General features: G+C 38.2%; 6 protein-coding genes and 1 long non-coding RNA gene across 11 annotated transcripts; 4 read left to right on the forward strand and 3 right to left on the reverse strand.

Annotated features, from left to right (window-relative positions):
- Positions 1–3,417: 3,417 nt before the first annotated feature.
- On the forward strand, positions 3,418–8,763 carry LOC146718471 (uncharacterized). 3 transcript variants are annotated; one of them, XM_085451988.1, is made up of 9 exons: positions 3,419–3,577; positions 6,016–6,083; positions 6,437–6,484; positions 6,623–6,687; positions 6,777–6,814; positions 7,372–7,451; positions 7,599–7,661; positions 7,955–8,005; positions 8,539–8,763. In XM_085451988.1, exons 1-9 carry the CDS (start codon positions 3,445–3,447, stop codon positions 8,590–8,592), a joined length of 600 nt encoding a protein of 199 aa, XP_085308114.1. In that variant the 5' UTR covers positions 3,419–3,444; the 3' UTR covers positions 8,593–8,763. The 3 variants fall into 3 exon arrangements, with proteins under 3 accessions (XP_085308125.1, XP_085308118.1, XP_085308114.1); XM_085451999.1 differs by lacking the exon at positions 7,599–7,661 and having other exon boundaries at positions 3,418–3,577; XM_085451992.1 differs by lacking the exon at positions 6,437–6,484 and having other exon boundaries at positions 3,418–3,577.
- Positions 8,764–9,589: 826 nt separating this feature from the next.
- ddias (DNA damage-induced apoptosis suppressor) lies at positions 9,590–14,479 on the forward strand. The gene is made up of 5 exons (XM_085452011.1): positions 9,590–10,127; positions 10,346–10,507; positions 11,037–11,145; positions 11,581–11,894; positions 12,150–14,479. Exons 1-5 carry the CDS (start codon positions 10,006–10,008, stop codon positions 13,801–13,803), a joined length of 2,361 nt encoding a protein of 786 aa, XP_085308137.1. The 5' UTR covers positions 9,590–10,005; the 3' UTR covers positions 13,804–14,479.
- A 2,190-nt stretch (positions 14,480–16,669) lies between these two features.
- On the forward strand, positions 16,670–23,022 carry LOC146718473 (uncharacterized). The gene is made up of 3 exons (XM_085452022.1): positions 16,670–16,810; positions 17,685–17,824; positions 17,975–23,022. The coding sequence occupies exons 1-3, from the start codon at positions 16,805–16,807 to the stop codon at positions 20,703–20,705; spliced, it is 2,877 nt and encodes a 958-aa protein (XP_085308148.1). The 5' UTR covers positions 16,670–16,804; the 3' UTR covers positions 20,706–23,022.
- Positions 23,023–23,393: 371 nt separating this feature from the next.
- Positions 23,394–28,523, reverse strand: LOC146718474 (uncharacterized). The gene is made up of 7 exons (XM_085452035.1): positions 28,440–28,523; positions 27,716–27,838; positions 27,440–27,556; positions 27,160–27,216; positions 24,532–24,687; positions 24,203–24,316; positions 23,394–24,079 (listed from the first exon to the last, which is right to left on the reverse strand). The coding sequence occupies exons 2-7, from the start codon at positions 27,836–27,838 to the stop codon at positions 24,032–24,034; spliced, it is 615 nt and encodes a 204-aa protein (XP_085308161.1). The 5' UTR covers positions 28,440–28,523; the 3' UTR covers positions 23,394–24,031.
- Positions 28,524–29,462: 939 nt separating this feature from the next.
- Positions 29,463–54,313, reverse strand: lpin1a (lipin 1a). Of its 3 annotated transcripts, none has more exons than XM_085452047.1 (24): positions 53,987–54,313; positions 45,891–46,091; positions 45,422–45,517; positions 41,943–42,039; positions 41,627–41,852; positions 38,473–38,547; positions 38,170–38,262; positions 37,878–37,992; positions 37,104–37,278; positions 36,853–36,999; positions 36,659–36,752; positions 35,984–36,180; positions 35,580–35,673; positions 35,358–35,427; positions 34,567–34,653; positions 34,108–34,200; positions 33,895–33,959; positions 33,652–33,790; positions 33,255–33,403; positions 33,032–33,118; positions 32,781–32,933; positions 32,412–32,526; positions 32,212–32,315; positions 29,463–32,090 (listed from the first exon to the last, which is right to left on the reverse strand). In XM_085452047.1, the coding sequence occupies exons 1-24, from the start codon at positions 54,047–54,049 to the stop codon at positions 31,919–31,921; spliced, it is 2,907 nt and encodes a 968-aa protein (XP_085308173.1). In that variant the 5' UTR covers positions 54,050–54,313; the 3' UTR covers positions 29,463–31,918. The 3 variants fall into 3 exon arrangements, with proteins under 3 accessions (XP_085308173.1, XP_085308182.1, XP_085308187.1); XM_085452056.1 differs by lacking the exon at positions 53,987–54,313 and adding an exon at positions 48,754–49,266; XM_085452061.1 differs by lacking the exon at positions 34,567–34,653 and having other exon boundaries at positions 53,987–54,311.
- LOC146718476 (uncharacterized) lies at positions 47,930–55,477 on the forward strand. The gene is made up of 3 exons (XR_014919041.1): positions 47,930–48,230; positions 48,527–48,612; positions 55,413–55,477. It is a non-coding gene; the product is annotated as an uncharacterized LOC146718476 (long non-coding RNA).
- Positions 55,283–78,809, reverse strand: greb1 (growth regulating estrogen receptor binding 1). The gene is made up of 34 exons (XM_085452086.1): positions 78,724–78,809; positions 73,217–73,377; positions 72,970–73,050; positions 72,346–72,522; positions 71,987–72,169; positions 70,328–70,420; positions 69,886–70,008; positions 68,751–68,912; positions 68,494–68,616; positions 66,534–66,719; positions 66,266–66,402; positions 65,742–66,018; positions 65,515–65,643; positions 65,238–65,435; positions 64,952–65,149; positions 64,653–64,836; positions 64,315–64,498; positions 64,066–64,202; positions 63,596–63,947; positions 63,361–63,476; positions 62,956–63,161; positions 62,267–62,819; positions 61,936–62,092; positions 61,741–61,843; positions 61,417–61,572; positions 61,122–61,258; positions 60,865–61,026; positions 58,268–58,472; positions 57,599–57,761; positions 57,360–57,478; positions 56,592–56,824; positions 56,229–56,429; positions 55,939–56,077; positions 55,283–55,559 (listed from the first exon to the last, which is right to left on the reverse strand). The coding sequence occupies exons 2-34, from the start codon at positions 73,368–73,370 to the stop codon at positions 55,396–55,398; spliced, it is 5,892 nt and encodes a 1,963-aa protein (XP_085308212.1). The 5' UTR covers positions 73,371–73,377; positions 78,724–78,809; the 3' UTR covers positions 55,283–55,395.
- Positions 78,810–144,179: the final 65,370 nt, after the last annotated feature.

Raw genomic sequence — 144,179 nt, forward strand, 5'->3', positions numbered from 1 at the left:
ATTTCCTTGTTGGAAGTCAAACTGCCATTGTTCGGGTGCAGGAGTCAAACCTGAGTTGTGTTGGATGTATTTTGGTTATATAAATGTATTGAGGGTTACACTTTACTTTATTTTAAGTTTTTCCTCTGTATGTGTTTCAGGGTAATTTTCGGATCTCTGCCAACTTAGAACACCTGGGCAGTGTGCTCCCTGACTTCAAATATATTACTGGCACTCCACACTCATGTATCCACGCCCAAGACTGAGCCTACTGGTTTCTATACTGTGTTTTATTTAACTGCCAAAACAGTGATCCTCACTTTTTGTCATGGCCTTATGAGCCAGGATGTTTCCTTGAACTGTCTGAAGTTCACTGAAAACAGGAAGTCAGCATGGAAAACAATGGGAAAAACATGTGTGCTTTTGTATGTATGTGCAAAGATAATTTCATCACGTATTTGAAGTATATGGAAATTAATTTGTGATATTATCAAATAAATAAAAAGATACATAATTTAAATACAAGTGTAAGTATTTCATATGAGACATAGAGACATAAAATGTACATGTTTAAAACTTGTTGTGTGAGAAGTAAACTGTTTGCTTTTGTGTGCAGTAAACTGAATCCAACCTTTTGAAGGCAAACCATTTCTCACTCACCATCGATAATTCCACAGTTTTCCCTTCTCCTCAGGTTAAGAGCCTTGGTGTCATCCTAGACAGTTCACTTTCCTATAAATCTCACATCAATAATCTCACCTGTTCTGCCTACTTCCATCTACGCAACATTAACAGATTACTTCCTTCTCTTTCCACCCAGTCTCCATTCTTGTCCACAGTCTTGTTACCTCCCGTATTGACTACTGCAATTCTCTTTTGCATGGTCTCCCCCAAAAATCCCTCCATAAGCTTCAACTGGTTCAGAACTCTGCTGCTCTCATTATCACCAGAACCCCCTCCTACCAGCACATCACCCCCGTTCTTCAGGAACTTCACTGGCTCCCTGTGAAATTCCGGATAATATTCAAACTTCTTCTGCTCACCTTCAAGGCCATTCATAACCTCGCTCCTCCTTACCTTTCTGACCTGTTAACCACTACCTGTTCACTTCGATCTTCTTCTTCTATCCAGCTTACTGTACTTTCCTTCCGCCTCACCACCATGGGAAGCAGAGCTGTCAGCTGCTCTGCTCCCAGGCTGTGGAACTCTCTGCCCCCAGAAATAAGAAACATTGGTTCTCTCCCCCAGTTTAAATCCCAACTCAAAACTCATCTTTTCAAATCTGCATATTCACTGTGAATCCACTGTTTGTTAATTTTATCTTGTGCTTTTGTTTTATTGTTCTTATTTTGCCATTGTTTTACTAAGTGTTTTATCCTATTGCAAAGTGTCCTTGGGTGACTTGAAAGGCGCTCATATATAAAATCTATTATTATTATTATTATTATTATTATTATTAATTGCATTTGTCCCTAACCACCAGAAACCCTCACGTTAACTTTTATCATGTGGAAAAAGGTTAGCGTTCATCCGTCAGCTTCACTGTGCTAATGTTATGCTAACGTAGCTGTTTTGCTAGTGATCACGTAGGACATCATTATATACCAGCTAGTCCGACTTCAGTAACCCTACAAAAGTCACTGCTGTACGTTTTAATTTTTTCAGAAATCTCTTAGTCAGAACATGGCATATCATGTTTAGGTGGAAACTAGCGAGCTAATTTCCTGCTAACTTCTAACTCCGTTGAATTTATTAAATCTGTTTTCATGGATGCCTGAATGTTAAACTTAATTGTTACACCTGGTAAAGCAGCAACGCTAATCATTTTATTAAAGATGAAAGAATTTAGACGGTTTTTAACTCTCAGTAATGCCGCAGTGTTCGTTTGACTTTGGGACCTGAAGCAAACGGAGTTTTGAACCCAGATTACTCCGCAAGGCTCCTGACTACGGCAGCCGTACCGCTCCGCCAAGCCATCAGGCGGTGCCTTCATAGCTTACCAAAGTCGTACTAAAACATTTTTGACAGATTTCTGCACGCCATGTACTACATCAAATCGGTTCGAGGTCAGTAAGCACAACCAGAATTCATACATAAGGCACACTGTTGATTTTTGAGAGAATTAAAGGATTTTAAGTGTGCCTTACAGTGTGCAAAATACGTTATACAGAAGAAAAGAATATATCACGATATATATCGTTACCCCACATGCTTCAAATTATACCATGATATGGATTTTAGGCCATATCGCCCAGCCCTACTCAAGAACATCTCTTTAAACAGTCTTTTCTCTTACCATTGAGTTTCTTTTCAGATCCAGAATATATTAATTTACATGAAGTCTTTGTATGATATTGAAGCCTTTTTTGTGGTGAATTATGTACACAAGAATGTCCTAAAAGGGCTTTCTTAAATAATGTCTGATTTTTTTCTCTCTCTCAGTTGTCCTGTTAGGTTTCCTGTAGGTTTTGTTTCACAGCTTTCAATTTTCTCCTCAAACATAAAGTGGCTTGGTGCCAAAAGAAAGAAAAAATAGTCTGACGTACTAACCGATCAACTATTGCAGACACGGTCTGTTAAACACGGAACAATCAGGCTTACAACACATTGCAGGGAATCTGTCTGGTCTTGCAAGTGCATTGTCAAAGAAGACAGTTTCGTTTTTCCCTTTAGGTTTTTCAAAACACTAACCAATCCTGCACCAGCTATGGATATAAAATCTCAAGACTCGGTTGTGTTCCTAACATTGGACAAGCTGATTCTTTTTCACACGAAATTGTCTTAGACTCTGGATTGTACAACTAACATGTCGGCTTGGCGCAACAAACAAAACTACAGTTTTTTTTAGAAAGTTTAATGAAGAAACTAGACAAGCTGGTGCTCTTCAAGACAGCTAATAATTTCACACTGACAAATATGAGACAATCCTGAGTTTCAAGTTCTTCAAGTTCTCTTCTGGTTCAGTCCATCTGTTTGTGTCTAAAACAGACTTGAAAGATGATTCCTGATGTCTATCAGTAGGTTGTCAGTTAGTATTATTACTGGTACTTCTCATATATACACATTTTAAGCAGTGTTCTTTCAGAAATCTTCGGTATCTTAAATATTATGACACGTCACATTTATATTTTTTCATCGTCTCAGACCTTATAAAGCATATGGTGTTTGAAAGTAACCAAAAAGAGGTTGTGGGGTTTTTTTATTTTAAATTAAACCACCTGTATATGTAAAATGAAATGCCATGTTTATATTTCCTTAAGAGGATATACTATTATTGAAGAGCTGTGTGCATTTTCCGCACCCATACATTACATTCTCTGAATAACTTAGGGTGGTGACCACTTAAAGAACAGCAGTTTTTCTTTTATTTGCAAAGCTATCCTTAATAAAGTACCATTCTATTTATTTAGAATGGTACTTTATTAAGGCTGAAGTTCAAGCCTTATTTTGAAGGTCTCTTGCCGGATGTATAATCTATTTTTTATACTCGCTGGCTGCGGCTGCTTCTGCTCTCTGACTAAAATGTCTATCGTCAGTTTTGATAAATTACCTCAGGTATCAAAGATTTGGATCGCTCTGAGGCGGCTTGACAAAAAAGGTTCGTGAGTTTGTGTGAGTTTCTCGTCTTCTCGTCAGCCGTGATTTTTTTTTAATTACTCACTGATGTCAGTCTGTGCGTCTGTGTCCATGGCAACCAGCCCCTTTAACCCGTTAAAGTCAAAATGAGGATTGTGTGCTCATATTTTCTTTTTCTTTTTTTCCCCCAGATAATATAAGTTAAATCCATTTAAAAAAAAGTTTATATATTATTTTTTGCTTTATCAGGCAATAACGTACTCATAAATAACCCCCCAAAAGGGTAGGAGCATTTCGCTGGTGACTGTTATATTAGACCGCGAGCTCACATCTAAAATTATTTTATTTTATTTTTTTCTTCAAAAGAACCAAAGAGGGAACAAAAATCTGATTATAGGATTACTAGAATCATGCAATTGGGTATTTAGCAAATATATTAAACGGTTAATTTTAATAAGAGATGAATGAAATACTGTAACAATCAAGTGTTCAGATGTGAGTGTTTAAAATCCATGTCAAACATGGACAAACAACACACCAAAACATTTGTGCCTAATAGCCTATATATATATATATATATATATATATATATATATATATATATATATATATATATATATATATATATATATATATATATATAAAACACCCAGCACGCCCCTGCGGGCGGTTTATCCTTCAAGCTCGGGTCCTCTACCAGAGGCCTGGGAGCTTGAGGGTCCTGCGCAGTATCTTAGCTGTTCCCAGGACTGCGCTCTTCTGGACAGAGATCTCCGATGTTGTTCCTGGGATCTGCTGGAGCCACTCGCCTAGCTTGGGAGTCACCGCACCTAGTGCTCCGATTACCACGGGGACCACCGTTACCTTCACCCTCCACATCCTCTCGAGCTCTTCTCTGAGCCCTTGGTATTTCTCCAGCTTCTCGTGTTCCTTCTTCCTGATATTGCTGTCATTCGGAACCGCTACATCGATCACTACGGCCGTCTTCTTCTGTTTGTCTACCACCACTATGTCCGGTTGGTTAGCCACCACCATTTTGTCCGTCTGTATCTGGAAGTCCCACAGGATCTTAGCTCGGTCATTCTCCACCACCCTTGGGGGCATCTCCCATTTTGACCTCGGGACTTCTAGGTTATACTCGGCACAGATGTTCCTGTACACTATGCCGGCCACTTGGTTATGGCGTTCCATGTATGCCTTGCCTGCTAGCATCTTGCACCCTGCTGTTATGTGCTGGATTGTCTCTGGGGCATCTTTACACAGCCTGCACCTGGGGTCTTGCCTGGTGTGATAGACCCCAGCCTCTATGGATCTTGTACTCAGAGCTTGTTCTTGTGCTGCCATGATTAGTGCCTCTGTGCTGTCTTTCAGTCCAGCTTTGTCCAGCCACTGGTAGGATTTCTGGATATCAGCCACCTCCTCTATCTGCCAGTGGTACATACCGTGCAGGGGCCTGTCCTTCCATGATGGTTCCTCGTCTCCCTCCTCTTTCTTGGGTTTCTGCTGCCTGAGGTATTCAGGACTGGTGAGTGTCAGCACCACAGTCCAGGATGAGACAAGGAACATCCAAGAAATATATATATATATATATATATATATATATATATATATATATATATATATATATATATATATATATATATATATTACATAACACTTACACATAATGTATATCTAAACAATCTGCAGTTAACTGAAAATACTAAACACAACAAATGTCTCTAGTTAACTATAAAGTCCATTCACTTGGATTGTAAATTTGATTTTTCATGATACTCATGTGAAGTGTGCTACCATGCATTCAAACACAGTATATGTAAATCCAGCTTTCTCATGACGGCCATAAGACATAAATAAGCACTTCTGTGTTGAGAGAGATTATACTAAATATACTGCTTTTTAGATCTGATGCACTGATAACATTCAATTAAGTTCAATCCAATTCAATTTAATTTTATTTATCAATCAATCAATCAATCAAAATTTATTTATATAGCACATTTTTAAGACCGAAGTACACCAAAGTGCTTTCCATTAAAATCGCAGTACAAATAAAATCACAATGAAATATAAATTACAAATATATAAAATAAGATAATTACATAATCTAAATACAGAGCCAGATGTAAATTACCCTAATTCGCCTTAAATGCCAGATCAAACAAATACGTTTTTAAACGTGATTTAAAAGACTGAATGGAATCTGACGCGCGAATATGAAGAGGGAGAGTATTCCATTATGTAACGTCAAATCACAAAAACAGTTGCCTCAAAGTGCCTATAACTATACTAACCAAATGTCCAGCTACTGGCATGTTTTCCACAGCATTGGTGGCTGTTTTGGCTTATATCTTTATAAATTATAAGTGAATGATTGATTAACCATTAATAAATGCACTGTTTGCAATTATGTAATGGTAACATTGTAAAAAGTAGACTCTTACATTTACTTTGCTGCAGATGAAAAAGTGGCTACTCTTCGAGAAGTGTCTATTCCCCCAGCTGCTGATGTTACCATCATTGTACAGGTATGCATTCATCCATCCATTGAGTCAGCCAATCAACTTTAAAATCTCCAAAGTTATACATTTAATTCTCACAAATATGCATTTAAAGCAGACATTAAATTTAAAGATTTAAAATGATCACAGTCCTCACAGCATTTGTTGAGATTTGATTAATCTTTTATGTGTAATTATGTAATTGTTCTTTCTTATCATGTGTATTTTTGGATTGATTTGTTTTGTTTTTGTTGTTTTGACTTTGACTTTAAATCATTGATTGTTAATATTATTAAGTATAAAACATGAATGTGCTCTTTTGTTGTTTACTTATTAAAATATTGCCCATTATATTATATTATATTACATCACCTTTTCAGATTGTCAGCAGTGCTTTTGGGCTGAACTGCTCCAATGTTGTGTTCAAGGTACATGTGTAAAATACAGGCATTTCTCTAAACGTTTAGTGGAAGTGGGTCCATGTGTCAAAAATGATTAATGAAAAAAAAAAAATTGGTGGGAGCTCTTGAAAACACAACAAGCTGATAAGTTTCCTCTGTGTGTAGATAAGGAACCATCATGGCCATCTTATCCCTCTGAACAGCTCCATCCCTGCTAACAGCAAGCACATGTATGTGGTCTGGTGATGTAAAAGTCTTTACATTTAATCACTGCATACTGAAAATATATAATCAAGCAGTTATATATTTTTCTTCACAGACCTTACGTGCTTGAGGTTGCAAAGATCTTTCAGCATGGTAATCAGTGTGTTTATCTTTAACAGTCTGTAAATGTTTCTACATTTCATAATCCTGTTAATGGAATAACTACAGCCAATCAGCTTAGCTTATGGGATATACAAAGGCAATGGAATTATGAACAAACCTTGTATCAAATGTGGTGCTGGGAGGGGTCCCAGCACCTCTATTCTGGAAAAAGTATTTGCAATGATTCATTTGCTGTAAAAGAAAAATAGAACATAATATAAAGTATTAGATTTTCTTGTCATGGGACAGTTTTTTAAACAACAGACAGAAATTTTAGAAGGTATCACAAATGGAATATCCTAAAGACTACTCTTGGTCAGCATCCACATCCTGTGAATGGAACCGCAGCTTTAATAGTAGCAGTGAATGGACTCGTTTTCCTTTATTTTGGATGGGAAACACATGAAACACTTAAACATGAATCAGTTTATCATGGCTAAATTATTCTACAAATAGTAAAGAAGATACAGAAAGAAAGATCACTACAATGTATAGTCCTGAACAAAAAGGCACCTTTTTGATTTCTGTTTGGTTTCATATTACTTCAGTGTGTCCCAAGCCGAGAACCATCCCCATGACTGTGATCAATAAAACTATGAACACAAGACTACAGACTATTGAAAGAAGGGTAAGTGCAAGTATTCTTTAATGAGAGTACAGTACAGTTAGTGGTTTGGCAGTAGTCCACAGACTGATCTCCGAATGAATATATTAACGACTTAATAACAGATGCTACTTGTCTGTAAATGATTTTAGATTGTATTTTTAATTATAGATACAGAGACTGGAAGACCTTCTTCCTCAAGTCAAACTCAGGCGTAATGAAAAACTAACCCAGGTATTTAAACTTTCTTAAAGCGGTGAATGCACTGAGAAACGCAGAACCATATTGAAGAGTTTTAGCCTCTTCATCAAATCTCTTAACCCATTAAATCCCCAAAATTTCCCTGCAAAATAAGTGCATGCATTTTACTCCTTAGACATCCCCTACACACAATATGTTTAATTATTTTTTAATGTCGTAGGGGCTTAGAGCAGCAAAAGTTGTTCCCAGTGGGTTTAAATGGGTTAATATTACAGTGAGTTTTTAAAAAATCAAACACCTGGTCATTATCTTTTTGTTTGTATCAGGAAATTGAATGTCTCAACCAGAAGTTGAGGTTTCTTCATCAGAGAATGCAGGTAAATCAAAAGTAATTATCATCCAACTTCTGCACACAGGGTAGTTTAGTAACTAACTTAAAAAGTGAAAATCTATTATGGCACATTCACATAGGATAAGGCAGGGTAAGATATCCTTTATCGATCCCCTTCAATTCATTCCCTTCCTTTCACTCATCAGCATAAGGAGCAGTTGGTATTCACTGTCAAAATATCTGGTGGACCAACTCCAGTTAGAAGCCAGTGCCTTGAACAAACACAAGCTGACATGAGAATTAACCTAGCGTATTTTTTTTTTTTAATTATAAATTAAAATAAAGCAAAATCTGTGTCTTTTTTTATATAATTCCTTTTTCTATTATGACATTGGGGATTTGTCTATTTATGATGTGCTTTATCACTCATCTGCACCTTAAATAACAGATTGAGATATGCAGCACCTTTATTTACTTTTATTTCAAATACAGTTGAGTATAATGAATAATGTGTGTTAGACATATTTACATTGTTTAGGTGTTTTTCTTTTATGTTGGTTCTGCTCTGAATTGTTGCAGGTAGCAAATTCTCACACATGGAAAGGGGTGTTGATCAGAGCCCCTCTGTGGTAAACTGAGAGCCGCATTTCAACTGCAGAGCAATGGTTATAATTGCCATCATGGTGCATCATGTTACTATGTACAGCTGGTTCATGATTTGTGTTTCCTATGTTATAGTGTTTCCAACTACTTATATTATTTATATTAGGATTTCAAACACCTGTAGCCATCCATCTAGTCACAGTCTGGACAAAAAGGCCTTAAACATTTAGATCACAGACTCGTGTTTGTATTCTCCAGGTTAATGCTGATAGTTCTTTCGTGTACTGCTTTTCTGTCTTCAAATGTAGTGAATATATTCCTGTCACCCACCCAAGTATAAGAGCAATATATCTGTAAGACCTTCACTTACTTGAGTAGCAAACAAGTAGCAAACTCATTTTGACTGGTGAACGATGAGTTTGACTGTATACTGTGTGTACCTTGAAATAAATAAAATAATTGAAGGAAAAAAAAATAGTCTGACTGCATTATTTGTTATTAATATTTATTCATTTTGGAACTCTTATGCTCAGAATCTTTGTTGTTGTTTTCTCTTACTGGTTGTGAAAAAGACAATGGTTGCAAATGTTGGGCAATTTCCTGCCTTTGTAACAAATGATGCAAGCACTGAAACCGGTCAGGTCTGTCACACAGTGTTCAGTAATTTTTCTTGTGAAGGGGATTATGCATATCCAATTGCGACATAATATGCAAAGGCTAGGTGGCATCATGGGATTTTATGAAAAACTGTCATTTATTTGTCAAAACAAATGCTCAGAAATTTCTCCCTTATTGGTCCCTTTAGGCACTGTGCATTGAACTTTTTGATGTTAAAAGTGAGCAGTAGAGTTTGTTTTCAGACACTGCTGAATCATCATATTGGACATAACTTCAGTTTACACGTTATCCAAACAAGTCTTAAATGACTGGATTTGAAGAAAAAAATGAATACAGACACTTCACTCTGACAAATTTTCCAATTTTAGACGAAAATGATAGGCAAAAGGACAAAAAATGTATCTAACAGAAATTAATTTGATTTGTTTTACTAATATATCTATAATTAAATAAAATACATATCATGCAGTAGTTGAAAACATTATTTTATTAAAATTATCGTAGATTCATCAAGAAATGTCGTTTCATGTGATCGTCTTATACAGTAGGTGGCGGTGCATCCTCCAGCTGACTCACGTACAACATGGAAATGAAGACACGAAGAAGTAGCATTTTGTGTACAGTTAGCAAAAGGGCATGTTTGCTATGACGGCATTAAAGTTAGATATTGGCGGGCTTTGCTATGTTTTTCGTAACGTTTGTAATAGTTTTTCGTGCTCAAATCCTTCGGTTACAAAAACAGATCAAATAAACAGTCATGTATTAAGTGGGTAATTAACTAGCGGTTAGCCTGCTATCTGCAGCTGCGTGTCTCAGTTGACTGAAATGTCTTATAGACGGGCACTGGTGGATTGTGCGGTGTTGTCTCTGCAAGATCCCTGTGTGTTTTATCCGTGTTGCAGATGCTGTTTCTCCAGGATTGATGTTGACCAGCAGGACACTACGAGGTAAACACAAAGGTTCAGTTGTAGCCGAGAAACGGTAGCATTGTGAAAATCCCTTTAGAAACTGTGCTGAGAGGACTGTATCTAAGTGAGATACAGTCCAGTTAAAAGTGAATGGATTTCTTTTAGAAAATTAGAATATTTTTTTATACAATGTATGTTACCTCCGTTACCTGACAGTATATGGATACTGGTCAATCGTCTCTGTGTACCCACCACAGATGCAGATGCTTCAAGTGTGGTTACAAGTGCCTGAGAGAACAGGTGGATTACAGGTACCGTCTCTCACTGAGGGTGGCCCGGGACGGACGTATATTCGGGATAACAGTATTTGGAAACAGCTTGAAACCATTCTTTGGCATTCATGCAAATGAATTACAAAGGTGAGTACAGAAAACACAATGCAAGTTCCTATTATCAAGACTGAATAACTGTTAAAATGTTTTCCCAGGTTTAGAAGGAGTATATATTGGGATAAAGCAGAGGCCATGGATACATATAAGTTGAGGTCATAGTATGTGATGGAGTTGGTGTACTGGTTGTTGTCACTTAGGGTTTACTACACCTCCCTCCGAATATAAGAGGGTGGAGAAAACATTAGAACACTAGTGAGTGCTTTGCAGTTCAGTACAACACCAGGACCACCATCCACAAAAATGCCAGAATTTAAAATTTTTGGCAAGTTTCTATTAACCCCCCCAAAAAGAAGGAAAGAAATGGCAGTCCTATTGTATTAAATTTAACAGGTGTACCTAATAATATGGATACATGCTATTTGTATTGTACCTCTTCTTTTTAAAGTGCAGATTTTAGTGGTTTTTTGTCAGTTTCAAATGACTACAACGTGTGAAGAACATAACATCTTCTCTGATGGTTAAGTGAAGAGCTGTGTGGGCTTTGTGTCTTTTATAGATTGGTGGAAAACTTGGACAGACCCGTGGAACAATCTAGAAGACTCACATTGCTGGTGAAGGCAGTCGAGGACTGTTTCATTGGCAGACATTTCATTTTTGGTATAAAGGTACATTCGTAAATCACGTGTGTAAAAGTATTATGTGAAATGCAAGATCAAAAGTTATTCAAATACATATGAAGACTTAAAAATAGGCATTCAACATTTTAGTCACTATTGCTGTTTGGAGGTTTTTTTGTTTTCTTTTTATATAACTTGAAATCAGTGACTTCCTGGTCACACAAAACAGCAGAAATTAACTCAAACTCAATTGTCCATATTTTTTTATTCCTGCTGTTACTTTGAACATGAAAAGCAAGACAAACTATGCAACAATTAAATAATAAACGTCTCTCCACATTTCACAATTTTAGTTTCTCAGTTCACCATTAAAGAAAATAAAATAATAGGATCAATATATGTCCAAAATGTGTTCTAATTATGCTTACTTTATTTTTGCATTGTTTGAGCTTAGCTGTCTGTGGTATCATCTGTGTTGTTTAGGTGATGGAAGCAGAAAGTGCGCTTTGGTTTGGAGGACCTGTTCTAAGTGGCTCCAGCAGTAAAAATGCAGCACAGTTTGTTGCTACTCAGATGATTCTTCCCAAAGCAACGGGAATGGGAGGATGCACCGTGGTCAGTTATTATCGGGTTCTTCTTCAGAAAGCTTCTGAATCTGAACTTGTATCTGCTGATACCAGCAGAATCTCCAGTCTTCCAGCAACAACCCCGCTCCTCATTCATGATCATTCTCCAACTAGCAGCTTTAGTGATGCCACACTATCTGCCTCTCATCTTTTGCCCCGATCACTTCAAAGGTAATGAAATTAAGAAATGATACAATCTTCTGTATTTTCTGTCCAAAAAACCCCTACTAACTAGAGAGTCATGTACTCCTATGTACTATTTCTTTGTAGGGACTACAAAATAACAATAAATGGCTCTGAAAGCCAAAGTAAAAACCACACATATTCTCATAAGCTACTGATATTGACTTCTAAGCATGTGGGTGGAGGTGCTGTTACATTACATGCAAAAATGATAATTGATAATAGCTTTTGTTTCCTTCCTAGATCACGTTACATAGACTGCACCCTTACTCCCACAGCTCCATGGCAGCAATCACTTGGACTGGTTACATCATCAGCAGAGCAGGAAGAAGGCTGCAGTACCCAGGAATGTGGAGATGAAAACAGAAGTCAGGCTGACAAAAGTGTAACACCATATCTTGCACAGAGGGGTTGCCAGGAAAACCAAAAAGTGGAAAAGGACTTGGCTCCTTTTTTCTCATTGCAGCACAGTTTTTATGAGAGTCCATCATCTGAGAAGGGAGCTGGAAACAGCCTTAGCCTAAAGACTTGGTTAAGGCCGTCCCAGTATTGTCAGAATAGCCCCAAAGAAAAGGAGTTTTCTACTGGACAGCTCACCAGAACATTTTCATTGGCTTGGAACGATTTGCCTTTCTCTGAAAGTCTGACAGAGTTTTTATGTGAAGCCAATAAAGATTTTGACACTGATAGAGATACGAAACAAGTTCAGAATGTTCACTGGAAGGAAGTAAAGGCAAGAAATAACCTGGGAAACAGCAGCTTAATAAGTGAAACATCTTCCCAAAGAAATGCACAAATAACAGACAGGCATTTGCAAGCATTGTTGGATGCCACTAATACCCCTGCAACAAATGGATGTGGCTCACATGATTCAGCCAGCAAAGAATGTAAGAACCCTCTTCTGTTTGTTAAAAGGAGTCAAGATAGAAACATTTATTCCCATGGGTGTTATCAGGTGGATGGCACAGCTAGTTCACTGTCTTTTCAAAAGGAGGAAGAAGAGCAGCTTGAGGGGGATGCCTACAACTGTTCAGCAGATCTGTTTGGTAGCTCAGACACGATCAATCTTGAAACGGAGAGGCTCACCATGCATGCAGAAGCCGTCGGTGATGGCATGGAAGCTTGCTCACAGTTTTCCAAGGCAGATGAGCATCATCTGATTTATAAAAATGCGAATGTGACACAATCAACACCAGATAAAGGGAAATTTAAAAAAAGTAAATGCAGGGAGAGTTTGATTCCACAAGACACAAAAGGATTTGACTTTGTCCCTCCCTCTCAGTCCACACCCATTGTAAAACTAGGCGTCGTATCATACTCATGTGTTGACTTGTACAAAAGCGTGACAGGTGAATTCAGTTCACAGCCTGTCAATCAAAAAAGTTTTAATGCAAATTTACATGAAATGGAGAGTAAAAACAATTCTGTTCATAAACTGAACTGTGGTAATGCTGACCAGGCTTTGCAGAGTGAGATGGAATCTGTCAAAGAAAACTTTGTGTGGAGAACTACATCCAGCAGACACAGCCACAAACTTACCCCCAAAAGAAAATTCTTGAAACCAGTCGAGCATAAAAACAGTCTACATCCACTGCAGCACCTTAGGGTGCAGGAGGAGGCTCTAAACCGCATGTCAATCAACTGTAAAGCAAGATTTATTGACGTGTCAGAGTGTGGCTATGACAATGAAGCAATTGTTCCTCCTACACCTGCGAGTAAAATCCAACAAAGTGTGCCAATCCGCAAAAGAAAGCTGACAGACAACCACAACAATTTTGGTTCCATCGAGTGTGTGCTGAGAAAGACAGAAAATTGTGACAGTGAAGAGGTTAGCGAAGGGATTCATGGGAGCCAGACATGTGACTGCTCTAGAGATCTGTTCTCTGACTCTTTCTGAGACATTGTGTTGCAGAGTGACTTGTAAGAAATCGTGCTCCATTGGAGTAATACTGCTGTTATTTTACTCTGTGTGAAACAGAAAAAGAGGGCTCATATATTAAACACTATAGATAGAAGAGAGATGCTGTCTTGACCTTCAAGTTTGCACTTTGACTGAAAGTGTAATGAATTCTCTTCCTCCGCCTTTTTCATCAAATGCTTAGTCTAACTCAATGTTTTTAATTTTTATGCACTGTTTAGAAAGCGCTTTTAATTAAATGAAATATATAAACATGTTACATTTACCACAATCATTGCCTGGTCTTATTACAACCTGAGCTTAGCAGCAGTTAAGGTGGGGCAAAATCTCATCAACGACTATGGTTTTTGAAACATGTATAGAATGTGTTTGTATGTCCACATACTTATAGATCCATATTTTTGAAAGTATTACTGTCTTCTTTGAACACATTAAGGCTTTTTTCTAAAGGCTCAAGTGACTAAAAGCTTGAGCTCACAAGCGTATGAAAAATTATAGCTATTTACTTTAAGATGTTTGTAAGGTTAATATGTAATTAAGTGGATATTTAATTGCTATCTATTCAAGGACAATAACATTTTTATTTTATGTTTTCATTTGTTTATATTAATACATGTCAATATAAATAAAGATTAAATACTATTACAAAAGATTATTTATGGAACAAAGGTCCCCTGATAGTTTAAGGCATGCTTTAGACCACAAAAGCCAACAACACTGTCACATCCTGAAAGCTCTCCAGTATAATTTGAATCACACCAGAGTCCTAAGCAGACCTACTGTTCTCCTGGGTTCACACTGCAGTTGTGCCTTTCGAGGGGTGTTTATGTTGGGATGAGTGTGTAAGGTGTCATGCCAGAGAGCCAAGAATAGCAGCAATGACTACAATGTTCTGGGGGTGTGATCAAAATAGAGAAATGAAGACGATGTTACATTGGTAAAACTGGAAGTGGAACAAGTGAACAGCTGGAGCCTTGTACTGCATGTGTTACAGAAACAAGATTGGCATGTAGTCAGCTGGGTACGGCATTATTGTGTCTGTGTGTGAATGCACGTGCCTCTTTGGTTGGTACTTGTATCTTAAAAATGCTTATGTGCACAGTTTAACTGATTTTGGAAAACTCATGTGAATACATGTGACATGTGAATTTGCTGTTCATTTGGTTTCGCAAATGATTATGCATGGGTGTATCACAAAGTCTTGGTTTGCCAGACAGGTGGTTGAGACCGAAATATCTCTAAATCCCATGTACCATGATGTTGGTAATGGCCATGTGACGATACCTATGATCCCACTATATGTTAATCTACTTGATGCAATGGCAGAAGATTGCTTTTGAGGATCCCCTGCTTTTATTATATATTTTAAAGTACGTGTGGTACTCTGAGAGAGAAAGGGGTGGGAGGGGCTGAGGGGCACGGTTACGTAATTCAAATAATTACTATATAGGGCAGATCGATTAACTATTAAAATTCTGTTTTTGTTCATACTATGTATATGCTTTCTTTGACATTCTTTTAAAATTCGGCTGCAGTGAGAGGCAGAAATCATGAGACACAGAGTCATGCATTAAGAGTCACCTGGCTGGAGTTGTACTATTAATCATACAGTGATGTCATGCACCTCAACCATTGGCCAGCTAAGAGATACAATTTTGTGATACTTTGCCTGTTTATTTTACCTACATTGCACTGTGGCACTCGATGACTTCACATTGCGTATACTAAAAGTACTAATGTTAAAGCAGACATTTTTAACACCTGGCAAAATATTCATTTTCCATTTTCTTGTACCTTTATAAACATGTTATAATGAAGCTGACTAAAAAAATACAGTATATATATATATCTATATATATATATATATATATATATATATATATATATATATATATATATATATATATATAAATATATATATATATATATATTGGTTTATATGCATGGTATACTTTGAAAAACGAATATAGTTTGTAGCATATGCAATAACTATGCACTTAATTCTTCATACTTTAAATATTTCATAGCAGCTAAGAATTTTTCAGTCCTTGACCTTCCTCGACATTTCCTGCGACATTAAGGGTTGTGACCCTCTTTTTAGTGCCACTGGACTTATTTTTATTATTTACTTTGTGATGCAGTAGTAGTGCTACTGCACACTTTTTAGGTTAAATGTCCTGCTGCGTTGTGGACGGAGGTGTGGCTGTGACATTAGAGAGCTAAAGAGATTAGAAAGGCGTGACAGGCACATGGTGTGGAAGGGTGGAGAAATGGCTTAGTATGGCGTTGTCAACAAAACGTCAGCTGAGGGGGACTGGCTCGTAGTCCTGACACTGGAGAAGCTCCCCTCTGTAGAATCAAAGCAAATAGAAATACTTAAATACATCCCACTTTTCTTTTTTAGTGCTAATCATAATGCTTTTCTCTAACTTTACCATTTCAGCAGAAGACTGGTGGAGACTCAGAGCTAACAGAGTAATTAATGTTTTGATAAGATTAAAATCAGCTGTGCACGCTGAATGTCTATATTCACATTAATTGCAGACTATTTTATAACTGTCCACGACCTCTGACCTCTCAATAAAAATAAAAGCTCCTTAAAATAGTTCCTGCTTCTGTTTTATTATGGGTATGAGGGACTTAATAGGAGCTTGCACTGTCTTTTGTCTGATGTGAGTACAAATACTGGTTCTGATTGCTTTAGTTCTGTGGTATCTTGTTGGCTGGTCCGTGGGCTGGTCTCAGTCCTCTCCCCAAAAGAGGCTATGGAGATTCTGACGTTAGACGCTAGCACTCCTTATAAGCACCTGTCCATTCATGTCACGCCATGCTCCCAATAGGAAAAGCGTGTGATTGTTTTCCGAATGAGACAGTGTGCGTAGATAGTAAAGTGGTACTATATATCCTGCATATACAGTTCTTTTCTTCATTTCACTGCAAGCAAGACAGCCGAGGTTTGTTGTTTTTCTTCCAACATAATATGGAGGTAAGGGATCATTTTTCCTAATGTACATTTGAAATAGTATGTTTGATCAGTTTAATAGTCAGGTATAAGTTTGGAGTTCAGAGTAGATTTTTTAGCATTTTTGTTGTATATTAACAAGAAACAAAGACATTTATTGACAGCTGTGTGTATTTAAAATCTGATTTTTTCCCATGTGCTCAAAGTAGTTCTAGAAATTTAGAAAACCTCATAAAGAAATGTCTTATGATTTTAACAGCTTATATATTTAAGAGAAAGGCAGTCTGCTTTTATATTCTTCGTGTGTGCACATTTTCTTTAATTTGGCAGAAATGGGGACATAAAGCTCTAGAATACATGTCCTTACTAAGTTTTAACATCTGTTGGATAGTGCATTTTAGGACAAAATCTTTAAGCCTTAAAATATGCTTTAGATAGTGAAATGTTTAGGAAGCACGCAGAGCTTTTTCAGATTTGTTTTGATCACTTTAATTATTCCTTCTGTTCAAAGTAACCTAACCTTGCCACTGTTCAGTGATGGGTGATACAATCCAAATCCAATCGATACAAAAATGTAACCCCGCTTATCTGAAGGCAATAAGGCGCTTTGGCAGTGTGAGCAAAATTATCAGGTGTATTTACTCTTTGCAGTGACAAACTGCAAGTGATAAACTGACAAAATTTGGTAATTAAGGAAGTGTATTATTGAGATTCGCCGCCCTAGTTCATCAAACATGGACAGTGGAATCATCTCATTAGCTTCAATGCACTGATTTTGATTAATTTGATTTTGTCACCTGATTAATGCTGTGTCAAGTGTCTTTATGAACGTGTTCGTACTAGCACTTGATTATAATAAGCAAGAATCTATTTTTACTTACTGCTCTGTACTCTCCAGGTGGCACCTTGTGCCCAGGAAGTTGGTAGACATGCGGCATTACTGTTGGCTTATCTGAACTTGCAGAGAAAACAAGGCCACTTTTGTGACCTTGTGCTCAGACCGGGACAGAATGCAGGTCAACTTTACCCCGCACACAGGTGAGAAAAATAAGCTAATAACAAACAAACACACCAACATATACATATCATCAAACTGCCCAATGATATCATGATTATACTAACAGTGTATGTCTTACACGATGTTCAGGATTTCAGACCTCACCACAAAACTGCTCTTTGTTCCCCCAGATGTGTGCTGGCAGCCTCTAGTCCAGTGTTGGCATCTGTCTTGTCCTCTGCTGGCGCTCTGGTGGAGCTGCAGGCCAAATGTCTCTCTGACTCTGTATTAACACCTCTTTTGGACTATATTTACACAGGGGATTTGCCCTACAGTTACGGCCAGCAACAGTATTATAGTCTGCTCACAGCTGCCTGCTACCTGCAGATGGATGAACTGCAAAAGGCTCTGAGGGCTCAACAGCAGACTGAGGTTTGCACTGCAAATGGCGCAGAGGCTTCTGCTGAAGCTGAAAAGAATTCTTATAGGACAACTGTGAATACCTCCCCTCATATGCCATCAACATCCAGCATTTTTACCTTTAGAAAACCTGACAAAACAAACATCTCCAGTGAACAAAGTATGACAACTTCACCAGACAGCGATATTCAGTATCAGGATTCAGACAATGTGGATCCGTTTAGTGAAAGTCAGATGCTCTCAGCTGCTATGGATTGCAGCACTGATGAAGTAGAAATAGATACCGGTAGAAATAGCAGAGACCACTGCAGTGGAAGGGATACAAGGACTTTAAGCTATCCAAGTGCACCCTGTGGTATACTTGAAAGAACTGAAAGGAGCACAAATGCACGACATGCCAGACAAGCAACTTATCTAACGCCACAGCATTTGACTCTGAATGTCCCTAGCATTGCTGAAGTGTATCACACGTCTAAAGTGGACAAAGAGGCGGAAAAGGATCGGCTTAATCCAGCTGGCATCTGGCAAAGGTACACAGGTGACACTCTGGTGAGGACAGCTGAAAATAGGAGGAGCTCATCTTCATCCCCACATTCATATTGTGCGGCAGTACCTGTCATCTGTCACAGCAGCAGAGCAGCTATCCCCCAGCTAGCAGATGTGTCTCCTGTGTCTCCCTGCCATTCAGCCCTCCAGACTTCAAGCAACTCCAGCAGGTCTCCAGTCTCACGTTCAGCGAGCATAGAAAATGACAGCATTATTGAAGGTATTACATCTAAATGCAAACGTCAATATCAAGCACAGAGCCAGGAATACGGCCACAATAAAAAACACACTATTACACAAAATCTGAATAACAAGGATAATTTAGATCAATGTGCTTTACAAGATTTATATTACAAATCCAGTGGAGGTAGATCTCATTTTGACAGCAGCGATTCAGATCATTTTACAATGCAGGGCAATGAATGTGTTGACAGAGGATCATCTCACTTTACCAACAATAATGATCAGCATGCTTATTGTGATTCCTTTCAGAAAAATACACACAATCTTAGAGAAGATTCAGTGCTGCAGAGTAAGGACTGGAGTCAAGAATTGAAGCATAAAATTGATCTCAGGTTTGATGATTTCTCAACCAAAAAAAAGCAGCTGGATTTCTTTGAATCCTACAATGTCAGCAAATTGGCAACAGCAACAGCAGAACCAGGAGGTCTGAGAGCTGAAGTTCCACTTATTGCTCATCCTGTGGAGGACTTAAACACAGAACATCTAGGTCCAGAGGAAGAGGTGAAAGAGGAACACAGTTACTCCAATAGAGTTCCAGCTGAAAGTGATATACAGGACAGCCACTGCAACTATGAACCAAAGAAAGGGTACTCAAACATATACAGAGCTGACACAAGTGCAAACAATGCTCCTTCTAACCATGATTCAAACTACAGTCCTACAGCGGTGGACACCAAAGAATACCATGCTGATAGCTTCCCGAAAGCTCTGCAAACTGAAAAGACCTCAGGCACTGACATCACAGAATCACATTCGAGTTTTACAATGCCTGCGGACAGAAACATGTCTGACACCAGTGTTGACAGTGCTGTGAGACACTCTTATCATGGACATCTTCGTTATCATTGCCTACAGCATGATGATATGCAAGAGGATGTGCACTTATTGCAGGGTGGTTCTGATCACAAACGCTCCCACTCAAACCACTTTGATGATTCTGATGGTTCAAGTGAGGAGGAAGACTTTGGTGCCTTTGAGAGTCCCCTAAAGCAGCACTACAGCTCAACAGAGACTACAGACCAGTTTCTTCTTCTGGATATTAGCACAAGACCTGCAGAACTATTAGTATCCTGCAAACACCGATCTGGCATAGAAGAGAAAGGGGATATGTTTGAAACTGGAATCTGGGCATATGATGGAGCAGAGAGGTACGAAAAAACATCTGTAGCATCTGTTGAAATGAAAACAGTTACGGCTAGGGCTAAATTTGGAACTGGGAGACTTGATATGGGTGGCACACACTGGGCTGCAAAGACAAATGCTGAGGAAAGAAAGCCTGTTGTTCAAAGTAGTCCAGCTGTTGAGACTATTCAAAATTCTTGCATTGTGTCTGAAGTTTCCAACCTTAAAGAAGGTGAGAACCAAACCATTACCTCGACACACTGTTCACCTCCTGGAGTGTCAGACTCCATGCAACCCTCTGTGTCTTTTTGCATGGCATCTGGCCTTTCAACCAGCATGCCAACCAATAGATCAGCTCATCTGTCATCTCCTGTTCACCACCCATTCCAATGCTCTCTATGCGACCGTTCCTTTAGCCAGCGAGGTTCTCTAAATAGACATGTGCGGAGCCACCTTGGTGTAAGGCCCTTCCCCTGCCCCCGCTGCCCTATGACTTTTTCACGCCAATACCGTGTCACCGAGCACATGCGTGTTCATCAGCGATGTACCCCTGGGAATGATTTTCAAAAGCCTCCTGCTTCATCAACTTGAGACTTTGAGGAAAAGCTAGGAAACTGAAATGCATTTTTCATTATAATATAATGTGTGTTAGGATGACAGTTTCCTTTAGTGTCTTGCAAATATATGTAAGACAGGGAATTTTTTTACATGTTCGATTTTTAAAATCAGAACTTGCAGATGAAAGTTAGTGACTTTAATGCAATTAATATAGGCTATTCTAAATAAGCAAAAACAGTAGGAGGGCAAGAAAGTAAAGAAAAATAAATGTTGTGGATCTTAATCATTTTAATATGCAGCAGTAGGTAATCCTGTTGATTCACAGCTAGAGCATCCTGGATTCAAACCAGGGCAGGGCCCTCCTGTTTGGAGTCTGTGCATTTCATCCGACCTCTGGGATATCTGGTTTCTGTCACCAGCAAAAACAAGTGTTCTTGCGCCCTTGACAAAGGTAATAAAACTGGTGGGAGTTGTTTCCCATAATGTGTTCAGTATAGAGAATTTGTTTTCCTACAGCCATTAAATAAAATAATCTATTAACTGAACATAGTGCAAAGGCAACATATCAAATGCATAAACAGAGAATGAATCAAATGAAATGCTTTTTTGAATTTGATGCCAGCAACACATTAAGAACAGAGTGCGAGACAAGGCCATGTTGGCAGTGATGCATCATCTCTGATATCAGAAACCCTGTATAAGTATTTGGCAACTGAGGTAACTAAATGCTGAAGTTTTAAAGGCAATATGTTTCCCATTCTTACCTTAGTGGAAGATTTTAGCCTTTAAAGACTAATTAATTGTTGCAATGTTATTTTGACATTCACTTGTTGAAATGAGCCTTTCCTTAAAAAGGTTTTCCTTTGGATGAAAGGACTTATTCCAAAACCTGTATACTAATCCACTAATATACCTCTATACCATGCAGTACTTTGAAATGTGCATTGATAACAAACCACATGGCCCCACTTCTCTTTACTGCAGATTTTGTTTTTCATATATACATGTGTGCATGTGAGGATGTTCATTTTTAATCTTTGCATTTTTTTTTTCCGCTAACATTTGTGAATGCAACAACAAATCTTGTGATTAAATATTCCTGAGCCTATGCAGTTATTTCCAGTACAGAACAAATTTGGTTTTAAATACAGTTCTGCTTAGCTGCCATGTCACCATTGGCCTTTGTGAATATCTCTGCATACACAGATTTCTCCAGATTTTCTGTATCTTTCAGTGATATTATGTAGCTGTGTCTTAAATTGGAAATATTGTTCTTAAATTGTCTCTTACAGAGTTGTGAATTCCTCCATTCCTCTGAAAGATGTGTCCTCTTTTTTCTGTTCCTTTTATAACCAGTCATGTTGTTTAGTCATTGTCTTCCTCCATGTCACCCTATCCTAGCATTCTCCTGTTAGCCCTAAATTTACATATCCTTCATTCTTCACCATTTTTTTTAATTGCCCCATTATAACATTTGCTTACATCAAATTCAAAAGTATACAATTTTTAACAGTTGATATATTCCCTTTTTACTATTTTAAGCTAAACATATGGTATGACTGATTTGCAAATCAGTACGAAACCCAGAAGCAACCTGGAAAACAAGGTGGCATTTCCCTGCAAACTAAGTGTAGAACAAATGAATATTTTATGTTTATATATTTGGTATTTCACAATAACAATGTGAAAATAATGGCCAAATCTACAGAAAATACCATTCTGCAGCTTCCCTCTACTTTATCTGTTCGGCTTGCAGTTTACCGTACTGGCAGCTATTGCGTTCGCATATCAGTGTAAAACACTCTAAAAGATTGCGGTATACTACTGGCACCAAACAACAGACAGATACCAGCTCATGCACAAAGTAGATCATTTAGTATCTAAACAGATAGAGTTTATTAGAGACCAAACCGAGTAAAACTCAATAATGACTTCACATTCACCAGGTAGCCAGAACCATGACATTTCCTCTCTGTGTGTGATTTAATTTAAAGATATTACCATGTCAACTAACTGGCTGGTACATTATATTCCAAAGTTGCTTTCACGGCCTTTCACTTCCACAGGTACCAGAGCTGTCTAGTCTAATGCAGAGAGGGAGACACACACATATTCTATGCTCTTATTAACTTTACATGTTTAGCCATTAAGTAGTGTAGTAGATCTTTGCCATAATATTGACTTCATTCCATTTAGTGTTGTGATTCTGAATGTCTCTATATGTAATAGTTATATGTCTCACATAGTGTTCCCTGTAAGAGAGGACAGCTTGTTGGGTGTCACAGTGTTTGTGCCAATGGTGTGAAACACGAGTCAAGGGCAGCTATGAGGTTCTGTGCATGTTCTGTCTACACCTGGTATGAACTATTGGTACCTTTGATAGGTAAATACATATATAAATAAAAGGGCAATGCAATTTATGAGAGGTGCTTTAAGTTCCTAAGATTGTGTTTTCATGTTCTGAAGTTCCCGCCTATTTTAATTTTTTTTTTAAAGTTGGGTTGTTAACTTGTGATGCTAAAAAAAACCCTTGTAGGACATTTACTTGTGTACTTATGATTAATAAGGACTGTTAATATTGTTTTGTTATACTAATGTAATAGTTTGGGCTCTATGGCTTTTGAAACATTAGCTGTGAGATGAGCAGTCTCCAGATAAAATCAACCAGCTGATCTAAGAACACTGGAACAGTCAAACTGCAAAGTGAGACAAAGACAAACATTTCTGATAAAAAAGATGTAATTAATTTTGAGATCATTTAACTTTAATATTATAAGAATGTAACATTGTACTTTAACTGCATTAAAAGGTTTCATGAAAAATGTTACGATACCTTAAAAATATTTGTGTGTGTGTCTTTCTTGCATCTCCTTTCTGTTTCTTTACTAACATACAAACACACATATATCAGCACACATTACAAACAAATACAATTAGTAGGGAAATATGAAAAAAGGTGCAACACATGCAATAATGCAATTAATTAATTGTATTAATTTTATAAGGAACCATCAGAATAGTTGCTAAAACTCAGTTGAGGAGGTGCCCCAACAGAATTAAATGGCAATATCTAATTAATTAAGGTAAATTGGACCAGTAAATACATTTGTACATAAATTTGGTTTATTAAGGATAATATTAGCATGTGACATGGAATATGAACCATACTTGTATGAAACAGATTATTAATTTGTTCCTTATTGATTTATCAAGTTTATGTTAGGTTATACACCATGCAATTTCAAAACGATGCATTGAATCTGCCGCTTCAGCAAACTAAAACTAAAGGGTTTGTTTATACAGTATATATATATTTCTTCTCTTAATTTTTCACACTTCAGACAGTCCTCTTGTGTTTGCTATTCAACTGACGAATCAGGCGATGCAGCAGTCATCACTACAATGGCCTAAAGGAGGAGAAAAAATTAGCGTAACTTGACCTTTTGCAACTTTTTAAAACAAATATTGGGTAATAAGTTCCTTGTAGGACATTCCCAACACTAAGCAATGACTGCAGTGTGCCCTCTTACCTGTCTTTTTGTGGATCGCAGGGCAATGCCAGCCAGAGCTGACATTACAATGAAAATAACTGCTACAACAAAAGTGTAGAACACAAAAACTGCTTCCAAAGCCAATCCCATGAGCTAAAAAAAAAAAAAGGTTGACATTAAAGAAATGAAATACACTGTTACATAGCATTTAACGCTATATTATATTTAATTTAATACATTTAAGAATTTAATTAGTTAAATTTAAAGCTCCAGTCAAAATACATCATGCTGTCCAAAAGATAGGTAAATAACAATAACAATAACAGAGACATAAAACCTGAGGCTGAGAAATATGATAAAACAATTACCTGGTGATTTTCCATTGGTTCAGTAAATGAAAAGGTTCCATTATCATAGATGTAATCTAGGTGGTAGGAATATGCTTCTATGTCAGGCAGGATGTGTATTAAAGTCCAGCATGCGACCAGTATGGAGACAATGCTCAGAGATAACGAAATGGTTACCTGCAGACACCAACAGACAAAGATGGGGGTGATACACAGTCATTTAAAACAAATAAATTCCACTGGAGTCTATGCAGTTCTGTGAAAAACTGAGTACACATGAGAACCACTTTTAGCAGCAATAACTTCAACTAAAATGTGATAAAGAAATCACAACCTCAAGGGTTAGGGTTCTGAGCAACTTCTTAAGAAAAAATCCCATTATATTGAGGTTGGTAAGCATTTGTTTATGCACAGCTCTCTTAAGGTCCAGCCACAGAATTTCAGCTGGACTCAGCTGGACCATTTCAGCACCTCAAGTATTTTTATTCCCAGTTTCTTTCTTGTAGATTTGCTGGTGTCCAAGGTTTTGCTGTGAAAAGGCTTTCTAATGGAAACCCTTCCAAACAAACTATTCTCCTTCAGTCTTTTTCCAGTTGTACTGTCATAAAAGTTAACATTAAACATGCTAACAAAGACCTGTAGTATAGTTTGTTTGTCGCATGATCTGACTTTGGGGTGAATTATGTCCACATAGTGAAGATTGTTGTTAACATACAGTGGGGCAAAAAAGTATTTAGTCAGCCACCGATTGTGCAAGTTCCCCCACTTAAAATGATGACAGAGGTCAGTAATTTGCACCAGAGGTACACTTCAACTGTGAGAGACAGAATGTGAAAAAAAAAATCCATGAATTCACATGGTAGGATTTGTAAAGAATTTATTCGTAAATTAGGGTGGAAAATAAGTATTTGGTCACCTCAAACAAGGAAAATCTCTGGCTCTCACAGACCTGTAATGTCTTCTGTAAGAAGCTTTTCTGTCCCCCACTCGTTACCTGTATGAATGGCACCTGTTTGAACTCATCATCTGTATAAAAGACACCTGTCCACAGCCTCAAACAGTCAGACTCCAAACTCCGCCATGGCCAAGACCAAAGAGCTTTCGAAGGACACCAGGAAAAGTATTGTAGACCTGCACCAGACTGGGAAGAGTGAATCTACAATAGGCAAGCAGCTTGGTGTGAAAAAAATCAACTGTGGGAGCAATCATCAGAGAATGGAAGACATACAAGACCACTGATAATCTCCCTCGATCTGGGGCTCCACGCAAGATCTCATCCCGTGGGGTCAAAATGATCATGAGAACGGTGAGCAAAGATCCCAGAACCACACGGGGGGACCTGGTGAATGACCTGCAGAGAGCTGGGACCAAAGTAACAAAGGTCACCATCAGTAACACACTACAACGGCAGGGAATCAAATCCCACAGTGCCAGACGTGTTCCGCTGCTGAAGCCAGTGCATGTCCAGGCCCGTCTGAAGTTTGCCAGAGAGCACATGGATGATACAGCAGAGGATTGGGAGAATGTCATGTGGTCAGATGAAACCAAAGTAGAACTTTTTGGTATAAACTCAACTCGTCGTGATTGGAGGAAGAAGAATATTGAGTTGCATCCCAAGAACACCATACCTACTGTGAAGCATGGGGGTGGAAACATCATGCTATGGGGCTGTTTTTCTGCCAAGGGGACAGGACGACTGATCCGTGTTAAGGACAGAATGAATGGGGCCATGTATCGTGAGATTTTGAGCCAAAACCTCCTTCCATCAGTGAGAACTTTGAAGATGAAACGAGGCTGGGTCTTCCAACATGACAATGATCCAAAACACACCGCCCGGGCAACAAAGGAGTGGCTCCGTAAGAAGCATTTGAAAGTCCTGGAGTGGCCTAGCCAGTCTCCAGACCTCAACCCCATAGAAAATCTGTGGCGGGAGTTGAAAGTCCGTGTTGCTCGGCGACAGCCCCAAAACATCACTGCTCTCGAGAAGATCTGCATGGAGGAATGGGCCAAAATACCAGCTACTGTGTGTGCAAACCTGGTAAAGACCTATAGTAAACGTTTGACCTCTGTTATTGCCAACAAAGGTTATGTTACAAAGTATTGAGTTGTATTTTTGTTATTGACCAAATACTTATTTTCCACCCTGATTTACAAATAAATTCTTTACAAATCCTACCATGTGAATTCATGGATTTTTTTTTCACATTCTGTCTCTCACAGTTGAAGTGTACCTCTGGTGCAAATTACTGACCTCTGTCATCATTTTAAGTGGGGGAACTTGCACAATCGGTGGCTGACTAAATACTTTTTTGCCCCACTGTACATCTGAATGCTCCAGACCAGCAAACTGCCAAAAACATCTACTTTTACAGAGATGCTCTATTAATCAAGTGCATTTGCAGCACTACATACCCTGTTTATTTCTATGGAAGCAGTAAAGGTGTGATTTATCTTCACAGGTGTTAAGATATTAACAATGTTCAAATATAAGTCAAACTATAAATTAAACTATAAATCACTGACGATAATGCAATATTAAATTCTAAGGCATCCATAAACACTTTTATTTGAAGAAACCTCTTGTTCAATTTCTAGTTCTAGTATAATTTTGCTATAATATAACATTCATCATATTTCAGTAGAACTTACTGTTTTCTTGGTGGTGTTATGTTGTGCCAAAATGTATGTAATTCCACATATGATTAACTATGAGAAGACAGAGAGAAAGACAGATTTATTACATATCCCATGTGTTGGATGTTTGTAAGGTGACAGGAAAGCAAACACTGACACTAAAATAAAGTGCAATATAAATTCTGATTATTTAATACTTCTTAAGTTAATGTTAAGTTAATGTTAAGTTAAAAAATATTGAGTCACGTCAAACTTCCCAAGGCACTCTTTATTATTCCCTTGTTGAACTACCAACCAGTGTCCCCAGCAGGAAGCCTGGTGGGATGACTGTCCATACATACATCATCTGGGAGTCTGCCGTGATCGCAACGGATATGATAAAGAAGGATGCACCCAAGATCAGCACAATTGTCTAGGAGAAAACATAAACAACGTTTAGCATGATTTTGTTAGCTATGTTTTATTTTCTGTGGCAATATAAGCCTCAAGTTCTTCTCAAATGTGGAAAGATACTGAAATGAAACAAAACAATAAACATTCATGTGCATTTGTGTATGTGTCAGTGTCTTACACCAATAATTTTGGGTTGTCCCTTTAAGAAGCGGTGTAAAGGTTTTGTGCCCCCCACTGAGGTGTCTTGAGGATTTCCATTATTCCCACCTGGATCACTCACAGAGAGGAGCTCAGCAGACATCTAACCCATTAACACACAATGGTTCACAATCATTATTCTCAATCAATTCTTAACAAATGCATGTATCAAATGTCAGATTTATCATCTGAAAAACTCTGGCAGCATGTGTGTAGCTAATGGGATTTCTTCTTATGACAGCAAAATATTTTTTCACTTTTAATCATAATTATACACTACAGCATTAATTTTTAGTTGTATCTTAGGAGATAAAAGCTCCCGGAGTCCATTTAAGCTTGTTGAGAAGCCCAAAAGCCTGATGCTACAGATGCTGCTGAAATAGCATGGAGTCTGCAACAGATTAGCTACTAGCAACTGACCAACAATAGTCCAATAGACTGGCTGCCTGGTGCTTCAGCTTGTTGTCTGTAAGTAAACTGAGCAACTGTAGACAGTAAGCACATTCACAACATAAGCAGAAGTACTGTACTATAAAATATCTATTAAAAAAAGGAAAATCTGCTGTTCCACCAATCCACCGACACTCAAAAGCGTGTCTGCTTTAAGCTACAACTGTACTTCATTTTGAAGTGACTGACTACAAAATAAAGTTGTTTTTTTTACCAAGCAAAAAGAAAGCTAGTAAACAAGGGAAAAAACAGACCGTAGGCAGCTGTGCAGTCAGAGCTGTAGTTCAGTGTGGAAGCTCCTCATATCAGGTTCATATCTGGAGCAGCTTATGGGTAATCTCTGGACGATCACATCATTTTGAACTCTGAGATTTTTGGGAGTGTTTTTCTCTTTTTCTCCCCATTCCTCCAAAGTGTTTACTCATTTCTGTGTAGCTGAAGGGTTTTACTTTTTACTGTGAATTACTGTGAACTATTCATTACAGTGTTTACTTACTAGTCAGTTTTATGTACTGAACAATCAGGTGGACATTATGATCATTGTTATTTTTTTCCATTTTAAGTACATTAATATTCAAATGTGTAAATAGGTGCACATGCATGAGAACAGACATACATCTTCCAACAAAAATCTTTTTCAACTAATTATAAACACTTTCACTCTGTGGAATGTGCTGAATCGAAATGATCGACTCCTTAAAATCGAGTGAAACTTTTCATCACTCCAGCCAAAGCAGCAGAGGGGAGGGATGAACTGTTTTTGTGTGGGGGCTAAAATGGGGCAGGGCTAAAATGAAGAAGTGGACTGTGGCAAAATATCCTGAGAGCAGAAAACACAGAAAGAGCTGATTTCCTGTTTAGCTATATGCTGTTTGGTGTCGTGCTAGATGGAAAAAAAAAAATCAAATTGAACAGCAGAAGTTTGGGAAAGACAAAGTTTTAAAGTGATAAACTGGTAAGGAAGAAACGATTGGCTGGATTGAATTTTAAAATATAAAACAGATGCGGTTTAATAACAAAACTACAAAGATTAAACACTTCCCGTCTGTGGTAGAATAACTTTTATTTTACTGCAGCACACTCATGAGCTCTGCCTCTCAAAATTAGTATATTATAATATAGAACCAAAAACAGTTCAATAAAAGAAAAAGTACAAATTTAAAGAAAGCATTATGAGGAGCCTATAGGCAAATTTCTGAGGTTAAAGGAAGAATTAGGAACTTACGCAAGAAAACAATCAAGCACTGCATGCAGAGTCAAAAAAGTGTAACACAAAATCAATATTAACTTTAAGTTTATTAAAGATGTGTCCATTGTACAGATTGAATTACAATGTTAACAATGGTTTGCACTGGATACTGGTGGCCTGTTGCTTAGAGCCAAAAACATAACATTTACATGGGAAGCAGCAAAGTAATCATCTAAATCAACACAGAGTCAGAGTGAAAACTAGTCAACAGTTTGAATGAATCTTTCACAGAAAGAAATTAGCAATCACCAAATGGGATTTTCTTTAAAAATGCTGAAAGCAAAATTTGAATTTTGACACAATGATCTCATCTCCTTTTTTTCTTCTTTTTCAGAGCAACATGCCTCCTCAAAAGATCAGGCGACAACACAACAGTCATTACTTAAGAGCATGCGTTCTGAGCATCTTTTTCCTCTGGCACAAATTACACTGGACTTCCCAAAGACAGTTTTTCATTAAATGAAAAATAAATTCCTGACTTTCTTTTAAGTTAATCACAATACACAGAGTATCTGTTATATGTACAAACAGTGACAGTATAACCAGGTGAATCACAATCAGTCAGATTTGTTTCTGGCATTCTGGTATTTCAGTACAAGACACATGAACAAATACTTGTGACCTAAAAATATACTTGTTAATTTCAAACTAAAAATCTAATGAAGTACTCTGGGAATAAATCTTTATGCGATTTAAAACCAGTTAGGCAGTGGAAACATATCTCTTTTTGTAAACAGTTGAGGTTTTATCTTGGTTGCCATTAACGCCTCAAACCACAGGCAGCACTAAAACAACTGGGTGTTGATTTATTGCTTCAGTGGTTGCGTGATGAAAATGGCACCTCTTAGTTGACTTAAAAAGAGATTTTCCTTGAGGCCTTAAAATGGGTGTGAATATTTGAATGAGCACCAGCATCAAGGTATTTTAGACAATATACTGATTCACAAGAACTTGTATCATAGTACGGTCACAAAAATTATGTTAACACCATACGCAGTGGTTTTCCCATTTTAAGTAATATAAATTAAAAGAGAGGTTTACATTAGGCATAAAAGTTGTTTAGTGGATGTTATTAGATAAGTGATGAAAATACAAACGTCTGATAACAGACGAAAAAACCCCGTATGTACAAACTACAAAAAATAGGCATGTTTCATACAAAAACTTTACAGAATCTGAATACTCTTCCTTTACTTTCCCTCTGCAGGACAGATAAGTGCTTTACATGAAGTACACTAACCTGTGCAATATATCATATTGCATTACAAAACTGAAAATATACTTAGTGTTAAATTAGCTTATGAAGCAATTGCATTGATGGGCATTAGTTATTCGAATGAGTAGAGAGATTTGTATATTACATTGTACGATATCACAGAATGTCCTTTTTTGTACATTTAAAAACAATAGATAGAAACAGACAGAATTTCATTGCATTGTCTTGCACTTGTCTTGAATATAGTCACTGAAGACTATAATATGTGCCATGGCCACATGTTTCACAGTAGCACGGTCAAAAGACCACACGCTTAGCTTTACTTTGCAAAGGAGTTTGGCACAGGAGATTTTTGCATACCCTATTTGTGCTATTTTTGCATGCTCTGGATGGTTTTACCATATATAGTCTGCATTTTCTGGTGCAAAATGTCCACTGTACTTGAGGTCAGAAGACAACCTTTAGCCACATAGCTAGGTAGAATCTTATTTAAAGTTGTAGTTTAAGTACAACTAATACTGCATGCTACGAGCAGAACAGAAACCGCAGCAAAGGGCCCATCTAGCATTTCAAAAGCTGAACTAAATTGGCAATTTATGTTTTATTGTCTGCTATTTAGGCAATAGTTGAAATAGTTGATTTACTAATTGTTATCCTTTGGAATATACATGATGGGTGTAGGTTAAAGGCAAGAATGGTAACCAGTCGAAGGAATCAGTTAGTTCTGTCTTGGTGCCTTTAGAGAACCAACAAACATGTTTTGAGAAACATTTTGTAGCATAACAAAAAATCTAAAGAAATATTATACTCATGCTGTTTGCAAGGTTTACTATGTGTATGCATTAGAGTCAGAACACTTGCAAATGTGAGTTAGTTTAATTCCCAACCAGCTGCTGAATTTCATCACAGAATTATTTTGGTTTTGCTTTTTTTGTTTGTTTGTTTTTTAAATCTCTTTTCTTGCTTTGTTTTTCACTCAGCAGTCTCATTAGCAATTGATCCTAAGGTTGCCATTTTTAGTCCTCTGCTTTTATCTCCGTCTCCCTGACTACTTTCGTTATCACTCCTAAATGTTAGCACAGCTTGTTTCTTTGTGTTTACTGTAGAAAAAAACATTCATTTCCTTTGAATTGGTACTCAGTTATTTTTTTAAGTATCACCTGTGAGTTAAGGAGCCATCTTGATTTACCATATTAGGAAAAGCTTGATGGCTTCATTCATCTTCACATTTATGCTAAAGCTGCTTCATGCTCGATTCAGCAGTTTCTTCAGCTCATCTTGGCTGGCTGTGGGTCTTCCTCTCCCTCAATAGTGCCTTCAGGAAGTACTTTGTTCCAGTAATTGCATTGGTCAAAATCATCAGAGTGAGGGAAGTCTGCTTCCTCACCTTGCATAAAGACCGGAAAGACATGATCCACCATATCACACAAACGGCCATAGCTGAGAAAGAAACACAAGACTTTTGTCATTTTTCCTGTTAGAAGGCAGAATGCAGACATCAAAACATGGCCATGCACACGAGACTGATGAAAATCAAAAAGCAACTAGGCATATAGCTTACGAGGAAATATTTGTTTTGGCATGCTCCTGCACCAGCTCCCCCTTAGGATTGACAGTGAAAATCCTGTTAAGTGGAACGCCCACCTCCTTATAGGAATAGACATCCTGAAATAACACAAACAACCAGCATGCTTTAAAAATCACTGAGGCCAAAATACGAGCGAGTAATCCACACTGCGGATGTCAGCGCAGTATTCTCACCGTAGCTCTGTTGCCAAAAGCAGCGTAGAATGGTTCAGTGTTTGGGTAGAAAAGGTGCTTGATGTCTGTGAGACACTCGATCTTAAACTTCTCGGGCTTCTTCTCAATCACCTCCCTAAACACAACATAATGTTGAACATTCTTTTTTTTTTTGTCCTCATTGTAAATCTGCCTCAGCTAACTTTTTTCAAAGGGTACATCTAAGTAATAACCACTAACTTGCCAGAGTAAATACTTTTGCCGTAGTTTAAATATGCAAAAACAATAAAGGTTACCTATTATTACCTGCAACTAAATATTTTAGGTTTTGTGTTAATGGCCAAAAATAATCTAGAGTAGAATTTTTCTACCCCTTGCTCTATATCTGACCTGTGCAAGGCAGAAAAAAGACTGCTTGGGCTGAGCAGCACTGGGCCCATTGGCAGCATGGTTCCCCTTTCATTGACCCAGTGGAGGTAACCTCTTGTCATGTCAGCCATGCCAATGGCCCTTGCAGAACAGTACATGAATTTATATCCATTTCTGTAACAAACAAAAGAAAATATGAGAGACAGAAACATAGCATTGTGCTTCACCCCAACATACTGTATTTTAGCTGGAGGACAATAAGCAGCACTCACAGGCTGACTCTGTGGTAGAGCCGTGCGATACCCTGGTGTGTCCAGTCTTTACCCAGCGTAGGGAGGATGTGGCCCAGAGTGTCTGATCTACAGCGTAATGTAAGACAGACAACGTCACAGAATAAAGCTGTCCCTTTGAACCCAAAAACTGTGTAAAGTCTGACTCCTGCTGGTAATATGATAGAACTGAACAGGATGTAGGCCACTAAGTGTTATTTCACACCTTGTAATGGTTCCATCTATATCGGAGATGACTATCTTGTCATCCCAGCTCCAAAGATAGATTGTGCCATGACATCGGCACGTGCCTTGATACTGAGTGGTCACACTGAACACCACTTCATTAGGACCCTCCCTTAGCTGCAGGCTAGCCTGTAAACACACAGATGAGGAAGGTTGAGAAGTTTTCTTGAGGTTTTGGACGTATTTCTATTTTCACTTTGCCTCGACTGCTAAGTAATTTAAACTTTCAGATGGTCTTATTAAAGACAGTGTATTATTGTTTGTTACTGTACAGATTCTTCTATATGTAGTGAACCACATGAGCAAAATATCTTAAATAAGGTAATTTGTATTCCTGTTGATGTCAATAAAAGCAAGTGTAGAAACAAACACTGTACCAGTTGCTCTGACGTGAGCCGAAGAGTCTTCTTGTAACAAATGCCACCAGAACTCTCAAGGGGCTCTGACTGAAAGACTCCTGATATCTGACTGGATGATTTGTGGTCTTCATCACTTGAGGATGATTCATCCTTCAGCCTGAATTATACAAGACAAAAATGCTCATATAAGATTAAACAAGTAGGAAAAAATATGTCAATAGGTGCGGAGAGAAAAATACACAGTTTTAAATCTAACGTTACCTGTTTACTGGGGCCATTGTTATGGAAGTCTCGTCTTGGTCTCCAGCTGCTTCTGTCACTGATTCCTGAGGAACAAAAAGGTCAAAGGTCACATGTATGACCCAAGGAAGAAATTTGACTAATCCTTTCCCCGTTCTTCCTAATGTCCAGTAAATGATACGGTGAATCGTAGATAAACAAGTTCATCATCTGCATATCTATCTGTGCACTTACTGACTTATAGTCATTGTTCCTGCTTCTCCATGAGAACCACCAGCGTCCTCCTTTCTTTGGCATCTTGTCCTTCATAATGTTCTCCACCGATGCCTGGAGACAATCATGCATATACAACTCAAAACTGACCGAAAATGTAACTTAAAGCTGACAAAAAAGAGAGAGCACAAGAAAGCACAAAAAGAAAATCTAAAAGGCAAAGTAAAATATGACAAACCACACTAAACTCCTGCTAACTTGCTTGTGAAACAATTAGAATTGAAAACAATAAGACATGCAAATAGAAAAATAGCAGATGCTAGATTAAATGAAAAGGAAGATGATGTTCATGGTTGGACTCAAGTGAAAATATGGGGAAAAAGAGAGGCTGACGGAAAGGGTAACAATGATAAAGCAACAAAGCAGGCAGATAAAGTCATGCCCCGACCAACACATAAGCAAAGCCAGAAAACATCATACAGGCTGGGTAGGACTGGAGCCAAACAGACCAGGGAGGCAGTATGAGAAGAAGCCAAAAGCAGAAAACACATAACTCAAACACCAACACTTGGTAAATATAAACATCGGGTGGATGGTGAAAGAAAGAATGGATTTAAATAAAAGGGAAAAATAAGAAGGGGGACAAAGACATGACATTAATCAAGTGTTAGGTCAATGAATTTACCACAACAGTTCACTGTGATATAGGACTGGCAAATATGCTATAAGCTCTCCCATGTGTCGAGTAATTTTGATCGGTAGCATGTAAGTTTTGTTCACTTGGGATAAAGTGAAAACATTTAAATCTTCACTTAGTTTTGAAATATTGATTATTGAAACAAGGAATGAGTGTGAACACATTTCAGTTGGTGTTATTTTGTTGTATTAATGAGAGGTGGCTGGCAAACAACAATAGTGAACCAGAGTGGGAAAAAAAACAGATTAAGGATAAATTGTAAAATGCCAGAAATGCTCTGGAGTAAAGGTGGTCCATAACATTGCAACACAACAAACACACCATATAACAAATAACAATATTGAATACAACAGTAGATAGTAGCCAAAGTAATGTATATTCATCAAAGCAAAATGTGGCTTTACACATTGTTTCAGACAAAAAACAAAACTCTTCATTTACACATTTTATTGATTAAATACAACAAAACGTAAAGGTCCGTCTTCACAGTTTTTGAGAGGGCAGAATTTGTGGCATTCATGTCGAATGGAAAGAATCAGGAGTAAATACTTGTGTATCACTGTGGTGGTCTTACCTGTGGCAGTGGTTTCTGGTAGACCTGCATGGCCAGCATGACAGGAGCAGCTGTGTTCCAGTTGTAGTACCTACAACAGGTGACAGAGGAAGCTATTATGCACCCCTTCATTCTTAAAGACATCTACTGGCAAAGGATAGCTTACATATTTGCAAAAAAAAAAAAAAAAAGCTTGTATATGTCAGACGCTCAGTTCAAATAAAGAGCAGTAGAAGTACATACTTGCTTCCTATCTTGACCACAAGGTTAGGGTCATCAATAATAGAAGGGTTTTCAGAGAACTGTTGGTAGGAAACAGCCTTCTCCATGAATTGCTCTGTAGCAGGAACAGACAGAGGCAAGAACAAATGAGAAAAAAAGATCTGATTGATAAGATAGATAAAAATAAGTTATTATATGAAAAAACTAACTGTGTGAAATCTTAAAAATCAATTCATTTCTGTTTAAAATATGTAAAACGCGAACAGACCTGCAACATTATTTATGAATATTGTTAAAGTTTTCAAATTAAAAAATATAATATGTTGTTTTTAATTTCTTTCATATAAGCTTTATCTCGACAACTGCAGATATTTCATGCACATTATTTCACTATTATTATCCAACATCATCATTCCCTGTCCCACCTTTTGTAATCTCCCTGTTATCAGTGAGTCCTCCACACAAAGAGATAGCAACATGAGGTAGATCACACACTTGATCCACCAAACTGTCCACGCCACTGTCCACCCCGCTGCTGCCGACTGACTGTGGGGATTGGTTAGCGCTCCGCACACCCACCATCATCTCAGTGTCCCCCTTCATCGAGCTGCTGCCTCCGTCACTGTGGAGGGAAAAATACACACACATGGATCACACAGTAATTCTTCATACTATCATGCCATATACTATGTAAACAATGGTCTAAAATGTATTTAGTACACTTCAAGTTCTTCAAGGCTAAATTCAGTTTTGGAAATTGGAGTTTTCGAAGACCTTGAGAGGAGGAATATCTGTCTTCTCTTAGTTATAAAGAAGTTCAATGGCTGTTACCATGTGGTGACAAAAATACAACTGAAAGAAGGTCTCCTTCTTTCTCGTAACCTAGCTACCTCATTAATCTTCTTCATGCTATCAAGTTCAAATAATCTGCTATTATAAGCACTTACAGTGAAGCAAGTGCTTAGTTATTGAAAAAAAAAAAACCTAATGTTATACAAAAATCATCCATAAAGTATTCTGTGCTCTGTGTGTCAGTGGAAAGAAATACTGTGATCCCTAATATGGCCACCAGAGGGTGCTACAACACATGCTGTACGTACGTTTTAGGAAAGTAAAGAGCAGCTACTTCAGGCTCCAGTTCTGTAATGTCATCCAGGTAAATACCATCAGCACCCAGGTGTTGACTTCTCTTTTCTAGAAGAGACATTTATCAGTGCATAAAAGAGGAAACAGAAATTTAGACACACTGAGATCAAGATATCCATTGTTTACGAGCAGAAAACTCAAACAGTACCTTTCCTCTTGGACGGTGAATCGGTCCTTTTGATGGGACTATTCCTGCTATCTTCCAAATGATCAGGAAGAATTCTTTGAGACACTGAGCATGTTGTCAAACTCTCCATCTGTACACATGACGGCCCAACACTTTTCACTTCTCTCTCTAAAGGAAAAAACACAGCATTTCTCAAAGCATTTTAATGTGACGCTGTGCAAATTTATCCTGCTTTTAGATATTTGTACATTCAGTGCAAAGTTTTATTCTACCTTGTTCTCTGACAATGTGTCCATTTCTGTTTTCCTCTGTGTCTTTGTCCAGTGGTGGCACTGGACTGCACAGAGTTCCCATGTCACTGATGGCTCGGAAGTGAGTGCTAGAAGACACCGGTATGGAGACAACAGCGGCAGAATCCTGCTTCTGGTGGGCGGTCAGGAAAGATGGCTGTAAAAGAAAAACAGACAGTCAGTTCAGACAATATTTGCTTTCTTACATACATTTTATTAACCCCACCCCTTAGTCATGTTTCATTTTCTCCACTCATACAGGCTGAAGTCTTAACATTACTTATAAAATAGATATGGCTTTGTTGGTTCTGATCAGCAGGTGGAATCAGTTCAGAATCAGCACATTTGTGTCCATTTGTTTGACTTTGGGTGTGCAACCTATGCAGACATACTTTAGTGTAGTCCTCCAAGAAACTAACAGTGTGCAGCCTAATGTTGATGAAGCTGTGTGTCGACTGATACACAAAGTGGATCAGCGTGAGTAGTAAAGGGAGCAACTGTGGAGCACAACCCAAAGGCGAGAAGCATGAAAAAACAAAAAAAGCAGCACGAGAAGTGCTAATAATGGGTGCGGTGGACAGTTTTCATTGTTTGCACACTTTATTTTACCTTCACACCTTAACACAGTAAACAGCTACAACATGCAGTTATATGTATATATTGTATTTTATGACCATGCAGTTGATTTAATGCTGCCATCCCCAAAAGGCAAAGCCAACAGACTCAATTCATGTGATGCCATGTGTGGTTATGTACCTGGGCAGCCTGTGGTAACTCCCCCCAGGTCCATAGCATCTCAGGGTTGTCCTTAGATGGATTTGTTAGCTCTGAGTCACTCTTTGGTGTTGATGACTGCGAATCGTCTGGGCTACTGGAAAAGTTAAAGTCAAACATTTGTTTTGGATTGTCTGGTACTTCACAGTTTCAAAGTTACAAAGTTACAAAATGTATCATTCTTTGTGCAAATTTTTATTGCATAAATAATGCACTAAAATTAGTGCATTATTTCATATTTAGTGTTCAGAGAGGGTGGAATCTAAGGTGATACCTAGTAGGAGAAGAGAAGTGAGAGGACTGCTGAGGACAGGAGATGGATAGACCACAGGGCTGAGGAATGGACAGAGTCTTCTTAATCAATTTACTACAGAAAGAATAAAAGACAAAAAGAACACAAAAAAAGAGAAGGGAAGAAAAGAGAGAATGAAAGACAGTGAATTGTGATTCCATCTAATTATCATGAGGACAAAAAAACATATTAAAATGTGCAATATGCTATTTCATGAGAAGAGTTTATTAAAGAGTTCAAGTGTGTGTCTGTCAGTGTGACAGACACACACTTACATCCAAATACCTCTGTGAATGAGTCCAGTCAGTGCTGGGGAGAATGTGGGCATTGGCAGTCAATCCCTGATCACCATACACAGGTCTGATCACAAATACACACATCCAGTGAGATGTCAGTCATGTGCACAACCATTTTATTTCATCATTAGTGCAGACACTGGTATTTACTATGTAAACAGTGCGTCGATGCAAGTCGTATCACATCCAAGAAACTATGGTATGGTCTTTTTATTTGTTGAAAATTGAAATGTCGTGGGCTGTTTGACTGTGACCGCATATCATAAACCAGCCAAGGAAATACACTCATTAAGTACAATTTAGAGAATGACTTGAAGCACACAAACTTTTTTTGCTTGTCTTTAAGGGTTTCAGGATCATGTGGCAAACTTCCTAAAAAAGGCTTGGAATGCCTCCAGTAAGGATGACCCCGTGAGCCATTCTTTCAAAGAGACAGTGCGCGCTGTGGGAAACGGACAAATCCTTGGAGCAAGTCCAACAAGCAGAGCTGGTTTCCAAGAGGGCTTCACACATGAACACAAACATGCACAAACCTGCACACACACATAAAACTGCTTCTCTTTAAACACTTAAGAAAATTATTTATTTATTAAACAGAAACTAACCTTAATTCCATTTAACACCGGTTAGAGAGAAAATTGATCCTGGTTTTCAACATAAACACACCACATTGATTTTTCTGATGCCTTCTCACTGTTTTGAGCTGTGCAGGACTTGCTTAGACAAATTAAAATCTAGCAATGTTTGAATATGAATCTGTTGAAAGCAGGTGGGCTGTTTGTTATTGCCATTCAAATCTGATCAAACTACACCGACACAGCAGTCCTCATGAAGCACGTGTTCTAAAGTTTTCAGTGTTATATTCTTCTCTCATTAAGTACTTTTTCAACACATATTTTAATTGGAGATAAAGTATTGGAATTTCAGGAGCGGGACCACACCTCCAAACATGCTCCTTCCGATTCTTATCTACAGTGGGGCAAAAAAGTATTTAGTCAGCCACCGATTGTGCAAGTTCCCCCACTTAAAATGATGACAGAGGTCAGTAATTTGCACCAGAGGTACACTTCAACTGTGAGAGACAGAATGTGAAAAATAAATCCATGAATTCACATGGTAGGATTTGTAAAGAATTTATTCGTAAATCAGGGTGGAAAATAAGTATTTGGTCACCTCAAACAAGGAAAATCTCTGGCTCTCACAGACCTGTAACGTCTTCTGTAAGAAGCTTTTCTGTCCCCCACTCGTTACCTGTATGAATGGCACCTGTTTGAACTCATCATCTGTATAAAAGACACCTGTCCACAGCCTCAAACAGTCAGACTCCAAACTCCGCCATGGCCAAGACCAAAGAGCTTTCGAAGGACACCAGGAAAAGTATTGTAGACCTGCACCAGACTGGGAAGAGTGAATCTACAATAGGCAAGCAGCTTGGTGTGAAAAAATCAACTGTGGGAGCAATCATCAGAAAATGGAAGACATACAAGACCACTGATAATCTCCCTCGATCTGGGGCTCCACGCAAGATCTCATCCCGTGGGGTCAAAATGATCATGAGAACGGTGAGCAAAGATCCCAGAACCACACGGGGGGACCTGGTGAATGACCTGCAGAGAGCTGGGACCAAAGTAACAAAGGTCACCATCAGTAACACACTACAACGGCAGGGAATCAAATCCCGCAGTGCCAGACGTGTTCCGCTGCTGAAGCCAGTGCATGTCCAGGCCCGTCTGAAGTTTGCCAGAGAGCACATGGATGATACAGCAGAGGATTGGGAGAATGTCATGTGGTCAGATGAAACCAAAGTAGAACTTTTTGGTATAAACTCAACTCGTCGTGTTTGGAGGAAGAAGAATACTGAGTTGCATCCCAAGAACACCATACCTACTGTGAAGCATGGGGGTGGAAACATCATGCTATGGGGCTGTTTTTCTGCCAAGGGGACAGGACGACTGATCCGTGTTAAGGACAGAATGAATGGGGCCATGTATCGTGAGATTTTGAGCCAAAACCTCCTTCCATCAGTGAGAACTTTGAAGATGAAACGAGGCTGGGTCTTCCAACATGACAATGATCCAAAACACACCGCCCGGGCAACAAAGGAGTGGCTCCGTAAGAAGCATTTGAAAGTCCTGGAGTGGCCTAGCCAGTCTCCAGACCTCAACCCCATAGAAAATCTGTGGCGGGAGTTGAAAGTCCGTGTTGCTCGGCGACAGCCCCAAAACATCACTGCTCTCGAGAAGATCTGCATGGAGGAATGGGCCAAAATACCAGCTACTGTGTGTGCAAACCTGGTAAAGACCTATAGTAAACGTTTGACCTCTGTTATTGCCAACAAAGGTTATGTTACAAAGTATTGAGTTGTATTTTTGTTATTGACCAAATACTTATTTTCCACCCTGATTTACGAATAAATTCTTTACAAATCCTACCATGTGGATTCATGGATTTTTTTTTCACATTCTGTCTCTCACAGTTGAAGTGTACCTCTGGTGCAAATTACTGACCTCTGTCATCATTTTAAGTGGGGGAACTTGCACAATCGGTGGCTGACTAAATACTTTTTTGCCCCACTGTATATATGTTCCCCCAGTTCTACAAGCAGTTCCTTCTTGTTTACGTGCCCCACCCTCCATCCCCTCTTCAATTCTTTAACTTCTTCACTTCTATTTAGTACATGGGGATCTGCTTGGCCCGGGAGCCGCCACCAGGCCCCTTCGAGGTCTTCCCCAAATCGCAGTTCAATTCACATCCAAGCCATTCACCTTTATCTACTAAAACGCTGTGAAAGCTAAAATGAGGACATAGGCCCAGATATGAATATATATATATATATGTAATCTGTGATTTAAATGATATAAATACACACCCAGCTTTTAGACAGTTCAAACAGCCACTTAAACACATACCCATGCATGAAAAATGTAAGCACACACACACAAACACACACAGGTTTTCCACTTAACACAGTTAAGGAATTATTGGCAGTGGTTCATCGGCTTCGCAAACAACACTGTGACAACCAACAAATGTTTTTTTCCCCTGTTAAATACCAGGCTGGCAGGTATAATAACCTCTCTTTCTTTCTCCCTCTCTGTTTCATACACGCAAACATATTCAGACTTTCTCTTGCACACACACACCTGCTGCTGTCCCCCTCCATTTCCTCATCTGAGCTCAGGTCAATAGTGAACATGTCCTCATCATCTGAGAACTCTTCTCCACTTTCCTCTCTCCTCAGTCCTGCGCCTCCTCCACCTCCCTCTGGCCGTGCCTTCTTCTTTCTCTTTCTCCTCTTCTTGGTTAACCCTCCTTCACTTTGCTGCAGTCCCAGATTCTGAACAGGAAGCGGGCCGCATGGGATGGAGTCTATATGATGGGAAAGAGTATCATAAAAAACTGTTTAAGAAAATGCAAATTGTCACAAATTCTAACATCGCTGTTTCCAACGGCACCTACCATGGTGACGAGAGTTGCCCCTGGCCAGATGTGACTTCATTAACTCCTGCCCTGTTGACATGATTGGTGATGTTGCCAGGTAGGATGGAACCACTTCCTGTTTCCAGGGAAAGTGAGATAAGGTCTGAAATTAGCAATACTTGACGCAAGTCTTTTCTGCTGTACCATCTCTTGTGTAGACCGCAGCATCTATAATAGCTGCTGATACTGACATGAAAAGTGCTTCTACTTTTGTTTTTTTTAATTATTATTATTGCCTTATTGAGAACTCTTTGTTCATACATTTAATGATGCAATTGTCTTCTTTGGTTTAAGCCATTAGCTTTGACATTTATATCTGGAGTTTTTAAGAATTATTACACAACAGCAAGTAAAAATTGCCCTCAGAACAGTTGTAATATAAAATAGATTGAGAATCCAATCATGTAGGACAAGATGCAAGAATAAAGTGGAGCATTTTAAGGTCCCATCACCCTCTCTACAGCTGGGGGTGATGAAAAAGCCTTGAGTATAGCAGGTAATGACCAGGCCAAATATGTTTGTTCTCTGTCAAAATGTCATAGCAGTCCATATTGCAGATTGCTGATTTTTCTATTCTAAAAGAAAATGAAATATTGCAACAACAGATATGGTCATTCCTACTGCCAAACAGCCAGCTAAATAATCTGGTGAAAATTTGAGCTCAGATTAGCAAAATCACAGAGATTTGCTCATCAGCGTTGCACTGCCAAGAGGCTGCTAGAAGAATAAAGAGAGACAGAGAGAGAGAGAGAGAGAGAGAGTGGGGGAGGCGGAGGCATGATAAAGGGATGATCCAAACAGAGCAGACTCACACATGCCTTGCAGTTCACGTGTCATTGCACAGTCCAACACAGCACAATTCATTTAGACTGGAGAGGAAAAGGGATAGTACTGAGTACAGATCTACTCTGAGCTCTATACTCAGAGGGAAATATCAGCTCTAAAGCCAGTTTCAGTTCCAGTATTTAAATTGTTTTTGTTTTTTTACTCCAGTCTGTTGATATTTCAGTTTCTCACTGAACTATAAGTGTTATTCCCACAATTTCCTTAGAAAAAGAGCATTTGTGCACAAATATAGAGTTCTTAAACCACACAAGATCAACTATAAAGCGATTTGTTTATATGCTGCAAAATGCAATGTAATAAATAAGATTACTTCAATTACTGAGTAAAAATCTTTCTAACACTTTGGTTTTACATCTGTGATATTTGCATTAAAGGGTTGTTAAATGCACATGCCATAAAGATAAAGAGAGTAATAATTCTCTTTATGTGTCACCCTTTAGGGCACAAAGTCATTAAGTTACATCATCGGAGATGTTTCTTTTATTAAAGCACTGGTATTGAAAGATTTCTAATGTTGTAGCATGAAGATGAGAATTTTGGGCTCAATTTTTGTGCATTTATTTGATCATGCACAAACCCCTGCAAACTTTGCACCTTGAGAAACACAGATGAAGAGTGTACAGAGTGTACATTAGGACTTGAGATGTGACAACTTAGACTGACACAGTCTGCAAGCTCCCATGATGCTTGTTCTTTTACCTCTTCATGTGAGTGGCAAACACACCGTGCTGTCCTACCAATGTGCTATTACCAGCTAGAGGTTTTATGTCCTTGTACTGCTCCTCTTTCATGACATGTACAGTATGTCTCAGTAATTTCCGAGGGCAGTCTGTGTGTAACAGACTATACAGTGTGTGAAATGGCAGACCTATAAATAGGTCTCCGGTGGTTTTCCACTCTCTGGAGAGAGAGTTATGTTAAGGGAAAGGATTCAAGTCGAGACCAAAACTATAAGACAAACATGGTCAAACCGAATTCGCAAATAACTCTATGTGGGACTGAAACTAAAAGCCATTATTTTCTTGTCTGTTGTGGAAAGAGGTATTATAGTATTGATTTATTAATAGCTTCTCTATAAGATGGACAGTAAGTAATGGATGCAGCATTAGATGGACGTAATCCTTCGGAAAAGGAATTAGAACCTCTCAGATTGCAACATATTCCTTTTCATTCTTGGCCAGGGGAAAGCGCGAGCTCCTGGTTACTCACCACTTCACGAGTAACATTGTGACTGCTGATAGATGTTGTTTACTACAATAGATCTTCCTTGAAGTACCTCTCAACCTCAAATACTCCCATACTCCCTCCTACCTCCCATGAGACGTTACCTATCGCGTTACAGAATCAGGTTTCAAAACAGAAGGGAATGTTCCCAGATTATGCCGTTTCCTGTGACGTGTATGTGCATGTGCGCTGCAAATACTTCTGTGTAATACGGCGTATTACAGATACATGAAAAGCTCAAATCTGACAGATAAATTCAGCTTCAGGGGATTGAGGCAAACCAGTGGGTAAAGTCTATGGTTGAATAATGTGAGCCGTTTCTATTACAGATGCCCCAATTTATCAGTTGAACATTGTATCTGTTGCCATTTGCCTGGAAGCAAATAAACTGGTGTCTGGCACTGGCAATAGTCAATGTCTGTCTGTCCTCGCATGACACTTTTGTACTGCGTAAATGTTCATAAGAGCTTTTAGACTTGAAAAACAAATGTCTTTGTTTCCCTGGCTGAAATGGGAAGAAAATGACAAAGTGTTGCCTGCTCCTGGCTAATTGTTGGAAGTAAGAAAACACCCTGTATAACATAGTTACAGGTCCAAAACAACACAAAACACCTTTAGGCAAATGTTGCTATGAATTGACACTATATGAATCAGTCATTCATTTCTATCAAATTTCTTTTTCTCCACCCACATATCAAAGTTAGACAATGACAGACTGTCGACTGTGTGTTTAGTGTCTGACTGACCAGTGTTTGTCTCTGCTTTCTGCTTGTCATGATGGTTTATTTCTGGGAAGCTAAACTCGTGTTTGCCAAGAAGATGCCACAGGAGGACAGAAGCACTTGTTGTGCCTTGTTATTGAGCCTAGTGTTTTGCTAAAATGTTTAGCTACTTATCTACAAACAAGTTGATAAGGTCTATGCTTGGATTTTTTCCCCCAAGTATGACAACACTAGGATATTTTATATGCACGTGTAAATAAAAAAGGTACTCAATTCATAGAAAACCTCATAATATTAAGAAATTTTGAAGTATATTTTACACTCCTTAAAGCTGTGTGGTAAAACTGACGCCGCGAGTGAGTCAAGGTACATCTTTTTTCTTACTCTGGGCTTGTCAGGGCAGGACGAGAAGACATTTAAGTTTGGCAATTAAAGTTACAACAACGTGTAGTTGCAGATTAATCAGCGAGTGGTAAAACCAGTGAGAATCGCTACTACCTAAGAGGGCAAATAATAATTTAGCTCTGTTGGAGCACAGTGATAAATCAAGCACTTCTTGTATATTAGTTCAGGCTTTATGACCTTCATATCTGCGAGTAATGTTCTGTGCTATTCTCGTGTGTGTTTACTGATTCAGGAGTAATGACTCTGTCAATCACTACTCACCATTTTGTTCTCAGTCTCTTTAACAAAGAAAGCCTCTCCATTTTCTCCCAGCTTCATGTGTAAGCTCACTGGCTCTCCATTAATTTCTATGTCCACCTGCAGAACAGAACAGAAAAAGAATTGATTAAGACTAATGCCTTAGACTTCATTAGCATTCCCTGACAACCTCCAGACTGGAAGGTTGAGAAGACCAATGCAGTACCTTTAGGCTATAAAAAATAAATAATAATCTGTTATAACCTAATGTTATCATTAAGATACTGACTCATGAGTTTTACTGATTGTAGTCCTGTTTTAAATATACTGTTATAATGCACTGTTTTAGTTTCTTTTTTTCAAAAAATATACTATAGCGCTGCACAAATGAATGCAGATTAAATTTACATATATTAAAATTTACATTTAGCTGTCGTGAAATATAAAATAGATTTTAAACATGTGCAGGTTAGAGAGCGCTCTATGATCTCACCACTTTCTCACGTGACCGCAGCACACCCATCTTGCCAAAGCGGACGTGAAACGGAGAGCACTGTAAGGAACCATCTGGCTGCCGGACCACAATGACATCTATACACCCAGACAGTGTTGCAGGGTTGAGCCCTCTGTACAGCTCCTTGACCTGCACAAACACCTGCCCCGCCAGCTGACCCACATAATTCATGGTTTGCAACTGGGAGATAGAGAGTGAGAGAAGAAATATAGGAGATTATTCATCTGTTTTAGTCATGTTTCATGTCTTTAACGTCAAAACACAATGCAAGGCCATCTTGTTACATAATTACACATTAAGACACATTATTGATATACTGAGTCCAGTTTGTGCCCACTCATGCCAGCTAACTGCATAATCTCAAGTGGTTTCTGGCAGGTTGCTGATACCTCAAGCAAAGACAGCTTCATCATTCTTTTCTCTATTCTTGTGGTGCTTCTGAGTGCGGGGTATGTTTGTGGGTTTGACCAAAGTTGGTATATGAGAGCATTGTGCTTTTCAAAAAAGACAGAATGAGGGGGTGGGTTTACCCCCCACCAAAAAAGACAGCATTATAAACTCAGCGCATTTTCCTTTCTGTAGTGCAAATATACAGTCCATCAGGGATGTCTGGCATTACTCTAGTACGGCAAACATGCTCTTGTGAGCGCATCACAGACAGGGAAATGCCTCCAGTGTCCTCCAAGATTTATGGTTGTGAGTAATGGAGAAGTGAACAGCAACCCATCTGTTATGAACTGAACAGCCTTATTAATTTTTTATGAATAAACAAGTTGATATTTCATAAGCCTTCTTCTGTTGTACTGTCTTTGCAATGTACAACCTAATGGCCCTACAGGTATGATGGCTTATTAATAGTAGCCACTATGTAATAGTCAATGTTAATTGTAACCAGATATTTTTAGAGAGAATGTTTAAAAATATATAAATCCCCTTTTGGTGAGAGGCATACAGAAACAAGAGGGAGAGCGGGAAAAGGTTACGAAAGGGCGGTGAGGCCACGTGTAACATGGGTTTAAACACATTCAAGAAAATTGTAACCACCTGTCACCTGCTTGTGCTGACTAAGATAGTGTCACATACACAAACATTACAGCACGCCCAGTCGGCAGATGGCTTCGTGCTTCAGCAAACTGTGCAAGAACGCTGATGATGAGGATGATTCATTAACACACATCAATTATTGAACATCACAGATTGGGGATCTTTTGTTCTAATGGCCTAGCTTTATTCCACTGCTCATCAAAGCCACATAAGTCAATCATCACACCCTTGGTCTAACCAGGCCACAACAATAATAACACAACACACCACAACACTGTTATTAGAATAACGACTACACGCTGTGCACCTTTCCTTCTTTTTTCTGCTTCTGCAGAGGAGTGTGGTAAATTCAGTGATATCTGTATATCGTACAAAGTAACCCATAATGCTGTTCATGGAAATTTCATACAATGTGGTAAAGTATGAAATCCTATTTTTTAACGACCTTGAGCCTGTACTTGTATATTGTTGAGCCAAATGGTGTTGATGCACTACAAATTCAAAATGATTAATATGTGTTCTAAATGTTTATTCAACATTCTTTCTTTTAACATGGAAAGAAAATAATAGGATGGAATAGAAACTGTAGTGATAGCTATCGAACATACTTTGCAAATGAACAAATTTGCATATAACCTCATGGGAGAAAATATGTTCTTTTTCCTTTGGTAGTTTGTTTCAACATGTCAGTTTCTATGGTGCAATTTCGAGCATTACAAATGGGATAGGCAATAATTATTTGATCCCTTGACCCAACTCTGACTCCCTGGACCTCTTGTCCATTTATTTCAACACCATGAATATGAGTCCATCAATTTTCATGCCACAGACCTGACATTACGGTAAACAGAAATCTCCCGCAAACACATCTCTCTCTCTCCTTTAATCTCTCTCTCTCTCTCTTTCTCTCCCTCACACACACACACACACACACACACACACACACACACGGCCAAGGCCATGCCCAGTCCTCCAGGACGTTTCTGTTAAAGAGCCAATCACACTGCGCCTCAATTACGTAATAACCTATCACGAGTCCACCCAAAGGGTCATTATGTGTCATTAAATGGACATGCAGCACAAGAAACAAAACAGTTAGGCTACAAGAACCTGATCTCAGTCACTGCTGTTCTTTTTCGGATAAGTGAGCAACAACGCTGAGTTGCATTCACAGTGTGTGACATAGTGTGCTGAGGCTTATTTATAAACATAAAACATCAGTGGCCTCTCACCACAGGAAAGACAGTGTGCAAACACGGACAGGATAGCTGAGAGGTAAGAGAGAGATTGAGGGATTTACAGACAGATGATAATGTGAAGGATTATCCAATTAAATCAATTTAATGTGACTGGAGCAGCCAGACACACCGGGATGATTGTCTGTGACAAATGATAGCTAAATAAAACAAAAAAGGGAGGGGGGTTCTATATATTAGACAGCACTTTACTAAATCACTATACCGTCTGAAAACGCACACCACGAAATAAAACCATAGATGCATATATTATACATATATACAAATATATAAACAAATACTGTCACAAATATTGTGGATATTTCTCTTATGCAGGATGTGAAGAGAAGCTGCATCAGTACGGGATTGATAATTACGTCGTAGTGTGGCTCTGTGGCGACATGTAAACATCTGCACACGGGGTGAGGCTCTGCAGTCTGCATCAGGGCTCTGTCTTCATTCAAACAGCCCAAGCAATATATAACACCTGTACTTCAAAAATACCTAAACCCCATGACATGTTTCTCACAGCATGCTACAGAAGCAATGTAGTCTTTGCTTACATTATTTATGGACGTCGCTCTTCCCTCCAGAATATTTCTTCCTTCCGATTTTTCCACTAAGGGTCCTATACTGGTTTACGGCGTTAAGTGTCAGTGCTCAGCACAAACATCATCGGTAATATTCACACTCTTACAGCTTTGTTGACATCTGATCGTGGCTTCTGCGCTCGAGGATGATATGCGTTTTAAATCGTATGCCGCGTTCAGGTTACCTTGGAAATCGGACGCATGAATCGGGAGTGACGTCACTCCAGTATTAACGTCTGGAAAACAGGAAAAAACAGGATTTGTTTTTACTTCTTAGCAAACTACAGTCTTTTGTGCACCACTAATACTACTGGGAAATACTTTTACTGTTTTTAACACACACTTGTGCACAGAAGCTGCTCAGTTCTCCGCCTATGGCTTATTTAGCGAGCACGACAGTGCAGATTACAAGTTTTACAGTTTAATTTATGACATCTCGGATTGTTAACTCGATATTAATGGGGTTGCTCCGACTTCTCCGGTTGGAAGTCAGAGCTGACGGGTCGTTCCAGACGAAAAATAAGACCGCAAACTCGGAACTTTACACTTCCAAATTACTCTGGAACGCACCACGTGGATTAAATATTCCTCCCTCCACCACAGAGCTGCAACCTCGGACTGATCGATTGGCTGAGCACCGATGACGCCACACAATGTTTGCTGAACAGTTCCCTTAAAAAATCAGTTATGACTATATTATTGTTTTGTCTCTGCTTGTGTTTACTGTTCACACTTTCTAATTCCTGCATTATACTTTAATACTTCTTTAAAAAAAAGAAATTACATGCAACAACTTTATTAATAAAGTAATTTAAAATCTTATCATAAGCCCCTATAAAGGTAATTAATTATGTTGAAAAGGGACAATTTGACCTCAAAGCTCGTTGAAAATATTTCACAAATGCACAACCGAATTATACATTTCAATATTATATACTAATGTAATTAAATAATACCTCTAATAATTATATATAGATAGCGTACTATATCAATTACTATATCTATATATAGATAAATGAATATATAAAATATGTAAATGCTATATGTTAGTGTAAATTCACTTCTTGGTTCAGTGAGAAAAGGACTGTCTAAAAGCAATGCATACATAGCTTACAGTTTTTAACAACTTTATTTTAATAACTGACTAAATATCCTTAGAGTAAAATATAGGTTAAAAAGTTTGAAAATCATTACGTTTTATTAAAATTACATTAATTAAATATTACATGTGATACAGCATCCTTCTTTGGAAACAGGGAGGATTATCTGAGACATTTTCTGAGGACACATTGGGGTTAAATAAGAATTAAGTTCTTCAGCAGTGATGACATATTAATGTCTTTCATGTTTTAGTTGATTGAAACGTCACATTCTACATATAATACAGTACATAGCAGAGTATTGACTGTAACATCATTGGAAAACTCAAATTACTTAGATATGGCATCATTAAATCACACTGTATTCATTTCTACTGAAATCTACCCAAGAGAAAAGGAAAAGAACCTTGTTCTAATTCTGAAGACATGCAAGCCTGGTATGAGCAGCCAAGGAGACAAGAATAGCACTGACATTCAGAGAGCTTGAAGGCATCAGCATTGTGCAATGTACTGACTGTGTCTCAGTGGTCAAAAGTCTACCCATCTGTCCGGAGAAACTAAACCTGTAACTGCAGTTGGTAGTTTATCTATCTAATACATTGCTATAAAAATAAAAATGAAGGAACACTTTGAAAACACATCGACTGAATTTAAAAATCAAAGTGAAAAATTGATGCAGCAGTAGGCTAATCGATTTTGCCCAAATTTCTTAGCATCTATTTAAAATAGTCCTCAGGTTGTATGGGCTCCGCATGCCTGACAGCGTTGGGGCTTCTAACGAGACAATGGCTGGACCAGGGTATCACTGAGCTCCTAGTAAGTCTGAGGTGCAACCTAGCAGTGTAAGATGGACTGAAACAGGTCCCAGAGGTGTTTTATTGGATTTAGGCTGGGCGAGCATGGCGGCCAACCAATGGCATCAGTTCCTTCATCCTCCAGGAACTGCCTACATACTCACCGCACATGAGGTGGGACATTGTCGTGCACCAGGAGGAAAAGAGGAGCCACTTTACCACTGTACAGTCTGACAATGGGTCCAAGGATTTCATCCTAATACCTAACGCTTGTCAGGGTGCTGTTGCCTAGCCTGTAGAGATCTGTGTGTCTCTCCATGGGTATGCCATCCTGGTCATGCTGAGGGATTTTGCATGCAGCATGATATTCTCTACATCTTCTCCAGACCCTCCAGACGTTTGTCATATGTGTTCAGGACGAACCTGCTCTTATCTGTGAAAAGCACAAGGTGCCAGTGGTGGACCTGCCATTTCTAGTATTCTATGGCAAACGCCAGTCAGGCCTCATGGTCCTGGCAGTGAGCACAGGGCCCACTGGAGAAAGTTGGGCCCTCAGGCCACTCACATTAAGTCTGTTTCTGATTGTTTGGTCAGAGACATTCACACCAGTGGTCATTTTGTAGCTCTGGTGGTGTTCATCTTGTTCCTCCTTGCACAAAGGTGCAAATACTGGTCCTGTTGATGGGTATCTTCTACAGCCCTACACAACTGACCTTACTGCCTGCCTCCTGGATTTTCCTCCATTCTCTTGACTATGTTTGGAGGCACAGCAAACCTTCTGGCAATGGCACATATTGGTGCACCATCCTAGAGGAGTGGGACTACCTATGCAAACTCTGTAGGGTCCAGGTATCACCTCATGCTAGCAATAGTTACACTGGCCCTAGCCAAATGCAAAACTATTCAAAAAACATTCAGAAAAGATATACAAGGCACCATACATCACAAACTGTGTTGCACTGTGTAATCTGACACATTTCTATCAGAACCAGTATTAATGATGATGATGAGATAATCAGTGTTATTTGCTTTACCTGTCAGTGGTCATAATGTTATGCTCGACTGGTGTATATACTTTATAGATGTATACAGTTCAACAACTGCAACCTTAAGCAAAATCATATCCTACGAGGAGGGTAATATAATCCTTTATTCCAACAATATAAAGCAGCAGATTTTAAATTGTAAATGAATGCTTGTAATGTTGTATTTTTTCTATTTCATCATTTTGGCGAAATGCTCTTATTCACTTTCTTGACTTGACTTGATGAGAAAACTGATAACTCCCATATCTATAGTCCTCTGTCAGATGTTCCTAACTATAATCCATAATCTGATAAAGTTACATTTATATATGGCGCCCTGAGTTGAGTCTGTACTCAGAGTTCTCATTTTAGAAAAACAAACAAAAAAGTTTCGACATAAAGTCTCCCCGAACTGGGTCTCATGGCTTTTTCTTGTTACTCAGTGTTTCTAAGAACCAGCCCAACTCCCATCCAACTGCCCCCACGCCTGCTTGTTCTAGACCTCTGTGTGTGTTTATGTGTATATGCGGTCCGCATGAAACTGCAATCCCATGTGATACAGTTCATGACTGTGGATCAAATTCTGCTGTCATTACAAATATACTTTGCACCGCCTTGCTGTGGAGCACTTTATCATGGTGTCACACACACATACATTGCGCCAGGCAGGGGGGGAGAAAGGAAACACGTGTTGGGTTTTCTAAGAACTGGAGCATTCAACATGCAGGAAAACATAGCCAACTAGAGTGGGAGAAGGAGAGGAGAGAAAGAGACTGGAAGAATACGGAGCAGACAACAGCGAATATGGAGAATGCTAATACTTGTTACTGCTGTGTGTGAATATATGACAGAAAGAAATAAGTGTAGAGATGTGATGGTTTATTTACTGCAGTGTGTGAGGTCATCAGTGGGTCAGGTGCTCAACAAGGTTAAATGTATAATAATAATGATTTGCAATAAAAATAAGTACCATAATATCTTGTGTGAAAGAGACACATTTGCATTTTTATGTGTGAAGGGAATAAAAGTGAAAGCTGAGGCAGGTTTTAGTGTAATCTCAGGAATTTCATTAATTAGACTGTGGCCATGTGGTTTTCGTGCATATGTGTGCAGGTTAATATTTGCCTTGTTCAGCCTCAAACTATATGTGACTGTGCATGTATGTACATGCTAAGTGTTTCATCTCAGTGTGTTTACAGTGCATGTGTGTGCGTGTGGGGGTGGGTGGTTGCTGGCCTTTAAGCTTTCAATTGCTCCAGTGATTGCCTTGCAGTGTTACTACATATCAGACACGTGAGAGTGCTTGCAAACGACTGGAGGGAGGTGGGTCGTTTCCTGAGGCAGGGGTTGCCTGATCTCTCACAGGCACTCCCCCTTTGGGCCACAATGCAATCTTTTCATCACCACGGAGATGGGGGTGGTGTTTGGGGGGGTTGGCCTGGTTGAGCCAATGGTAAAGCTGCCTGGGCCACACACTACAGACCTGCTGAGTCTGTCCCCACTGCAGTACTGCAGTGCGTGCTACAGGGCTTTAGAGAAATCTGATTAGAGTGGATTCCAAGGCCAGACGTGAATGGTTAAAGCCACTGCTGCCAATCCTGTATAAACAACACTAACGTACAGCATGTTGGAGCAGCATGTGCATGAAACACTGATTGCTTTTGAAATTCTATATTCCAAACTGCGTCTATATTTGAATGAATCTTGCCCTTCCCTTGCAAACCACCGTAGAGAGTTTCTGGGCAATCAATAACAATCAATACCAGTAACAACTAACTATAGATCAAGTTCAGGAAGATGTTAAAGGTGCAAAAGAAAAATGTGGGGTCAAAGCACTGCTGTGGAACAGCATCACTGACTGATGTGTTATATACCTTTATAACACATGTGGGCTTGAGGTAATGTGTGGAGATATCAGCTGTTAATCCAACACGTGATTTGACTGCACACAGATAAGAGTTCATCAACTCTAACTACAAAACCAGCAGACATGCAGAAAATGCTGTGTAAAGTATACACATCCTACACTTCCTCCATCTGCACACAGTGCTCCTCTTTTAGCAATTTTCTATAGTCCCTCTGAAATCTTTCTGTCTTTACATTTGATTATACTAGCAATTTCTGTCCCATATGTGGACACTCCAGACCTATTTCCTCACTGGTTGTAGTGTTTTGGGTTCCTTTTTATTTTATTGATTTAATGTCAATTAAGTTTATAGTACAAGCCTGAACTTATGTTATTCTGCCTGCCTCATGCATCCGTGCAGTATATATTTAGTTCTGTTACCCAGGACCAGCTGCCATTGGGGCTTTCATCCTCACTGTGGCTGGTGAAGTCTTCCTCTTCCATGTCATAAATGGCTGCTTCTTAATGAAATGTTCTTCAAGGAGTCTCCAGAAATCTGGCAGGAAATCAGGAAATATTCCTTACATGTAACAGACAAAAAAAAAAATCAACAAAGAAGCAGTTCAGTCCTTTTAGATGGTCGATATGTCAAAAAGCTGTGTAGTAGTTACTGATTTATTTAAAGCTATATTTTATGAAAACTTTGTCTTCTGGTATGAAAAAACTATCTTCATGACAGTGAAAAAGCAGTTCTTAGTGTATCTGGATGAGTCCTTAGACTGTAATGTGTACTGTTGTTTTGACTGAGCTGCTAATGCTTGGGCAGCAAGTGTTTTGGACTAAATTTATCAACAAGCGTTTTCTGGGAATGGAGTACTTGGGAGGAAATCTGAGAGCATCCACTGCTGCTGTACTATCCTGCTGCTTCAGGTGCTGATCTGACACCACATGACAGCAAAATTATATAGGACTGAAATGTTACCTAGATAGGCTATAAAATCTTTGTACTTAAAGTATGCACTGGACCAGTAATAGACATAATGTAGCTATTAAAGTTTGCTTTTTGTATAGAGTGAGCCTTTATGATGTCTCAGGTTTTACATTTAAACAAACACAAGTTATTTAAAATGTCTGTACATTTATACAGTTAAAAGCATACAAAATTGTACATACAAAATACAGTCAATTAATGTTTCTTATACACGTACAAACAAAATAATCACACAGCCTTCTGGAGCACAAAAAATGCCCTGCATCTGATATAAACAGCTCAGAATTCTTATTCTTGCACACACTGAAACAAATTTATTTTTTACATGATAACAATCTGATGAAATATAATTGAAAATATTTGACATGTAAGAACATACATGCAAAACAAGCATCTACAAAAATAACCCTACAAAAATATCGACAGAAGCCAGCTACCATGTCACACAAATGATTGCCTCCACGTTCCTTAAAGCTCTCCGTGTTGCCTGCACCTGCAAAGAAATCTAAACACTGAGTAATTCTAAACAACTGAATCTGCAAACAGATATCACAAAAATCAAAAGTAGCACTGTGAGTTACGGAGCCTAGCAACTTTGTTTCAAGGATAAAAATGCCTCTTTCCTGTGCACGTACAGTCCCCAGACATCTCAGACAATCAGTATATCTCGCTGAGAACATAAATGTATTTCCAAAACACGAACATTAACCTATTTCATGGAGCAGCACATAAAGCTTAAAAAAAAAAAAAAAAAAAAAAACAGAACAAAAAAAAAAATCCCTTTCCTGTTTTTGTTCTGTTTGACAATTAGTAATTTCAGTCCTGTCTACGACAAGCCAAAAGTGCACATCTGCTTCAGTTATATGTGTTTTCCAGTCAGGAAGAAGAGCGGCCGGTCCTCTTTGGCATTGGCAGTCTGGAACTCATCACTGAGCCTAAACCTCCACTCTTCTTCCAGCTCCAACCTGCCCACCGTCTCCCTCAGCGAGCTACGATCTGCGCTGATGACACACAGAGTTGCACCTAAAGCAAGCAGACAGGAGGGAGAGCGACACTCTTTAACAACAGTGACACAGAGCAAGAAATAATTACAACAACGAGAGCATGGCTTCACCTTTTTGAAGTACTTTCCTGATCTTTATTCCCTTTTTTTCTTTGATCAATATAAAGTGATAACTACTGACTAATTTGCTCTTATTTTGTGGGACTTAATGTAAATTATAACTGTTCTAGCTTTACTGGTATTTGTTTACTTAAGTAGAAGTGAAGAAGATTGCTGGTCTGATATTCAGAATGATATCAATCCGCTCCAAATTCTACACTGCACACTGCTTTGACTTCTTCTTAAATGAGTCACCTGTAACAGACATGCTTATTGTCTACATTTGGTCTGCTGCTGCACCTTTAAGGAAGGTGAACTTCTTGAGGAACCCGGGAGTCACAAAGGAGTCTGCAAAACAAAGGAGGAGGCCGCTGAACAGCAACCCTGCTGTACTGATGTTCACAGAATGAGGTCTGGAACTCACAAAACACACAGTCACCTACAGGAAGCAAGAAGATTAGAGTCTTTATGAAGTGTATGTTGAAATATAATATTAGATATTATGATATTAGAATTTCTTATTTGTGTAATTTCTTTTTAAAACCATGTCTACATGTATGTGTAGATGTGGAGTGTGTGTGTCTGTATACCTCAGGTCCCAGGTTAAGGTAGCAGTCCACAGACAGTACAGGGTGCGTGTAGTTCTTGGTGCTGAGTGGAAACAGTTTATGGCTGTTGTGCTGGAGATATTTTTCCAGAAGGAGCTGAGCTGGTGTAGCCAAGAAAAGGTGCTTACTGTCTGGGGCACAGATGTACTGTGAGGGGCTCACAGAGGTGGGAACATCTGTCATCTGGAGACAAAATTCTTTGCTTATTAACAATAGCTTGTGAAAGTAATAGGTTTTTTTTTTTATGTAATTGCAGAATGACAAGGAAAAAAATATCAATGACTATCTGTTGCCCAGTTTATGATTGCTAGTTTATGTTTTGATTTTGCTGACTGTGGACGATACCTTTGTCTTGATAATAAATGTTCTGTATCCTCCAATGGCGATCTGCTTCTTCATGACACTGAAGTTGTTGAACCTGCAGACAAGCAGCCCGGCACTGTGCAGCCTCAGAGTGAAATCGACGTCATGACAGGTGAAGCGGTTCTGGTCATACTGGACATTCTGACTCCGGTCAACATTGAGGAGGAAGAAGTCATGAAGATGACCTCGAGAGAAGGGTTCCCACAGTACATTACCTGGTTTAATACAAAGGGAAAAAAAGTTACCATAAATATTATTTGAAGGCACAAACAACTTATTTTAAATAGTTGCTTTTTTATGTGAAAAAAATAATCTCTGATCAGTAAGTTTGTTTGCCGGATTAAGTTAGAAAAATGCGGGGAAATAATGGAAGCAACTGTGATTTGTTTTCTTATAAACAATCTGCTACACCTGCTTTTGGTGAGGTAAAATACATCAAGTAAAGTTGGGTGCACCCATTGACCTTTACCCCTTCTTCTCTTTTTACTTTATTTTCAGTTGTTTAAGAGAGACCAAGAACCTGTAATGTACTGCAAATTGGCAGATATTATAAAGTTTAATTATTTATTATGAAAAGAATATTTTTCAATGAAGAAAAATTGATTTTTGCATGTATATAATATCAGTTATAGCGCTTAGAAAAAAAAAAAAGAAATTGCCAAAAATCAGTATCAGCTGGTCATAGGAAAAAAATCAGAAAAAAGAAAATATTGCAGTCAGTGCATCTCTACTGCTATGGTCACCACTGACCTGTCAGCGCACGGCTGCTCCACTTCCTGATGCCACATAGACCATAGTAAGATAGGTCTGGACAGGCCTCCATGTGCTGTAGCACCTGTTTCAGTGACACAGCGTGCTCTAGTGGGCCACTAAGTAAAACAGAAATCAAACACTGGTTGTGTTAAATCAAACCAGAAAATAAAACAACAAACAACAAGTCCTTTAACTCATACAATGAATTATGTTGTAAATAATCTGTCACTATGTACTTGCGTGCTTCTAGGTCTACTGTGTTCCACATAACACAGGAGTCATCAGCCAGGATGATGAAAGGCCAGACATCACCTGCTGGACCCCCTCCCTCCAAACGTCGGCTGCGTTCCAGCTCCAAGTTGTGATAGGAAAGCTCTTTAATCAGGAAGTGAGCAGCACCTGCGAGTTGGTTAAAAAAACTTTAAAACTTGGGTTGACTGTCGCTGAGAATACTTGGAGGCTTGGTGGTTCAATCCCTGGCTGCTCCAGTCTGCATGCTAAGGTATTCTTGGGTAAGATAGCAACCCCAAGTTGCTCGCCATGCATCCGTATGAATGCTATAGATTAAGAGCACTTAGGCCTAGAAAAAAGGGCTTGTGTGAAGCTGTGTCAATGGGTGAATGAGGCAAGTCGCATAAAGTGCTTTAAGTGCTCAAGCTGAGTAGAAAGCAGCTATATAAGAATAAGTCCACCAAAATGGTGATGAAGAAGATACTTTTGACTACAGCCTTATTCCATAAGAAGTCCCCACAGTTGATTGATCTGCATCATAGATTTTACACAGCATGGGCTTCATCATCCAGGATAAAATCCTCCCATTTATTGGGGGTAAACTAACTGTCGACCCTCCAGATTATGGAAGACTATGGATAACAGTTTACTTATTACTAACATGAGTAAAATACCTATTCCAGCACCATTGAAGACAGTGGGCAGCACCAGCATGATGTGGTTGGGCCAGTACTTTTTGTAGACGGCCATCTCATATTCTTTGACCACCAGGATATGCAGATGAGAGGCTCCATCCATGGCGTGGTACAGGTTAAACAGACCGTGCTCGTGACGGCCGGTGGTTGGGGTGAAGATTGGACTCTTGATGCAGTCTGGGCTCTGGGAAAGAAGGGGGAAAATAAATAAAATAAAAATAATGCTAATAAAAAGAAAATTGTTATTTTTAACGTGAATTTCATTAATAAAATTCTGTATTACTATGTGGAAAAATAAATTAAAATTAAAGCTGCAAGCAGCGTTATGAGGGCCCTCGCACACCTGGCACGTCGAGCCACTGCCAACACCTCAAACCGGCACGTCCGATATGATGTCACATTGATGGATTTCATGCTTTTAATCACCAGCTAACATTTCATCTTATTCAACCAGGATTATAGTCATGCCACTAGGTGGCGCTCTAACCATTATTGACAAATAGCATAACAAACATTTCCAAGCTCGAGTCTCATCACACCTGCGACCTTTGGGAGAGATTGGACATTGTGTTTGTTAGTGACTGCAGATTACTGCTTTTTGCGAGTGATTGAAACTCTACGTGCCGCCATAACCACCCCGTTTCCCTGAACGGAAAAAGCTTCGCAATTTAACATCACAAAGGTCTTTAGATTCTACACACTGAAGAATGCTTCAATATGATGAAATCCCTTGGAGGAGTTCGTCAAAGTATGAGGCCTGAAAAGGGGGGAAAATGTCATCAAAATTACACATTAATTTTAAAATGGCTGACTTCCTGTTGGATTTGGGATATTGCTCCAAGAGACTTTTTTGTACATCTTGATATCTTACACAAGCTTACCAAGTGTCAGACTCATAGATGAAACACAGAGCAGGGGCTGATGTTTTGAAATATTGTAGGGGGCGCTGTGGAGCCATTTTGCGCTATTCAAGGAAAATGGTTACATAACAACAATGCCTTCATCCATTTGGAGGTGTGTGCCAAATTTCAAGCCTCTATAAACTTTCCAAGCCCCTCAAAAGCCACTTCATCTTTCATGATGAACCGCGTTGCCACCAGGGTGCGCCGTTCAGTTTAAAGTCACAATTTTTGCACTGAAGCATCACGAGGGACTGATGGTGATATTCACCGCTTTTGAGGTGGCCACGATGAACCTGTGAAAATCAGTACAACAAAGTTAAAGCCATGACATTTCCTGTTGCCACTAGGTGGCGCTGTCCGTATTTCCGACAATGGGCATATCAATCTGTTCAGGGCGGGTCTGACATCATGCCTGTAAAGTCTGGTACTGATCAGACTGGATTTCATTGAGTTATACTAATTTGTTTCTTCATGGCGTGACATCAAAGTTCGCCATGCTGCTGGGGTCACACCCTTTCGTGAAAAGTCACAGTTTTCACTGTAACCCAAGACCAACTCCTTAAGGCTTTCCTGGAGAAATTTGAGGCTGCAGATGTCACCCATCACAATACTGTACCCCAAAGTGTAAAACATGACATTTCCTGTTCCCACTAGGTGGCGCTGTCCCTGGTGTCAAATATGGCAGTTGAAATATGTTCAGGGGTGGAGCCTTATCATATGTGTTCACTTTGGTCAAGGTCAGAAAATGTATGACAAAATGAGAGGCAATAAGATTTTCATGGCGAGTCATCGAAATTCGCCATGGCGCCACGGCCTCATAGTATTGTGAAAACTCAAAAGCTCCGCAATTTAACATGGCACAAGGGTGTAGTTGACACTGTCCAAATTTGAAGTTTATAGGACCAAATCCCAAGGAGGAGTTCGTTAAAGTACAAGGCATGGAAACGGTAAAATCAGAGCCAAAATGTCACCTTCAATCCAAAATGGCGGACTTCCTGTTGGGTTTAGGACATTGCCATAATAGACTTTTTTGTTCGACTCTGAACGTTATAATGGTGTACCGACTTTCAAACTTGTAGGCCATACCCATACCGGGGGCTCGCGTTTTTCAATTTTCTAGGTGGCGCTACTGAGCTAATTTTCCCTGGCCATGTTGCATGCAGGCTATACTAACAGCGTCCTCAGGATACCCCAGGATTTTATTAAAAAAATATATAGATTATGTTGAATTTAAACTCTATTTAAAGTCCAGGAAATAGTCACAGATCAGAGCATTTCTGACTGATGCAAGAAACAAATCTTGTAATTTCAAACAATACTTTCTCAAACCCGAATCTTTTGTTTGCATAATTTTGTGAAAACAAATAAGAACTGCTGGGCTGGTGGGACAATTTTAGCAATTGCTAAGCTAATTGCACCACCTAGTGGAACCACCTGGGTGTTGCACTGTGGCAAACCCCACAAATCTGTTCACAGAAATAGTCAACAAAAACAGCGGATGAAAATGTTCATGGAAGCAGATAAGGCAAAGAATTCCTTTTAAATCTTGACACACAAAACTTCTTCTTCTAAATTCTACTTCTCTATTATAATTACCACCTTTTTCTTGATGTGAGGTGAACAGAAAGGGGAACATTTATTTTCAATGATCAAGTTAAATGATCAAGAACACACCCAGTCAGAAGTGAGCGGCAGCCGCATGCTCTCCAGTTGGCCTCCGGGTTGGCTGAAGCTGAAGTATTGCTCTTTAGACTTTGGGATGATGAAGTAGAGCTGGATCTCTTCCCCAAGCAGTAGATGAGTGAATGTGAAAGCATGCAGTGTTGACTCGCACATCTAAATTATGAGTAGAGACAACGGTCATGTTCACATGTCAAAGACAGTTTGAGTGCGATTTTTTAACTCTGTCTGCTTGCATGTACTGTCCTGACCTGGTATCTAGAGTTGAAGCCCAGGTATTGATGACACTGTTCGCAGTGATGATATGTGTTGTAGGCTGCATACTTAGACAACTTTATCCTAGCTGTCCGCCGACGTAGGTACACATCTTCCTGTCGCACAGGATTTCCTGGAGAACAAACAACCAAAGGCAGATAAGGACCAAAAAACAAAATACAAAAGTAACAGGTAGCACAGCTACAGGTAATATTCATACTATGCACATATAGTTTTGGCTTTGTGTTAATATATTGATAAATAGATCAAGTTTTTTCCAGCTTTACTTACCTTCAGAGTTCGGTTTATATCCAGGGCAGTATATGGTGCTGATGTCATCATATTTGGAGTCGTGGATGGTGTAGTCGAAAGGCATCGTCCTCGCAATCTCTGGGTTGGGCCAGGGAGCACTGGCTGGATGGTACTGCACTTCCTCTGTCTGGGAATCTGAAGATACAAAACATTTACAAATGAATACATTGAAAACAGGTTTATGTACAATCTGTACTGATTACTTAATAAATACTGACAGATATGATTTTATGATCCAAGCAGCGGCAAAAACAGTAACATAAGAATCTAAAAACTGGTGAAAGCTACAGGAAATGCACTGACTGCAGTTGATGTCTTCTTCATCGTAGATATCCACCTCCATCAGTCTGATCAGCATGCGCGACAGAATGCCCAGGAAGTGCAGGTATGCTCCTGTCTTACCCACCTGATGTCGGAAAACAACAAAGATAAAATAATGTGAATATAAAGTACAACATATGCTCGAGTTTGAATAAAACGAATAAAAACAGAAATCACCTGTGGGGGGCCACTGAGCAGCAACCTGCGAGGGTGGAAGTTGTCACTTCGGCCTTCTGTGCGATTGCTGCTGTCCATGTGGTACGAGCGAGGGACCGTCCACTGACGATAATAAAGTGACTGCTCTGTACATGTCATCATTTTACTCAGTAAAGGCCTGCACACAAAATACAAGATTGGTTGTATATATTTTGACTCACAAAATATTACTGTGGAATATTTTTTAGACTCTTTCACTTTCAGTATCGCTGTTCTATATGCTCAATGTTCATATGAAAAACATGGAAATATACGCACATATGTGTTATAAATTGTTGTATATGTCCCCTACCTGAAACTGCTTGCCCATGCAACAGACATGTGTGGCAGGAATGAAGTACATCGTGGAAGCCCGCTGCTGTCACTTGCAGTGATGACGTTGTAGAGGGCACGAGGCAGGAGCACAGAAGGTGGCCGACTCGCTCCCCGTGCCCAGGAGCAGCTCGGATCAGGCGAGGAGGCTCGCGGAGAGGACGAGCCCGATGATGTTGATTTAGAGCGTATTTGCATCTGGGAAAGTAACGGTTGTTGTGGGGGCATTTGAAGGTAAGGTTGAGAATTTGTTTGAGATAACAGCTGAATTTGAGTCTGGGACTGCAGCTGGGAGATCTGCTGAGACTGCGAATAACATGGAGCATAAGGTTGCGTTTGGGATTCTGGTGCAGTTTGGGGACATGGAAAAGACTGAGAGGAGCACTGTGGCTGAAGATGAGTCTGTGACTGTGAGGAAGACTGTGGGGCATCCAAGGCCACCTTCTCAACATTTGGAGAGGTGGCGCTTTGAGCAGGGTTAAGATCCAGAGCTCCACTATCTGGGCATGCCTGGAGTGGCTGGCTGGGCTCCCCTGAAAATACCAGGAAGAAGAAAATATATAGCATGTTTTCTTTAAAAAAAAAAAAAAGAAGCATTTATCATTTTCCCAAACAAAATGAGTTTATCTATCTCTTTAGATATGAAATATAGTTTTTGTGAAATCTTACCATTATCTTGTCCTTCCTCCTCTTCATTGTCAGTACTACTGAGTTTTTCAGCATCGCTTTCGAGCAGGTCACTTCCTGATCCAAGGTTTTGTGGTGGTCGTGACTCTTTCTTCAGTAGATAAGCAGCCAGTCCCAACTCTTGTTCAAGCGTGGTACGCTGTAGGTATGAGCAGCTTATCACTCGAAGGTCACAGTACTTTAGGGACCTGTTGAAAGAACGACCCCTTTGTTTAAACTCAAAATTACAACTATGACAGCTTTTTTGACTGTGATGCAAGAAAATGTGGGGTTATACCTTTTTAATCTGTTAAGGCCAAAACAGAAAGTAACACTAACACTAGAACAAAGGTAAATACTGTCATGTGAAAAATCAGGGAGGGATGAATAAAATTCAAGTAAGCATACCTGGGAAGTGACTCTCCTAATGGCTCAGCCCCTGAAAGGATCAGGATGCAAGGGAGGGCTTCCAGCTCCAAGTAGGTACAAGGAACCCAGTCAGCATCCTGGATCTTCAACCATTTCTACATGAAACAGAAGGACAAATCAGACTACATGCAGCTTTCAAAGTATCTGAGAATCTTTTGTAGTTCTCTGCAGGTGAAATCATATATAACATATTTCTGAAGAATTACTACCCCACCTTGATCTGATCTGTAAAGGACTGTCCAATACTCAGAGCTTGCTTGGGATTCCCCAGTATGATTTCGAAATTCTCCTCCAAACCCAGCTGCTTCCTCACTCTGGACAGCCGTTGGTGGGCCCACGCTGCCAGAGCCAAAGAGGGGATTCGCACTAGTACCATGTGACCATGATGGACCGGACACTGCTGTGCAGCATTGACCAGTGACTGTACAATTTCCATGGTCTCCACTGAAGTGTGTTTTTGGAGATTGTGGGAACGGTTGAACCTTCCAGACACAGCCATCAGAGCAACACAGTAGTGCTGGATCAAAACTGTGGTCCGGATCACAGCACTGTGCAGCTTTGGAAACCTGGAAATCAGAGACAGAAAGATCATAAAGCCTTCTTGCTGTGTTCTTGATATCATTTTAAAACTCCTTTTTTAATCATACAGTGTTTATGTTGATTTAACACATGTGAGTGCACAACCTTTCTTCCAAGGTAGCTGCCATGCTTTCAAATGAGGAATCATAACGCATCAGAGGCAGGCTGTTCCCTGAATGAGTCGACTCCAAAAGCTCTGACACACCAAAGTACCGTGTCCTCTCATGATACAGGTCCACATCCTGTATACACACAGCCAACAGATTTAGCCACTTGTGTGAACATATAGGCATTGCTAGTCTAAAAATGTTACACTAAAAGAGAGTACCAATCACATAGAAAATTAAATCTTACATTACTAAATGCAGACGGCCAGTGGATCTCGTTGTAGGGACTGATGCGGGTGCATTGTGTCTGAAGAGCAAAGGGAAACGAAGTGACGTGCAGAATCAGGATGTTTGTAGCATCTCTGACTTGTCGGGAGTTTAACAGTTGGTCCACAAGACCCAAACCACTATCTGAGCTGCTGTAGGTTGCACTGAGAGTGTTAAAGAGGGACAAAAGGGAAGAGATCCAAAGAGACTGAGTAAACACACTCGATTTGCTCTTGTTGTACCAGTTCTGATACTGTTAAAACAATGACAACTGAAAACAATAATCATTACATTTTTCTTTTTACTTTGCACACAAACCTGCTAATATCCCAGTGGGCATGGTCGTGGACCAGGATGTAAAGTGTGTACGAGTTACTGTGTGCTTCCCGGATCAGGCTGTCAATACGTGCCTGAGCGCTGTGGTCCATCTTGACCACATAACGTTCAGCCTCTCTGTGAGAAACACATGCCTGGTCTAAACTGCCAAGCTCCTGCAGAACACCTGACAAATACAGAGGAAAACACAATATATATAGGAATAAAGACATTAATTCAGATTCTTTTGATTAATGAAGAACCATGAACACGATTGCTGGCAAAAGACTTATGTGACTAACCAGAACTCCAGAGGTGGAGAATAGTCTGCTGAAATGTAACCTCAGAGGGCGGTACAAGGATGAGGAAGCTGACCCTGTCAAAGGAGCCAAGGTCCAGGTTCTGTGTGCTGGAGTCGGCTATAGCACAAACATGGGACAACAGCTTTCTAGCCACTGCCAGCTGGATGGGACGCACCTCTCGCCAATCAACAGAGTATTCTACACAAATACAAAAACAAATTTTAGGCCATGTCACTTGACTCTGATGTATCCACTTACTGTATCCACTAAGTCATGTGTGCTTTACCTGAACAGGTGTCTTTGGGACCTGAAGCTGTGTCTTTTGGGCTGTCTTTTGAAAGGTGTGCATGTGAGTCCTTTGGACTGTGTGTGACTATGGGACTTTTATTACTCCTCTCCTCAGCTGATTCTTGGCAGCTAGATAAAGGAGATGGCTCACTGCTGTCCAGAATGGCATTGTCCAGAAGGGAATCTATATCACCATCTGCAAAACATAAAGCCGCACAACAAGTTAGGAAACAATCACTAAAACAGAGCAACAGGTCACAGATAGAGAGACACACCTTGTCCGAGGGAATTGCAGTAGTGGATGAGTTCTTGTGCAACACCAGTGGAGAGCTGATGGGCAATTTCTTTCAGACCCTGACTGGGAGAGAACATACTCTCTGCCAAGGCACGACACTGGTGCTTACCTACAATACAATACAATACAATAAAATACACAAAGACGATAAAGACCACATTTTTCACATACAGTATAAAAGGCATACATTAAAAATACAGATCCCACCTGTAACTACCACACAGGACTGTGTTTCCTGTCCTGGAGCAGTGACAATGATGACCACATAGTTGGTGTTTTCAAGCCGTCCTTCCATTAACCTGCTGAAAGTTAGGTGGAGGCCTTGAGTCAAAGATCCTACATCCTTCCCCAACACTACCACGCCCTCACCATAAGATGATGCAGCCAGCTGGGCAAGCCAGGGAAGCTGGCTGGGGGTCAAGGGTTGTGGGCTTTGTGAGGGCAAAGACAGATACTGGGGGAGCCCAGGCAATACAGGGGGGATCTGGAGACAGAGTAAGACGAAAACTTTGTTAATTTATTGTCATTATGTTTTCTCTCTTTTTTCTCAAATATTTTGCATGAAAAAGTTATTAATATTTGCTTCACTGTACTAAACAGCTGAAAAGAAAGCTGTGGTGTTATGAAGTGTTTAAAAAGCCCTGTAGATATGTACCTTAAAGTCTCCTAAATTCAAATATAGATGTATAATTTATTTTTTATTTTTTATTTTATTTCTTGCAGCATCTGACCTCTATGCCATAGTGCCTCCCTGGGGTTCCAGTTGTTTGAGGTTGCTGGTACTGTCTGATCTCACTGAGGTGGGACTCCCTCCAGGATCTCATGAATATTTGTTCCAAGTCCTCAACCAGAGGCACCTGGTCAGACCCTTGGAAATAGAGGTGAGAAACAAAACTTAACATTTATTCATTTAAAACAGTTTAGCAAGTAAAAAAGCCACAGTTTTGATGAACTGTTTACTACAACAGCGTGTTTCTGAAATAAAGATTGCATACTTACCAAGCTGAACAAGGTAATAGACAGTGAGCAGAATCTGCATCTCAGTGGACAGTGGTTGAATGGGTGATGGCCCATAGTGCTGGTAGACTCTGGGTAGTGTTTGTGAGCTCAGATAACAGCTCTGAAGTAGAGAACTGACAAGTACATCACTTACATTGCCAGTCAGCTGAGGAAGAGGGCCATGACCTGCACACATTAAAAGCAGTGCACAGATAAAATAAAGAAAAATATAGACATAACGGGGAATGAGGGAGAATGAAACTCAGCTGGAAATAGGATGGAAAAAAATGTAATTCAGTTTTATTTAGATACAATTCACAACAGTTGTCTCAGGTTGCTTGATATTGTAGTGAAAAACCCAACAATATTAGAAAGAAACTTCAAAAACAAATCCCCCTATGAGCAATCACAGGAAGGAAAAACTCCTTTTTAACAGGAAGCAAACTCCAGCAGAAAAAGTCTCAGGGAGGGGCAGCTGTCCAGAGAAGAGCTCAGACAGAGACAGGACAAAAGACAGAGCCAGAGTATAATCTCTGAATGGTTTAATACAGTAGTGGTGTATAAACACAAAGAGGGTTTATGATGAGTGAAGTGCTGGGAAGTCCCCCAGTACCCAAAGCTTATTGCAGCATAACTAAGGGATGGTTCAGGGTCACAACTATAAGTTTTATCAAAAAGACTCATCTTAAAAGTAGAGAGGGTATCTGGATCAACTGAAGATGTTTCAGGGTGTTTTTAGAGCAACCTGATAATCATGAATTACAATAGCCCTACACAGAAGTAATGAATGCATGAAGAAAGATTTTTAGGGTCGAGTACAATAACCTCAGTTTTGTAATAATTTATAATTAGTAAAATAAAGGTCTTATGAGTCTTTATGTCTTAAAGGCTTGTATGTATGTAAAAAAGTAAGCATTTTCTGAAGTAATACATTAACAGACAAATGCAAATGAATAAAGTTGTTGGTGCAGAAAAGGCAAAAACTGAATGCAAGAAAAAAGGAAAAAAGAGACATAGGTGACCTATGTATTTGTATTTTTCTTCAGTTAACACAGTGAAGTCTGTAAGCTGGTTTAGGCAGGCACCTCGTACTCTTTGGCCTCACACAGACTAAACTGGACCAATTTATCTACCGTATTTACATAGCAGACTCTCTCACCTCTACCTCGGGCATGTCAATACTGGTGTTGTCCTGCATCACCGCCTGTTATTTCAACTAATTTACTGCTCCAGCACCCACAAGAAGGCTCCAGCTGTTGATTCATCATACTTAACTCACAACCTCAGTCTTACTTTTTGGCAGACTGGAAGACTTGGATGGAAATACTGTGACGGAAGGAACCAAATATTTAAAAAACACAACATGTGGTAAGATGTTGGCTGGCATGGTGAAGGGCAGATAGGTTAGGAAAATTTAGTGAAAACACAAAGTTAAGTTTACAGAAAACAGAAAGGGGCTAAAAGGGTGGAGGGGAGGCTGACCAACACCATCAGGTGTTGGCTGGGCTCTGATCCACGAGGAGGGGCAAGCTAAACTAGCCTTTGACTAAAAAAAACTCACCCGTAAGAAAAGCTGAGTTCAGCTGAATGGAAAATTATGATGAAATACAAGCTGGATGTGGACTGTCACAAATCCAAATAATCTTGTGAAACCTAACAGCATGTTCTCTTACTCAAGTGCAACACATTCCTAATCCATGAGTCCGCGAGGACCTGCTTGGGTCTGAGTGACATTGATTGCATCATCAGAGGTAAGCTCCTTGCAGACATCTGCATGTCCTCCAGTTTATTGTGACACTGCAGTACCTACACTACAAGGACACCAGCATATCATTTTATCCAGGCAGACTAAAATAAATAATATAGGAACTACCACACATTCATGGCATCCACAGTTGACCAAGTGTGAGCACAATTCCAGCCTTAGTAAGGTAGAGTAGCTCTCACTCAAATTTCTAACCTTTGAAAATGACAGGTTGCAGTCTGCAGTTTTGCAGCAGCTGATCTGGAACTATTACTGGCACCTCTGGAGGAGAAAGCGGTGTTGAGATCCACTGTGATGAACCCTGTTGGGCTGTAGTCTCTGCATACAGAAGGAAAATACAAATATTTAGACAGAAAAACACACAAGAAGATCATACAACACACAACTGTCTTGTTGATACGTTTATAGAGTCATAGTAGAAGTAAAATATAGTCTTTTTTTCCTGATTGTACCTGCTCTGGAGCCGTTGGTGGCGACAGAGGACACTGATAAAGTTGATGAGGCCAATGAAGATGGTGGCGTTTTCGCTGTGCTCTCAGGCAGACTGCTGGTAGACGATTCAGGTGACCAGCCCTTGTGCCTCTTTTTGGGAGGCCCAGTATTTACATGTACCCCTGAAAGATGAATAAAAAGAAAAAGAAAAAGCTTATTGAGCTTGACACACTCAACTGGAATATAATTAGATTTAAATCTTTAAATTGCACCATTTCTCATTTTTTCCAGATGCGCAAACTCTACTTCTCCTGCATGTTTTGACAGTTAATTTGTTAAATTAGATTTTTTTCTACAACTCAGGTTGTTTTAGGATTGATTTTCTGTAAAACATCGAGTAATCTTGGTCAACAAACCAACAGAACATCTGTGATTTTGGTTAATCCAACAAAAAAAAAGAAAAGAAAAAAGAATTGCATCTTAGTCATGCATCAACCTGTCTTTTCCTCTTCAGTTTCTGTTGTAATACTGTAATATGGGGGACACATAAAAGGCCCACTTGTTAAAAGGACCATGAAAAAACAACACTGACAGGAAGGAAGCTTTTCAATAAGAGAGAAAGCAGGAAAAAGAAGATGAGACGGGGTATTTTACAACCTTGGTTTATAGAGGTGACAGACTGAAGCAGAGGGCGGGAGAAAGACAGACAGAAAAAGGGGATGTAGAAATTTAGTGCCTGAAGTGCTGGCAAATGAAAGCAGGGAAAACAAAAGACATCCCTCTGCAGACAATGCAGCTGGCTGGCGTCTGTATAGCAGGGGTGTTATAACACACACACACACACACACACTCACACACGGTGTTTTGACTAATGGAGGCAGGAGCTCTGCTTTGAGAGGTGAGAGGACCCTTGGGAGGGGGTCAGTGACAATAGACACAAAACTCACTGTGTTTACATGCACACAGAAGCCAAGAGATCAGGTTAAAACAGCAAATTAAAAAAATTCTGCAACACATTACATAAGCTGTGTATGCAACTACTTTATGAGATATTAGATTTGTAGCATAACCAAAACCCCTTTAAACAAAATATCATCTGTAAGCCTTTAAACCAACTGGAATAAACTGCAGAAGTCACCGGAGTGCACAGTGTACCTGTAGCTGAGGGTCTTCCAGGCCCTGACTGATTTAAAGGTGGCTGAGTGTTGGAGGGAACAGCCTGGTTGTCATTTATCAGAGTGTGGGAGACGTCAGCTGTTTGTGCCTCCGTATGTGAAGCTGCCATTAGCAGAGACAAACAACAAAGTTGAGTCAAAATAATCAACAGTAATGAATGAAACTTTTCATTGAAACTATTTCTGTAATAATTGCATTCACTCTTCACTTTTGCTCATTTAAGCAAAATACAGATTGTCTGTTTACAAATTTTTGACGTGCCAATAACCCTGAGCAGCCTTGTGTTTAAATAAGACTTGCACCCTGAAAATGATTCAATTAAATCTTTTTTAATACAAACAAAAAATGATGACAAAAAACCAAAAAGGAACCCAAGAATCAACTTGTCTTTCCTGGAGCTTATCTCTGTATTGTTTGTTACCTGATGGCTGGCTCAATGCTTGATTTGGCGGCTGTTCATCTGGTGTCGATTGGCCTTCTGAGAGGGTGGGTCCCAACTGTCTCATCCTGCCATCTGATATGGAAAAAAATATCACCACTGAGACAGAAACGCAGCAACAAGCTGCTGTAATGGCTAGCTTTAAATGTGTGTATGCATCAATGTGCAGGTGTGCGAGGTTCATGGGAAGACAAAGTGTTCCAGTCATGGTCTGAAAGTTCAGCAAAGTTATCCAGACGGCATAATAATAATGGCATCCTTCTTAAAACTGGGCTCAGGGAGGAAGGCATACTAATAAGCAGTCAGTGAGAGTTACAAGCGCATCAGAAAACCATGTAGCAGAAAAGATTAAAAACAGTATCGAGTAAAAACGCGACGGTCCTGGAGACGTTTGTGGGGAACGATGACGATAACTTACTTAACCAGCCAAACACATGAACTTCCGTCACTGGGTTTAACCTAGTTTGGTTTATTATTAAACAATAAGCAAATAGGAAAAGAGCTTCATCCATGAGCACAACATATATATTCCACACTTCTTAATATCAACACTCCTTCGTGCTTTGAAAACGAGCATTAAGAGATTTCTTGACTGGTAATATTGCAGCAATACATACCCCGAGCTCCGATTTTTGTTTTTAAAATAAGTCTCACATTTTACTCCTAAACTTCAGGATTAACAAATCATGAAAAAACACAAGCGCTTTCACTTCATAAAAGTTCATCAGTAAACTATTATGCCTCTGTCTACAGTCTACGCTCTCCAGTATGACCTCTCACTTGCACTTATGGCTTTACTACTTATTCACTTGGTTGGGAATACATGAGCCAAAGATTCTACACAATGGATAATTATTTTGAATATGATTTGCTTTTGGATGTTAAATGAATAAAAAATAAAAAAAACACAATGCTGTATATGTACATGACTAAGCTACAGCATTAGCTGTGAGAGTTTGGTCATTGTTTACACTAAAACAAGCATTGGGTGTTTTGTTTTTTTTGTCCTAACAATGCTAACTGAAATATACAGAGAAGGATTTTCAAAATAAAATCAGACCTTGAGACCTTCTCATAAAGTTAATTAATCTGTCAATGAAACCATCATTTAGTGGCAATGTTTTTCATTCCCTGTCTTTAATTTGAGCGGAGTAGTAAAAAAAAAAAAAAAAAAACATATCAAGAGCAATTTATTTTATTCAATGGACTACTACCTGTTTAAAAATAAATACAAAAGACCACAAATTAAAACAGCAGAGAGCACCTTTTATCTTTACTGCATCATGATGCTTTTAACAGTCCACTTTTTATTCTGAGCACTTATGTTTAAGTTATGTTTAAGAGGGGATAGGGCTCATCTATAAACTGCTGGAAAATGGTAAACTATATTTCAAGGCAGATCTAGGTTCTGCCCCGTGCTTTATGTTTTTCTTTATGTGAATCCTATTTAATGCAGAAGATGGACACCAGTAATTGCTGAATCTAAATCTGATCAAAGACAAATGTTTCTTGAAAAAAGACGTTTATGCACATCTGTGACCTACAGTGTTTAGTCACTACAATTGAATAAATCGGTGTTTGTGCTACAATCAGGAAGTCAACTTAACTGTCTGACTACATTAACATGTGTGCACCTCTTACCATTTCCCCTCCAACAGATGGGAGCTCCTCTGACGAGCAAGCCCTGGCTGTTTCGGTACAGATAGTACTTCAAGTGCTTCTGTTTCTTGGGCTGGGTGTTGAGCTTCAGGTTAATGTGATTGGAGAACTCTGTGAAATAGCGGAAACCTTTCTCTCCACAGCCCATACAGTTCCCTGAGAAACCTGTTGGGGGTACCAAAATGAAAAAAAATTATTACAATAAAAAGTATAGAAAATAAAAAGTATTTTTTGCGTATCCCTACATTCACACAACTGAATGGCACAAATGCACTCTTTATTTTCCTCTTTCAGCTGATTTTTTGTTAACAACAATTTCCTGTTTCAGTCTTCTCCCTCACCCAACAGTGCGTAACGACCCCGTTCGTCTGGCAGGAAGCGGCGGTCCACAGCGCAGACCAGCAGGTTCTCAGGAAGAGAAGGAGACTTTACTCCAACCAACATGAACCCAGGGGGTACATCCAAGGGATCAGAAGCAAGGGAGGACAAGCGAAGGTCCTTGCCTGCTTGACAAAAGCCTGTGGAGTGGAAAATCAGGACAGAAAAGTGCTTTTCAGTAAATGAAAGGGCAGTGTGCCTTGTGATTGACAGTCCAGGGTGTAACCTGCGCTTCATCCGATGACAGCTGGAACAGATTCTGCACACACACATCCCTTAATTGGATAAGTGGTCAAGAAAATTAATTAATGAGTAGTACATTTTTATTGTATTTATTTTTATTAAAGAGTGAATACAAAATGAGACAGAAGACAGCTCAACTCAAGAGTAGGTACAAATCCTGATTTTTTCTCCATTACTTCACCCATCATGTACAACGCATTCACAGAGGACGTAACGCCTAAAAGGTACATCTCCTTGTCACTGTTCCAGCTCCGAATCCTATTTATAGTCACTATCTTGCACATGTATTCCTGAGAGTGTATGTTTATTGGTTTTATATGGTGTTTATGTGTATGTATACAAACCGTCAGTGGTGCAGCATCCCTCAGGTGGGGGCTTCATCTGGTAGGGTATCGGAGGACTATTAGACTCTGAGCCATCTTCATCTGTTTAGCATGTTTGAAGCACAACCAAAATCTTTACATTTTCAGCATAAAAAACGTGACAGGAAAATAAAAACTAAAGAAACTGAGATTCAGCTGAACATCAGAAAGTCATCAAACCCTTGTGTTGTTCAAAATATCATTTCTCATGACCATCCATAAAACCCACCGTCACGTGCCAGTGGCTGCTCTGTCTCAAGGTATAACTGTGAGAAGACAGGTCGGGGTATTATCGTGTCCGACCTCAGTGAAGCCTCAATGGAGTTATGGAGGACCTCCTCAAAACGTGTGGTCCGCAGCTGGCCTGCATAAGAGTTCCCCATTGATGTCCTGTAAAAACAAAGTGACCTTATCTTGTGATGGACAGTACAGGACAATTTGTCCATGCTAATGGTATTTTTTTTAGTTACTTTAGAAAAAGAAACTGCAAGATGGGAAAAAGACCACATAGAAGTTCTGTGATGTTTGTGGTTTCTATGGAAGATGATTTCAGAGGAAGAGGATTTCAGGACTTCTTAAAAAAAATAGCTACCGGTATGTTATATTTTTTTTATCTTTGGTCCAGGTGCATGTTTCAAGCACACACAAAGCCTACAAAGGTGACATTCAAGTCTTATTTATCATAAATAGTTAAAAGGCCTCCTTTTAAGGTAGAATTGATTTTGAAGTAGCACACACGCACACGCACACGCACACACACACACACACACACATACACACACAAATAATCAGAAACACATCTAGTCACAAAGAAGCACAGGGAGAAACACACACACACACACACACACACACATGCGCACACGCGTCTAAACAGTGGTTACTGGTGGATGGAATCTGTCCAGACAGCATGATATAAAATCAGCTGCTCTGACAGTGTCAGGGCACCCTGACCTAGACGCTACTCCCTCCCTCTGTTTTTCTCCTTTCTGCTCTAGTGCATCTCTCTCTCGCTCTCTCTCCGCTCTCTCCCTGCTTCGTTTCGCTTCTCTACTCTAAAACAGATGAGTCTGTTTTTCTTTTTTTTTTTTTTTAAAAAGTCAATTACATAATAATACAAAATGTAATAAAACACTGAGTATTTTCATAAAAGACTTCTGTCAGAACCAAATGTGCTGCAGAGAGAACAAACTGATTCAACACAGGGGGAGAAAAAAAAAAAACAAGAAAAAAACAAGGCTGAACAGTAAACACCAACTTAATCCCCCTCCTCCAAACCTCTGAGTGCTCATATACTAGCTGCTACAAGCACAGACCCACACAAGCTGCACATTACTGACTGGCAAACCTGGGTACACGAACCAAATAGTCAGAAACCTGAAGGGTAGATTAATTTCTTTTTAAAGGCTTGCATGTCAGATTACAGCCTTAAAGCTGAGTAAGTACCTTACACTATGGTTCTCTAAACCATGAGGCTCATGTACAAAATCTTTAAAAGCCAAAATATGACATCCAGTTTTAAATATCGTGGTATATGGATTAATGAGTAACAGATGTTAGTTTTCGGTCTCAGTTTTCTGTAATTTCAGCTTAAACAAATCGTCTTTAACTTAAACTGACATGAACTGCCATTTATAATAAAAACTGCTGTATTCATTTACTTAACTGACCTTTAAAGAGTTTAATATCTTTACAAAAGTTAAACCTGGTTAAACTTTTCCCTAAACATCTATCTATCTATCTATCTATTACTGGGACAAGTCTTCTCTTGATTTCAGTTTTATTTTCTCATCTTGAAACACTTGTTGGAAAGAGACACACGTCCTCTCTCTCACATTTCCCATACACATACCTTACCAGTCAACCTTCTGCTTCCACACTTTCATATGTAAAGAAGCAGAGCTGGCTTTTAATGCCTTGCACCGTCTTGTAGAGAGCAGAAGACAAAAAGCCCTGTCATAACACAGTCGGGACTGAGAGGAAGTAATCACACCTTCTACCAAAGCGCAGTCTGATCTTTTTACAACCACAGAAAGAGACTGTGGGGAGGGAAATGGAAGGGAAAGCAGATTAAAGCAGAGAGGTGTACTCCACCTTTTACTGAATCTTAACCAAAATCCTAAACTTCAAATAGGCAAATGCTGTCAATCTAAGGAAACAGAATTGGCTTTCCCTTGAGCTGTGTGGTGTGGTTTTGTAGCTACTTGTTAATAAAAAGTGGTTCCTTGTGCTATCACTTCAAAGAGAGATTTTCTTCACATATTGTTATGGGACACTCTCAAAGCATACAAAGCACTGACAGTAATCTTCTTCTGGGACTTGTATTGTTCAATAAAAATGCCCTCATCTTTAATCTCTAGCTGCACAACTAAGGAGGAAGACATGATGCAGATTCTTTACTTAAGTAAAAGTGCCAACACAATGCAAAATCTTGCTAAGAATTAGCAGGAACATTACTGCAGCATTAATGCATTTTACTGTTGTAGATGCTTTTGTTTCAGCCACTTTTGATCAAGCTGCATACTTTTCAGTATAGCAATGCATCACATGCTAGAAGATCATTGAATGTTTGTAAAAAGAGTACCAAATATCTCTAAACAGTCCCCTTTTTATTAGCTCAGAAACATTTTGTTGTCACGATTTTGTGACAATGCAGTTTACAGTTGCAAAAGGGAGTTTATAGTAGTTTCTATATAAAAAGGAATAAATACATTTCTTAATGGGATGAGGAAACCTCATCTTTGAAGCTGTTTCTGAAATGTACTCGAGTATGAGTGTAAAATACCTAGGTAAAGGACAAATAGTCTAGTGCTATTTATTCAGTTACATTCTATTATATTACTTCTGTACTCTTACTGTTATAGGTCCTAAATTAATTCTTTTTACTACATGTTCCAAGCAAAACAGAGATCACTTACACATGAAGGAAGACATGCAGCCGAGATGACAGAAATTATCTCTGAACTAAAACTTTTAAGGAAGCTTTGTTGATCTTTTCTCCTCCCATCTCCCCCACCTTCCTCTCTCCTTGGCATGGAAGTGGGAGATCCTTTCAAGTCACCACCACCCCCCACCACCCTTCCCTTCTTCTCTTTCTGCCTCTGTTTCACCCTGGGGAGAGAGGCACTATTGTGGTGGTTTATGACCTCTTGGACCCTGTTCCCACTGCTGGCTTCAAACACAGCACCTCACACATACAAACCTGCAGTTAGGATCCTCCCAAAGCTCTGAGCACCACGCAATCCACACACTGCACTTTGCCACCAGTACATTTATATTGAGAACTTCAACACTTTTAAATAAATGGATGTAGCTGCCTTTAAATAACAAATGAAGAAGATGAGCTCGATTTGTTTATTTTCTTTTTTTAATGAAAAAAAACAACAACAACAACAACACACAGCACACATCTCGTGAGTCCCTACTTGCTAATATATGCAAACTTTCATGCACATGCTGACTTTTGAGGGCATGGATGAATTTGATTGAGAGACGTCTCATGACCGTGAGGTCAAAGGGGGGTTTAGATAACAATGTTTAGCTAAGGCTTTGATGTGGCTTATACTTCTTATACACATATGCACAAACATGCACAGTCACACACACACACACACACACACACACACACACACACACACACGCACATGTAGGCACTCGCGCATGCTCTCTCATAGGCTCTAGCTCAGCTGACACAAAAGGCTTGTCTTGAGGGGTGAAAGGTCATCCCGGGGAGGTCAGATAAGAACCCCAGGCTCTTTCTCCGTTGGCCAGGCACACATACCAGCCACACACAAACACATGCAGTAGCTTTTCTTTCTTTATGTTCAGTCAGACATGAAGGGTTGCAGTCTCCACACACCGCAAATATACAGCCATAAATCTTTGACTTCAGAGGACATTATATTAATTTACATTACCTTTCTGAAGACTAACTCTAAATTCAACTTTTAATTGCCTAACTGGAACCTAACCTTGAAACATGTCCTCAGCTTTATATTTAATTATTTACCTCATGGATTTAAAAAAAAATGTGTTCCTAGAAGTAAGACATAGCTAAACACATACGATACCATTACATAACAGTTCCTGTTAATGATCCTGCTAACACTGTTGGTCATATACATATATTCAGCTAATTGTGCATGTGACTGTGTGAGAGAGATAAGACGATAAGGCAAAGGAATGTCGAGCACGGTCAGCTGGTCAGTACAGCATGTCTTTCGGCACCAAACAGCAGAAATGGAAAAGAAAAAAAAGCCTCCAGCTTTGCAGATGCTCTGTGAGCACTGAGCCAAAGCCTGCCACATATGTAAGGGGAAGTCAATAATACACACACAAAAACACACAAGCGGACCTTTTGATAGGTCCATAACTGACCACTGACCCACAGTAAATGCTTTCATTCACACTTTGCTCAGCTGACACTGAATCGATGGTAAGGGAGCCAACTGGCCAACTGGTCAGGCAACTCTTCAGCCAGCCATCCACACATTGCACTGGGAAGCCACTCAGCCAACCACTCGCCTTTGCCAACACAAAGATATCCAATCACTGAAACTCAGCGATTTTTCACTGATGTTTCTTTCTGAGCATGCCTACATGTACATCAATTTTATAATAAAACACAACATTGCATCTGACAACATACAGTACACAATACATCTGTTGGAGTTTGTGCACAAAAATAAATAGCTGGAAGGGACTACAAAGCTCCAACTCCCTGAATTTTCAGTGTCTGCTACGCCTGCTGCTTCGCTATCTCACTCAGCGTCCTTCAGCAGTTTTTGTTTCTTCTGTTCTCTCTATCATGCATGACTCCAGGGAAACTTGTGTTGTCTACATGCATGCAAAATCAGTATGAACCTGCACCTTACGATGTAAAACAGTTTAGCTGCAGGATGGCTTACAACGTGACTAAAAAGGGTCTCATTACCCAAATATTATTTGTGTTATTTACTCTGTATCAAAAATTGAGTTTAGCTACACATTACACCTAACATGAAATAAATTTTCATGACACAAAAAGATTGATGTACAGGCTGTAACCACTGTGTTTAAGGACCTAATAGAAGAGAAAAATAGGCAATTTTCAAGACAACACATGATCTGTTGACACATCTACATAGATAATAAACAAAGTAACATAACAGGAGTATAAATGTCTCAACAAGTAGGCATCATTATTAGTTCATCTTACAAACTGCAGCCCAAATTAAACTTTATTTAATTAGTCAAACTGACCTTATGAGAAACTTTTTCATTACGTTGGTACAGTAGGAGATGGGGACAAACTAACAAACTATCTGCACTAGCAAACATAACTAATCCTGTAAAATAGTCAGATGTCTATTCATATTAATGTACAGAATTCACCTGCTTGCTGCTACTACTGCACATTCACCCAATGTATGTATATATATATATATATATATATATATATATATATATGTATGTTCTTCCGCTGCCAACCTAAATCCTATGTTACATAGACAGCTGTCCCTCACTATTAAATAAATACAAACGTAAAAGGTTAAAGGCACATACACCACGGGGGTTTCAAGCAAACAGTCAAGACACAGCGCCACAGCTCATACCCACTCTGCTCGCAGTGATCACTACAACATCATCTACAACCGAGCTGGCAGAGAATGTTTTTCATCAGCAAGAAACCCAAAAAGATAATGTGTCATGCCTACAGAAATTACACCAAAAAATGAACTGGCTACTGGGCGCACTTACCTCTACGATTCAGCGAGAAAAATCGAGCAACTACTCTTCAAGAAAAGCCTGCAAGCTGATCTGGTGTTGTGTCACCATGTCTCCGGTGCGAGAGACTACAGCGGGACTGATCGCGCGTGTCATCACCTCTGATCCTCCGCGTGGAAAGGTCCCCCCCTCCCCCTCTCTCCTCAACAATGGTACAGTCCGACTGCGAGCGCTTGCCTTTTTTTTTTAAACCCTAATTCATGTATCTTTTTCTTCAAAAGCAACAAGATACCATTGCTCTGTTACTGTATTATTATTATTATTATTATTATTATTATTATTATTATTATTATTAGGAGCGGACAACAGTAAAGCTGTGGGGATTTTTTTTTGCAAAAGTTATTTGTCACACAATGAGCTCCCCTGAAAAAAAAGAAAATGGTTCAAAATGTTTAGATGGGAATTTTTTCCCCCTCGTTCTCTCTTTCTCCTAGCTAGCGATTAAATAATTAGTCAGCCTTGTAAACATTTCGACAACCAATGAATCATCTCTGAAGTTTCAAAGAAAAAAAACAAACAACCCAAATTTACACTAAAAAAAAAATAGAATCGTGGTGATAAAGAAAATACTCCAATGGTACAGCCATGCAAAGTGAACAAGGAAGAGACTGAATGGTTTTTACCTCAATTAACCCCCTTTCGCCTCAAAGTTTTTACCCGCTTTTGAGAGAATCAGACCTCAAGGGAAAGAAAATTATGAAACAGGATAAAACGGTTGAGAAAATGGATTCAGTTGAGCACGAAAAATCGTCTCTCCTGTATTAGGAAGAATTTAGTGGACCAATGACTGTGCCAACGAAAACACAAAAAGCAAGTAGATGCATATCTATTATAGGTACTGCTATTTATTTGATGCTTCAAGACTCTTTAATTCACCAACAATATCAACGTTTGACATCTCAATGAATCACATTACTTTGATTATTAACGTCAGTTTTCACGACATGGTGCTGCAATTGGTCACTAGGACATAGTCAAAATTACATTTTCTCAAGAATATGTATGCTGGTTCTAGAGCAGGGGTGCCCAATCCCGGTCCTCGAGAGCTACCGTCCTGCAGCTTTTAGATGCATCCTTCTTCCCACACACCCGAATCAAATGAATGGCTTGTTATCAGGCCTTTGCCAAACATGATGGCATGCTGAAGAGGTAATCAAACCATTTGATTCAGCTGTGTTGGAGTAGGGATGCATCTAAAAGCTGCAGGATAGTAGCTCTCGAGGACTGGGATTGGGCAGCCCTGTTCTAGAGGTTAGAATAAAAAACGACATTAGGCTCCAAAAAATTACTGCATTTTTGAGATTCACTGTCATTCGCATATAATTTTACACTAAACACTCCGCAAAACCCTTAACCGTGTCTCAGATAAATTCACTAAAAGAAGTCTACCTTTTAGGCGTTCAGCATCTTGCTCCTCAAAACTTTAATGTGGAGGCCTGGGGATCGAACCACCTACCTTCTGATTAGTAATTTAATCGCTCCTGAGCCACTGCAAAAAATAAGCTTCCCCGATAAATAACGTTCCTTTATTAGTTTGAAAAAAAATGCGCAAATGCAAAAGTGTACTACTTACACCTAACTTTCTTCTCTTACAGTTCGGCTATTGAACGCTAACGTTTGAGGCTCACACAGCAGTCATTTGATAGATCTCTGTCGCCCTCCAGTGGAATAAAAATGAGCTTATAGTGTGAAGCATGAGAGGACCCAGGAATACTGCTAATAATGCACGTTAATCAAAGATGATTGGAACTGTGTTTTTTAAACATACTCATATTTATCTCAAAATAAATAATAAAATAAAAACCACATCGTACAGCCAGTGAATGAAACAAATGCTCCAGATTTTAAATTTCCTGCAGTTGAATATTGCTTGTTTCCTTTAAACAAGTGAAGTAAGTGAGTATGATGTGCAGGAAAAAAAAAAAGAACTCTGTTCTGAGAGTAAAAAAAGAAAACTGTGCATCAGGTGACCACTCTCTTTGCTTTCATCAACATGGGTAGTAGTGTCCATGTGGGAAAAGAGCATGCCAAACAAAAGAAAACCCACCTACACAGCAGCACAAATACTCATTTCTCATTCATCATTATTCCCCCACCATATTCCCCTATGACACATTAAGTCTCGGCGCTTAAGAAGTAAAACTTCATGTGACAGAAGTAATATTTTTATTTGTCTCATAAGGATAGCTTTGTTGGTCCCATAGAACCCATTTAGGGAGCACAGTCACAGCAAATGCAGCTGTGGCTGTGTTATGCTGTAGATAGGAGCTTGAATCAGTCCTTTGGGTGCTGCTGCATTGGGGAGTCATTTTTGTTTCTAAGTTTTGCACAGAATTTCTATCAGTAACAGCTTAGAGGCAGGTCTTATGTAAATAATTCTAAAAACAATATCAAATCTAAAAATGTACAAATATTTGTATATCTCAGGTGCAAATGCAAACGTTATGCATTCTTCATGTGACAAATAAATCTAGATCATATCATACCTCAATCACTTTTGTGAAATATTAATTTATCATTTGGTATAACAGATGAAATAAATGCCATATTACACACCAACCTCAAAATGAAAGTCAGTGGTGTGATTCATTTGCTAAAATAATGTGCAGGGATACTTAAAAAAATCCAGATATTTGTAAAAGACATAAAAATTTTCCCATGTTATCCTCCCTGCTGATTACAGTTTATATTTTGTCACAGGGATTCTCATACTTCATCGTTCTACTACCCCAACTGGGCAGTGCCAATCTGTACAGTGGCATAACCATGCCACGCCAACACAACATCCCCTGATGGGAGAACAGGTGTTGGACAGGGTCCAGTGGAGCAGAGCGAAGTGGGCTGCCATGATATATCAGATGAACCGGCCAGCACAGACTCCTCTGGCCCCAGGGAGGGGGACCCGGCCATTTATTAAGTGTGTGTCTGTGTGTTTGTGTGTGTAGAGGTCCTGTGAGGGCAGCAGCGGTACAACAATGAAACCCAACAAAAATGATTGGGACCCAAAGCTGCTACAGGGAACCAGGCTGAGCTGGGAAAGCCCTTAAGAAAAACTATAAAGGCTTCCTTGAAGCAATTAATAATTTTATAAGACAAAAAGGAGACATTTTATTGATAGTAAAAGAGAAGAAGTCACATTAAAAGGCTCTAGACTTTCTGTCAGCACTATCTGACAGATACACGACAAATTATGCTTTAACATTAACTCAGTAAATGAAACATCCAAATTTAATTGATTTTGTTTTCTTTTTAAATTTTGGGTGGCCTTAAAACAGACTCCCCACTAACTTGTACTTTGTGACTCAGACCTTAAGAAACTGGTTTATTGGATTTTTGAGATCAGTTTCTCAAGTCCCTTTACTGCTAATTTTACAGCCAAAATGACACTAGGTATGATGATTTGCTAAGTCGCTGTGGAGCCATATTGGCCTAGGCAAGGCTTGTAGTTCCTGTTAATGGGTTGAATATAATATTTTATGTCCCGTTGCTATAGCCACGGTGCTTAACTTGTGATGTAAAAATAGTCAGGCCCATTCATTTTAGTATAAATACTTCACTTCGCTTCACAGACTGAGCTGTATGTAAAACATGTCTATTTGAATGTGCCCTAGCAGAGGGAAAAGGTATTGCTACTTTACACATAATGACGGCCCAGGTCGTTTGGTTGAGAATAATGGTGGTTTCGCTGTAAAGCATATCACTCTCATTAGGTTTTTACACACTGGTCGTGCCTAACTGGAGATGCACTTGTCTGGATACACACACACACACACACATACATGCTTGCATGCACACATAGACTACACCCTCACAAACACACACACACACACACACACACACACACTCATATCCATCTCTAAAGTCATTAAATCCCTTTGAAAAGAGGCCTCATTTGAGAGAAGCAATAAAATTTTTAATCATTTTATTACCAAAAGAGTATTTAACAAGTGGGTAATGAAACGCCAAAGGCAGGTTAGCTGAGTTTAACCTTCATAGAGGAAGCCATGTATCACATGCTGCCCCCAGGCATGGTGGGACAGAAATGTCATCCTCCATTATCCACCATACCTGAAGTGTGGCTTTGCGCGGCTGGCAGGCAGGCGTCTCGCTCTGCAAGGCAAGGCTGACGGGAAATTAGGGGGAATTCAATTAATGGACGTTTTTTACGCACCAGGGAGAGGGCACAGCTGCACACACACCTTAATGCGTGATGCACACACAGTGTAAGAAAGGTAACACATCTGCGAATGCACATACACATATCTCCAAGCATATCCTACATGTCCCGCACAGCGAGGGGCAGCTGATGGGACAGGAGGAGCAGGTGAAAAGCATGTTCTTTCCCCAGTTACCGGTCACCATCTCTCTTTGGTGCTCTCCTCACTTTGTCACATCTACTCTCTTAACTTTTTGTCTTCTTTTTTCTGGATGTATGAAGTCAGCTGTGTTGAGTATAGCAGGGTTGCTCCATCGCTTTCCCTCAGTGGGTCAGTTAAGGAGAAAATGAGGCAGAGGGGGACACTTACTGTCTGTCACCATAAAAGAACCATACCTACTTACCTGCTCCCAGTAGCTCATATAAAACACTGTTAAACTGCGGTGCAGGGTAAATTGTGGCTTTGTGTGCACGCCCACTTCCAAGAGCGCATGTGAAAGAGGATGAGAGTATGGCAGGAGAACAAAAAAGGGAGGGACACATCATTCAGTAAATGCACCTGTTCAAGAATCGTAGTTATTTATTTATTATTTTCCTGAAAAGCAATCATCAAACAAGTTTTTAAGGGAGGGGAAACACACCAGCCACCTCTGGAAGAACCAAATATAGCTCCTTACATTACATCTTCCAATTCATTTGACATGCAGGAATAATTTATGGTTGATAACAAAAATACTCTATTTTCAATAACAAGCTTCTGTGGTACTTAGAGGGACTGGCCCCCAAAGTTAATTGAAAAGTGTCCTGGCCCTCATTTGCATAAGAAACACATTTAAAGGTGAAAAATTATAAATAAATATGCGGCCACCTGTGAAATATGGCTTTTGGCCTGCTGGTCATTTATAACTTTGCCTTTAATTACGTGACAGGCTGGGGTTCTGCAGCTGTAATGAGAGGCTGGAGTGATGGAGAGGAGTGTGGGAGAGACAGAGGGCTATAGGTCATTTAGTGTATGAACAGACAAACACGCATGCAGAAGCACACAGATGGACAGACAAGCATGCATGTTGAAAGATATAAATATATAGACACACTCTCACATGACTTTCGATACACATAGGTAAACAAAGAATATACATAGAAATGGAGTCAAAATGCAATTTTAATAATATCGGGATTCCCATGCATTATATTTTGAAGACTTGTAATCAAAATCAGTATGTAGCACAACTTACACCTTTTGACGACTAGTCAGCCGATGCAGTATAGCATCCTGATCAGTGGAGATGCTATCCATCCCAGTAATCAGGATGCACCAGCTCCTTAATGCTCCCTAATGCTTGATATTTTGACATTTGCCATCCTGGGAAACAAAGTTGAAACTGGCTGCTGATCATTTTCCTCACACCTCCACAGTAAGGGCTACATTACGGTGCAGTGTTTGGCGCTGTTGCCTCATAGGAAGAAGGTCCTGGGTTCAAATTCACCAGCCAGCTGGCTCCTGCTTATGTGAAGTGCGCATATTCTCATGTTTTTGTGTGGAGTTTGCTTGCTGTCTCTCTGCCTGTGTCTCCGTGTATCAACACAGTAAGACACACAAAAACAAAACCTGTGACAAGTACCTGTGGCATTTCTGCATACTCAACAAAAAGCAAAAAAGATCAAATACATGAAATCCAAGTAAGAAACCGAGATGTAAATAGAACACATCTGTACACAAGTAATGCTAAAATTCCTTTTTTTGAAAATTTAATACATTCTTTTTATTTTTTTCTTTAATATGTATTTATGTTTGGGTTTTTTTTTTTCATTTCTTGGAATGTAGTGCAGTAAGTGTAATGATTTTCTAATTCACTACCTGGTGAAGGCCCTTTAACAAAGCGTTAGAATTCTGGACAGGCTGTATTTGCAGACTCTAGCAAATTTCAGACAAACATATTGAATGACCAGTTAAAACTAGCTATGACAGAAGTGAGGCAGGGAGAGACAGACATGCATTGCAGATCATCATTCGATATGTAGACAAAAGACTGGGTGGTGGCTATGCAGTGTGTGGCACTTCTGTCAGTCTCTTCTCACTCCCTCACCTCCTCTCTCCCTCCCTCCTTGTCCTTTATGCATAAAGAAAACAGCTTGCATTGCCCTGCAGGTACTACCAGAGCGTCGCGCCGCCGCGCACTGCCTTCACTTTCACCTTCACTCCTTCTCTGCGGTCACTTCCCGGTAGAGCTTGTGCTGCAGCAGCAGCACTTTCTGGGGTGTTCTTTCTCTCGCTCCCCTTATCTCATTTTTTTTATACCCCCAATCTCTGAATAGCAGTAGAGAGAGGAGGGATGAGGGAGGGAGTCATAAGCATGCCCCGCCCCAGCCCAGTAAGTCCTATTATAATTAGAAGAAGGCGATATTTCACCATTTCACCCTCCAGAAATATTACAAGATAGACAAGCAAGCAGGGGCTAATCCCTGGGATGAAATTAGCAGTGGAGGGGTTAGCAGCAGGATGGACGGATGATAGAGGAGGGGGGAGGGTTCTGGGGTGGGTAGCTGAGCCCAGCTAGAGGCAACTCGTCCATAGGGATAATTACAAGATGCTCCTGGGGTCTGTCTGTCTGTCTGTGGGCTCTATTGGGCTGGCCTTCATTTTTGATGGCTCTATTTTCAACACAGGGGGTGCGGGGGACTCGCTCTCTCTCCCTCACTCTGTGCGCGTGGGTTGCCCTTTCTTTCTGTGTCTCCAGTGCTTCAAATACATAGTAAAAGCTATTAAGATTGAAATTGTTCTAGGGGCAGTGAGCGAAGGAGGGAGAGAGGGGACACACTCAAACCCCACAATGGACTGTTTAATAATGGTGTGTATGTGTGTGTGTGTGTGTGTGTGTGTGTGTAGAGATGGCAGGTCCTGTGGTATTTTCTTTTATTCCAAACTACATTTCTCTTAAATTTATAATAGCAAGCTTGAAATTGTGACCATAACGCCTCATTTAAAACTTAGGATCAGATTTATTCCTCAACTTCAGTTGATCTGACTTTTCTAGTTTTTATTTAGTTATCGACCAGTCTAGTGGAAGAATACCTTGTATTTTTAAACCTTTATTTATTACTGATCTTTTTCCCCCCCAATCATAGTTCTAAATAGAATTTAGAACACCAATGAGAAAAAAAGTGGTCACAATTTTCCTACATTGCAGGTAAAAGTGAGCAGATCTCCCTCGCTCCCTCTTTGGTCAGTGGTTGGGAGGTGAGTGTGGCAGCAGAAAGCTTTGACCAGCACACTGACCTCTCTCTAGGGAAACAATGACTTTGAAAATGCTGGAACACACATGTATGCTTTCTCTCTCTTTCTCTCTCTCGCACACACACATACACACAGTCACGCACACACACAATGAAGAATGGAATGGGCAAACTCATTCATCACTTTCGCAAATATAACAGGCTATTGTAAGAGCTTGCAAAACAGGAGACAAAAGCCAAAACAATTGCACTTTAGTCTGACACATTACCCACCTACTGTGCACACATTTGCAGGCACAGATCTGCATGGACATACATTTCAGTGCATTTAGTAAAAATTAAAAAGTTTTATCTGAATTTTTGTCATAATACAGCTGAGCAACTTTAAAATAAATACAATTTTATCACTTTCACATGTACTTAATGTACCACTACTTTACCAACACCTCATAAAAAACACTTTCAGTATTTTCTTCTCCTAGCAACCCAACCTGGGACTGACTGACTATTTGACTATTTGAGTATCAGAATCAGAATCAGAATCAGAGAATCAGAATCAGAATCAGAATCAGAAACTTTATTGTCATTGTCATGAGAACAACGAAATTAAGAATGGTCCCCGATCATTGCATCATCCCTAGCAATATCAAAATATAAATAAAACAATAAAATTCAATAAATAAAATAGATAGAATACTTAAAATACTAATAAGATATAACAGTAAAACATTCACATACATTCCCACACACATGCTTCAGACCGTGCATAGATTAACACAAGAGTGGCGTGATGGACATTTTTTTGTAGTATTCAGATGTGTTATTGCAGTTGGATAACAGCTGTGTTTGAGTCTATTAGTCCTTGCTCTGATTGCCCTGTACCGTCTGCCTGAGGGCAACAGTTCGAACAGGGAGTGGCCAGGATGTGAGGTGTCTTTTATGATGTTTTGGGCCTTTTTAAAACAGTGGGCGTTGTGTAGAACTTCCAGTGTGGGGAGAGGGCAGCCAGTGATCTTTTGGGCGGTGTTAATGATCCCTTGGAGTGCTTTCCTCTGAGCCCCTGTGCAGCTAGTGTACCAGATGCATATGCAGTAAGTTAGAACACTCTCAATGGTGGCTCTGTAGAAGGACACCAGCAGTCTCTGTGTGATGTTATTCCTCCTGAGAATTCTCAGGAAGTACAGTCTCTGTTGGGCCTTTTTCAGCAGCTCGGAGGTGTTCACACTCCAGGAAAGGTTCTCCTCTATATTGACTCCCAGGAAGCGGAAGCTTGCCACCCTTTCTACACAGTCCCCATTTATGAATAGTGGTTGGATCTCTGCCTATAATTCTCTGAAGAAAAATGGCCTTTTATTGTATTCATTTTAAAAATATTAATAAATGCTGGCTGTCATTTCTCAGCGGATAGTCCTCTCGAGCATGTTGCTGAGTCTAAAAAAATGTTTGTCTCTAAAAAACTGGTGACTGAGACTTGCGCAGCAGCTGAGGTGTACAGTGTTGGACCTGTAGATGGAGCTCTGCACCAGGAAATGATACAGAACTGTGGTGGAATGTGGACCATAGCGCAGAATAAGAGTGTGTGTGCGCGTGTGTGTGAGGGAGAGAGAGGGAGAGCTGGAGAAAAGGGAAAATAGAACAAGAAAGATGGAAAGCGTGTATGTATCTGGGGGTGTGTGTGTTATAAAAAGAAGAAGAAGGAGGGAGTAGAAAGAGAGAAGTGTACAGTACCTGATGTTACAGAATAGTCTAATGACCGTCCTTCTTTGTCTTTGAGCCCGCAGACAGAGTCATCCAGCACATTCAGCACCAGAATAGCTACAGAACAACCACGCATAAAGTGAAGTTATAAACAAAAAAGAGCACACTAGATTACTGAGAGAGACAGGGCCAGGATGACATTTCCTTCTGATAACTGCATCCTCTCACATAATTCACAGAATCGCCTGCATACCTGGACTGGAAACTCCTCTGGGTTCAATTAGTTATGAAAACTATTGTTTCGTGCCTAAACTTCTATTAAGAAAATGAAAAAAGCTGATTATTTAATGCTTGAACAGGTTTACATCTTAAATGACAGAAAACGGGCTTACAAATAAAAGCATAACAGGAAAAAAAAAGAAGAAACATACATTCCATCACACATGTAAATTATAATTGAGGGTAAATGTAATTGTAATTACAATTAGGGTTTTGTTTTACCGTTCTAGCAGAAGTTGTTATTTCTCAAACAATAAGAAAAAAATATTTTATTTAAACAACAACATAATGGGATTTTTTCCTCTCGGTGAGCAGAGTGTAATAAAATAGAGTGAAATAAAATGGTTAGTGATATGTCGCAGTAAGGAAGACATACAGAATAGACTGTGCATATTTGTTATATTATCATCACATCTATGTGAAGAGAATCATTTATTCAAGGTCAGGTGAATAACTGAGCAGCTGCCACATTTTGTTACATACAGTTACACAGTAATTACACTGTAATTACAGAATCTAAGCAGCAACAAACACAGACATAGAGCGTTTTGATTCTTTGTCGAGTTGAGACACGAGCAGTAAGTGCATTTTTTTTCCAGATCACCTGCAAAAAAATTACATATCTTAAGCTAGTTCCTCTTTATAATAACGTGCACCTTGTGGATAAGAGCTTGAATAATTCCTGCCTCAATCTAAGAGCCACTGAGTGACACATATGTCATATTGTTTCCATCCACCTTTTGCATGAAGGCGTTTCAGGGTAAAATCTGTTTATTCGGTGTTACTGGGAATGACATTAATCTGACAGGGATTCCAGTCTAAAAATAGAAAGACAGATGTGACCAAAAGACACATTCAGTGCTGCGGTCTTCACTGCGCGTCGCAAAAGCGTGTATGTATAGCCAAGTGAAAAGTGGTGATTTACAACAAAGTGACAAAAAGAGAAAGCAGACAGCAGATTTTTTTAAGGTCAAATCCATATTATTATTATTAACTGGAGAAGTATTTAATAAATCAATTTAAAATAGTAAAAATATATTCAAGTAAATTTAAAATAAGTTTGCCTAGTTTTTAGATTTTTTATTTTTTAATCCTCTATTTTGTTTGTTGGTTTGTTGTTTAAACAATTATTATTACTACTATTATTAGTAGTAGTGCTTTACCTTGCATTTTTCTTCAAATGATTTGAAGGCTCAGATGTCAGGCTGACTATCCATGTGCAAATCCCAGGGAAAAAACAAAATTAAATGCTAACTCTAAATCAAACTGACTTTTAAAATATTCTTCAGAATTTGGTTTCAATAAAATATCCTGGAAATGATCAATGTCACATATTTTGCCTTTTCAGCATTTAGTCACTGATTAAATATTGCAGAAGATTTTTGGGCCATATGCTGTGATTTAACAGAAACTGCAGATGCACGTTTACATATGTTGGCTCCTGCTCTGAATATAAAAAAGGTGTCCTTGACAGTGACTCAGGCCCTCTGTATTGATGCTTTCTATCATTATTTAATTGAACTTTTCTAAGATATAGTGTTGCTGTAACCCAGATGAGGTTTCAGATAGGGAGAGAGGTAAAAGTCAAACTCTTGTTTTCTATCGCAGCTTTTCATAAGCTGTTGATTAAACACGGGACAATATTCCAGCTTTTCTTTAGACCATCCAGATTGTTTTTAATATATTTCTTAGACTTTATATGATGTGGATAACAGCATTTAATTTTGTGATGTTGTGTGCGTTGACCAAACAGACGTGTACCTTTTAAAGGAATCGGGGAACTTTTGCATTTTAATCTCTCTTGTAGTGTTACTTCTTTTATTTGCAGCCACAGGGGAGGTCAGAGAGAAAGGGTAACTATATACTGACATGTATGGGAACCACTCAGCGTCCAGTATACTGCATATGCTATCAATTTAGCTTTAATCATTTTTCCTAAACAGTGTTTTCCCTAAACATACACACTTTATATTCAACAAAGTGTGATGGCTTTTTGGAGTGCAATGAAAAGGTCACAAAGGTGTTGATGTCATTTATTAATAAAGCATTCGATTTAGACATGCCAACAAAAATGTGCTGTAATTTGTTTCATCGTTTTTTTATAGTTCAGACAGGCTTTGACTTAGCCATCATCACCTTTATACACCCTCAAGGTGTCTCTCACATATAAGGACACGCACGCACGCACACACACACGCACACACACACACACTAGTGCCTCTTTAGCGCTCACCATTTCACTGTTCCGCATGTCCCACTCAGCAGTGTATGAAAATAAAGACAGCGTCCTTGCCAAAGACACACCAGCGTTGCGAGTCAGCCTTGTTTTTTCTTTCAAGTTTCCTGATTGGATTTTCGTCACTGCATGAGGAGTTTGTCAAATGAGTCGTGACAGAACTCGCAAAAACAATTCATAAGCGTACGTTTTTAAAACCACATTTAATGCTAAACTGTTAATATTGAAAATATACTGAAATTATTATTAGTATCTATCAACGTAACTACTTTAAATGCTGATATATACATTTAAAAGAAAAAAGAAAATTACAAATAATAATAAAGAAGACATTATACTATTTTTTCTTTAAATTGCCCAACATTATTTTTATGTTACATTTATTTCTATCAAGTGTCTTTTAATTATTGTCTTAAATAAAACACATAACGTGTTTCACCACAAATGCCAGTTTTGCTTAGATTTCCATGTTTCTAAATTCAATGTTCCCATAAACAATGCCATAAATGACATGTCTCAAGAATACAATAGGGCAAGGGAGGGACTCACTCTTTCTCGCTCTTCCTGTCTGTCCAAGTGCACTGACTTTGGTTTTTGCATGATAGTTCCTAACGGTTAAAACTAATGAATTGACCAGCCTCGGGGAGGTATATATAAACCTATTAGCTTTAATAAAGTCCGAAGGTATAAAATTACTCTCTGAGGTATTTCACTATACACTTAGTACTCTCTTCAACCTAATAATATCAGCTTCTCTTTCAAGTACATTGTCGTGGTCTTTGATTGCATTCTGGGGGTCTGTCTGCACAATTATTTTCAATTTAACCACTTAGATGACAGAGACGGGAGCAGAAAAGTGTGTGGGGAGATGTGTTGTCTATATTTATCCTCAGAGACAATGCCAGAGTGTTGAGAGACAGAGGTGGATATGAGAGATTGAAAAGCAGAAATTAGAAGGAAATGGAGAATAAGAGAGTATAAAACGATCAATGAAGAGAGACGACGAGAAAAACAGAAGCAGAGAGAAAGACATAGACATTAGTTGAGTATGTGGCACCTAATCCCTGATTCAATTTCTACCCTTTACACATGACGAATTACACTCCTGTCCTTACCTAATGCTTTTAACACATCCCTATAAGAGGTCTTAATCATGTGAGATGGGCCCCGATGTTACTGGCTGTACATACGCACATGCATAAACGTCAAATACACATTCACAGACATGCAAAGTGTGTTGGCTGCACATACATACAGCACATAAACAGGAACACACATGCACACCTTCAAATACACACAGATAGGCTGATTAGCCTAGCCCTAGTGCTAGCCACCCCGGATAAGCCACCAGGTGGATAATGTGCTGCTTTAGCGCCTTAATTACGCTATAATCTGTTCAGCGCCTCAACCCCCTGCACAGAAGGACAGAGACATAGTGGGGGAGGTGGGGGTGACTGAGGTGTGGGTTGGTGGGAGGTAGAGGGGGACTAAAAGACAGGACAAGAGAAGAGTGGGTGGAGGGAGAGAGGGAGCAGAGAGAATGAAAGGAAAAGGAGCCCTAAGGCACTCCTCTTCTTAACCTACCCCCCCCCCCCCCCCCCCCCCCCCCCCCCGCACCTCATCTCTAAACTCTCTGTGGTCCTCCTGTGTTCACCCTGCATGTTTCTCTCAATCCTTCCTTTCCTTTTCCCCCCCTTATATGCTTACTTGTGTCCTAAATTCCTTCAAACACCCCCTCGACACACCCGTTTTGTTCCCTACAACACTTCAGCTCTCAGATTTAGTCTTTCTGGCTACCAACACTCATGCTGTTCTCCATGCATCTTGAGCCTCTAGTTTCTCCTCACCTTCCTCAACCACTCACCCTTCCCTCTTCTGGCTGTTCTCCCTCCATCCACCTCTCTCCTTTGGTTTGTGTGTTTCAGTATCTCAGGTCCTCCTGTACCCTGTACCTGTCACTGTGCACGGCCCTTTGACAAATCACGTGAAGGGCAGGCTGAGTTTTGTAGGACGAGACAAAGCTTAAACATATGGCTGCAGTGTCCCCAGGTGCTATGCTGTGTGCTCTAGCAAGTCCCTGTGAGTCCTTATATATAACATTAGCTACCTGTATGTGTACCAGAATAGTACCCTTTCTGTCTGTCCACTTCAGAGTGTTTATCTGCCTCAAAAGTTCTGACTGGCTTTCCAAGATGCACACGTGATATTAGTAATGTAACTAAATACTAATGGACCACAACCCCCCCCCCCCCCCCCCCCTTCAATATATATACAACAACAGGAAGCAATAAATCTCCATATAGAGTTAAACAACTCACCATAAAGCTTTGGGCCTGTCTTTACATGTAGTTTGTCACAGTGTGGAATGATTGATATCAGAAAAAAATGACTTTTACATAAAGTCTATTCTGCATTTTACTTTTGCGGTGGAGTATTCAGTATGTGAAACTGACGCATACCTTATCCAACCACTTATGTCACATATGTTATACACTGAATTTATTCACAAGTTATGGTCAGTTGCACATACTACATAAATTTAAAACTACTGATCTTATTTTTCTTTAGCCAATGGAAAATCAGCATGAAGACTAAAAGCATTGCAAACCAATGCAATGTAGTTGTATTACTGTTGTTAGTCATATGCTGAAAAAAAAGAGTGATTCAAAATCACTGGGTCATATGCATTTGACCTCGTAATATTGTTTTTTTTTTTATCATTGTCGGCTGGTTACTGTTCCTTTTGAAGTGTACACACACACACACACACACACACACACACACACACACACACACACACACACACACACACACAAATCACATCAGTTTTGCTAATGAAGATGAAGTGAGATATGAGTGTTTTCTCACCGCTCTCGATGCCAATTAAGTGCCCCATTTAATGCTAATTGGCCACTGAACCTCAATTTGCAGAGTTATTTATTCTTTTGAGCTTTTCTTTCTTCTCATAATGTAAGTCAACACAGGAGAATTACTATCTTTCCTCTGCTCAACCACTGTAAAGTTTGCTAAACCTAAATACATAGGATACGCATTCAAGTTTACGGCAGCACTTCACACTTCAGCACACGCTTTAAAGCTCTGCAGCTTTTTCAGAGGTGTGCTGCATGAGTGGTTTAAAAAGTTATAAGGATCCTTTACTACATTTTAATGCTGTAAAAACATGTCAAGACTGAAATTCAAGCTTAAAGCCGAAACAATTTTTCACAGTCTATTTAATGCATAGTCTGAAATGTTCACCCACTATGCACTGGTACCAAATATATGAAAGTACAGTCACTATGGTAGAGGGCTGTTATTTGTATTTGCTGATGCTTACATTTTAGACATGTGAGACTGTCAGCTAATTTTACAGTTTCTTGTAAATAATAATTGCTTATGAGTGAGCTCTAATATTCTGAATATGCATACTTTCTTTGTCAAGATGAAATAAAGTCAGTGGATCTTACAACGAATGCCATCACTATCACAGTATAACAGCATATCTTTATTTATTAAATGAGAAGAGAGGAAATGTTTGGGCATGTCCTACAAAGTTTTGAAGTTCTTTCCTTTTTAAACTTTACATGCATTTGCTGGCATGCAGAATAATTTTGGGCTTTGCTCGTCTCTGGGGCAATGGCCTCAGGAGCAGGCAGACCCCCACGGGGTACAGGTGTCAGGCAGGTGTGCACTGTATGTGTGCGAGTTTTAAATGTGTGTGTGTGTCAGTGAGTAATGGCGCTATCAACTGGCCTCCACGATCCATCATGCACGTCCCTGGCCTAGCACCTTTAGGCCCACAGTGCACATGCGCACTCTGATTTAAATGAGCACACACACACTCACGCACCTAAACAAGCAGATGTATTTAAGCATGAAAATATTTAGCAAACGGTTCTTTTGCTCTGAATTCCCCCCCCCCATGGACAAATGTACACACTGTAAAAAATACTGAATACACAGTTTCTCTCAAATCAACATTACCTTTTAAGACTACTGTTAAATGAGAAAGTTGTGAAATTGTATCACAACTGTTTTACAAAAGGTTTGTGGGCCTTTTGCTTTGCAGTTCCTCACACAAAGCTACTGCAAAAAGGCAAACAAGAGGTTATAGATTTAAATCAGACACTTGCTGCTTTAAAAGGAACTGCTATTAAAAACTCAATTATACTCCAATCATGAAATGCATCGTATTGTTTGAGTATGAAAAAGGGGCCCATTTTAAATTCTAACAACCCTCCACTTTCTATTATTTATTTTCTGCCTCTTTGGTGTGCTGTCTTTCCATCTAGTTTCTTCTCTTTGTCCAAGCAGTTCATCTGTCGTCTTTCTTCATGTAGCAGAAAATCCTTCTGAACAAATTGCTCTGTTCAGTTATTATCTCAACAGGGGAGGTTGATATTATAATTAACAAAACAATAAAAGTTTATTAATGAACATTAAAATGCAAAATAGCAGGAAGGGAAGACAGTGGGAGCTATCAATCAAAAAGAAGTGACTCCCTCGCTTTTTTGAGTCTTAATTAGCCGTCCATACATTAATGGGTTGAGTGTGTTTGTGCGTGTGTGTTCGGGGGAGGTTACAAAATGACTTTAATTGATCAGTGACCCCAAAGTGGGCTATCATCAAGTTGGAGCCTGAAAAATAATTTATAAAAAAGGTGTCAGATTTTCTTTTCACAACAACTAATTATGAAACCAAATGAATGCAGCTTTTACTTGGTTAAAAGCTTCATCTTGTCAAATGACCACTTTACAATATGATACTCCAAGTAACCATAGAAACAATACTAATGCTTTATTCTGTTGGTTAAACCAAGTAGTCTGCCTAGTAAGTGGTGGTGATCAGGATTACACATGATGGATAACATTTTTTTCAGTAATCCCAAAAGGTTGATTCTGTTCATCTGGATGTAGCGTGTTCAGTGGGAGAAACATTTCGTCACTTCTTCAGTCACTTTATATAAATCACTTGAATGAGTGACAAAACGTTTCTTCTTCCCTTCTCTCATAGTTAGTATCCTCTATGTTAGTCTTTCATTTCAGCCTGTTGTCGATGCGGACACTACTTCTACTCTGCTACTTCTAAGTACTTCTACTCCTCCTGTCACTGGATCATCAACTAATCCTCCTGCTTAACACTAACACATCAACCACTGCAGAGTATTTCTATAGGCAAGATAACATGGAATTATACTGATGCTACAAGATGGAAAAGAAAAGAAAAATCTGTTGATAGAGTAATATTTAGCCACAGTAGGAGAAGTGTTTTGGAAAAAATGTGATGTAGCAAAAAAAAAAAAAATGCAATAAAATTGTACATAAACACAGAATAAATGTTGAAGTACATTGGCTGGAAAAGTTTCCACAAGCTGCATGTCTTTGGACGGTGGGAGGAAGCCGGAGTACCCGGAGGGAACCCACGCAAACACGGGGAGAACATGTAAACCACTGTGCCATGAAAAAATATTAATTCATGTAAACTTTATGAACAACCAGTGAACCACTAACTAATGTGTGTGAAAATGTCACCTGTTAGCACTCAAATATAGTATAACCATATCTCCATCCAGACTTCATCTCATCTTATGACTTAGTGACATACATCTACCACCTAGAATTCCACAATAAGAATTATTTCATTTGAACAGAAAGCAATATAAACTAAAGGTTCTGAGACCGCCACGGAGTCAGCCGTAGGAATTCAAACTTCCCTCCTAAACCTAAACTAATAAAAAAAAATAAAAAAACAAACAACCAAAAACAAAAAAAACAACGGAAAAGGAAAAGGAAAAGGAAAAAAGGAAAGAAAACACATCCCCACAGAGAAGCAGGTATCACTGGATGCTGAAGAGGTTCTTGGTCTGGAGAAAGAGCCTCATTTAAATAGGTGCAGGTCAATCATTAATTACATCAACCTGAGAAAGAGAAATGAGAGAGTGGAGCAGAAAAGAGGACGCAAACACAAGGGAAGGTGTGTAACATGCTCCTTCAGGTAACATGGTTATGGAGGTAATATTAGAAGAAAAGTAAATGCATGGCTGGAATGGCTGAGAATACTAAATACAGAGCATTTACACATGTTAAACAACAACATTATACAGTATTTTGTCTTCACAAAAACCAAAAATAAACAAACATTAAGGAAGTCCAGAAGTATTATTTAGTTTACATTACCTATTAGCACATAAATGTCTGTAGACCTGAAATTGCTTGTTAAAAATATATCGTGATACATGATATGTGACACATCTCAGCTTGTTCATAATGTTTCCATGCATATGATATTTTGAAATAAAATCCATGGCAAATACAGTTAGAGTTATTCAATACTTCTTAATATTAAAACTGAGCACATGCAAATTAAAGTTTTTGCCGGTGGTCCCCAGGATGCCAATACATTCATATTTTTTAAAAGCATTGATAAAAACTGAAACAGGACATAATGAAGTCGTAAAGTACAAATTGATTGATAAAATCACAAAAAGCATTTATATAATAATGCATCTTTGAAATATGACAAAACACATACCTCATCTGTACCACACTGGTAGGATGACGGGTGAGGAAACATTCGTATGGACACAGTATTATTAATATTTTGGGGCTTTACTGACTCATGACATTGCCATTTGGTTTAAAGAAGTCTTTAAAAAAAAAAAAAAAAAAAAGCTGTGAGGGTGTAGTTTAACATCACACATCAGTTCTGGGTTGAATTTACAGTATATTAAAAAGCCAACCAAATTAAACCAGTGACAAATTAGGTTGCCCTCCTGAAGCTATATTTAACATACTTTAAACCAATCAGAAGCTATCTCTTTTCTTCCTTCTATATCTTTTATGCATACACATACAGAAATTACTGAGGCACACACTACTACACCCACGTGAACACATACAGTATACAACCCAGCTCGATTTATAATAGTTGGCATGACCATGTGCCCCCTCTCAGGGAGGAACTAAGAGAGTTCAAATCGTGGCCTAATTACACCCCGCTCCGCTTCGCTCCCTCCGCCCTGTGCTCTCAGAAAGTAGAGCGCACAGCTACGGCGCACACAAAAGCCCAAACACGCACATATGCTCTGCTTTCAGAACAGACAGCGTGTTTCACACCAAACTCCCCTGTTTCAACAATATGTGTACAGTTCTGCACACAGTACTGAAACTATTCCTTTGCTACCTCTGACAAATCTTGCCACATGTGTATAGTCAACCTACATTTTTCTTTTAGTAAGACTCAGTCCATAAAGTGGAAAGTCAGGTGGTTCAGACCTGGATACCCCCAACCCTGCCAAAAAAAAAGAAAAGAAAAAAAAAGGTGCGAGTAACTCTATATATGTATATATTTCAAATATATATAAGAAAACGCAAGATAGATAAGGAAGTTATCTTCAGTTTAATAATAAATAATTTAATAATAAATGTTGAGCCGCTGGGGTAGTGACACTTTAATCTGACTTTTTGATAGTTCAGTAATCAGGGTATGGGGGACAACATAGAGAATATGCAAATCAAATGAAGAGGGCCATGTACATTACACATAAACTCACAGCTCTGCTTGCTATGATGACACACTGATTAATCATAGTTAATAATGGTGAAGGTCACACAAATACCTGACGACCAGAGATCGTATGTAATACCTGGTTATACATCACACAAATGTGGAGAAGGTCAAGATGTAATACCAACAAAGTCACACACTGATAAAAGCCTGGCATCTAGCAGTCATCTCTATATCCTCTTCTCACCTAAACACATAGACCTACTGTTGACTGAACCTAATGCCAGTTTATGCAAACTGCTTCATTATGTTATTGGATGGAGGAATAGTTTATCTTCAGGATAGCCACATGTCCTGCAGGACTTCTGCTGAAACTCTGACTCCGAAGCTTGGTTCAAGATAAATAGCCGCCTATTTTTCTTCAGTAGTGCTCTTCAGCAGTGCTCTCCAAACTCCTCTGAGAAATGCAGGTTAGTGATCTAGGAATGACCACACAGGCTTCAAGCAGGGAACATCATGATGGTGACAATGATCTGGTGGAGGGCAGCGAGTCTTTAAATACCAAGTGCTGATTAGTCAGGGTGCAGGAGAGACAGAATGGGAAAAAACAAACCCCCGAGGAAATCTCCCTGGATATGTTCTCCCACGTGTCCAGGAATATGAGCGGCAAACACTTAAACTTCCATTGTTTTCATTCAAACTCTGTTCTGTACATTCCAATTCTGTTGTTTTCATTCAAATTCCATTGTTTTGATTCAAATTCTGTTCTCTACATTCTAATTCCGTTGTTTTCATTCAAACTCTGTTCTGTACATTCTAATTCCGTTGTTTTCATTCAAACTCTGTTCTGTACATTCTAATTCCGTTGTTTTCATTCAAATTCTGTTCTGTTCATTCAAATTCCGTTGTTTTCATTCAAACTCTGTTCTGTACATTCCACTTCTGTTGTTTTCATTCAAATTCCATTGTTTTCATTCAAACTCTGTTCTGTACATTCTACTTCCGTTGTTTTGATTCAAACTCTGTTCTGTACATTCCAATTCTGTTGTTTTCATTCAAACTCTGTTCTGTACATTCCACTTCTGTTGTTTTCATTCAAATTTCATTGTTTTCATTCAAACTCTGTTCTGTACATTCTAATTCCGTTGTTTTGATTCAAACTCTGTTCTGTACATTCCACTTCTGTTGTTTTCATTCAAATTTCATTGTTTTCATTCAAACTCTGTTCTGTACATTCTAATTCCGTTGTTTTCATTCAAACTCGGTTCTGTACATTCTAATTCTGTTGTTTTCATTCAAACTCTGTTCTCTACGTTCTAATTCCATTGTTTTCATTCAAACTCTGTTCTGTACATTCTAATTCCGTTTTTTTCATTCTAATTCCGTTGTTTTCATTCAAATTCCACTGTTTTGATTCAAATTCTGTTCTGTACATTCTGCTTCAGTTGTTTTTATTCAAATTCTGTTCTGTACACTCTAATTCCGTTGTTTTCATTCAAATTCCGTTGTTTTCATTCAAATTCCATTGTTTTGATTCAAATTCTATTCTGTACAATCTAATTCCGTTGTTTTCATTCAAACTCTGTTCTGTACATTCTATTTCCGTTGTTTTCATTCAAACTCTGTTCTGTACATTCTACTTCAGTTGTTTTCATTCAAACTCTGTTCTGTACATTCTAATTCTGTTGTTTTCATTCAAATTCTGTTCTGTTCATTCTAATTCTGTTGTTTTCATTCAAACTCTGTTCTGTACATTCTAATTCTGTTGTTTTCATTCAAATTCTGTTCTGTTCATTCAAATTCCGTTGTTTTCATTCAAACTCTGTTCTGTACATTCCACTTCTGTTGTTTTCATTCAAATTCCATTGTTTTCATTCAAACTCTGTTCTGTACATTCTAATTCCGTTGTTTTGATTCAAACTCTGTTCTGTACATTCTAATTCCGTTGTTTTTATTCAAACTCTGTTCTGTACATTCCAATTCCGTTGTTTTCATTAAAATTCCATTGTTTTGATTCAAATTCCGTTCTGTACATTCTAATTCCGTTGTTTTCATTCAAACTCTGTTCTGTACATTCTAATTCCGTTGTTTTCATTCACACTCTGTTCTGTACATTCCAATTCTGTTGTTTTCATTCAAATTCCATTGTTTTGATTCAAATTCTATTCTGTACAATCTAATTCCGTTGTTTTCATTCAAACTCTGTTCTGTACATTCTATTTCCGTTGTTTTCATTCAAACTCTGTTCTGTACATTCTAATTCTGTTGTTTTCATTCAAACTCTGTTCTGTACATTCCACTTCTGTTGTTTTCATTCAAATTCCATTGTTTTCATTCAAACTCTGTTCTGTACATTTTAATTCCGTTGTTTTGATTCAAACTCTGTTCTGTACATTCCAATTCTGTTGTTTTCATTCAAATTCCACTGTTTTGATTCAAATTCCATTGTTTTCATTCAAACTCTGTTCTCTACATTCTAATTCCGTTGTTTTCATTCAAATTCTGTTCTGTACATTCTACTTCAGTTGTTTTCATTCAAACTCTGTTCTGTACATTCCAATTCTGTTGTTTTCATTCAAATTCCATTGTTTTGATTCAAATTCTATTCTGTACAATCTAATTCCGTTGTTTTCATTCAAACTCTGTTCTGTACATTCTATTTCCGTTGTTTTCATTCAAACTCTGTTCTGTACATTCTAATTCTGTTGTTTTCATTCAAACTCTGTTCTGTACATTCCACTTCTGTTGTTTTCATTCAAATTCCATTGTTTTCATTCAAACTCTGTTCTGTACATTTTAATTCCGTTGTTTTGATTCAAACTCTGTTCTGTACATTCCAATTCTGTTGTTTTCATTCAAATTCCACTGTTTTGATTCAAATTCCATTGTTTTCATTCAAACTCTGTTCTGTACATTCTAATTCCGTTGTTTTCATTCAAATTCTGTTCTGTACAATCTAATTCCGTTGTTTTCATTCAAACTCTGTTCTGTACATTCTAATTCCGTTGTTTTCATTCAAATTCTGTTCTGTACATTCTACTTCAGTTGTTTTCATTCAAACTCTGTTCTGTACATTCTAATTCCGTTGTTTTCATTCAAATTCTGTTCTGTTCATTCTAATTCCGTTGTTTTCATTCAAACTCTGTTCTGTACATTCCAATTCTGTTGTTTTCATTCAAATTCCATTGTTTTGATTCAAATTCTGTTCTCTACATTCTAATTCCGTTGTTTTCATTCAAACTCGGTTCTGTACATTCTAATTCCGTTGTTTTCATTCAAACTCTGTTCTGTACATTCCACTTCTGTTGTTTTCATTCATATTCCATTGTTTTCATTCAAACTCTGTTCTGTACATTCTACTTCCGTTGTTTTGATTCAAACTCTGTTCTGTACATTCCAATTCTGTTGTTTTCATTCAAACTCTGTTCTGTACATTCCACTTCTGTTGTTTTCATTCAAATTTCATTGTTTTCATTCAAACTCTGTTCTGTACATTCTAATTCCGTTGTTTTCATTCACACTCTGTTCTGTACATTCCAATTCTGTTGTTTTCATTCAAATTCCATTGTTTTGATTCAAATTCTATTCTGTACAATCTAATTCCGTTGTTTTCATTCAAACTCTGTTCTGTACATTCCAATTCCGTTGTTTTCATTCAAACTCTGTTCTGTACATTCCAATTCTGTTGTTTTCATTCAAACTCTGTTCTGTACATTCCACTTCTGTTGTTTTCATTCAAATTCCATTGTTTTCATTCAAACTCTGTTCTGTACATTTTAATTCCGTTGTTTTGATTCAAACTCTGTTCTGTACATTCCAATTCTGTTGTTTTCATTCAAATTCCACTGTTTTGATTCAAATTCCATTGTTTTCATTCAAACTCTGTTCTCTACATTCTAATTCCGTTGTTTTCATTCACACTCTGTTCTGTACATTCCAATTCTGTTGTTTTCATTCAAATTCCATTGTTTTGATTCAAATTCTATTCTGTACAATCTAATTCCGTTGTTTTCATTCAAACTCTGTTCTGTACATTCTATTTCCGTTGTTTTCATTCAAACTCTGTTCTGTACATTCTAATTCTGTTGTTTTCATTCAAACTCTGTTCTGTACATTCCACTTCTGTTGTTTTCATTCAAATTCCATTGTTTTCATTCAAACTCTGTTCTGTACATTTTAATTCCGTTGTTTTGATTCAAACTCTGTTCTGTACATTCCAATTCTGTTGTTTTCATTCAAATTCCACTGTTTTGATTCAAATTCCATTGTTTTCATTCAAACTCTGTTCTCTACATTCTAATTCCGTTGTTTTCATTCAAATTCTGTTCTGTACATTCTACTTCAGTTGTTTTCATTCAAACTCTGTTCTGTACATTCCAATTCTGTTGTTTTCATTCAAATTCCATTGTTTTGATTCAAATTCTATTCTGTACAATCTAATTCCGTTGTTTTCATTCAAACTCTGTTCTGTACATTCTATTTCCGTTGTTTTCATTCAAACTCTGTTCTGTACATTCTAATTCTGTTGTTTTCATTCAAACTCTGTTCTGTACATTCCACTTCTGTTGTTTTCATTCAAATTCCATTGTTTTCATTCAAACTCTGTTCTGTACATTTTAATTCCGTTGTTTTGATTCAAACTCTGTTCTGTACATTCCAATTCTGTTGTTTTCATTCAAATTCCACTGTTTTGATTCAAATTCCATTGTTTTCATTCAAACTCTGTTCTGTACATTCTAATTCCGTTGTTTTCATTCAAATTCTGTTCTGTACAATCTAATTCCGTTGTTTTCATTCAAACTCTGTTCTGTACATTCTATTTCCGTTGTTTTCATTCAAACTCTGTTCTGTACATTCTAATTCTGTTGTTTTCATTCAAACTCTGTTCTGTACATTCCACTTCTGTTGTTTTCATTCAAATTCCATTGTTTTCATTCAAACTCTGTTCTGTACATTTTAATTCCGTTGTTTTGATTCAAACTCTGTTCTGTACATTCCAATTCTGTTGTTTTCATTCAAATTCCACTGTTTTGATTCAAATTCCATTGTTTTCATTCAAACTCTGTTCTCTACATTCTAATTCCGTTGTTTTCATTCAAATTCTGTTCTGTACATTCTACTTCAGTTGTTTTCATTCAAACTCTGTTCTGTACATTCCAATTCTGTTGTTTTCATTCAAATTCCATTGTTTTGATTCAAATTCTATTCTGTACAATCTAATTCCGTTGTTTTCATTCAAACTCTGTTCTGTACATTCTATTTCCGTTGTTTTCATTCAAACTCTGTTCTGTACATTCTAATTCTGTTGTTTTCATTCAAACTCTGTTCTGTACATTCCACTTCTGTTGTTTTCATTCAAATTCCATTGTTTTCATTCAAACTCTGTTCTGTACATTTTAATTCCGTTGTTTTGATTCAAACTCTGTTCTGTACATTCCAATTCTGTTGTTTTCATTCAAATTCCACTGTTTTGATTCAAATTCCATTGTTTTCATTCAAACTCTGTTCTGTACATTCTAATTCCGTTGTTTTCATTCAAATTCTGTTCTGTACAATCTAATTCCGTTGTTTTCATTCAAACTCTGTTCTGTACATTCTAATTCCGTTGTTTTCATTCAAATTCTGTTCTGTACATTCTACTTCAGTTGTTTTCATTCAAACTCTGTTCTGTACATTCTAATTCCGTTGTTTTCATTCAAATTCTGTTCTGTTCATTCTAATTCCGTTGTTTTCATTCAAACTCTGTTCTGTACATTCCAATTCTGTTGTTTTCATTCAAATTCCATTGTTTTGATTCAAATTCTGTTCTCTACATTCTAATTCCGTTGTTTTCATTCAAACTCGGTTCTGTACATTCTAATTCCGTTGTTTTCATTCAAACTCTGTTCTGTACATTCCACTTCTGTTGTTTTCATTCAAATTCCATTGTTTTCATTCAAACTCTGTTCTGTACATTTTAATTCCGTTGTTTTGATTCAAATTCTGTTCTGTACATTCCAATTCTGTTGTTTTCATTCAAATTCCACTGTTTTGATTCAAATTCCATTGTTTTCATTCAAACTCTGTTCTCTACATTCTAATTCCGTTGTTTTCATTCAAATTCTGTTCTGTACAATCTAATTCCGTTGTTTTCATTCAAACTCTGTTCTGTACATTCCACTTCTGTTGTTTTCATTCATATTCCATTGTTTTCATTCAAACTCTGTTCTGTACATTCTACTTCCGTTGTTTTGATTCAAACTCTGTTCTGTACATTCCAATTCTGTTGTTTTCATTCAAACTCTGTTCTGTACATTCCACTTCTGTTGTTTTCATTCAAATTTCATTGTTTTCATTCAAACTCTGTTCTGTACATTCTAATTCCGTTGTTTTCATTCACACTCTGTTCTGTACATTCCAATTCTGTTGTTTTCATTCAAATTCCATTGTTTTGATTCAAATTCTATTCTGTACAATCTAATTCCGTTGTTTTCATTCAAACTCTGTTCTGTACATTCCAATTCCGTTGTTTTCATTCAAACTCTGTTCTGTACATTGCAATTCTGTTGTTTTCATTCAAACTCTGTTCTGTACATTCCACTTCTGTTGTTTTCATTCAAATTCCATTGTTTTCATTCAAACTCTGTTCTGTACATTTTAATTCCGTTGTTTTGATTCAAACTCTGTTCTGTACATTCCAATTCTGTTGTTTTCATTCAAATTCCACTGTTTTGATTCAAATTCCATTGTTTTCATTCAAACTCTGTTCTCTACATTCTAATTCCGTTGTTTTCATTCAAATTCTGTTCTGTACATTCTACTTCAGTTGTTTTCATTCAAACTCTGTTCTGTACATTCCAATTCTGTTGTTTTCATTCAAATTCCATTGTTTTGATTCAAATTCTATTCTGTACAATCTAATTCCGTTGTTTTCATTCAAACTCTGTTCTGTACATTCTATTTCCGTTGTTTTCATTCAAACTCTGTTCTGTACATTCTAATTCTGTTGTTTTCATTCAAACTCTGTTCTGTACATTCCACTTCTGTTGTTTTCATTCAAATTCCATTGTTTTCATTCAAACTCTGTTCTGTACATTTTAATTCCGTTGTTTTGATTCAAACTCTGTTCTGTACATTCCAATTCTGTTGTTTTCATTCAAATTCCACTGTTTTGATTCAAATTCCATTGTTTTCATTCAAACTCTGTTCTCTACATTCTAATTCCGTTGTTTTCATTCAAATTCTGTTCTGTACAATCTAATTCCGTTGTTTTCATTCAAACTCTGTTCTGTACATTCTAATTCCGTTGTTTTCATTCAAATTCTGTTCTGTACATTCTACTTCAGTTGTTTTCATTCAAACTCTGTTCTGTACATTCTAATTCCGTTGTTTTCATTCAAATTCTGTTCTGTTCATTCTAATTCCGTTGTTTTCATTCAAACTCTGTTCTGTACATTCCAATTCTGTTGTTTTCATTCAAATTCCATTGTTTTGATTCAAATTCTGTTCTCTACATTCTAATTCCGTTGTTTTCATTCAAACTCTGTTCTGTACATTCTAATTCCGTTGTTTTCATTCAAACTCTGTTCTGTACATTCCACTTCTGTTGTTTTCATTCATATTCCATTGTTTTCATTCAAACTCTGTTCTGTACATTCTACTTCCGTTGTTTTGATTCAAACTCTGTTCTGTACATTCCAATTCTGTTGTTTTCATTCAAACTCTGTTCTGTACATTCCACTTCTGTTGTTTTCATTCAAATTCCATTGTTTTCATTCAAACTCTGTTCTGTACATTCTAATTCCGTTATTTTCATTCAAACTCTGTTCTGTACATTCTAATTCCGTTGTTTTCATTCAAACTCTGTTGTTTTCATTCAAATTCCATTGTTTTGATTCAAATTCTGTTCTCTACATTCAAATTCCGTTGTTTTCTTTCTACTTTTGTTTTTTGTTTTAAACTTCCATTGTTTTCATTCAAACTCTGTTCTGTACATTCTAATTCCGTTGTTTTGATTCAAACTCTGTTCTGTACATTCCAATTCTGTTGTTTTCATTCAAATTCCATTGTTTTGATTCAAATTCTGTTCTCTACATTCTAATTCCGTTGTTTTCATTCAAACTCTGTTCTGTACATTCTAATTCCGTTGTTTTCATTCAAATTCTGTTCTGTTCATTCAAATTCCGTTGTTTTCATTCAAACTCTGTTCTGTACATTCCACTTCTGTTGTTTTCATTCAAATTCCATTGTTTTCATTCAAACTCTGTTCTGTACATTCTACTTCCGTTGTTTTGATTCAAACTCTGTTCTGTACATTCCAATTCTGTTGTTTTCATTCAAACTCTGTTCTGTACATTCCACTTCTGTTGTTTTCATTCAAATTTCATTGTTTTCATTCAAACTCTGTTCTGTACATTCTAATTCCGTTTTTTTCATTCTAATTCCGTTGTTTTCATTCAAATTCCACTGTTTTGATTCAAATTCTGTTCTGTACATTCTGCTTCAGTTGTTTTTATTCAAATTCTGTTCTGTACATTCTACTTGAGTGGTTTTCATTCAAACTCTGTTCTGTACACTCTAATTCCGTTGTTTTCATTCAAATTCCGTTGTTTTCATTCAAATTCCATTGTTTTGATTCAAATTCTTTTCTGTACAATCTAATTCCGTTGTTTTCATTCAAACTCTGTTCTGTACATTCTATTTCCGTTGTTTTCATTCAAACTCTGTTCTGTACATTCTAATTCTGTTGTTTTCATTCAAATTCTGTTCTGTTCATTCAAATTCCGTTGTTTTCATTCAAACTCTGTTCTGTACATTCCACTTCTGTTGTTTTCATTCAAATTCCATTGTTTTCATTCAAACTCTGTTCTGTACATTCTATTTCCGTTGTTTTCATTCAAACTCTGTTCTGTACATTCCAATTCTGTTGTTTTCATTCAAATTCCATTGTTTTCATTCAAATTCTATTCTGTACAATCTAATTCCGTTGTTTTCATTCAAACTCTGTTCTGTACATTCTAATTCCGTTGTTTTCATTCAACTTCTGTTCTGTACATTCTACTTCAGTTGTTTTCATTCAAACTCTGTTCTGTACATTCTAATTCCGTTGTTTTCATTCAAATTCTGTTCTGTTCATTCAAATTCCGTTGTTTTCATTCAAACTCTGTTCTGTACATTCCACTTCTGTTGTTTTCATTCAAATTCCATTGTTTTTATTCAAATTCTGTTCTGTACGTTCTAATTCCGTTGTTTTCATTCAAACTCTGTTCTGTACATTCTAATTCCGTTGTTTTCATTCAACTTCTGTTCTGTACATTCTACTTCAGTTGTTTTCATTCAAACTCTGTTCTGTACATTCTAATTCTGTTGTTTTCATTCAAATTCTGTTCTGTTCATTCAAATTCCGTTGTTTTCATTCAAACTCTGTTCTGTACATTCCACTTCTGTTGTTTTCATTCAAATTCCATTGTTTTTATTCAAATTCTGTTCTGTACATTCTACTTCAGTTGTTTTCATTCAAACTCTGTTCTGTACATTCCAATTCTGTTGTTTTCATTCAAATTCCATTGTTTTCATTCAAATTCTATTCTGTACAATCTAATTCCGTTGTTTTCATTCAAACTCTGTTCTGTACATTCTAATTCTGTTGTTTTCATTCAAATTCCATTGTTTTGATTCAAATTCTGTTCTCTACATTCTAATTCCGTTGTTTTCATTCAAACTCTGTTCTGTACATTCTAATTCCGTTGTTTTCATTCAAATTCTGTTCTGTTCATTCAAATTCCGTTGTTTTCATTCAAACTCTGTTCTGTACATTCCACTTCTGTTGTTTTCATTCAAATTCCATTGTTTTCATTCAAACTCTGTTCTGTACATTCTACTTCCGTTGTTTTGATTCAAACTCTGTTCTGTACATTCCAATTCTGTTGTTTTCATTCAAACTCTGTTCTGTACATTCCACTTCTGTTGTTTTCATTCAAATTTCATTGTTTTCATTCAAACTCTGTTCTGTACATTCTAATTCCGTTTTTTTCATTCTAATTCCGTTGTTTTCATTCAAATTCCACTGTTTTGATTCAAATTCTGTTCTGTACATTCTGCTTCAGTTGTTTTTATTCAAATTCTGTTCTGTACATTCTACTTGAGTGGTTTTCATTCAAACTCTGTTCTGTACACTCTAATTCCGTTGTTTTCATTCAAATTCCGTTGTTTTCATTCAAATTCCATTGTTTTGATTCAAATTCTTTTCTGTACAATCTAATTCCGTTGTTTTCATTCAAACTCTGTTCTGTACATTCTATTTCCGTTGTTTTCATTCAAACTCTGTTCTGTACATTCTAATTCTGTTGTTTTCATTCAAATTCTGTTCTGTTCATTCAAATTCCGTTGTTTTCATTCAAACTCTGTTCTGTACATTCCACTTCTGTTGTTTTCATTCAAATTCCATTGTTTTCATTCAAACTCTGTTCTGTACATTCTATTTCCGTTGTTTTCATTCAAACTCTGTTCTGTACATTCCAATTCTGTTGTTTTCATTCAAATTCCATTGTTTTCATTCAAATTCTATTCTGTACAATCTAATTCCGTTGTTTTCATTCAAACTCTGTTCTGTACATTCTAATTCCGTTGTTTTCATTCAACTTCTGTTCTGTACATTCTACTTCAGTTGTTTTCATTCAAACTCTGTTCTGTACATTCTAATTCCGTTGTTTTCATTCAAATTCTGTTCTGTTCATTCAAATTCCGTTGTTTTCATTCAAACTCTGTTCTGTACATTCCACTTCTGTTGTTTTCATTCAAATTCCATTGTTTTTATTCAAATTCTGTTCTGTACGTTCTAATTCCGTTGTTTTCATTCAAACTCTGTTCTGTACATTCTAATTCCGTTGTTTTCATTCAACTTCTGTTCTGTACATTCTACTTCAGTTGTTTTCATTCAAACTCTGTTCTGTACATTCTAATTCTGTTGTTTTCATTCAAATTCTGTTCTGTTCATTCAAATTCCGTTGTTTTCATTCAAACTCTGTTCTGTACATTCCACTTCTGTTGTTTTCATTCAAATTCCATTGTTTTTATTCAAATTCTGTTCTGTACATTCTACTTCAGTTGTTTTCATTCAAACTCTGTTCTGTACATTCCAATTCTGTTGTTTTCATTCAAATTCCATTGTTTTCATTCAAATTCTATTCTGTACAATCTAATTCCGTTGTTTTCATTCAAACTCTGTTCTGTACATTCTAATTCTGTTGTTTTCATTCAAATTCCATTGTTTTGATTCAAATTCTGTTCTCTACATTCTAATTCCGTTGTTTTCATTCAAACTCTGTTCTGTACATTCTAATTCCGTTGTTTTCATTCAAATTCTGTTCTGTTCATTCAAATTCCGTTGTTTTCATTCAAACTCTGTTCTGTACATTCCACTTCTGTTGTTTTCATTCAAATTCCATTGTTTTCATTCAAACTCTGTTCTGTACATTCTACTTCCGTTGTTTTGATTCAAACTCTGTTCTGTACATTCCAATTCTGTTGTTTTCATTCAAACTCTGTTCTGTACATTCCACTTCTGTTGTTTTCATTCAAATTTCATTGTTTTCATTCAAACTCTGTTCTGTACATTCTAATTCCGTTTTTTTCATTCTAATTCCGTTGTTTTCATTCAAATTCCACTGTTTTGATTCAAATTCTGTTCTGTACATTCTGCTTCAGTTGTTTTTATTCAAATTCTGTTCTGTACATTCTACTTGAGTGGTTTTCATTCAAACTCTGTTCTGTACACTCTAATTCCGTTGTTTTCATTCAAATTCCGTTGTTTTCATTCAAATTCCATTGTTTTGATTCAAATTCTTTTCTGTACAATCTAATTCCGTTGTTTTCATTCAAACTCTGTTCTGTACATTCTATTTCCGTTGTTTTCATTCAAACTCTGTTCTGTACATTCTAATTCTGTTGTTTTCATTCAAATTCTGTTCTGTTCATTCAAATTCCGTTGTTTTCATTCAAACTCTGTTCTGTACATTCCACTTCTGTTGTTTTCATTCAAATTCCATTGTTTTCATTCAAACTCTGTTCTGTACATTCTATTTCCGTTGTTTTCATTCAAACTCTGTTCTGTACATTCCAATTCTGTTGTTTTCATTCAAATTCCATTGTTTTCATTCAAATTCTATTCTGTACAATCTAATTCCGTTGTTTTCATTCAAACTCTGTTCTGTACATTCTAATTCCGTTGTTTTCATTCAACTTCTGTTCTGTACATTCTACTTCAGTTGTTTTCATTCAAACTCTGTTCTGTACATTCTAATTCCGTTGTTTTCATTCAAATTCTGTTCTGTTCATTCAAATTCCGTTGTTTTCATTCAAACTCTGTTCTGTACATTCCACTTCTGTTGTTTTCATTCAAATTCCATTGTTTTTATTCAAATTCTGTTCTGTACGTTCTAATTCCGTTGTTTTCATTCAAACTCTGTTCTGTACATTCTAATTCCGTTGTTTTCATTCAACTTCTGTTCTGTACATTCTACTTCAGTTGTTTTCATTCAAACTCTGTTCTGTACATTCTAATTCTGTTGTTTTCATTCAAATTCTGTTCTGTTCATTCAAATTCCGTTGTTTTCATTCAAACTCTGTTCTGTACATTCCACTTCTGTTGTTTTCATTCAAATTCCATTGTTTTTATTCAAATTCTGTTCTGTACATTCTACTTCAGTTGTTTTCATTCAAACTCTGTTCTGTACATTCCAATTCTGTTGTTTTCATTCAAATTCCATTGTTTTCATTCAAATTCTATTCTGTACAATCTAATTCCGTTGTTTTCATTCAAACTCTGTTCTGTACATTCTAATTCCGTTGTTTTCATTCAACTTCTGTTCTGTACATTCTACTTCAGTTGTTTTCATTCAAACTCTGTTCTGTACATTCTAATTCCGTTGTTTTCATTCAAATTCTGTTCTGTTCATTCTAATTCCGTTGTTTTCATTCAAACTCTGTTCTGTACATTCCAATTCTGTTGTTTTCATTCAAATTCCATTGTTTTGATTCAAATTCTGTTCTCTACATTCTAATTCCGTTGTTTTCATTCAACCTCTGTTCTGTACATTCTAATTCCGTTGTTTTCATTCAAATTCTGTTCTGTTCATTCAAATTCCGTTGTTTTCATTCAAACTCTGTTCTGTACATTCCACTTCTGTTGTTTTCATTCATATTCCATTGTTTTCATTCAAACTCTGTTCTGTACATTCTACTTCCGTTGTTTTGATTCAAACTCTGTTCTGTACATTCCAATTCTGTTGTTTTCATTCAAACTCTGTTCTGTACATTCCACTTCTGTTGTTTTCATTCATATTCCATTGTTTTCATTCAAACTCTGTTCTGTACATTCTACTTCCGTTATTTTGATTCAAACTCTGTTCTGTACATTCCAATTCTGTTGTTTTCATTCAAACTCTGTTCTGTACATTCCACTTCTGTTGTTTTCATTCAAATTCCATTGTTTTCATTCAAACTCTGTTCTGTACATTCTAATTCCGTTGTTTTGATTCAAACTCTGTTCTGTACATTCCAATTCCGTTGTTTTCATTAAAATTCCATTGTTTTGATTCAAATTCCGTTCTGTACATTCAAATTCCATTGTTTTGATTCAAATTCTGTTCTCTACATTCTAATTCCGTTGTTTTCATTCAAATTCTGTTCTGTACATTCCAATTCCGTTGTTTTCATTAAAATTCCATTGTTTTCATTCAAACACTGTTCTGTACACTCTAATTCCATTGTTTTCATTCAAATTCCGTTGTTTTCATTCAAATTCCATTGTTTTGATTCAAATTCTATTCTGTACAATGTAATTCCGTTGTTTTCATTCAAACTCTGTTCTGTACATTCTATTTCCGTTGTTTTCATTCAAACTCTGTTCTGTACATTCTAATTCTGTTGTTTTCATTCAAACTCTGTTCTGTACATTCCAATTCTGTTGTTTTCATTCAAATTCCATTGTTTTGATTCAAATTCTGTTCTGTTCATTCTAATTCCGTTGTTTTCATTCAAACTCTGTTCTGTACATTCCACTTCTGTTGTTTTCATTCAAATTCCATTGTTTTCATTCAAACTCTGTTCTGTACATTCTATTTCCGTTGTTTTCATTCAAACTCTGTTCTGTACATTCCAATTCTGTTGTTTTCATTCAAACTCTGGTCTGTACATTCTAATTCCGTTGTTTTCATTCAAACTCTGTTCTGTACATTCCAATTCTGTTGTTTTCATTCAAACTCTGTTCTGTACATTCCACTTCTGTTGTTTTCATTCAAATTTCATTGTTTTCATTCAAACTCTGTTCTGTACATTCCACTTCTGTTGTTTTCATTCAAATTCCATTGTTTTCATTCAAACTCTGTTCTGTACATTCTAATTCCGTTGTTTTGATTCAAACTCTGTTCTGTACATTCCAATTCCGTTGTTTTCATTAAAATTCCATTGTTTTGATTCAAATTCCGTTCTGTACATTCTAATTCCGTTGTTTTCATTCAAATTCCGTTGTTTTCATTCGCATTCCACTGTTTTGATTCAAATTCTGTTCTGTACATTCTAATTCCGTTGTTTTCATTCACACTCTGTTCTGTACATTCCAATTCTGTTGTTTTCATTCAAATTCCATTGTTTTGATTCAAATTCTATTCTGTACAATCTAATTCCGTTGTTTTCATTCAAACTCTGTTCTGTACATTCTATTTCCGTTGTTTTCATTCAAACTCTGTTCTGTACATTCTAATTCTGTTGTTTTCATTCAAACTCTGTTCTGTACATTCCACTTCTGTTGTTTTCATTCAAATTCCATTGTTTTCATTCAAACTCTGTTCTGTACATTTTAATTCCGTTGTTTTGATTCAAACTCTGTTCTGTACATTCCAATTCTGTTGTTTTCATTCAAATTCCACTGTTTTGATTCAAATTCCATTGTTTTCATTCAAACTCTGTTCTCTACATTCTAATTCCATTGTTTTCATTCAAATTCTGTTCTGTACATTCTACTTCAGTTGTTTTCATTCAAACTCTGTTCTGTACATTCCACTTCTGTTGTTTTCATTCAAATTCCATTGTTTTCATTCAAATTCTATTCTGTACAATCTAATTCCGTTGTTTTCATTCAAACTCTGTTCTGTACATTCTAATTCCGTTGTTTTCATTCAAATTCTGTTCTGTACATTCTACTTCAGTTGTTTTCATTCAAACTCTGTTCTGTACATTCTAATTCCGTTGTTTTCATTCAAATTCTGTTCTGTTCATTCTAATTCCGTTGTTTTCATTCAAACTCTGTTCTGTACATTCCAATTCTGTTGTTTTCATTCAAATTCCATTGTTTTGATTCAAACTCTGTTCTGTACATTCCACTTCTGTTGTTTTCATTCAAATTCCATTGTTTTCATTCAAACTCTGTTCTGTACATTTTAATTCCGTTGTTTTGATTCAAACTCTGTTCTGTACATTCCAATTCTGTTGTTTTCATTCAAATTCCACTGTTTTGATTCAAATTCCATTGTTTTGATGCAAATTCCGTTCTCTACATTCTAATTCCGTTGTTTTCATTCAAATTCTGTTCTGTACATTCTACTTCAGTTGTTTTCATTCAAACTCTGTTCTGTACATTCCAATTCTGTTGTTTTCATTCAAATTCCATTGTTTTCATTCAAATTCTATTCTGTACAATCTAATTCCGTTGTTTTCATTCAAACTCTGTTCTGTACATTCTAATTCCGTTGTTTTCATTCAACTTCTGTTCTGTACATTCTACTTCAGTTGTTTTCATTCAAACTCTGTTCTGTACATTCTAATTCCGTTGTTTTCATTCAAATTCTGTTCTGTTCATTCTAATTCCGTTGTTTTCATTCAAACTCTGTTCTGTACATTCCAATTCTGTTGTTTTCATTCAAATTCCATTGTTTTGATTCAAATTCTGTTCTCTACATTCTAATTCCGTTGTTTTCATTCAAACTCTGTTCTGTACATTCTAATTCCGTTGTTTTCATTCAAATTCTGTTCTGTTCATTCAAATTCCGTTGTTTTCATTCAAACTCTGTTCTGTACATTCCACTTCTGTTGTTTTCATTCATATTCCATTGTTTTCATTCAAACTCTGTTCTGTACATTCTACTTCCGTTGTTTTGATTCAAACTCTGTTCTGTACATTCCAATTCTGTTGTTTTGATTCAAACTCTGTTCTGTACATTCCACTTCTGTTGTTTTCATTCAAATTTCATTGTTTTCATTCAAACTCTGTTCTGTACATTCCACTTCTGTTGTTTTCATTCAAATTCCATTGTTTTCATTCAAACTCTGTTCTGTACATTCTAATTCCGTTGTTTTGATTCAAACTCTGTTCTGTACATTCCAATTCTGTTGTTTTCATTCAAATTCCACTGTTTTGATTCAAATTCCATTGTTTTCATTCAAACTCTGTTCTCTACATTCTAATTCCATTGTTTTCATTCAAATTCTGTTCTGTACATTCTACTTCAGTTGTTTTCATTCAAACTCTGTTCTGTACATTCCAATTCTGTTGTTTTCATTCAAATTCCATTGTTTTCATTCAAATTCTATTCTGTACAATCTAATTCCGTTGTTTTCATTCAAACTCTGTTCTGTACATTCTAATTCCGTTGTTTTCATTCAAATTCTGTTCTGTACATTCTACTTCAGTTGTTTTCATTCAAACTCTGTTCTGTACATTCTAATTCCGTTGTTTTCATTCAAATTCTGTTCTGTTCATTCTAATTCCGTTGTTTTCATTCAAACTCTGTTCTGTACATTCCAATTCTGTTGTTTTCATTCAAATTCCATTGTTTTGATTCAAACTCTGTTCTGTACATTTTAATTCCGTTGTTTTGATTCAAACTCTGTTCTGTACATTCCAATTCTGTTGTTTTCATTCAAATTCCACTGTTTTGATTCAAATTCCATTGTTTTGATGCAAATTCCGTTCTCTACATTCTAATTCCGTTGTTTTCATTCAAATTCTGTTCTGTACATTCTACTTCAGTTGTTTTCATTCAAACTCTGTTCTGTACATTCCAATTCTGTTGTTTTCATTCAAATTCCATTGTTTTCATTCAAATTCTATTCTGTACAATCTAATTCCGTTGTTTTCATTCAAACTCTGTTCTGTACATTCTAATTCCGTTGTTTTCATTCAACTTCTGTTCTGTACATTCTACTTCAGTTGTTTTCATTCAAACTCTGTTCTGTACATTCTAATTCCGTTGTTTTCATTCAAATTCTGTTCTGTTCATTCTAATTCCGTTGTTTTCATTCAAACTCTGTTCTGTACATTCCAATTCTGTTGTTTTCATTCAAATTCCATTGTTTTGATTCAAATTCTGTTCTCTACATTCTAATTCCGTTGTTTTCATTCAAACTCTGTTCTGTACATTCTAATTCCGTTGTTTTCATTCAAATTCTGTTCTGTTCATTCAAATTCCGTTGTTTTCATTCAAACTCTGTTCTGTACATTCCACTTCTGTTGTTTTCATTCATATTCCATTGTTTTCATTCAAACTCTGTTCTGTACATTCTACTTCCGTTGTTTTGATTCAAACTCTGTTCTGTACATTCCAATTCTGTTGTTTTGATTCAAACTCTGTTCTGTACATTCCACTTCTGTTGTTTTCATTCAAATTTCATTGTTTTCATTCAAACTCTGTTCTGTACATTCCACTTCTGTTGTTTTCATTCAAATTCCATTGTTTTCATTCAAACTCTGTTCTGTACATTCTAATTCCGTTGTTTTCATTCAAACTCTGTTCTGTACATTCTAATTCCGTTGTTTTGATTCAAACTCTGTTCTGTACATTCCAATTCCGTTGTTTTCATTAAAATTCCATTGTTTTGATTCAAATTCCGTTCTGTACATTCTAATTCCGTTGTTTTCATTCAAATTCCGTTGTTTTCATTCGCATTCCACTGTTTTGATTCAAATTCTGTTCTGTACATTCTAATTCCGTTGTTTTCATTCACACTCTGTTCTGTACATTCCAATTCTGTTGTTTTCATTCAAATTCCATTGTTTTGATTCAAATTCTATTCTGTACAATCTAATTCCGTTGTTTTCATTCAAACTCTGTTCTGTACATTCTATTTCCGTTGTTTTCATTCAAACTCTGTTCTGTACATTCTAATTCTGTTGTTTTCATTCAAACTCTGTTCTGTACATTCCACTTCTGTTGTTTTCATTCAAATTCCATTGTTTTCATTCAAACTCTGTTCTGTACATTTTAATTCCGTTGTTTTGATTCAAACTCTGTTCTGTACATTCCAATTCTGTTGTTTTCATTCAAATTCCACTGTTTTGATTCAAATTCCATTGTTTTCATTCAAACTCTGTTCTCTACATTCTAATTCCATTGTTTTCATTCAAATTCTGTTCTGTACATTCTACTTCAGTTGTTTTCATTCAAACTCTGTTCTGTACATTCCAATTCTGTTGTTTTCATTCAAATTCCATTGTTTTCATTCAAATTCTATTCTGTACAATCTAATTCCGTTGTTTTCATTCAAACTCTGTTCTGTACATTCTAATTCCGTTGTTTTCATTCAAATTCTGTTCTGTACATTCTACTTCAGTTGTTTTCATTCAAACTCTGTTCTGTACATTCTAATTCCGTTGTTTTCATTCAAATTCTGTTCTGTTCATTCTAATTCCGTTGTTTTCATTCAAACTCTGTTCTGTACATTCCAATTCTGTTGTTTTCATTCAAATTCCATTGTTTTGATTCAAACTCTGTTCTGTACATTCCACTTCTGTTGTTTTCATTCAAATTCCATTGTTTTCATTCAAACTCTGTTCTGTACATTTTAATTCCGTTGTTTTGATTCAAACTCTGTTCTGTACATTCCAATTCTGTTGTTTTCATTCAAATTCCACTGTTTTGATTCAAATTCCATTGTTTTGATGCAAATTCCGTTCTCTACATTCTAATTCCGTTGTTTTCATTCAAATTCTGTTCTGTACATTCTACTTCAGTTGTTTTCATTCAAACTCTGTTCTGTACATTCCAATTCTGTTGTTTTCATTCAAATTCCATTGTTTTCATTCAAATTCTATTCTGTACAATCTAATTCCGTTGTTTTCATTCAAACTCTGTTCTGTACATTCTAATTCCGTTGTTTTCATTCAACTTCTGTTCTGTACATTCTACTTCAGTTGTTTTCATTCAAACTCTGTTCTGTACATTCTAATTCCGTTGTTTTCATTCAAATTCTGTTCTGTTCATTCTAATTCCGTTGTTTTCATTCAAACTCTGTTCTGTACATTCCAATTCTGTTGTTTTCATTCAAATTCCATTGTTTTGATTCAAATTCTGTTCTCTACATTCTAATTCCGTTGTTTTCATTCAAACTCTGTTCTGTACATTCTAATTCCGTTGTTTTCATTCAAATTCTGTTCTGTTCATTCAAATTCCGTTGTTTTCATTCAAACTCTGTTCTGTACATTCCACTTCTGTTGTTTTCATTCATATTCCATTGTTTTCATTCAAACTCTGTTCTGTACATTCTACTTCCGTTGTTTTGATTCAAACTCTGTTCTGTACATTCCAATTCTGTTGTTTTGATTCAAACTCTGTTCTGTACATTCCACTTCTGTTGTTTTCATTCAAATTTCATTGTTTTCATTCAAACTCTGTTCTGTACATTCCACTTCTGTTGTTTTCATTCAAATTCCATTGTTTTCATTCAAACTCTGTTCTGTACATTCTAATTCCGTTGTTTTGATTCAAACTCTGTTCTGTACATTCCAATTCTGTTGTTTTCATTCAAATTCCACTGTTTTGATTCAAATTCCATTGTTTTCATTCAAACTCTGTTCTCTACATTCTAATTCCATTGTTTTCATTCAAATTCTGTTCTGTACATTCTACTTCAGTTGTTTTCATTCAAACTCTGTTCTGTACATTCCAATTCTGTTGTTTTCATTCAAATTCCATTGTTTTCATTCAAATTCTATTCTGTACAATCTAATTCCGTTGTTTTCATTCAAACTCTGTTCTGTACATTCTAATTCCGTTGTTTTCATTCAAATTCTGTTCTGTACATTCTACTTCAGTTGTTTTCATTCAAACTCTGTTCTGTACATTCTAATTCCGTTGTTTTCATTCAAATTCTGTTCTGTTCATTCTAATTCCGTTGTTTTCATTCAAACTCTGTTCTGTACATTCCAATTCTGTTGTTTTCATTCAAATTCCATTGTTTTGATTCAAACTCTGTTCTGTACATTCCACTTCTGTTGTTTTCATTCAAATTCCATTGTTTTCATTCAAACTCTGTTCTGTACATTTTAATTCCGTTGTTTTGATTCAAACTCTGTTCTGTACATTCCAATTCTGTTGTTTTCATTCAAATTCCACTGTTTTGATTCAAATTCCATTGTTTTGATGCAAATTCCGTTCTCTACATTCTAATTCCGTTGTTTTCATTCAAATTCTGTTCTGTACATTCTACTTCAGTTGTTTTCATTCAAACTCTGTTCTGTACATTCCAATTCTGTTGTTTTCATTCAAATTCCATTGTTTTCATTCAAATTCTATTCTGTACAATCTAATTCCGTTGTTTTCATTCAAACTCTGTTCTGTACATTCTAATTCCGTTGTTTTCATTCAACTTCTGTTCTGTACATTCTACTTCAGTTGTTTTCATTCAAACTCTGTTCTGTACATTCTAATTCCGTTGTTTTCATTCAAATTCTGTTCTGTTCATTCTAATTCCGTTGTTTTCATTCAAACTCTGTTCTGTACATTCCAATTCTGTTGTTTTCATTCAAATTCCATTGTTTTGATTCAAATTCTGTTCTCTACATTCTAATTCCGTTGTTTTCATTCAAACTCTGTTCTGTACATTCTAATTCCGTTGTTTTCATTCAAATTCTGTTCTGTTCATTCAAATTCCGTTGTTTTCATTCAAATTCTGTTCTGTACATTCCAATTCCGTTGTTTTCATTAAAATTCCATTGTTTTCATTCAAACACTGTTCTGTACACTCTAATTCCATTGTTTTCATTCAAATTCCGTTGTTTTCATTCAAATTCCATTGTTTTGATTCAAATTCTATTCTGTACAATCTAATTCCGTTGTTTTCATTCAAACTCTGTTCTGTACACTCTATTTCCGTTGTTTTCATTCAAACTCTGTTCTGTACATTCTACTTCAGTTGTTTTCATTCAAACTCTGTTCTGTACATTCTAATTCTGTTGTTTTCATTCAAATTCTGTTCTGTTCATTCAAATTCCGTTGTTTTCATTCAAACTCTGTTCTGTACATTCCACTTCTGTTGTTTTCATTCAAATTCCATTGTTTTCATTCAAACTCTGTTCTGTACATTCTAATTCCGTTGTTTTGATTCAAACTCTGTTCTGTACATTCTAATTCCGTTGTTTTTATTCAAACTCTGTTCTGTACATTCCAATTCCGTTGTTTTCATTAAAATTCCATTGTTTTGATTCAAATTCCGTTCTGTACATTCTAATTCCGTTGTTTTCATTCAAATTCCGTTGTTTTCATTCGCATTCCACTGTTTTGATTCAAATTCTGTTCTGTACATTCTAATTCCGTTGTTTTCATTCACACTCTGTTCTGTACATTCCAATTCTGTTGTTTTCATTCAAATTCCATTGTTTTGATTCAAATTCTATTCTGTACAATCTAATTCCGTTGTTTTCATTCAAACTCTGTTCTGTACATTCTATTTCCGTTGTTTTCATTCAAACTCTGTTCTGTACATTCTAATTCTGTTGTTTTCATTCAAACTCTGTTCTGTACATTCCACTTCTGTTGTTTTCATTCAAATTCCATTGTTTTCATTCAAACTCTGTTCTGTACATTTTAATTCCGTTGTTTTGATTCAAACTCTGTTCTGTACATTCCAATTCTGTTGTTTTCATTCAAATTCCACTGTTTTGATTCAAATTCCATTGTTTTCATTCAAACTCTGTTCTCTACATTCTAATTCCATTGTTTTCATTCAAATTCTGTTCTGTACATTCTACTTCAGTTGTTTTCATTCAAACTCTGTTCTGTACATTCCAATTCTGTTGTTTTCATTCAAATTCCATTGTTTTCATTCAAATTCTATTCTGTACAATCTAATTCCGTTGTTTTCATTCAAACTCTGTTCTGTACATTCTAATTCCGTTGTTTTCATTCAAATTCTGTTCTGTACATTCTACTTCAGTTGTTTTCATTCAAACTCTGTTCTGTACATTCTAATTCCGTTGTTTTCATTCAAATTCTGTTCTGTTCATTCTAATTCCGTTGTTTTCATTCAAACTCTGTTCTGTACATTCCAATTCTGTTGTTTTCATTCAAATTCCATTGTTTTCATTCAAACTCTGTTCTGTACATTCCACTTCTGTTGTTTTCATTCAAATTCCATTGTTTTCATTCAAACTCTGTTCTGTACATTTTAATTCCGTTGTTTTGATTCAAACTCTGTTCTGTACATTCCAATTCTGTTGTTTTCATTCAAATTCCACTGTTTTGATTCAAATTCCATTGTTTTGATGCAAATTCCGTTCTCTACATTCTAATTCCGTTGTTTTCATTCAAATTCTGTTCTGTACATTCTACTTCAGTTGTTTTCATTCAAACTCTGTTCTGTACATTCCAATTCTGTTGTTTTCATTCAAATTCCATTGTTTTCATTCAAATTCTATTCTGTACAATCTAATTCCGTTGTTTTCATTCAAACTCTGTTCTGTACATTCTAATTCCGTTGTTTTCATTCAACTTCTGTTCTGTACATTCTACTTCAGTTGTTTTCATTCAAACTCTGTTCTGTACATTCTAATTCCGTTGTTTTCATTCAAATTCTGTTCTGTTCATTCTAATTCCGTTGTTTTCATTCAAACTCTGTTCTGTACATTCCAATTCTGTTGTTTTCATTCAAATTCCATTGTTTTGATTCAAATTCTGTTCTCTACATTCTAATTCCGTTGTTTTCATTCAAACTCTGTTCTGTACATTCTAATTCCGTTGTTTTCATTCAAATTCTGTTCTGTTCATTCAAATTCCGTTGTTTTCATTCAAACTCTGTTCTGTACATTCCACTTCTGTTGTTTTCATTCATATTCCATTGTTTTCATTCAAACTCTGTTCTGTACATTCTACTTCCGTTGTTTTGATTCAAACTCTGTTCTGTACATTCCAATTCTGTTGTTTTGATTCAAACTCTGTTCTGTACATTCCACTTCTGTTGTTTTCATTCAAATTTCATTGTTTTCATTCAAACTCTGTTCTGTACATTCCACTTCTGTTGTTTTCATTCAAATTCCATTGTTTTCATTCAAACTCTGTTCTGTACATTCTAATTCCGTTGTTTTGATTCAAACTCTGTTCTGTACATTCCAATTCCGTTGTTTTCATTAAAATTCCATTGTTTTGATTCAAATTCCGTTCTGTACATTCAAATTCCATTGTTTTGATTCAAATTCTGTTCTCTACATTCTAATTCCGTTGTTTTCATTCAAATTCTGTTCTGTACATTCCAATTCCGTTGTTTTCATTAAAATTCCATTGTTTTCATTCAAACACTGTTCTGTACACTCTAATTCCATTGTTTTCATTCAAATTCCGTTGTTTTCATTCAAATTCCATTGTTTTGATTCAAATTCTATTCTGTACAATCTAATTCCGTTGTTTTCATTCAAACTCTGTTCTGTACACTCTATTTCCGTTGTTTTCATTCAAACTCTGTTCTGTACATTCTAATTCTGTTGTTTTCATTCAAACTCTGTTCTGTACATTCCAATTCTGTTGTTTTCATTCAAATTCCATTGTTTTGATTCAAATTCTGTTCTGTTCATTCAAATTCCGTTGTTTTCATTCAAACTCTGTTCTGTACATTCCACTTCTGTTGTTTTCATTCAAATTCCATTGTTTTCATTCAAACTCTGTTCTGTACATTCTATTTCCGTTGTTTTCATTCAAACTCTGTTCTGTACATTCCAATTCTGTTGTTTTCATTCAAACTCTGGTCTGTACATTCTAATTCCGTTGTTTTCATTCAAACTCTGTTCTGTACATTCCAATTCTGTTGTTTTCATTCAAACTCTGTTCTGTACATTCCACTTCTGTTGTTTTCATTCAAATTCCATTGTTTTCATTCAAACTCTGTTCTGTACATTCTAATTCCGTTGTTTTGATTCAAACTCTGTTCTGTACATTCCAATTCCGTTGTTTTCATTAAAATTCCATTGTTTTGATTCAAATTCCGTTCTGTACATTCTAATTCCGTTGTTTTCATTCAAATTCCGTTGTTTTCATTCGCATTCCACTGTTTTGATTCAAATTCTGTTCTGTACATTCTAATTCCGTTGTTTTCATTCACACTCTGTTCTGTACATTCCAATTCTGTTGTTTTCATTCAAATTCCATTGTTTTGATTCAAATTCTATTCTGTACAATCTAATTCCGTTGTTTTCATTCAAACTCTGTTCTGTACATTCTATTTCCGTTGTTTTCATTCAAACTCTGTTCTGTACATTCTAATTCTGTTGTTTTCATTCAAACTCTGTTCTGTACATTCCACTTCTGTTGTTTTCATTCAAATTCCATTGTTTTCATTCAAACTCTGTTCTGTACATTTTAATTCCGTTGTTTTGATTCAAACTCTGTTCTGTACATTCCAATTCTGTTGTTTTCATTCAAATTCCACTGTTTTGATTCAAATTCCATTGTTTTCATTCAAACTCTGTTCTCTACATTCTAATTCCGTTGTTTTCATTCAAATTCTGTTCTGTACATTCTACTTCAGTTGTTTTCATTCAAACTCTGTTCTGTACATTCCAATTCTGTTGTTTTCATTCAAATTCCATTGTTTTCATTCAAATTCTATTCTGTACAATCTAATTCCGTTGTTTTCATTCAAACTCTGTTCTGTACATTCTAATTCCGTTGTTTTCATTCAAATTCTGTTCTGTACATTCTACTTCAGTTGTTTTCATTCAAACTCTGTTCTGTACATTCTAATTCCGTTGTTTTCATTCAAATTCTGTTCTGTTCATTCTAATTCCGTTGTTTTCATTCAAACTCTGTTCTGTACATTCCAATTCTGTTGTTTTCATTCAAATTCCATTGTTTTGATTCAAATTCTGTTCTCTACATTCTAATTCCGTTGTTTTCATTCAAACTCTGTTCTGTACATTCCACTTCTGTTGTTTTCATTCAAACTCTGTTCTGTACATTCTAATTCCGTTGTTTTCATTCAAACTCTGTTGTTTTCATTCAAATTCCATTGTTTTGATTCAAATTCTGTTCTATACATTCTAATTCCGTTGTTTTCATTCAAATTCCGTTGTTTTCTTTCTACTTTTGTTTTTTGTTTTAATGGAAAAAGTTACTGAATTTAAAGTAACGTAAGGAATTGCAATCAATTCAAACATTATTGTCAAGTGAATCCTCTTTGAGTTTGACCATAAATTCAAATAAAACACAGAGACTCACACATTGAGCTGAAATTCAACCAGTGCCCTAAGATTGTCATTTCTCACCGGCTACAGACCACTGATTGAGAGAAAGCTGCAGCTAGTACATAGAAACAGATGTCACACAGTCATCGCTCTGGAAAAGTCTTCATGACAACCAAGAAGTGGAGATGTTTCCATTTGTGGGCCTCTGTGGACTGGGTTTATGTTCTATGTTCCTTCATGAGTATCTGGAAAACATGAACGTGACTGGGGGCAACTGGTTGCAGAGGCACATTGAGGCTCCAGGCAAGCGGCTGAAGGATAGGGAGGGCAATAATTTGCACACCCATAGATCTATATATAGCATATTAGGAACCCAGTCCACATTAGGTGATGCAATTAATATTTTCATTGGAAAATAAATGCTTCTAAGTAGGGCATTTTGATGAAAGGGGATGAGTATCAGAGTTTCAATTGATGCCCAAAGAGGAATTCATACAGTATATATATCGAAATTATAAACATTAGCAAATTTTAGTTGATAAACTTCCACCAGCAGCTTAAGGAAATGGAAATCTACACTGATATACTTTTTAAGGTTTGCTTTTTTTAAGTCTCTTCTGAGAACATTTAAAAATAATTATTTAGTTTTTAATACTGATTGTACCACAGATGTCTGAATTGCCTTCCTACCTTCCAGCTTTCTGACAAGCGCCCATGTAAAAAAAAAAAATCGGGTTCTGACTAATGTTCTTAACCAAAGAAAAAGTCGTCAAAAAACGGAATCATTTGAAGCGTAAAATGTTCCAGACCTCTTTTAAGACGCAAAGCTTTAGTTCAGATCAACTGACTTTGTCTGAAGATTGACAACTTGAAAGTTGGGAAATCTGCCAGCAGGTCTCTAATAACATTCACACACACACACACACACACACACACACACACACACACACACACACACACACACACACAGGTAATGTCTGACAAAGAACAGACTTTATGAAAAGAAATGGAAATAAATTGGATGGTTACAGTTTAATAACTCTTTCTGCATTTCTGCCATATGCCCAGTCTTTCTACACCCAGGTTGCCCAGTAATATCCTGCATTTCTTACCACGAGTCTTAGTTCAAACGAAGATTACCAAAATAATTTGCTTCATTAGCAAAACTCATGTGATTTATGTGTGTGTGTGTGTGTGCTAAAGGTGGATAGTGGATTTGGGGGGGGGGGGGGGGGGGGGGGGGGGGTCTCCTCACAAGTAAGTTGTAGACAAATGATTTGGCCCTGTGTATCCACTCTGGGTTTTTTATTCTTCATTTCATCCATGTAAATTAATCTGTCCAACATCACTCTCCTTATTATAGCCCTCCTATAATATGTACATTGTGTTTATCTTTCTAGTCTTAAAATGTGAAAGTTAATGTGTTAACCTTATCTTTAAAATAATGTTTTATCTTATGAGATCAATATTTTGTGTACTTACAAGTAAAGTCTAAAACATAACATTATTATTATTGTTTTTTCTAAAAAAACAAACAAAAACCCTTCTCATTTTTATCTCAATGACTTTCTGTAACTCTTTGTAAACAGTTCACTAGATAGTTTTCAGAACAATGCCCCTTTATCAGAGTGGCGTTAACAAGGGCCTGCAGTGCAATTTGTCCCTGTCCTGTTTCACTGCTCTATACGGCTTCATTATGTGGTAGTTGTTTCAGTAGCACACGCTTGCACATACTGTACATACAAAAGTGTTGTATATACACACACACATTTTGTACATAAACAGGGTCACAACAATCTCTTTGATGAGAACATGACAGGACAGGTAAATGTGATTTGATTCTCTTTACCAGGCTGCCTGCGAAGACAAATGCAACAATGACTGCAAGCAGAGCTGGTAATATGGCATATGACTCCCACAGACATGACACGCAGGTCTGCTCAGTGTGGACACCTCAAATCAACGGGCAAAACCAGTGAGACTGAGAGTAATGAACAGAAGACAAACACATATATGGAGAAAATGGGAGTTAAAGAGAGGAGGGAATTTTTTTGTAGCAGTTAAGCAGGAAGTTTGATATTACACTACCCCACTCAAAGGTTCTAGAAAAACTCAACATTTTTTTTTACAACTTTTTCTAGTTTTCACTTCTTGATTGATATTTTTATTAGAAATACCAGGTAAATTCCACTTAAATTTATGGACTATTAAAACCAGACAATATTTAACACCTTTCTTACATTTTCCATCATTGTCATTATTATTATTGGTAAACTTCAATTAATATTATTCTTTTTAAAATATATATGCAAAATGTGATCTTTAAAAGACCTTAAAGATGCAAAAAAGCAGTTATGTGAATTCTGTATGATATCAGTTCAAGCATTTTTAAAGATATAATTGTATTTAAGATATATCTTTTAAATGTTCTCTTTGGGGTGTAACTTCAGTAATCCAGTAACCATAGGATGTTTCAAATTTTTCAACATCAGACACCCTCATCAAAGTTACCTAATGGAAGTTGATCAAGCTCAGATTTGAGTCCCAGGAGACACCACCAATGGATCCCCGCTTTTAATCTAAAGCCACCTAGTGGCTTGCGCTGAAGCTGTTTAAACTAATACTGATTTGTTTCTTTGTGTATCAGTTTAGCGTTAAGGATATAGCTTTGCATAAATTTACAGAATTTTCATTAACGTATCAGTGTAATGTAGAATGATCTATCAATATTACGTAGCAACTGGAATCTTCTGGTGTGACTTCAGGTGTGCAGACTAACGCATATAACATGGCAATTATTAACTTTTGCCTGAACACTTTATTAGTGACTATCCTAATAACAGCTCACTAACATCAACCAACAAACAAAGAATTGAAATACTGCATGAGATAGTAAAATGCACAAAATGCACGCTTAGCTACAACCCGTTTAGTGGAGATGAGTCTAAAACTAAATGGAAAAGTTGGCATACCACACACAGTCCAAATACATTTCCTTTACGGTTGGATTGCATGGTATGCTTTTTCTTTTCTTTCTAGGCTGTCCTTGCAAGTATTTATTCTTTTGTATATAATGAGCTATTCACTTGCAAGTTCTGTTAAAAAACATAGCATACCGGATTAAAAAAATCTTAAATTACTTCAATAACTTTATTTATACACCCTTTAAGTTGTCAAATAAAATCAAGTGCAACACATTTTATCAGCAATCACACACACATGGATATATACACATACACGGACGCACACATATATACCTGTGTGTATAAAAGGGGCATCTATAATGAACGCACCTTAAATATCTTTTTTAGATGTCAGGGGTAATTACTGTGTGTCAACCTCCAGAAGGATAACGTAACATGTGTGTATGGTAAGGCCGGTGTGTATATGTGTGTGTCTTTCAAAGAGAAGTTCTTATCCTGAAAATCAAAATCTCTTCAGTAACCTGCCAATATTTTATTTTATCTTGTATAATTAATAATTTCTTTAATATACTGTGTGTGTGTATGCAGGTGTGTATCCAGAAAGGGAAGGTCTCATGCCGTTATTGTATGATGTGCTTCAGCCTTAATGCTTCTCTCTGTCCCTTTGAGACACAAAATGTACCTGAAGCAAAGGTGTAATGGAACACACACAGACACACGCACGCACGCACGCACGCACGCACGCACACACACACACACACACACACACACACACACACACACACACACCTAGCTTCAGGTGGCTGCTTCTTTGCATCATGTCAACCTTTGTTTTCACTCATGACAATGGTTTCTTTTTTCCCCTTGATGGAATATAACATGATGGCTTCAATATGACACCAGTGCTGATGGGCTGGAATTGAGGAACTCAATTTCCAGATGCCACGTAAACAGATATCACAGAAATAGTAAACTATAGTTATCTAAGCTCCTTGAGGCGAGTGTTGTTGTGATTTGGTGCTGTGTAAATAAATATGTACATAAATATATATAACTTCAGAGCTTACTTTGAGTCTATACATATTGTCAGAGCTATAAAAGCAAGAAAAGCACAAGTGTAAAGCACAAGAATATAAGTTGGTGCATTAGCGTAATGAGCAAGCGGGACACGGTTCTAGCTTATTATGAACATGTTATTATGAACACATAAATATTCCGAACTCCAATCTTACTCTTTGTTCAATGTAATTATAATAATATACCAGAATATATGAGAAACTATGTGCAAATTTGTAGAATATATAATATATGTAGGATGATAAAGGCCATACACTGTGCTGTGCACTTGTTCTTGTATTTTGATAAAACTGTAGCATCTGTGTGGAGTTATTTACACATTTATGTGATGTGATCTGATGTTATTCTACCATAATTCCCAACTACAAAAAACCTAAACACAGACACAAAAACACAAAAAAACAGGTGATTAGCTTTTTTCCACCATTGGTTTCCCTTTTTTCCTGTTTGTTTCATTTGTGCAGAAGAGGTGCACAAATCTGTCTCTGATAGTGTTTGTGATCAGTCACTTCCAATGTAAGTGGAGCATGTGCTCTAAACCACCGACCCAATGTAGCAAATACCTCAACACTCAGTTGTATGTTATGGAAGAGACATGATTTGAAAAAAGGAATGAAAATAGTTTGGCCTGGTACGAGTATTTTTTGGTGTTTGTGTGTGTTAGGGGAGGCAGATGTAGCTCACTACATGAGGTCTGCTGAGAAGAGAACATCTGATCTCAACTGCCACAAAAGTGACATGTCTGTCTATGTGAGTGTCTGTGTGTGTGTGTGCAAGTTAAGATGAGGCCCTGAATCACACTGCTGATGATCTGTCTAGTCTAGTCAGACCCCTGCGAGTATGTGGTTGTGATTGGGGGTGGGTCGGGGTTGAGAGGGACTCTTAAAATGTCACTTGGCACTCTCGCCTACAGCTGCATTTTTAACTTGACAGTGACCTCAGCGCACACACCCAAACACACATTAATACTATAGTTTTTCTTGCTTTCCTGTTTTCTAAATAGTAGAAAATTGATAAATAAAAAACACTGAAAAAAGTAAAGACTGTAATTTTTACTGTTGAGATATGACGGATACAGTGAGAGGTATGTGTTTTCACAGTCATTGTTACATTATTGATACAGGTTTAAAGTCTGGGTATTGATCTTGTAAGGGTAGTAGTGGCCTAATTGATTAACCACTTGCTTAATGCTGACAACATTAAGAACATGTTGGAACTCCATCACCAGGGCACTTGAAGGAGCTCAGTGGAAAACATACATGCGTACACACACAAGGCCCTACCTTTGTCATATGTTAGCTAAATCAGCTTACCAAAAGAATTCCACCGAGGAATGATAGCGAGAACATGCTTTGGTAAGACTTCACACATGTCCAACCGTTCCTCTTTGCTTTCATGTTAAAAGTGTTGCATCTCTCTGTTACCAGTCTCCTCCTTATCTCTAGTTCTCTTTCTCTCTCTCACTCTCTCTTATAGATGCCAGCCATAATGGCAGTGCCAGGCAGGTGATGGTGATGCCAAGCTGGAATGACACACACATACACATACACAAGTATACACAAACGTCTCCCTACAGACATTCTTAATTAGACTCCACCCGTCCCCCATGGTCCCTGTGGCAGGCGAGACAAAGGGAGGTTCACTCGTTTGGACGTGTGAGTGTGTCTGCTTTTGCCTGTGTGTGTCTGTGGTGTGTGTGTGGCTGTATACTGTGTGTTTGTGTCTGAGGGGCCTATCTTTAGCAGATGCTCATACCTCTCCCGTCTCTCTGTGTGCTGAGCAGCGGTGCTATCATTAAAGTGTCATTGAGAAGTGGCACCACTTAATTTTAGCTGCTCTCACTGGGGGCACTGCTGGGAGACGCTGGAGACTGAGAGGGAGAGAGGGAGGAGGAAAAGGAGAGAGGGACAAGAGATGGAGACAGAGAGGCGAGCTAGAAGAAAGACACAAATATTCAGTGAAAAGAGTTAGGAGGGAAAAGGCGTGTAAGATTTGAAAGAAAAGCAAAAGAACTTTAATAAGACAAGTTACTGCAGTCACAGGCTCAACTTTCCCCACATGTGCAAGAAAGCAAGAAGTGTTGCTTACCTTGATCAAATGTGATACGATTTGCTAAAGCAGCAGTCCCTCAAAAAACATCTTGTATAAATTTGTGTTTTTCTATTTTAAACTACTACAATTCAGAACAGAATTCATCTTTCTGATTTAAGTCCGTCTTAATTTCTCAGATTTTCAAATAAAGACAGTGGCCATGGAACTCATACCTCAGGGTTATGAGTCTAGATTTGAGGGCACGCACTTGGTACAGTAGTTAGCCTCACAGCAACAAGGTCCTGGGCTTGAGCCATTTGGGATGCTGTGGAGTTCATGTCTTTCCCTGTGTCTGTGTGTGTTCTCTCTGGGTAATCTGGCTTCATCCTATAGTTCAAAAGCATGTGTGTTAGGTTACTGGGGAATGTAAATTGGCCATAGGTATGAATGTCAGCATGAACTCTGCAGTAAGCCTGTGAGAGAACTGACAACCTGTCTTTTGCCTGTGACCGTTAGGAAAGGCTCCAGCACCCCCCACAACTGTGAATAGAGAAGAAAGGATGGATGGCGATAGGGTTCAATGCACTGCATCTCAACAGAAAAAGAAAATGAACACAAACACTTGACTACTTTGTACTTAGGAAAAATTCCTGTAGCTGCTTCACAGCGAATGCCCCTCAGTTAATTCAGAAGATGTCAACTAAGTATCCAAAACTGGCTACTCCATGAAAGAAGCTGTACTTTATTGATTCTACACTTTGGATAACAAAACAGAACAAAAACAAAAACAAAAAACAGGAACAGTAGGAATAGGAGGAAACAGATGAAAATTTAGAGGGAGGGAGTATATTACACTACTCTCAGCAATTTCCCAAACAACTTAATTGCTCTGAGATGAGTTCCATGAGACACACACACGCACACACAGAGCATCCCATTGGCGTCGGGCTCAGTAATGAATCCATGTCTCAGGGACGTCAGGTGAGAAGCAGCACTTCCTATGGCGAACCCAAAATAACCAAGTGTTCAAGTGTTTGAAAGAGAGAGCAGACAGACGGATGAACAGACAGGCAGACAGATAGAGTACGTGTAGAGGGATAGATAAGTGAGTGCACTGTCAGCCATAAGAGAATGCCAAGCAGAGGTGGCAAGAGTACAGACATTCTTCACCTAAGCAGAAGTACATATGTAAGTGTGAAAAAGTTGAAAAAGTGAAAAAGTACAGGGCCTAAAATTTAATCCAAGCATAGAAGTAAAAAGTAACTATGTGGAGGGCACATCTTCTAGTTATTTGCTTGTAAATGAAACTGAAACTTGTGCCATATTAACATAATGAAATATTATTAATGCACACGAATGAAATCTTTATTTCAATCTAAATTCTAATACGAAGAATGAACTCAGGTTGAACATGTGTTGTATAGAACACATGCATAGAAAAGGGTAATACTATACAGTATAAAGCTAGCATAAAGGTGGGATTCAGTGAGTGGATATAACCAGTATCATCACCTTAAATTTAATTTGCTGTCTGCAAACCTTAATGTAACCTAACAGTGACCATGAACACCACAACTGCTTTGCACTAGTCCAACACAGTGCTATACTGTAAATTCACAACAGTACAACAAACTAACCTGTTTAACCTGCACTTAACTGCTCAGTATTTTCATTCAACCTTTGAATATAATTTGTTTTACACAACATGAAAAAACAGAACTTCACCAACACATCACATATAAATACAAACTTTACTAAAAAATACAACAAGCTTTCAGTTTATCAAATGTCACTGAGCAATACCTAAAAATAACCACCTTTCTTTCTCTCCTGTTCTGTCTGTGCTGTTACTGGATACACTAATAAAATTATTTTAATGTGATATTTTTGGGAAGTTGTGCAGTGAAGGGAAATAACTAAACCTAAAGCAACAAGCATGTTTTAAAATGTAAAAGGTATAAAGTAGAGATATGCTATAATGTAGGAAGTAAAAGTAAATAGTTTTCAGAAAAATAAATACTCAAGTATAGATACCTGAAAATTCTACTTAAGTACAGTAGCAAAGTACTTGTACTTGCCACCTCTGATGCAATGTCAAGAACATGCAGAAGTTTGTGGCAAGGCTGGAAATGTATATCTGACTAATATAGGTCTTCCAGACTTTTTCTATTTATTTATTGACCTTGACCTTGATATCATCACTCTTTCGCTCCCTCCTTCCCATTTGTCTGCCCAATGTGTCAGTAAAATGTTAGCACATTGTCGTTGTCTTCAAGAGCAGGTATAGACTTGTTAATCTTGCCCCCACTGCTTTCTGCTATTTAGATTTTGTCTTCAAGGCTAATGCATTTTCATAAGGCAGTTGCCAACACATACAGAACATTTTCCACAGTCTCGCCAAACTGTTACTTTTACTGGAGGGATTTTAAAAACTTTTTTTGTAGACTTTCCATTATTATCCACATATTATTTTCTTTCTCACCTCTCCAGCCTACCATCACCACTCAAGGTCTTTCAGCTTTTCAGGCTTTGTACTTTTGTAAAGTTTTACACAGTTGCTGTGGCATATCAGTGTGAGTTATTTTAAAAAATGTTTTAGTGGTGCATTTTCTTAATATTTAGCAATCAAAAATCAAAGTGGCAGTAACCATAAGAAGAAATTATTTCTGACAGGAATCTTAACAGAGATATGAAAAAAACAAACTCCTTAATATTCTCTTTGGTTGCATTCTATATAATTTCAGGCAGAAGCGCAGAAAAAGTTATTGTTTTTGTGTTTGTATGTCATAGTCAATGCAACAGTGTTACAATCCCTAAAATTATCAGCACAATTCTTGAGTGGGTTGGAGGTGGGGGAAGCAGTCAAACTAATTTGGTGTTTCAACTAGCCTTAAGCGTTACAAGCCCTGATGGGACACTGTAACTCTTCAGTAAGTTGTATAAAATGTGAAATAAAATATAGATGTGACTTCCAGAAAAACAAAACCAATACAGAAGTGCCTGAAAACCTAAATTCTATTACAAGGACACCAGATGGCGATAGCTGAGGTCGCAAAAAGATTTTCAGTCTATGGGAAAAAGGTTTTCTTTCTTGACCTCTGTAAACAAAACTGCTGCTGAGTTCACTGTCTTAGCCACTTATTCTCGCTCATACTAAATAAAACTTTAAATTGATTTTTTGAGTCATGGTAATACCATGTTTCAAAAAGGATTATTAGCAGTGTTTTTTTCCCACTGTGTAAAACAATATCAGTATCTGTGACACATCCTTTAGGGTCAGAATCAGATTAAGCATACACCACTATGAATGCAAAGCAGTGCCTTCTCAATAGAACGTTGTCCTTCTATCTTTTTTAATATACGCTTCTCATAGTCTCCTCTCTCTAACCTTACCTTACAGCCACCTACCGCTCCCTCCACCCTCACTCTCTTCTTGTTTAACACTCACTGTCATACGTTCTTGGCATCTGCTCCCTGCTTACTTCCCACATGTGTTCCTACCTTGTCCTACCCAAGACACTCCATATATCCTTTTACTCAGCTTTCATCTCTGTCCTTCTCCCTTTTCTGTTCTCCGTCTACATGCTGTGTCTCTGTCTCGTCTCATACCATGTGGTGTACCTGATAGGGCAGCTCACTCCTCATGGATCTTTTTGCGTTGTTGGCTGGGAATTGATTGTGGCACTTTTAGTGTTGGAGCCCATCATTGCATTTTCGTCTCACAGCATGGTATCCCTCTCTGTCTGTAACCCTCTCTTTTAACTTTTCTCAGTCCTGCAACCGCCTGCATCTAGCCCTACTTTTAACGCTGGGATAATGGTAGTTTCATCTTTTTCTGTAATATAGCATGTTTGGTATAGTTTACATCAAAATAGAAATGCTTTACTTACAGACTGAAAAACATAGTTATCGCTGTCGTCTTTGCATTAAAATCAAGCATGCTGTGGTTTGAATCCGCTTTGAAACATCCAATTTTCAAGCTGGTTACTGTAATGACAGGAACATATGATGATGATATTATAGAAATGTGATGTTAGTTGGTATCTGCTCTGCTGGGACTCCACATTAATTGTCCAAAGTGTTTCAACTGTACTGAGAACAAAGTAGCTTTTAATCACAAAGAGTGATTTGTCTTGACTGCAACATTACAAGTATTACTACAGCCCACATCGGCTATGTGTGTGTCATTTGCAAAGTGGGGGATGGTAAACAGGTTTGCATTATGCATAGATCATGATGGTTTACCAGAAGATATGGCAGGAAAAGGAGTGAAAACTCAAACATGAGATTTATATACTACAAGGGGATGATTAAAAATGAGGCCAAAATCGTTAAAATTCACAAAAAGGATAAACAGTGAGTAGAAGTCCGGATATGAGAAAGCAGGATAACGGTGAGGAAAAAAAAAAACGGAGAAGAATGTGGTGGGAGGTGAGAAAGTAGGCGAGCGGGGGGACCTGAAGAAGGGATGAGAAAGGAGAGGATGAGGAGGAAAAAGGAGTGAGGCCCTCTTCATTTATTGCTCCAGTGGAGAAGAACGTAGAGCTCTCTAATGGTGCTGCCATGGTAATAACAATAAAAACCAGGAGAACAAGAGAAAACGAGACGCAGCGAAAGGAAGGGAAGAAGACAGAGGTTAGGACAGAGCGGGAAACATAAAGTATGACTGTTTTCTTTCTACATTTCCATATTTTCCCATTTAACTCTCCCTCTCTCTCCCTCTCTCTGTATCCTCCACCCAGCACAACGGCACTTTTCCTCTCTTCTTCTTTTCTGTCTTTCCACTGTTGGCACTGTGTGTCCTTGCTCTATGCTTTGTTAGGCAGGGCAGTGGTACTGCTGTAGCTGCTGTGTCAGGGCTTTCTATTGGTGGTGATTAATGTATGGAGATGGACTGATCGTCACCAGCTACCAACAATATTCTCACCGCCGGCACAGTGGAGGTGCACGCAGGGGGTAGGGGACACAGAGACGGGCTGCACATTGGTGTCAGTAGCAGTGAATCATAAATGCTTGTTATATTTGGACACATAAGAGACTACGGCACAAATACATAGGAGAAAAAACTTTTTTGCTAAGTAATAATAAATAAAGCCAATATTTGCATAACACAGCATTTAATATATCACAGAATTATAAACTAATGGTCTTTGACATTCATATGTGGTAATGACAAAAGTCATGAACTAAAGTGATTAATCAATAAATAATAATAATAACAATTTTGATTACCATTTGAGCATTTGACTCTAAAATAGTCAAATCTGTGGTCTTCTTTAAAAAACAAACAAACAAACAAACAAAACTTCACCTTTGGTTCAATGTAACTGAGATAAGCACTTTACAGACAAAACCAGTGCACTAACAGAAGAACATTTTTAAAACGTTGGGCACCCCTCATATTCATGTTTCTAAATCCTGAAGTCTTTAACTGATGATTGTGATAAATCATCAGTAAATTATGATTATTGTACAGCCCAATCTTGGTTTTGGTGAATTCAATACATTTGAATACGAACACATTCAGAGATTGCTGTGCGCTGCTTCCCGATCACTTTGGTTCACTGAGCATTCAGTTCAGAGTTGGACTAGTTGCTTCAATGACAAACTGAAAAACTTCTGTCTGTCTAGTAGTAGTAATCCTGTTGGATGAAGCAAGACACCAAATTAAAACATGATAAATTTCCAAAATCTTTTTCAAAATCAGTGGAAATAGCATTGAGCTTCTTATCCTTCTTGAGATATACGTGTTGATAGCACAGTTCACTCTAAACTAACATAAATTACCAGGCCAAGGTGGAATCATTAAATGAGAATACATAGATCTCTACCAAGAATTTCAATATCTCTGTAGTGGTGAAGAAGAGAGCTAAGATGAAACATCCAACACTGTTGTTATTTAATGAGCATAATTAACAAGCAAAATTTGTGCAGTATACGAGTACCAAATGGTGAGCCAGCCTGGCATTTCTGCCCACACTGCATATGCGTGTGTTATGATTAGGCCAAGGAGACAGTAGATAAATTAGCTTTGGGTAGAAAATGAAAGTGGAAGATATACTGGATGGCCCTGCGAGAGTTCATGTAGTAAGTAGTGATACAAGCACGCGCGCACACACACTCACACACACACTAAACCTTTCCTCTGTCTCTTCCTCCCTATCCACCTTCCCATCCATCAGGCCATCTCAGGGAGCTGCCCGCAGTTCCACTGGCTGGTTTAATTGTTAATGCTAATTGCTATTTATTGGCTCAGATGCAAATGATAGGCTGGCCAAAGTGAAATTTTATGAGGAGTGAACTCCCCCTCTCACACAAATTGAAAAAGTGAAACAAGAGGAAGAGGGAAATGAGGCGAGAAGAGAAGAGCTTAATGGCGGCTCTTTAATAGCAGAGAGCAAAAATTAAGACTGATTTAAGATACGGAGCTAAATCCCCCCAAAATCCTCTGTGATCCCCACTCAGGGAGACACCCATTTGGCACAGGCAGAGAGGAAAGGAGAGGAAGGAAGAGGAGAGGATATTAAGGAAAAATCTGAAATTCATTTAGTCTTGAAAGCTAGTCAGTATTACATGAAATGTAACGTTGTGCCTGGCTATAAACCTTGAAACTTATTTAGAATAAAAAGAGAAAAAAACAGATAGATAGATAGATAGATAGATAGATAGATAGATAGATAGATAGATAGATAGATAGATAGATAGATAGATAGATAGATAGATAGATAGATAGATAGATAGATAGATAGATAGATAGATAGATAGATAGATAGATAGATAGATAGAAACACCTTCTCAGTGGAATAATTGTATTAGTGGAAAGCATATGGAGAATGACAGTAGACTGAGGTCAAACTTAGCCAGCGGCAGCCTCTCATTGACTCCCTATATACCAACTGAGCGCGCACTTGAACATCTTCCACTTTCTAATACACTCTAAAAGGCAAAGCAGTATTTGGACGGCACATTATCTTAATGTAAGCCTGACAATATGTGTGTATGTGTGTGCGCGCTTTGCCACAGTCCAGGCACAGGACGAGCTTTGCGGCATTGTTTGACACAGCAGTGTCCTCTTTTTAGGTTCACTCATTTGCTTTTCTGTCCATCCATTACTGCCTTCCTCACTCCTGTCTATCCCTCGCTCCATCACTCCATCTGATTGAAGGATCTTCTATCCATCCTCAAGGTGTGATCGCCCTGCCAATTAAAGACCAATCCAATCACATCTGAGCTTCTGTGTGTGTTTGCGTGTGAGGGTGCAGTGTGTCTGCATGTATACACATATGCATGAGAATGGATGTGTGTGCATGTGTGTGTGCATCTATGTGTGTGTTAGATGTGAGATCTGGCAGCTTAATGCAGTTAGGGTTATTTCACAGTCCATTAAGAAGCTTATGTTGACCTCCTGACCCTAAAGCCAACAACACAGAAGCCATTATCATGACAATAGGACTCTGTGTGCACATTTGTGAGTGCGTGTGACTGTGGACTCTATTTGACATGATCATGCTTTGTGGAAAATCTAAATGCTTGGACTTCTGCTTTCCTGAGACTTAAGGTTTGGTCAAAAGATTTTGTGTTGTAGAATTTGTATGATTATAGTTAACAGAGTAGCAGAAAAAGGACAAATAAAAATAAAAATGCAAATAAAAGAGAAGATGCTGATGTTAGCACTTTTTGGGGGGTGCTGTAAAATTTGATTGAATTACGTAATAAGCAAAACCTGGTAGCCTCCGTAGGTGCTGGACCACATGTGTATTTGTAGGTTTATGTGGGAAGTTTATGTCGATCAAAGTCCACCTTTTTTTTTTAACATTTATTATGATTATTTTTTTTCTTTTTCTCTCGTTGTCTCTTCTAATATTCATTTATCTCAATCTCTGTTGGTTGCTTTCTCATCTGTTTATCCACTTTTTTCCCTAACACTGGGCGGCTAACCCTGACCCTCACCTTGCCGCTCTGTATCCAAACCTCTAGGATGGCTATTGATCCGCACCTCCTCAGACTCGCACAAAGACCCGGCTGCTGTGTTCATGGTTAATGAGACAGACACGGCCAGTCTAGGTCTGGATGGGTTACAGTGCGAGGACCTATAAATAAACTTACAATGCCTGAGGGAACCACAAGATTGAATTTATTACATTTTTGTTCAAAGCCTGAAAAAACTGTGTAAAGAACAGGACTGACATTTAGCAGAAGGAAAGCTAGACAAATGTTTGTACACACTAGAGTGAGGACCAAAACTTAAACGAAGGATATAATATAAAACAAATGTACAAAGTAAAATAAATAAATAAAATAAAGCATCTTTTTTGTTCTTTAATCAAACACCACTGTAGATATGTGCAACAGTACAGATTGACAAAAAAAATTTCATTTCTGTGATCACACACACAAACAAACACACACACGCACACACACTCCTATCTACCTTCACCTCTGTTCTGTATACAGTGTGTGTGCTGAAATGTACCTGGAATAACAGTATGTGTTAAACTAGGCAGTGTTTGCCCACTATGTGCACCTGACAATAGTACTGTAGATCTGTGAAACAGCTAAAATCTGATAACTCTGGCCATGTCCCCAGCAATATGTTGCCTGTTTGGGGACTTTTCAAACTGATGGATTGGTGTGTGTGTGTGTGTGTGGAGGGGGTTTTGGTGCATGATCCCATGGGAGCCCTGCCTTAATCAACCACACTTGTACACAAACACACTCACTCGCTTCAACAATATGGCCAACTTAAGACAGCGCGATACTGCATTAATTAACAGTCACAGAACTCTGTGTGAATTTGATCTTTACACACACATCAAACACACTGTACACACACATCCTTAGACAGAAACAGAGCTTTGTGAATTATAAAGCAAGCTAGTGTGGGTTGTCTTTGACAAAAACAAGTGTTTTCTTTCTCCCTTTTTTGCAAGTGCTGTCACTTTAAATTATAGGTGAAAAATGCATATTGAAACTTAAAAAAAGCATTTTTTTTTTTAGCTCTATCAACAATATAATTATCAATATTTAGTATTGTTCATGTTAACAGCAGCATTACTGGTAAAGAATTTAACAGTTAAAAAGTTAGCTAAGCAAGATGTGTGAGGTTATTTCTCTTAAAATGGAGACTAAATACTGAGTGGTCCAGTCCACATCCATTCGCAAACATAAGGTATTTAATAATATACAGTTAGTACTTTCATTATTTCACTATTATTGTACAATCCGAGTAAATCCATCCCTCAATTTAACTTGACATAAAAAATTGAATTTCAGCTGTACATTAAGGTGTGATTAATGTTGCTTTTGAAATATTTGTCTTTGGTGTCCTGTAGTTTCACCGCACTATGTCTTAGTGGGTTTATATGTGTGTGTGTGTGTGTGTATGTGCGCGCAAGACTGTGCCTGCACACACTAAATTTGTTTTAACGATTCCGAGAGCTGTTTATCGGTGAAGAGTATACAATGCTCTATTGTCAGTACTGTCCAAAAACACAGCAGGACAAAGAACACACACACTCATACATTCCCATATAGATGATGGCGCTCTCTAAATTGTCCTTCACACAGCTCTCCCTGTATATTGACCGTGTGTCTTTTTTCTCAAGCTGACATTATTGTCAAATTGTTTCTCAAACAGGACACAATTGAAAAGGCGGACAGTTGTTCAATGGCTCGAGTTTTACCATTGATTCCCAATAGGGCCGTCTATTCATCTGTCGACAGGAGGAGCGGAGAGAAACTCTGCTCTGCACTCGTACCATGACCGTTCTTTTAAAAAAAAAAAATCTACACCGGTACACATACATACATACGCACAAGCACAAGTGGATGTTTACATCTATTCATGTACACACACACGCACTTTCATTTAAATATTGCTCCTGTCCCAATGCATTCTGTTACTTGATACAGTGCGATACCCACAGATCAATGGAAGCCAAGGAGACACCACACACACTTGTGTAACCACACACACACACACACACACTAGGCTGTGTGTTGCCCGCAGGCAGATGGTATCTGCAGTAGACGCTTGTTATTCTCAACAACTCTGATATGGACATCATTAGCACAAGGAAAACACTAAAATACGTAGAAACACCTGAAGCTGTACACAAGATAAAACTTTTTACTTTACCGATCACCATATTAAAGCAGCAGTGTGAGCGGTTTATCTCTTTAATACACTGCTGTTAAATCACTAAGTAGTCATACAACAGCCAAAAAACAACAGATATGGAGATTATTAGGAAGTAAGAAACGTGGATCGAATACAGACGGCACCTACGCCGTTATACAAAAAAATGGGAATCTGAGTTATAACAGGGAATAATTAATTATAGCTAGGGTGTACTATATGCCTTTCAGGATGAAGGATCGCTACAGAGCAGGAACCAGCTGAAGAGGTGCCCTTGTAAAAGAAATTTGAAGAGTTTTCCGTAACTGATAATACACTTTAGTTTCGTGACTGCAAAAATGCTAAACAAGTCCGAGTCAATTTATTAAAACATTTTTTTAAATTTATTGTGTTTTTTTGGCTGCCTTACAACAAAATTAATTCCCTCTTGTGTGATGTCAAAGATATAAATTGAAAGAAAAAAAACATGCAATGGACAGACACAATCAATCAGACTAGTGTGCATCTATAAAAATGTAACTAATAGTTTTGAATGAATATTTAACAATCATGGCATACATTTTCATAAACACATACTTTGTAGAAGTTGGATTTGAGCAAGTAAAACTGTAGAAGAGGAGAGAAGAGAAGAGAAGAGAAGAGAAGAGAAGAGAAGAGGAGAGAAGAGACTGATAGAAAAAAGAAAGCATTGACAAGAACAATGAGGATGAAAAGGATGAGCATAATTTTTCTCCTTCTCTGTCCCTTTCTCCTTGGCAACACTTTTCAACAGTAAATAAATTAGAAAAAGTGTGTGTGTGTGTGTGTGTGTGTGTGTGTGTGTGTGTGTGTGTGTGTGTGTGTGTGTGTGTTTGTGTTTGTGTGACTGAGTGACAGAGAAGGAAACACAGACCGAGGGAGATAGTGCAGATACATTAGTAGGCCCATGGTGTATGTGGGTATATGTTTGTACTTGTACAAAAACCCTTACTGCTCTGCGCTGCTCCTTCCTCTCGCTGTTTGTGTGTATGTGTGTGTGTGAGAGAGAGAGAATGAGAGAGAGAGAAAGAGACAGTATCTGAGGGAGCGTGCGGCACGAGATTGATGTGTACCGCCAGCGTGGCCGTTTCTGCTGAGAACGGCCACACTCCTCTGCCTAATGATGCCACATCCATCCTGCAGCGCCAAGTGCTACGCGATTAGGAGTGTGTGTGCTGCGTGTGTCCACAAGGCGTCTATCCTGGGGGCTACAACGCAGAACCTTACACAGCCTCTGATCACTCTTTATTTGGCACTGAGCATGTGTGTCCATTTGTGTGTGTGAGTGTGAGAGTGAAGGGTCCTATGTGCCCATTAATATTAAATATAGATACCCTTGTCAGTGAATTACATCCACTGATCCCGTATTCTCCTCTCAGGGAGGAGAGGTGAGCAGGGAGGAGTCATGGGAGGTGAAAGAAGGGAGAGATAAAGCGAAAAGAAGAAAGGAAGCATACAAGCGATGAAATGGGGAGAGAGTGGAAGGTAGCAAGGGTCGAGAAGTGACGAAGGGTGAGCATGGAGAATGCGGTGTTGAAAGCGAAGGGAAAAAGGGTCCAATAGGGAAAGAGGAGTTTAAGTAGGAGGAGGAGAGTTAGAGGAGAGCATACTGGTGGAAAGGAAAGGAAAGGTATAGAAGACTAGAGAGAACTTCTTGTTAACAGTTCCTAATAAATGTTTAACATGATCAGAAAAAGAGACATAAAGGAAGACTGAGAAAGGGCAAAGATGAGGAGAGAAGGAGACAAAGAAAAGAAAAGAGTTTAATGATATTGTCACGGCTGGCGGAGGGAGCCGTGTGGTGTGGAGGAAAAGGAGGACCCAAGATGCAGCAAACTGATGATACGAGTGATGTTTTATTTACAAAGGTGGTGGTGACAAAAACAGGCAACGAGGTATGAGTACTTTACAAACGGAAACCTAAACTGGGAGAAACTAAATAGCAAACCTGAGACCGTACAAAGGGGGTGCGGGGCAGAGGGACGCAGAGACAGGACACCATGGAACGCAGATGAATGCAGAGATACGCAGAAATACACGGATGAGTGCAGACGAGCCGACGAGGAGCACAGGCAGACACCAACTATAAATACACACACCAGGTAATGAGGAAATGGCACACAGGAGGGGACACAGCTGGAACTTAATGGGCATAACGAGACACAGACCTACAAAGTAAAACAGGAAATCTAGAACCCGAACCGGACACAAGGGGGGAGGACACAGAATAACTAGAACAGAGGGAAATAGTCACAAAACACAAAACGCTGGGTCAACAACCCAGGACCATGACAGTACCCCCCCTCCAAGGGCTGGCTCCAGACAGCCCAAAACAAAAACAGACGACCAACCCAGGGCGGGCGGCGGGGGCCCAGGACGGAGGGACCAACACCGAACAAAACAAGCTCCAGCGGACCGAGGGAATTGTCCAAAACAAAAACACACATGCTGGAGTACCAGGACAAAACACAGTTCAGGAGGCCGGCCCAGAGGCTCACAGCTCAGAAGTCCAGGACAGTTTATCTTCTGAGGCCGGCCACGTCGGCGACGCAGATCCATAAGCCGACCGAGCGGAAGGCAGCGGTGGCGGAGTGGAGGCAGTTCAGGGGGCCGACCGTGCGGACAGCAACGGCGGCGATGACAGAAGTCTGGAGGCCGACCGTGCGGACGGCAACGGCGGCGATGACAGAAGTCTGGAGGCCGACCGTGCGGACGGCAACGGCGGCGATGACACAAGTCTGGAGGCCGACCGCGCGGAAGGCAGCGGCGGCGTCTAGGATGTCGTCCATGTTGACGATGACGCTCCACCAGCGGCCTGGCAGATGACCGCCGATGTCGAGGCGGCAGTTTGGGACCCGAAGGTGGCGTGGCCGTCGCAGCACCAGACGAGACCGAAGCAGAGGCTGGACCAGACGAGGCAGCTGATGAGGATGCTGAAGCCGGGCCAGGCGATGCTGAAGACACGAAGGCTGGAGCCGGACCAGGCGAGGATGAAGCAGAAGCAGAGGCCGGACCAGGCGTGGGTGAAGCAGAAGCTGAAGCCGGGCCAGGCGAGGATGAAGCAGAAGCAGAGGCCGGGCCAGGCGTGGGTGAAGCAGAAGCTGAAGCCGGGCCAGGCGTGGGTGAAGTAGTGGCTGGACCAGGCGACGGCGTGGGTGAAGACACAGAGGCCGCAGCTGGCGAGGATGGAGACACAGAGGCTGCAGCTGGTGGCGATGATGGGTCTTGGGGCTGGACGGGCTCCTCGGGCCCCCCAGCTGACGAGACAGGAGGCTGGCTAGGTTCTCCTGAACCTCCAGCTGACGAGTCTTGAGGCTGGACGGGCTCCTCGGGCCCCCCAGCAGGCGAGACAGGAGGCTGGACGGGCTCCTCGGGCCCCCCAGCGAAAACTGTCTCTGGACCAGTGGGCACCGGGGCCCCTGGAACACACAGGTCAGAACCAGCAGGCGCACGGGCCTCTGGCAGGCACAGAACAGAACCAGTAGGCACACGGGCCTCTGGCAGGCACAGTTCAGAACCAGCAGGCACACGGGCCTCTGGCAGGCACAGAACAGAACCAGTAGGCGCACGGGCCTCTGGCAGGTACGGGTCAGATCCAGCAGGCGCACGGGCCTCTGGCAGGCACAGTTCAGAACCAGCAGGCGCACGGGCCTCTGGCAGGCACAGAACAGAGCCAGTAGGCGCACGGGCCTCTGGCAGGTACGGGTCAGAACCAGCAGGCGCACGGGCCTCTGGCAGGAACAGATCAGAACCAGCAGGCGCACGGGCCTCTGGCAAACACAAAGCAGACTGCAGCTGCACAGAGCATCGACTCAGCTCAGGCAGCGACAGCCGGATGCAGTCCTCAGCTGGCTTCTTAACCTCCAGGGGTCCAGAGTCGGCCGGGGGCTGGGACCCAGCCTCTGGGGAGGCCCTGGAGTGCGTCACAGTCTCTGGGCTGGCCAGCTGTTGCGGACTGACTACTGCGTTATGTGGTGTGTCTCTCTGCTTGACATGAACAGGTGAAAAACAGTGCTTTTCCGGTTGGATGGACTGGACTTGTAGTACAGGCGAAGCTGGTGAAGATGGTGGCTGAGCTGGTAATAACGCTGATGAGTCTCTTGCCAACTGAGCTATTGACTGAGCCACGGATTGTAACAAGGTGTCTAATAGGTCTGGCTGTGACTGTAATGGAGGTGGAGATTGAGTGGCTAACTGAGGTAGCGGCTGCAGGGCAGCTAACCGAGCTACCGGCTGGGCAGCTGGCTCAACAAACACAGCCCCGGAATAAACAGTCATGCGAGCTGGCGAAACAGACGGAGTGTCTTTTCCACTCACCACAGCCGGCAGTTCCGAAGTCCTAACCTCCGGCTGTGGGGCGACGCGCCGACGGCGCGATCGTCGCTTCCTCCCGGGCAAAACCTCCGGCGGGCCGGGCAAAACCTCCGGCGGGCCGGGCAAAATCTTCACCGCCGGGCTGGGTTGGGAAGCGGTAGCGGCTGGAGGGTGGAGGTGAAGTTCGTTAAGGATGAAGTCCTGTGCGAGCGGGTGAAGAGAGTCGAGTAGCCAGCAGTGAGCAGACATCAGCTGCTGTAGCCTAGCTTCTACAGCGTGGTGAAGCTCTTCCTCCTCATGCTCCAGCCACAGGTTGACCAACCTGGAGACGCTGTCGATCACTTCCTCCCGAAACTCCTGGGACGGTGCGGATGCTGCTGGGTCCATGTTTGGTCGGC

Source organism: Copadichromis virginalis, linkage group LG1, assembly GCF_057382275.1.
Source record: "Copadichromis virginalis isolate Kocher_CV1m ecotype Utaka linkage group LG1, C_Virginalis_male_GT1.1, whole genome shotgun sequence".
NCBI classification, from domain to species: Eukaryota; Metazoa; Chordata; class Actinopteri; order Cichliformes; family Cichlidae; genus Copadichromis; species Copadichromis virginalis.

Bases quoted from the DNA above. Each gene is read 5' to 3' on its own strand.
- ddias (XM_085452011.1), top strand. From the start codon at position 10,006: ATGTCTTATAGACGGGCACTGGTGGATTGTGCGGTGTTGTCTCTGCAA. The intron at 10,508-11,036 runs GTGAGTACAGAA...TGTCTTTTATAG, and splicing joins CATGCAAATGAATTACAAAG to ATTGGTGGAAAACTTGGACA. The intron at 11,895-12,149 runs GTAATGAAATTA...TTTCCTTCCTAG, and splicing joins TTGCCCCGATCACTTCAAAG to ATCACGTTACATAGACTGCA.
- greb1 (XM_085452086.1), bottom strand. From the start codon at position 73,370: ATGGGGAACTCTTATGCAGGCCAGCTGCGGACCACACGTTTTGAGGAG. The intron at 66,403-66,533 runs GTAAGTATGCAA...TCTATTTCCAAG, and splicing joins CTATTACCTTGTTCAGCTTG to GGTCTGACCAGGTGCCTCTG. The intron at 57,762-58,267 runs GTATTTTACTCA...ACCAACTCGCAG, and splicing joins CTTCAATGGTGCTGGAATAG to GTGCTGCTCACTTCCTGATT.
- LOC146718471 (XM_085451988.1), top strand. From the start codon at position 3,445: ATGTATAATCTATTTTTTATACTCGCTGGCTGCGGCTGCTTCTGCTCT. The intron at 6,815-7,371 runs GTAATCAGTGTG...ATATTACTTCAG, and splicing joins TGCAAAGATCTTTCAGCATG to TGTGTCCCAAGCCGAGAACC. The intron at 8,006-8,538 runs GTAAATCAAAAG...GAATTGTTGCAG, and splicing joins TTCTTCATCAGAGAATGCAG to GTAGCAAATTCTCACACATG.
- LOC146718474 (XM_085452035.1), bottom strand. From the start codon at position 27,838: ATGTCTGCTGAGCTCCTCTCTGTGAGTGATCCAGGTGGGAATAATGGA. The intron at 27,557-27,715 runs GTAAGACACTGA...GTTTTCTCCTAG, and splicing joins GACAACCCAAAATTATTGGT to ACAATTGTGCTGATCTTGGG. The intron at 24,317-24,531 runs GTAATTGTTTTA...TTTTTTTTTTAG, and splicing joins AACCAATGGAAAATCACCAG to CTCATGGGATTGGCTTTGGA.
- LOC146718473 (XM_085452022.1), top strand. The intron at 17,825-17,974 runs GTGAGAAAAATA...TTGTTCCCCCAG, and splicing joins CAACTTTACCCCGCACACAG to ATGTGTGCTGGCAGCCTCTA.
- lpin1a (XM_085452047.1), bottom strand. From the start codon at position 54,049: ATGGAAGAGGAAGACTTCACCAGCCACAGTGAGGATGAAAGCCCCAAT. The intron at 35,428-35,579 runs GTATGTACTTCT...CACCTGTTGTAG, and splicing joins GTGGTCAAGATAGGAAGCAA to GTACTACAACTGGAACACAG. The intron at 33,791-33,894 runs GTAACGTTAGAT...TGTATAATTCAG, and splicing joins ACAATGGCCCCAGTAAACAG to GCTGAAGGATGAATCATCCT.